We start from the raw sequence: 122801 nt of genomic DNA, 5'->3' as shown, positions 1-122801 counted from the left end.
AAGATAGCACTGGGCTGAATGGGAAAGTATCTCATCTAAAGTACACTGAATGACAACTGAGATCATTTTTGTAGAATTGGTACTTATTTGTGTGTCTGCTAGGTGCAGAAAGAAAAAACTAAACCCAGGCAAACCCCAACTCCCATTAAAATCTAAAGGATTCTTTTTCATTTACTTCAGTGGAAATGGATGAGTTTCTTGGTTCTTGTAAACAAAACATTCAATTTATTAGAGCAACATCCAGTTACTGGAAGAAACTCAATTCAAGTGTAAATACAGTTAATAACAATAGAGCCTTTCACATCTTTGATCTTCTTTCCACCTTCAGGATATTGATCCCCAATAACAATTATATAAATATAACAACAACAGTTTCTCTGTCATGCCAAAAATATCTATAGTCCAGTGACTGCAGAATAGCCCTTCTATTTACTAATTAAGAATCAGGTCAGACATGACTTCTAGCATATATATGTATGTATGTATTTTGTGCATGCTGACCAACCATATTAATGCATTTATTAAATGCAAGGTCATCATGGAATTTATAAATGTGATGCACTATGAGGCCACTCTGAACAATATTCTTGGCATGTGGTGAACAGGAAATAAACTCTCTGTTATCAGAGCTATGTTTCTTGGTCTGGCAAACAGTGACAGAAAAGCAAGCTTCTGCCATCTTTTCTCAAATGCATTCCAACATGGAGGCCTGTTACTCTGTAACTAGTTTCTTTAACTTTGGAAAATATCCGCTGCATTCAAATAAGCCCTGATATGTCATCATGGCAATATATATTTTAATCAGAATCCCTAAGTAGAGATTTCAGTGAAGGGTTGCTTTGGAGGCATTCTAATAATACATGGAAATAAAGAGGAAAGATATAGGAGCACAATTACTCATTACGCTTAAGGAGTGTTGCTGAGGGGGCAGAGGATGCCTTGTAGTGTGAATTGGAAGAGTAGATGAGCATTTGAAATGCGTTTGGAGGAGTGATGTGGGAACATACAGGAACCCAACTAAATAAATGTTCTTGGGCAAAGTGTGTAAATGAAGAGCAATATAATGATCAAGAATATAATATTGTAACTGCTGATTCCATACACATTTCTCTTCAAATAATATCCACTCTAGTCATGTTCATGTCAGGCTACTCTGGGAAAGAAGACTTCACAGCCTCATCCTATTATCTAATCCAGGGGTCTCCAAACTTTTTTGCCCGAGGGCCGCATTAACTATCAAACAGCAGTTCGGGGGCCGACTACACACTTGAGGTCCAAATAAAAAACAATCAAAACATGGATGTTGTTTTTAATTATTTATTTAATATTATTTTATTCAGTTATTATTTAATAACACATTGATACACTACACATGAACACCTGTATTAGTGTGAATGGTGAAATTGTTTCCTGGATGCCAAAATAGAGCCCAGCCCACTAGTGACCTCATGAGAGAGCTAGCCAATAGGATAAGAACGCACTGGCCAATAGGGAGCAATTGTCCACGCCAAGTCCCAACCCCTCTTGCTGTGAGGGACGCGCAGAGCCCGGGCTCGGCCGTCGGTCCGCAGGGCGTGTGGCCGTCCGTTGGCGGCTCCGATCCCCCGCACCCCCGGCCGGGGAGTCTCGCTGCCCAGGGCAAGGGCTGCGCGGGTCCAGAGTCTCTCCTCCGTCCCGCTGGCTCCTCCGGCTTCCCTCTCCTGGCTGCCTGCCCAAAAGAAAGTGAGTGCCGGCCGCCCCTGTCCTTCCGGCCCCTCCCCCTTTTGAGCCGGCACGCACGGGGCGTGCCACTCACCCTGGCGTCCCTGCCCCTTCTCCTCCTGGGTCCTGCCGCCTTCCTCGCCTGCCGCGCCTGCGGCTGTGCGCCCTCGCTCCCCTCCCCGTGGGCTTTCCCCTGGGCTCCGCTGCGCTGCGCCACTCGGCGCTTCTCTGGGGGAGGGGCTGTCAGTGTGGGGAGTTTCTTCCCCGCCCCAGCTCCGCGGTGCTGTGCCGCTCGGCGCTTCTCCAGGGGAGGGGCTGTTAGTGCGGGGAGTTTCTTCCCCGTCACAGTCTCCACGGGCCGGATGAGAGGGCCTCGCGGGCCGCATCCAGCCCGCGGGCCGTAGTTTGGAGACCCCTGATCTAATCTATCTATCTACCTGGCTACATGGGCCTTACCATAATCAGACCTCCTTCCAAGTATTTTAAAGAAACAAGCAATGTTAGTATCCATATCAATACATAGGGAGATGGAGAAATAGAAAGTTAGATAATGGCAGGAGGCTGTCAGATACTTCAGTAATTAGGAAGGGAGAGAATATTAGCATCTCCATATTCAAATTGAAAGCAGCCTCCATTATGAAATCATATATTTGTCCTGCCTGTAACCTCAACCTGGAAAAATCAATTGGACTTGAAAATTGCCAGATTTTTCTGAAAAGTCTTGTTAAATTTAAAAAATTTAAAGATTTAGAAATGGCTTCTTTCTGAAAACAGTGCATCATCACATTTTCTCTGCACTCCTAGGTCTGCCCTGCAAAATCAATTGCACCACAAAAATTGAAATACACTGTGTACAGATTTTTATATTAGCTTATGCAAGAGGCATGTGAACAGGGTTGTAAACTCTTTAATGCAAAAACTGGGCAAGGTTTTTTGTCAATGACTCTGATGGGAAAACAACATGGGCATGGAGAATATTTTCCATCCATGATTTCTGAACCAGCCAGAGCTGTTTATTTAAAAGTAAAAGGGAATCCAAGTAAGTATCTAGCCATAAGTCAAGAAGCATGTTCTTTTAGAATCTTAGAAATGTAGACAAAAATACTATACAGAGTTTTGCAGTTCTTTTGTAACAATGCAGAAACGGGACCATGGCCATGGTATGGGCACCAGTGCCACCCCCCTCCTCCCCCCCATCTCTAGGGAGCTTCCAGCACTGAGGTCCAGCCTTCCTAGCTGGAGTCACACACCGCCATGGAGGAAGAAATCACCATAGGCCCAAATTGTACCGGTAATCCTCTTATTCACCGTTGGGCAGAAAATCATGGTGCAGTCAAAAGGACACCTTGTATGAGTGACTGGTTACGAGTGGGGGTAAAGAAGCCCCCATCTAGTCCAAAGTAAGGAAGATACTTTCCTGAAGAAAGTTATTCTCGTGGTGATCTCAGCACCAACTCACACACTTAAATTCTGCAAGGCATCTGCTGATGGAGAGCTGCAGGACATTCAGTTGTGATGGCATGACACAAAGCATTTGCAGCATCTTCACCAGCTCCCCCATAATGTAATAAAAGTGGAGTCCTGCAGAATGCAATTATTCCCCTCATAAAACCCTGCAAAGAGAGTAATTAAATAAATCGTCAGAGGTCTTTTCAGAACATCACACCAAACGCCTTCCTTTCAAAAGCTGGATTTTTAACTGATTTTTGATGCTTCAGACATTGATGAATCTACGTCACAATTGATGAGCAGTCAGGTAGAAAAGAATTCCCTCCAGGTAACTCATACTATTGTAACTGTGAAATCTTGCCACATATACTCAAATTCCTGTAAGAGTGAAAAAGCACATGACATTTCTTCTATGTACCAATGTGAACATGATGCAGCTGAAAAACATGAGTGCTGCTTGCCACTTGCTTTTGATTAAATGATCCCAAACAGACTGTATGAGCAGGGGCTCAGGGCTCCAGCAAGGAGAGATGCCTCTCCCCAGGCCTTGATGCTGTCATGGCCAGTGGAGAGGGGGTTCTCCCCACCAGTCAGGGAAGCTCGGTGCTGGAGCCAGCAGGGAAGAGGCCAGCACAGCAGGTCTAGCTCCTTGGTAGGGGGGATGAAGGGGCTTATGTGCAAGCACCCAAGGAACTGGAGCTGCTGGCTACCGCTGGGGAGCAGCGTAGTGCCCTAGGACAGGCAAGCATCAGGCAGCCTGCCTTGGCGCCTCTGAGCAGGAGCTGCCCAGATAAGCCCAAACATTGGAGATGGGGCCCCTACCCCAACCTAAGCCCCTGTCCCAATCCGGAGCCACCTCCTGAATCCCCAAATCCTTCATCTCTGGCACTGCCCCACTCTAAGCCTGTACCCCAGTCCAGAGCCCAGCCCCCTCCTATACCATAACCCCCATCCCTGAGCCCTCATCTCCAGCTCCACCCCAGAGTCTGCACTTACAGCCGGAGCCCTGACACCCTTGCCCCCCAACCCTCTACCCTAGCCCTGAGCTCCCTCCCACACTCAGAACCCTTTGGTCCCACTCCTGCCATATACATTTTATGTGCACCAATATAAAGGTGATGTGTCACACCTCACCTCCGCAATGGTGCACATAACAAAATTCATTCCATGCAGGGGTGACAAAAATTAGAGGGACCTCTGCCTAGGACATTCAAAAGTAGAACTGAATCTTCCATCACAAAACAGAGCTAGGAGGACAGATAATTCTTTGTCAGCATGTAAAGTTTGGTGCAAAATTTGTTGACTAAAAAGTTGTTGTGTGCCGGACTACACATGTCACAGCGTGATACCTGATAGAACTGTACAGCGTCAGCACTGCACTCTAAAGGTGAGTTGGGCAGTGCTGAGTCCAGTCACCATCATCAGGGCTTGCAGTGGAAGGTGGATAGTGTGACAGAGAAGGTCCTAAGCTCAGGGCCCCCTGTTCTTTGCAAACAACTCAGAGCTGACACACTATCTCAAACACATGCCATATGGGAACATATCCACAAAGGGTACCACCTAAGTTTCTGCAGAAAGATTGTAACTTGTCAAGAACCATAATCATTGTGACTTATAAGATGTATATATGCATAATAGTTAAGGAACAATGATGCTTTATGGACTTGGAGTAAACATTAATCACAGAGACATAGTGTTTCAGTGATGGCCCATTCAGAGAGGAGGGTGTGTTCATCCTGCCTGGCTTAGCTGGTGATGCAATGCAAGTCTCATTTGTTTAGACTTGCTCAATACCAAGATTTTCCATGGAAAACCATCAGAGACACTGAAAAAATATGAAACCTCTTGAATGTTAAAAAAATACAACATAACAGGATAAACCAAAGACTGTTTGAGGGTAGCACAGAGGAGAGAGGTACACTGAATCTATTCACTGAGGAGACATCTTGGGAGTGGGGAGATTCTGGTGAAAGTTTGGATCATGGAACAGTCTGAAATGGGGGGGTGCTTTTTTAGAAAGGAAAGCTAACTATGACTAAGTGTAGGCCCAGGTTCACATTTAATTCTTTTGTTTGCTGTTGTGACCATTTGCTTCCTTCACTGTCTGTCATTTCTAGTTAAAACTTTGTTCTACTTTTCTTTTATTGTAAATGTTCAAAAGACCTGTGTGGTTTCCAGGCTCAGTGGTTTAAATTAAAATTAGTAAAATATGGCATGCTGGACCTTCAGGGCAGAGGATCTGGGATTTCTGTGAGTAACTAGTGTCAGGGGCTGGATAGCACAGGGCAATGATTCAAAGGGAAAGGGAAAGGTAAAGGGGCTCGCATAAACCAGAGGAAAATGTTTGAGTGACTGGAGCTAAACCCAAGCTGCCACAGGCAAGACTGTGTCATGCTGTAGGTAGGGGATAACAAGATGACTCTTAGGCCATCCACACTGAACGGACACTATCTCACATTTGAGCAGTGATTACTATGGACGGAGTGGCCACCAGGGCACCTGTGCTTTTTCCTTTTTCCTCTTCTTTCAAAAGAACTCCCTCTTCCCCATCCACACATGCCTTTTTCCAAAAGAGCTTTTTTGGAAAAAAGCTTCTTCTTCGTAGAATGAGGATTACCAATGTCGGAAAAACCTCTCTGTTCTTTCGATTTACTTTCAGAAAAATGTGATTGCACTGTGGCCATAATTGAAGTTTTTTCAGAAAAACAGCCGTTTTTCCAAAAAAGACACAGTAGTATAGACATACCCTTAGTCCTGAGTACCAAAGACACATCACATGTAGTGAATAAGGCAGAAAACTGTGGGAAGAGGAAGTTGACTGCCTGATGTGAAGCCCTGGGTTTGACTTGCAGAACAGCTGATCACTGGCAGCTGTAACTAAAAGCAATAAGAGCAGAACTTTAGGCATATGAAGAGGTATAGAATACTATGTATACTCAAAAATCAGACTTGAACGGGTGTGTCTGATGTGAGTACTCTAACCACTGCAACATGGGATAGTCTCTTGGACTATGTTTATATTGTGCCTGTTTTGTGTTTTGCACAAAAAATATGCAAATGAGGTGAAGCGTGGAATATGGCCATGCCTCATTTGCATAATTAATGAGGCTCCATTCGTCCGCATTTTTTTCAGGAAGAATGGCTCTTGCACAGGAGGGGATTTTTGCACAAAAATGGAGCATCGTTATATATGCAAATGAGGCATGGGGATACTCATTTGCATATTTTTGCACAAAATGGGCAGAGTATAGTCATAACCATGTAGTATGCCAGTCATCTTAGTCTGGCTATTTCCCAACTTTTGAGTACCTGACTTTGTAAACTTAAAAATGTTACTTTAATGTAGCCTTTTTGTAGGTAAGTAGAATGTATTGACTGCCAAGTGTATATATTACATAACAAAATTATAAGATTTATAAGTCAAATGCTGAAGCAGGAGTCTGTATTAAACATAAAATAATCATTGGACATCTTTGTGGAAAAACTAAAGTGTAACCTAGGCCTGCTTGATGTGATGCTCTGTTTACCTGCTAGTAGCACCTACACTAGCTAGAAATTGATGAGTCTGGTACAGCATTGAGTAAGAGCCATCTGGGTCTTAGCTCATACAGTTGAAGCTCAGACACGACACTTCAGAAGGCCCAGGTTCAAGCTCAGTAAGTGGCATCTGTTAACATTACACAACATGCTGTGTAAGTGTTTTTCCTCCTCACCATTAAGTGATAATTGGGGAACCAAAATGTAACATAACCAGTGCAGTGTTGTCATTTTGGGCTACTCTAGGTTTCCGTACCATCCATTAGTAAGTTTTAGTAATGCTTGGATAAGTCCCCCTCAGTACAAGCTTGCCCTTGTTAATCATAGCTAATGAATAAACTTAATTAGCACAGAGGATTAAACTATATTAAACTTCAGGCTGGCTTTTGGTGGGTGAAAAGGAGATGGAGGGGTGAAGCTCATGAAAAGAGCCAGTTATCCCATCAGACACAGGTGTCATATTTTCATCTCTGGCTGAGATATTAAAAATGGACTGACCATATTCCCCGTGAGCTCTCCATAAAGAGGAGCTATGCCACTCAAGCCAGTGGCTAAATGCTGCAATTAGGCCCAATAATAATTCCCTGTAGATTTACATTTTAAAAATATAAAATTGTAGTTGGAAGCCAGTTTTTCCCTCCCTTGCCTGTCAGTTTTTGAGTTCAGAGTACTGTCTGGATAGCTTTCTAGCTCCTATACTGGATCATTTTCCTGTACACTCTGAACTTTTTAAATGTGATGTACTCTAGTAACAAAAGATACTGGGACAGACCAAGGTTCTAATCTGTTATCCTGTTGCTGAGAGTGACAAGTGCTGATGGCTTCAGAGGCAGATGTAAAATTCAATAATACCTCTAACTCCACTGATACTTTATGGGAAAGAGCGATGCGGGGTATATCTCCTGCCCCGAGCTGGTGATAATTTTGTACCCTGAAGCATGATTCACAGCCCATATCACTTTATTGTAAGTGGTGAATTCAAACACTTGTGCACTGGAAACTTGATTTCTGAAGACACAGTCTGGGAGGTAGGTGGAGGAGAAAGAGAGATCCCAACATCTTATATGCAAATGTATTTGTAATATGGTTGAGGGACCAATCCTGGAGCCCACTAAGGCCTGCTCTTCCAACAGACTGTGGATCTCATCTGGCTTCAATTATTCTAAGGCTGGTCAGGGTAATCTAGTAGGGAGTGCCAGAGAGACCCTGCATTCTGGCTGGGGAGGGCCGGCAGAGGCAGCTTCTGGGTACAGGCACGGATTCTGAGCATGCTGGGAAAGGGACAGGGGACTGCAGGTCGCTTGGCCACTGTCCCAGAAGTTGTGCTGTACCATGTAGCATCCCAGGTAGCATGGCTGGAAGAGGCTCAGGCCCCACCCCTTCATTTCCAGCTTTGGCCTTGCCCCTTCCTCTCGCCACCTGAGCCAGCTGCTGTGGGGGGACACTTGACATGCCAATGAGTCACCTAGGCTCTGTTGAAAAGGGACTCTGGCATGGGGCTGGCAGGCGCCTCACTTGGCTCTGTATGGTTCCCACGTGTCCCTCGGCCCATGTTACAGTCACTAAGGATAAACTCTCAGGAAACATAACAAGAAATTCTTTGAATTATACTTCAACAATCCCATCATGCTTGCAACAGGCACACACCATGCCATGCACTTTGAAACAGAAAAGCTCCAGCCTTAAGTCATTTTTTATATTTATTATAGCAGGTTCATTTTTATAGAGGCTTTTTTTTTCTCTTTTTCTCATTTTTATCCCAGCCTCCTGCTCCTTATTTATTTGTTGTCACAGTGTTACATGTACTTACGCAGCTCACACTAGCTGATAACAGCTTGCCCTGTGGCCTACCAATAGCAATGCCTGCATGCAGTCTCTTACATTTGTTGGACTCCAGCATCTAAAGGTTGTAACATTGCAGTAAACTTCTGATAATCCGGCATCTTTGGGACCCAGGGGATTATTGGATGTGCCAGAGTACCGGAAGGGGGCCTATGAAGGGTCTGGGGGGGGGGGTCGGCGTGGGCAGCACCCCAGCTGCTCTGCCCCTGGCTTCCCCAAGTCTGCCGCTGGTCAGTTTCAGCAGCGCCAGACTTGGGGAAGCTGGGGGCCGAGCAGCTCCAATTGTCTGGCTGGCCAGAGCACTTCCGGGTTCCAGTTGGTGCCAGACTACCGGGAGTGCCAGACCAATGGATGCCGAACAACTGGAGTTTTACTGTATTTGGTTTTATTATTTGGATCTAATAATGCTGCTTGTAAAGGGGATGCTTTTAGTATACTTGCCAATCTTTTACTAATAAATATTCAGATTCTCTGCCTTCTAGCCACACTGCTTGTGATTTTGGTATTCATGGAGAAAATAGTGAGTCTACTGTACTTTTAAGATGCCAGTTTATGTCTAATGCAATAAAATGCATCTTTACTGAAGTACATGAATTATACTGACTTCACAAAAACATACTGCTTTTGTGTATTTAAACCTTGTGGAAATGCTGTATGGTCATGTGGGTCACTTCCTTTACACAAAGGACTGATTCTTGTTTTCAGTAAGGGCCCCTACACTGTTTCAGTAGTTTAAATGGGCCTTAATGTGGGAGTAAATTATATTCACATATCCTGTTAAACATCTCATTGCAAACTGTGATTAGATATGCTGTAGTGCAACATGTCCATATCCATACACAAATACTTAACGGCTTATATGACAACGCATGACACAGAACTGATGTAAGTTATGTAATTGCATCCTCCACCCCCAATCATTTCTTATCAAACTGAGAACTTAGAGTAACTTCCTCGGCTAATAGCTGCACCAAAGATATCACATGACCTTTATTCTCTGTATCGGAAGGACCCTACCAAATAGGACTTTCTCAAAAAAGACAGTAATATAATTGTTGTTGTTATTTTGCCTACTATGTTTGAAAAGGTACTTGAGTGGTCAAATTCTAAAGAGTTTATGATCTTCCAGTAGAAAGACCAAATCTGATTGTTTTAATCTGTTATGGAAGCTGTGGTGAAAGTAAAATTAATGTTTTCCTGGTATGGGAGGAGGGGGGAAGACGCACCAGCTAAGGAGGAGTCACATGAGCTCCCTCGATGACCCTCCATGTGACTCCATCCTGCCTGCAGCTCAGCGTCCCCATGCTCTTCCTTCCCCCTCCCCATCCCATGTTACCTGGTGGGGGAGGCAGGTCTGGGAGCAGTGCAACAGCCAGTGGAGCTACTCAGCAGAATCCCTGCACATCCATGGAGTTATGTCTCCTCCGACTCCACACACCTGCAGCCTTGCTGTGGGTCAGTATTGGTGGGTCAGCTCCTTTCCTCACTGGGAGGGGCAGCAGCACACGGGGAAAAGAGCAAAAGGACAGCAGCTCCTCCAGTAGCCATATCACTCGCAGCCCTGCTCACCTGAGGGGCTGCTGCTGTACGGAGCCAGAGAATGGAGCTCCATAGAAGTGTAGCCGGTGGGGCTGCTCCTTTCCCCGCTGGGAGGGGCTGTAACAGGGAAAGAAGCAGAATGCTCATAGCTCCTCCAGCTGCTGTGTCGCTCTCAACTTCCCCCCCTCCTCCATTCTCCTGAGAGGCAGCTCCACAGAAGGGCTGGTGGTGGTACAGTGTCTTTCTGGTACACCATACTAGCTATAAATTGCTTGCTGGTACAGTGTACTACACTGCTCTGGCCACTTTCTTACCAGTATGCCATACCAGCCTACTTTCACCTCTGCATGGCAGCCATAATGAGTGCACTGCATGTGAAGATTCTAGCTCAGTAGGAACCTGAAAAGTAATTGTGTCACTTCAGTCATCTGTTGAAAGCTTCTATAATATACAGACACATATGATATAAGGGTGCCTAAATTCGATACTATATCACATATGCTCCTCTCCCATGACAATCCACACACTGTTCCAATGGTGCTCACTTTCCTAGAACTTCTACTCTGTCAACTTCCCTGTAATTTACAACTCCACCCACTCTTCTCAGGAATAACAACTGTGTGCAGTAAGCCCTGCATGGGTGTGATAACAGTAAGAAAGTGATGACTAGTTAAAACAGTCTGGACTTGCTCAAAGTCACAACTGACAAAGCAAACCTCCCTGCCTGCTCCAGCCTGCTCTTTTGTAGATGAATCACAGCATCAGTTGGAGGGTTTATAAGCAAGTTTCAACTTGGAGTGGATGATTCCCAATCCACTATTAGAGCTAGAGGAGGAAGGATATTTTCCTTTATTTAATAATCATGACTGAGAATACACTAGGTAGGGCTAGAATCTAGAGGAATTATTTACATTATCTCCCTATTTTTGCCACACAAGAAGAAAACAGCACTAAGAAATAATTTGGCTGAAAGAATTAACCAAGTACCTCTGGCTTTCCCTAGGAGCAAAATTTATTTTGTGCATGGAATAACTTTCACAACAAAAGGCTTTGTAAAATCCAGTTAGTAATGATTACAAAGTGCAGCAATGGCCATATGCTGTACGGTGCAGTATTAGCTGTCTTTTTCATGTTTTCCTATGTTCGGTTTCTCTATCTTCAGAAAACACAGGGCATACTTTGTTCCAATGATATAAAGTTGAATTTTCAAAACTGCCTAAGTGACTTAGGAACACAAGTCCCATTGAAAATCTATTGGATATTTACATGCTTCTGAAAATGTTAGCTGTATAGGTGGCTGAAGAAGGATTGTGCACTGGCCTGGGACTTAGGATGTGAATGTTTAGTTCCTGGGTCAGTCACAGACTTCCTGTGTGACCTTGGGCACATAACTTGGGACAGCTTGCAGTATATGCAGAAGGCATGTGCAGAAGGAACAATCAGTTTCACACATACAGATTGGGAATTGATTATCTAGGAAGGAGTACTGCTGAAAGGGATCTAGGAGTCATAATGAGCCATAAGCTAAACATGAGCCAACAGTATGGCACTGTTACAAAAAAAGCAAACATGATTCTGGGATGCATTTACAGGAGCGTTGTGAGCAAGACATGAGATATCATTCTTCGGCTCTACTCTGCGCTGATTATGCTTCAATTGGTGTACTATGTCCAGTTCTGGGTATCACATTTCAAGAAAGAGGTGGAGAAATTGGAGAAGGTCCAGAGAAGAGCAACAAAAATTATTAAAGGTCTAGAAAACATGATCTATGAGGGAAGACTGAAAGATCTGGGCTTGGTTAGTTTAGAAAAGAGAAGACTGAGAGGGGACATGATAGCGGTTTTCAAGTATCTAAAAGGGTGTTATAAGGAAGAGGGAGAAAAATTGTTCTCCTTGGCTTCTGAGGATAGGATAAGAAGCAATGGGCTTAAATTGCAGCAAGGGAGGTTTAGGTTGGACATTAGGAAAAACTTTCTAACTGTAAGGGTGGGTAAACTCTGTAATAAATTGCCTAGGGAGGTTGTGGAATCTCCATCTCTGAGATATTTAAGAGCAGATTGGATAGACATCTATCAGGGATGATCTAAATGGGTGCATGGTCCTGCCATGAGAGCAGGGGACTGGACACGATGACCTCTCGAAGTCCCTCCCTGTTCTAGGATTCTGTGATTCTATATCTGTGATTCTGTTTTCTAGTTATGCTGTGACTCTGGCCTGGTCTACCCGCAAAACTTAGGTCAATGTAGCTTCATCACTCAGGGAAGTCAAAAATTTCATGCGTTGTGTGACATAGTTAGGTCCGCTAACGTAGATGGCACAAGGTTGACAAATTCTGTCAACATAGCTACCACTTGTCCATAAGGTAGACTGCCTACATTGATGGAAAAATCCCTTTCCTTAGCAAAGGAAGTGTCTACACCACAGCATTCTAATGGCATAATATAATGCCACAACAGTGCTGCTATGCACAGTGGTTGTCAACTCGGGTATGTCTAGACTACATGGCTCTGTAGACGGAGCCATGTAGATGAGTTTACTAGACATAGGAAAATGAAGCGGCGATTTAAATAATTGCCGCTTCATTTACATCAAAATGGCCGCCGTGCTGTGCCGATCAGCTGTTTGGCGGCACAGTGGGACAGTCTGGATGTGCCACGGTCGACAAGGGAAGCTGTGCCGCCAAACAGCTGATTGGCACAGTGCGGCGGCCATTTTGATGTAAACGAAGCGGCGATTATTTAAATTGCTGCTTCATTTTCCTATGTCTAGTAAACTCATCTACATGGCTCCGACGACAGAGCCATATAGTCTAGACATACCCCTCTTTACCATTATGAGCCACATAATGCAGCTCTCTCTATGTGTTATGTGAGCTGAATCTACTCAACATGTATACTACCTGCCTGGCCCTGAGGGTCTTACATGGGCCACAGCTGTGTGTTGACTAGACCACAATCAGCCCACAGGACAAAAGTTGAGAACCACAGCACCTATAGTGTAGTGTGCAACTTCACTGCTACACCAATTTAGCCACATTCATGGTATCTCTAGTGACAGATGAATTTGGCCTATTGGTCTGAACAGTAATTCCACTGGAGCAACAAAACAGGGAAGCAGATTCTGTAGGTCATTACTGCTGAAGAGCTGAGTGTGTTGGAATTAAAGGGGGGAATAACAAATATGATGTGCTGAATAGTTAGCTTACTGGGAAGTTTGGCAGGGAATTGAATTGACACTTTTGGGGTGGCTCTTGCTTGTGCTTTCCATGTCTACTAACACATTCAGAAAACTAAGAGGTTTGACGTCCAGATCTTTCAAGTCATTCTCTTTTTTCTCTCGTCACATTAAACCTCCCATTATTATTATGATTATTACTGTGGTACCTAGGAGCCCTCGTCATAGACCAGGACCCCCTTATTCTAGATACCTCCGCCTTTTCCTGGATTTCCTGCCCTAGGAATCTGCCATTTTAGATAGATAGATAGATAGATAGATAGATAGATAGATAGATAGATAGATAGATAGATAGATAGATAGATAGATTCCATCTCATTCACTCTGTCAGGTAACTAATTCCTGCTATGGAAGAACCTTCCCTCCCAATACCCAAATCTGAGACTGCCACCACATCCCATCAGGGTAACTCCAGTGGGACACACCAGCTCTTCTGTTTTCAGCGACTGTGAGGATTTCTCTCAGCTAGGTGCAGACAGGTAGGTGAAGTAAAGGACACTTCCCTACATCTACCCTCCAGTCACAGAGTCTGTCTTTATAACGGCATCAGAATTGTTGGTGACATCAGAATCCTCTTTTTGGTGAGGCATTTAACAATCATTTAATGGATACTTCCTGTGTACGTTCAGGTTTGTAAAACCTTTTTGAAAATTGCAATGTTGGATCTAAACTACCTCAATGGTCCTGCCCAGCTGCCTACTTCTAAATTTCTCTCTCCCTTTTGTGTTATTTATTATTAAGGACCTGACTCAACTCTTCATAGGATCTGTACAGTGACATTAAAGAAAGCTGACTCAGGCCCTAAGTCCATGTATATAAAATGTAACTCTGCAAAGTATTTTGGGATACATTTTTAAATGAAATTCTAGAGTCTAGCATCACAGAATGCTAGATGCCATGGAATCTCTTTATAAATTAATGCTATGCTGTAAGGTTTAAATGCCTGCCAAAGAATAGTTCTTTGATCTGTTGACAATCATAGGCCTCATTAAAGCTGATCACAGTTCTTTCAGGCTAGTGGAAAGGAAAAATTAAATCCCTTTATGGACTGAGATAATGAGAGACAATAAAAGCTACTTCCCAAGATAACTGGCTACACAGAAAAATCTGAGCAAGGTTTTCCTAGACCTTATTGCAAATGTAGGGGCTACAGTGTTGTTTGGAAAGCTCTGTGAGAGAGATGAAAGCCACCAAAAAGTCAGCAGAGAGAAGGAGCTGTGAAAGAGAGTGAGCTTTTTGGGACACAGGACTGGCTGGAAAGGTAGGATTGTAAATTGTGAGCAAGGAAACTGTCTGTTGTTGTTTGTTTCTACTGAGTTCAGTGCAGCAGGGCTTTGCGTACATTCTTTGTAAATAAACCAAAGAAATACCTACATGGTATAAACAATGTGAATGGAAACAGTCCTTTGAAGCCCTGAATATTGGCTAACTGTCTGAGTCAAAAGGGCAACACTAATAATTAACGCAGGGGTGGCCAACCCCGCGGCTCGCGAGCTGCATGCGGCTCTTCAACGAAAAAATTGCGGCTCCCGCACCTACTGCTCCGAAAGGGGCAGCGTGTTTCTGTCTGAAAGAGACAGCGCCGGAGTTGCGGCATCCTGTTCAGATTTCAAAATGGCTGCCTTCAAAAGGCAATGCCTGCTCTGCTCTTAAAAGGGCAGTGGCTGGGGACCTTTTTTGCTAAACCAAACAGCTCAACAATTTTTTTCCCTCAGCTCTTTGCACTGTATCCACCACTATTTTGGCTTTTTGTCTGTAACGGGTTGGCCACCCCTGCATTAATGTTTTATACTGCTCTAGGTCTTAATCCTTCAAGTCCTCCAAGGAGTGCCATGCTACCTCAACTCTCGGTGATGACAATTAAAGTTTAGGGTGCTCTGCATCTTACAGGATTGAGTCCATAGCTCCTGATCTCTAAGGAGCTAAAATAATATAAACATTTAATTTTTGTATTAAAATTTTTTTACCATCCTGCCACAAACAGTGCCATGCATAGGATGAGAAGGCTAAAGAAAGAACAAGTTAAACTTCCCTCAAATTTCCCTTTGTTGGAAAGATCAAGAAACCTGATCTAAAAATGCCCTGATGGTATTAAATCATTATAGACTTATAGTCTTTATGGCTATATGTCTAAATAAGCAATGCATGCCTACAATGCAGTGCTACTAAGAGACCTTTCACATACTCACATAGACCCCCTAGGGATAAAAGAATTATTTTCTCCAGAACATTTTGTAAACCATTAATCAGACATGTTTATTGCATGAGAGATTAGTCATACAAATGTTCTTCACCTCACTTTTCACACAGAATGAATTAATCAGGCTAGCCAAACCTTTTTTATTATCAGACCCAGCTGAGAAGTGGTGAGGCAGTTTCCAAAAAGAGCAGAGAGAGCTACAGGATGGAGGTTGGATCTGGTACTGGCCCTGGACCAAAATGAAAGGCATTGTCAGTGAAAGCTTCCAGGCCCCTGCAGCCTGTGGTAGTCAAGGGAATAGCTATGTTTGGTGTTACTTTGTGAGGGTTTTTTTTTTTTTAAATTATTTAATTGTGGCCCCAGGGAAAAGCCTAAAAGATCTGGGTGTGGCATTAGTCTTCCTGGATAATATAGAGACAGGCCAGCAGCCCTCCAGGCCTTCACCCAGGAGTATGGGAAAGTTGTTCATTTAATTACATCTGTGCTTAGCAGAAGTACTATAGCGAACCAGATACACATTGCTGCTACTGTTGAAATTCCGTGGCTGCTTTAATACAGTGACAACAAGTTACTGAACTGTTGATTTCTGCAGATTTGAGACAAAAATCTCACCAGTCAACAGCTTCTGTAGATTTGTGTTGCCATAAAATATATTTGGAAGAAAAAAGTACATACTCCTCATTTGAGAAATCAATTCTATGATCATTATATTAGCAATTGCCATAGTTAAATAGATACAGGATTGGAAAGCTTCAATTTTTATGATAAAAGCCAATAAAATGATTTTACCATATACACAAACCAGTGGAACGATATTTCCATATAATAATAATTGAAATTTACAGAGAAGCAAGTAAGGAAAATGCTGCATGAGAACTTCACAGAGTTTGATTTAAGACTACCAACTTTGTATATTTTAATAGATGCTATTGACAATTTGTGTTTTAAAATTATAAAGCTTTAACTTTTCAGTCTCAGCATCTACTGCCATTATATAATTATCTGATTTCCCCCAATTCTGACACCCTCATAATTTTTTGCAACTGTGAAAATTTAAATCAATAAATATTGAACACTGCTTAAAAAGAAAACATCGATATTATCTGTTGAAATTATAAATTATAAAAATCAACTTTTGCTAAGGTGCATTAAATGGCCTGGAAGACACACGCTTTTGACCTTCAGAGAGCTCTTCTTTAGGCCTGGGAAAGATATCCAAAGTATCACAACCAAATACAAGGCTGGAGAAATTGTTAAGCATTAAGGGTTATCACGTGTTACAGGAGACCTTTTAAAATGAAGTGGGCAATTAACTTCTCTACAGTCATAGAATGAAGGAGAATTTAGAGGTAGAGTCAGAATGCCTCTAAGCATAGGTTTATGCTAGAAGGACAGGTTGATCTAAGCTATGCAATTTGAATCACGTAGTAGCATAACTCAAATTTATGTATCTTAGGTCTACTTACAGTGGGGTCTACTTACTGCAGGTGGTCAACAGAAAAAACTCTCCTATCAACTTCCCTTACTCATTTCATTCTGCTAAAGTCAACAGGAGCATGATCGTCAGTCAATTTAGAGAGTCTTTACTAGACCCGCTAAATTGACCATCAGTGAATTGATAGCTGCAGCATCAATCCACTCCATAGTGGAGACAAGGACTCAGCTCTGGAAATAGCTCACTCACCACAGGTAAAAGGATATAATACGTGCTTCCCATCCAGTTAGCTGAAAGGAAGGCTATTTGATCATGCCCACTCTCATGCAACTACCCACAGTTTGGGGTATAAAATTAGCAGCAGCATCAACAACCTGACTGTCCTGCAGTAAGTGAGGGTAAAAGGTGCCACCAACACTCTTCAATTCTCTTCTCCAGTGAAGGAATAGCTACAGTTTTGGACAAAGATATGGGGAGAAATTCCTATTGACTTGAAGGAGTCTGGGATTTCAGTTTCACCTTTGTTTCTTCATACAAAAACATGTGGGTTGCAACAGAGAAATGCTGGAAATGTCTCCATTGTCCCCCAGACATGTGCTCTGATACCAAACAAACCTGTCATCTTAGATAGTAACAAGAACCATTTGTATGATATTCATTGCAAAACCATTCTGTGCATTATAAACAGATTTTACTCGAATGAAGATAATTATAAAATATTTGGATTTGAAGGGAGGACTGTGTTATTATTAAAGTAAAGTACATAAAAACATTAGCACAGAGAATGGTTCATAAGAAGTAAGGTATTTAATTTATTTTCTTTCAGCTTGCAGAACATCCTTAACAATTTGCATTTTTCCAAAATGTATTTGTTATTTGTACATATTAGAACTGATTTAGTTGATTACATTTGGTAGCCTAGGGATCAATCATGCTTAATTGTAACTCAAGCTGCACTGCTTAATTGTGAGTGGTCAGATTAGTCACAGAGTTTTCTTCTCTGGCTGGGGGGATAGAAGCATTTTAAGGGCAAAATATGCATATTTAAAACTTGGTGTCCATGATTATGTTTGCCTGGAAGTGGCTTTTTGCATAAACATTTGGGTCTATACAACAACTGATAGAATGTTCATGGAAAACAAAGTAAGTCTCCATGGCAAAGCACTGTGTGTGTGTGTGTGCACATCTTTACATAAGGCTGAAGCAATTCTGAGAACAAAATGGCCGCTGTCTGCACACAATCAAGAGTTCTTGTAAAAATAAAGATGAAGCGCAGAAAATAAAAGCAACACAATTTAGTAGTTAATTCACCTCAGTGAAAGACAGTAACAAGGAAGAAGGTGAAATTTAATTTCTAATCAAGATTATTAGGGTATCCTACTAAAGATTTTAACTTCAAAAAATGTTGCCCACAGAAGCTCATCCTTTTTGTCTCGTTTGTACACAGAAAGTCTATTAATATAATAGACAATCCAAGAGCACAGGATTGCAGAGAACTCAGTCTCCAGGACCATGTCAGATAAAACTCTGCATGGACATGTAGCTATTTAAAAGTGAACAGAGTAAAGTGGTAACCAACATATGAATGCCTAATGAACAAACACACCTTTGAGTGTCCTTTCCAGCTCAGAGCATGTATGGTTACTTTGAATGTCCCTATTGCAAAAATCCTCAAGATGTGAATAAATTATAAGTTGGAGAATTTATTATTGGCACCTGCATCCTCTTTTCCCATTGCTTGTTTTTCTGTACCTGCAATTTAATTACCAAAACTTTTGGCACTGCTAGCTGTAAAAAGGCAACCTTCTGTTATTTGCAGAGTAGATGTGTCTTGTAGGTGTCTGCAATGGAGCCTTGCACCCAATCATGCATCAAACACTACCAGACATCTGCTGAACTTGCCTGGAGCTTCGTACCATCTGTATTTTGCAGGTACACAATGTGCAAGCTCTCCTGGCTGCCTTATGCCACCACGGTGAGCTGATCTAAATCAGCAGGGCACACTCACTGCATGGAAGGGGAAATATTAATAATAATTAAAAAGAAATGTGAAAGGTTTTTTTACTTTTATGGTATTATTCATCTGATGAAATAATCTCAACATTTGTCACTTCAGCAAAATGTACCAATCATTTACTTCAATAAAGATTAAATGAATCTGTGTTGCATGAAGATTATGACTGGTGATTTTAATTATGTCAACTATTTAGGCCCAAATCTAACTCTAAGAATTTGACTTTGTTCAATACAGCATGGCTCAATGAATCTCAATAGCCTTCTGAGTCTTATCTAGCAGATTCCACTGGTCAAAACTGATTAATACTTCTGATTACACTTGGTGCTTTCAGGGCCGGCCCACAACATTTTGGCACCTGAGGCGAGGGAGCTCAAATGACGCCCCCATGTCCCCTCGCTGCACCAGCAGCAGACACAATTTTCTACACTCTGGGTCCTAGTGGCACCCTCCCACAGTCTGGCACCTGAGGCGGCCGCCTTAGTTCGCCTCATGGTAAGGCCAGCCCTTGGTGCTTTCCTTTCAATATGTTGCACAAATAAACTGTGTAGTAGCTTTCCTTTCAGTACCACAGCACTGTGTTATTTTTTTATACCCTCCTGGCTTTCATCAGCTCTACTCCCATTTTATTATACAGATGGCAAAAATAACTACCCTGAAGCATTAAATAAAGGCTAGGGGGACCAAGCCATAAAACAACAGCAACAAAAAGTGCTTAATAGTTTCCCAGAACACATCTAAAGGAGTGCTCAGGTACCACAAAAGGGATGTGCACATCCATTCATTGCTGTAGCAAGGATCACCATTAGATATTAATAATGACAAAATGTATAATTACAGCACATCCTGTTATGAATTTATACCTGATTCAAACAGTGTTTTGGGGATTGGAGGAAATGTATTATTTTGCAGCCAGTCTCAGGCCTGGATTGATCACCTTGTGTAAAATGTTTCCAAATCAGTTGTATAACAACAGACCAAAAGGTTTTCAAGGTGTAATAATCTCAGGAGAAACGGAGATGATTTTTCCCATTTAGATCTGTTATGACTTTAGCCAATTTCGTCACCAGAGCTGCCAGAACACATGCCAACTATAGAAGTGTAGTTGACTGCAATTAAGAAAGATGGAATGAGTCAGTTCCTGTATAAGATTAGCACCTGACCTATTTGAGGAACAATGAGCCAAATTAGGTGAATTCATAAATAGAATAGTAGGCATAATTTTACAATGTGTGTATATACCCATTGTAATTCCTAACCAATGCTGTCTGAACTTCACTGCATTCCTTTACTTGTTTTGTATTTCTCAGCCTGTCTTTTAATGATTAAGCAACATGCCATAAGGAAAACTGTCGTCATTCTGTTTTATCTTCAGAAAAAAAAGTTAAGCCATGTCTACGCTACCGCTTAGGTCAGCATAACCTTGTGGAAAACCCCACACACCTTTGAGCAACATACATTTCACCTGCAAAAGGGTCATACAGTGCTGTCAGTGGAAGAGCTCTCTTATTACCATGAAGAGGCTACCCAAGTGACATTACAGCAGTGTAGCCGCTTTGGTACAACTATGCTGCGGTAAGCTGCCTAGAGCAGACACAGTTTTAATTACATAAATGTTTCCAGATGAGAATGGGAGTATTTTACATCCACTCTGAGTTCATTTTGCACTGTCTAAATAAGGTGCAGGGAAACTAAATAAGGTGCAGGGAAACCAAGTCAGTCCCACAGAATGTTATTTAGTTAGGCCTTTTTTGTGAATATGGATATAATTAAACAAGGTCCATTTGCAACAAATCCATAGCCACCTAGAACTTTCACTGTCACTGAGAACTTTCTGGTGTAGATGAGAATAGAACTCAGACTTTCCTACCCTGAAAGCATCAGTGAATCTATGGCGATCACCATGAACTCGATAAGGCCCATGATACACCAGTGAGTGGTTCTGATTTAATCTGAAAGAGGGTAATGAAACCTGTGTCTGCTATCCAGTTCATTATAGTCTATGTGGAAGCAAACAACAGTCACAAAATGCTGCTGCTACTGAAAATAATGCTATTGATCATCTTCATTTCTCTACATTTGAACAAAAACAATTAAACATGGAATTTTTTTTCAGTCCAAATGTATCGTTCAACCAGGCTGCTCTGTGGCTGTTAGGCATCCTTTTCCAACTAGTGCAACTACTGCATGTAAACAACAGATACTATTTTGAATAAGGGACTAAGGTCTACTTTCAGAAGTGATTTAGGTACTGAAAAGCTTAAGGCTCATTGATTTTTGATGACATTTACATACCTCAAATTGAAAATTTACTGATGAGCCTTGTTAGAACTGCATGCTTCTCCAATAGAATTCATCAACAAATGGAAACTTATTATGAAAAAAATTAAATTTCAAAGATGGTTTCTTTTTTTACATGGTCTAAACCCTGTAAGAGTAATAGTGTTTCACTTTTTCTTCTCCTTCTCTGTAACAGTTTGTTTATAAATTCCAAAATAGTGAATGACAGGGTTGAAATTAACAAATGGATAGGGAGGAGAGGGTGCCAACTCTCTCACAAAGATATAGGACCTTCAATTGCATTCAGTGGCATAAAAAGGAAAAGAAAAAGAAAAAAAGGAGATAAAAAGATGATAACACCCCAAATATATTATTTCAAAATGTAATACATTATAACATTTTAAATTTAAGGGGCTCCATTTCAGTGAAAAGAAAAACAAGTCTTCTAAAAAGCCAAAGGCATACAAGAATGGAGAGTGCCCAACACTAGCCTTCTATGACTATATAAGAATCAGTGTAAGCTGGGTGCACAATCATTTTAAAAACTGATTAGCACACTTTCCTACGTGAACGTGGCTGTTCCCCTGAGCTCACTAGTAGCAGCAGTATAATATACAACTTCTGAACATTATTCTCTATACTGTGGCATGTAACTGAAATATTGGAGTTCAGATCATATGCCATCAGTGCAGAAAACACAATACATGTAGCAGCCAAGTGAGCATATTTGCATTTAGTTTTGTTTGGTCTGTTTACTGAAGTCACTCTCAATAAACTCCTCTATTTGTTCTAGCTTATAAATGCAACCTTGCTCACACTGAATTCCATAAAGCTGGGTGATCAAGCCTTGGATTTTTTATATAGTTCCAGAGAGAATATCTAAAACTGACATTGAAACTCAGTACATTAGATTAAAAGAAACAGCAATATATAACAAGTCTCAAGTTACAAAGCTGGAACATCAGAAGAACATACTGAAACCGAGAAATCCCTTGAACTCTGCAGTGGTTTGAGGTTCAGTATCAATGCTAAGTTGAATTTCTATGCGTAACAAAGTACAGCCAAGCTTTAGCATTTTTCACCCAAAGACTTGATTCTATCAATCTCAGTATAACACTAGAAAATGTCAAAAGGACTATTCTTTGACCCCCAGTAAGCAGTAGCTCATGTTATCTGCTGTTGGTCTACTTATCTCTTTGGTACCTGTTTTTTAATCATATCATACCTCTTTGAATCTTTCCCAACTCACAGATGTAAGGAATTCTGCTGTTCTCTTTAAACCAGGCATGTCCAAAGTCCGGCCCGCGGGCCAATTGCGGCCCGTGTTCTGGTTTAATACGGCCCCCCAGGTAATTTGGCAATATCTATCTTTTATGGCCCCCAACGAATCCATATGTATTGAGATGAATACATTGTAAAATCTCAGTTAAAGTCAGTTGGTCTAAATCAGTTATAAATATATTTGGACACAACATGTATACTTGGTGTTATGTTCCTGTTCATATTTTTTGAACTTAAAAGTTGACAGACAACCTTTATTACCAATAATATGTAAGGTACTTTACAATGTTCCTGACATATATTTCAGCTTCCTGGATTTTTTTTTTTTTTATCTGGCCTTCAGATATGAAAGGCAGAGTAATTTAACACCTGTTTAGATTGGTCATCCATGTGACGAAATGAAAAGTATGCCGTTTGCAATAAACTTTGCATAAAATAGTTAATTTGCATTTAATTTTAATGGTTCAAAGAATGTCAGGCAAAATGGTCGGCCCTCATGCATGTTCACTTCATCAAATCTGGCCCTCTTTGAAAAAAGTTTGGACACCCCTGCTTTAAACCAAACATTAATATTTGGAAGCAAAAAGCAGAGAGATTTTTTTTTTATATCTGATTTTAAAGTAACAGAAAAGAGCTTAGTGTACCCTTGAGAAATACTCAGACCCTTCTGTTTATTTCCACACCTTGGATCTCAACCTGGAGATGGAACTGACCCTCAAGGTTATAATGAGAAATGGGATGCAAATATTTCAAAGTTCTGGTGTGTTCAGATGTGGGATTTAGACACTTTCAAAATTTGCTTGAGGTGGGACAGACAGTGGAACTAAATGTTTAGTCAGGCCCATCTCTGCTGAGAATATCTGTGAGCTGGAAGTGAGTTATGAATACTGACATGCAGTGAACATACCAAGCTCTTTATAATTCTTATGGTACCACACGTAGGTTTAAGAACTAGTAGTTCACTCCATTCATTGCTTTAAGCTCAGTGAAACTTTCCCAGATAATCAGAGATCACACTTAGCTCCCTAATAATCCTGTTTTTGTCTTACAAGGCCATGTCTTCACTACCCAGAAGATAGCTGCTATCACGATCAATCTTTCAGAGTTCAATATAGCGGGTCTAGTAAAGACCCACTACATCAAACTCAAAGGAAGCCCTGTTGGTGCCAGTACTCCTGCTTCTTGTGAAGAGTAAGGGAAGCTGACAGGAGCATTTGCTCCTATCAACCTCCCACTGGGAAGACTGCATGGAAACTCATATTAAGGTACATCAGCTCCAGCTACATAATTAATATAGCTGAAGTTGTGTATCTTAATTTGACCTTCCCCCACAGTGTAGACCTGGACTAAGAGTCCTTTGTTGCCTTGATGGAGGTGTGGATGATACAGTTTGTTCTGGATTTGTAGCCAATGGGACAGGAAATATTTAATATGCCACCCATTGAGTTGCTGGAGGCAATCCGGTGTTTTTGGTCACATTACCTGTAAGTTGGACATACGTTGTCCTGGACTGGGGAAGGTCAATGGGGAAGTACAGGGCTTATATTGTTAATTTCTCCCTTGAGAGCACTATTTGGTCTTAAGGAAGCTATTGCCAAGGCTTTTTAAAAGAAATATTCTAGTGTCATTGACAAGCTTGCTAGCTGTAGACCTGCATCTTCTCTTCTCTTTTGATGAATTATTTCCTTCTAATGGTGGATGAAAAGAAAATGCTTGATTCCCTTCTCACTACACTAGTCTAGCTTCATTTACTTCAGTGGAGTTACTCCTGATTTGTAGGTGAGGGGAAAATCAGGCCTAAAGTGTTTACCATGATGGTGTTACAAAGTATCAGATGATACTATTGACAATGAAGAGCTGTTGATACAACTCTTTTCCCTAGTAGGAGAAATTCCAGAAGATGGATAGTTTCTCTGCCCAAAAAAGCAAATAATGCAACATTCAGTATTGCTACCCCTCCTAAACAATTAATAAGAAGGCATGCATATGACTCAATATAGTAATGAGACCTAGCTGTATTTGTCCACCTCATCTGACCTATCTGAAACCCAGCATCTGAATAGGTTTGAGGTTTATTGCTTAAGAAATATCTGGGTGGATCCTCAGCAAGCTACAGTTAAGGTAACATTAGCGGGCTTCAGAAAACAACTAGGGAGTCTTAGGCCACATCTACATTATAGCTGAGATCAATGCTCTGGGATTCATCCTCCAGTGGTTGATTTAGTAGATCTAGTGAAGACCTACAAAATGAACTGCAGGTCGCACTCCAGTCAACCCCTGTATTCTACTCCTGATCAGAAGAGTAAAGTAAGTCAGTGGGAGAATACCTCCAATCAACCCCCGTAGCGTAGCCCCCTCAGTAACTCGACCCCAGTTGCATTATTCATACAGCTGGAGTTGTGTACACTCATTCAGCATCCTCCATCAGTGCTTTGTAATGCCATGTATTGTTGATATATTTCTAGGTGTTGTGAAAGGTATTGCTTTTGATTAAAACGTCCTGCGTGGTTCAGGTCCTGGTTTCCTGAGAGTTTATCTTCTTGTCAATGGAATCTCTCTTATAGCAAAATGAAGGTGCCTACTCATAAGGTGTGTTCTATGAGAGAAACTGTAACCCCCCTGTGGTCCACCAGAGCCTAGCTTTGCCATCCTTCTCATGAAGCTGTGAAACTTATCATTGTTCATTTGGGACAGGATAGGCTGAAGAATGGACTAATGAAGACTTCTTAATAGGCTTTATTAGTTAGTAGCTTGTGGCTTTCAATATGATGCTATACACATTAATTATTGTAAAAAGCAGTCAAAATAGTTAAATAAATTCATCCACATAGTCATCTATACTAATATACAAGAGAAAATCAAATGATTTAGATTTAAACATTCATATTGATGAGTCAAAAACCTAACTTTATGTACTGGATGAGGCCCAACATCGTAATATAATAATAAATTGAATAATGATTGAAAAATGTGAAAACATTTCTCAAAATTTCAATTTGTTAAAATTTAGAGTTGATTAAAAAAAGAGGGTGTATTTTAATGAACACTTTCATAAAAAAATAGCCCTCTTTTTTGTCTAAAAAATTCAGAAAGTTGATTATGAGATAGTTCTGTGACAAGCTCAATAGAGAGGGTGGGAAAATTCCTATAAAAGTCAACAGATGCTTTCTGGTGATCCAGATAAAAAAAAAGGAGAGAGAGAGACAGAGGGCTATAAATGAGAGAAAGAATCAGCTACTAGCTTCCAAGAAGACATTACAAAACAGGTAAGACATTGTGAGCCCAGAACATGGGAATGACTAGTCGACTGACAATGAGGGAACTAGATCATTAGAACAGTGTTTCTCAATTTGATATCAGCCACTGGTTTGCTGCTTTCTTAAATTGTACCAGGAAGATGTTAAGGAGCAGCACTGTTCCATTGGCTGGTTGTGGGGAAACAGTAGGTTAGAAGAAGTGGATTGGTGAAGTGGATAGCCCCAGCCTACATTCAGAAATCTTTCCTGCACCTGGCCTGAAACTGTTGAAAATAATAGAGTCCCAAAGTGATCATTAAGTTCTGAGGTCTTCTGGAGTGATTCACACATCATTAGTATTTGGATACTAAATAGCTGTTTGAATGAAACTGGGTGAGTTAATTAAAACAACCAAATTTGAAAATGGGGCCTACCAAATCAAATGAAACCATCAAAGGTTAATTTATGGGCATTTTATATCCTCCCATAATACCATCCAGCATTCAGCAATGTCATAGACAGCACAGGCTCCTAGACACACAGACTCCTGAAGTGGTAATTCCAATGGAGAAGCTTCATTTTAATATAATGTAGGCTAATGTGGTCATCAATACAGGTTTACCCACATATCACACTTGGTTTCCTGTCTTGCTTCAGCATGTTCAAGACTTTGAGTCACCTTGTTATCCTCCTACATCTGAGGTGAGGGAGTCTTTCTCGAGGTAGCTGGACATCAACACCCTGACATGGCCAGCCCTTCGGCCACTCAAGCGCTCTCCTCAGGGCTCTGACAGTCCCTCCTTTGCCTTGCAGGTTAACACTCTGTGTATCCCAGTCCCCAAACTCTTCAAAAACATTTCCCTGCAGTGTCCAGCCACTGTCACGAGACACACACAGTAATTACTAGGTAAATTGATCCCAAAGAAACAGTATACCCACAGCTTGACTGATACTACTCAGAATCAGGTCTGAAGCCTGAAATGTATTTATAGAGAAAACAAATATAATTTTTAATTTATAAAGATTAAGATTTAAGAGATAGTGAGCAAAGATAAGAAAACTGGATTACAGGTAAAACAATAGGTACAAAATGCTTCCTAGAGACTGTGGCTATGTCTACACTGGCCACAATTTCCGGAAAAGGGATGCAAATCAGGTAAGTCAGGATAGGGAAATCCGTGGGGGATTTAAATATCCCCCGCGGATTTAAATAAACATGTCCGCCGCTTTTTTTCCGGCTTGGGGAAAAGCCGGAAAAAAAGCGTCTAGACTGGCGCGATCCTCCGGAATAAAGCCCTTTTCCGGAGGATCTCTTATTCCTACTTTGACCTGATTCTTTGAAGTAGGAATAAGAGATCCTCCGGAAAAGGGCTTTATTCCGGAGGATCGCGCCAGTCTAGACGCTTTTTTTCCAGCTTTTCCCCAAGCCGGAAAAAAGCGGCGGACATGTTTATTTAAATCCGCGGGGGATATTTAATCCCCCGCGGATTTCCCTATCCTGACTTACCTGATTTACATCCCTTTTCTGGAAATTGTGGCCAGTGTAGACGTAGCCTATATGTAATGCTAAGGTTAAAATCCTTGTCTAAAGCCATTTCTAACCTAAAAGAACATTTAATGTCACTAAACCACATGCCCAGGATCCAACTTGCATGAATGGAAAAAGCACTGTCCTTTTTGCTTCCTCAGTGAAAATGATAAAATGTTTTTGTTTCTCCTTACATTTCCCATGGTTATTGTTTTCCCCTACAAGATAGGACTCTAGGGGCATGTCTAAACTAGCAAGAAGATCGAGCCTCCAGAGACTGATCTTCTAGCATTCGATTTAGTGGGTCTAATGTAGGCCCGTAAATTGAGCACTGAGGGCAGCTCCACTGGCATCCGATACTCCTCATTCTGTGTTAATAATGACATTATTCCTTTCCAACCTCTTTAGCAATGTTATGACATTGACCTATCTAAATAAATGTGCTAGTGGAGGGATTTGCAGAAATGGCAGTGTTTGTGCATGCATGTGTGTGAGAAAAATAAATTCATCATAAGACCGTAATTTGAACATTAAAGCTTATTCATCTTCAATCACCACTGGTTTATATATATTTTTTAAAGGCTGGTTATATTTTATCATGTACATAATTTCCTTCGCATGCTATTAATTAGATTTAGGAGAACTCCTCCTAAATGGTAAGAGCTAGGATCATCACAGTCAGTATACAGCTTCCTCTTATCATAACTTAAATCAAGGTAAGAGTTTGATTGTTCCAGGAAAATGGAATGTGCCTGGAATGGCATTGTTTCACATAAAACCATACAGAAAAGAAACAGAGCCACCAGGCAGGTGAAAGTGGCTGGTTGGGGGCACACCTCCCCACATCCAGGACTACTCCAACCCAGGCACCATTTAGGCAGGACCGGAGGGGAGGGGGCTGAAGCACCTTCCCCTGATTCATATGGGATCATTTCTGACTGTTCCCCTTCATCAGGGGGGATGCAATCAGTTTGCTGCATTCCTCACTAAACCCCTCATCCTGAGCCTTACTGCAGAGCAATGATTTAAATGAATCATTAATATTTTAATTTTATTTTTCAAAATCTTTCTTGAATAGCTCCATCTGTTAGTCTGTGCTTACACAGATTTGATTTAAAAATAAAAAAGGAATCTTATAAAAAGTGGAAACTAGGTCAAATTACAAAGGATGAATATAAGCAAATAACACAGGTATACAGGGGCAAGATTAAAAGGCAAAGGCACTAAATGAGCTAAATATAGCTAGAGACATAAACGATAAGAAGAAGACGTTCTACAAATATATTAGAAGCAAGAGGAAGATCAAGGAAAGGGTAGGCCCATTGCTCAGTGAAGAGGGAGAAACAATAACAAGAAACTTGGAAAAGGTAGAGGTGCTTTCTTTCTTTCTTTCTTTCTTTCTTTCTTTCTTTCTTTCTTTCTTTCTTTCTTTCTTTCTTTCTTTCTTTCTTTCTTTCTTTCTTTCTTTCTTTCTTTCTTTCTTTCTTTCTTTCTTTCTTTCTTTCTTTCTTCACCAAGAAGTTTGATGGTGACGGAATGCCTTATATAGTGAATGCTAGTGGAAATGGGATAAGTTTAGACATTAAAATAAAAAAAGAACAAGATAAAAATTACTTAGAAAAGTCAGATGTCTGAAAGTCACCAGGGCCTGATGAAATGCATCCTAGAATACTCAAGGAGCTGAAAGAGGAGGTATATCAGCCTTTAGCTATCATCTTTTAAAAATCGTGGAAGTCAGGAGAGATTCCAGAAAACTGCAAAAGGGCAAATATAATTCCCGTCTATAAAAAAGGAAATAGCAACAACCCAGGAATCTATAGACCAGTCAGTTTAACTTCTGTGCCAGGGAAGATAATGAAGCAAGTAATTCAGGAATTCATCTGCAAACATCTGAAAGAAAATAAGGTGATAGGTAACAGCCAGCATGGATTTGTAAAGAACAAATCATGTCAAACCAATCTGATAGCTTTCCTTGATAGGGTAACAAATCTTCTGGATAAGGGAGAAGCATGGAAAGGCATTTGCCATGGTCTTGCATGGCCTTCTTATCAATAAACTAGGGAAATACAACGTAGGTGGGGCTACTACAAGGTGGGTGCATAACTGGCTAGATAACCATTCTTAGAAGTAGTTATTAATGGTTCACAATCATGCTGGAAGGGCATAACAAGTCGGGTTTCACAATGGTCTGTTGGGGACCTGTCGTGTTCAATATCTTTATCAACAATTTAGATGATGACATAGAGTTACAGTGGGGGAGGTCTAGGTTGGATATTAGGAAAAACTATTTCACTAAGAGGGTGGTGAAGTATTGGAATGGGGTACCTGAAAGGGGGAGTAGAGGTGTTTAAGTCTTGGCTTGACAAAGCCCTGACTGGGTTGATTTAGTTGGGATTGGTCCAGCTTTGGGCAGGGAATTGGACTTGATGACCTCCTGAGGTCTCTTCCAGCCCTAGGATTCTATGATACAGAGTTTGCAGATGATACCAAGCTGGGAGGGGTTGGAAATGCTTTGGAGGATAGGGTTAAACTTCAAAATAATCTGGACAAACTAGAGAAACAAATAAACTGGATGAAGTTTAATAAGGACAAATGCAAAGTTCCCCATTTAGGAAGGAGCCATCAGTTTCACACACAGAGAATGGGAAGTGACTGTCTATGAAGGAGTACTCCAGGAGTACTCAATGATCTCTCGAGGTCCCTTCCAGTTCTATGATTCTATGATTCTATGATTCTGTCATACATCCAGCAGCACTTTCTTAACAACTTTGAAATTCCCATTGATGTTAGAATGTCACACACGTACACCATGCACACACACACACAATGTGAATGAATGGAGCAAAGCCGCAGAGTTTACACTGAGAATTCATTCAACGTCTGTGTTGACCATGACAGTGTGTGTAATAAATGATACAGAATGCTGGGCTAGGACTGCTACTGAATGAAGGTTCCTCTCTGTGAATGGTTTTTATAAATGAAACAGCAGCTGAAGAGAAATATGGGCCTTATAAGAGTTCCATAAACATGCTATCTTTTCTCTAACATTGGTTTCACACTCCTTGAAGCCTAAAACCTTACTGATTAATCTATACACAGCACAGAAATTTAATTACCTTTGATAATAGTGATGACCTTGCTCTACCTTATTTCTTTAGTTTAAATGACTTAGGAGAAATTCAGAGCTGGTGTAAGTAAACACATCTCCATCAATTTCAGTAAAATTATGCTTCCCTAGCACCTGGGTAGAATTTAGCCCTTTTTTGTGTTTTTATGTAAATATCTACTTTGTTTCATTAATGCTAAATCTTTACCAACAGAGACACGGGAAAAGCGATGTCATGAAATAACAAGAAACCAAACACAAAACTACCAGCTATATATACACAAGAAGTAAGACTCTTTGGCTCAGCTGATTGATGCTGGGACATGGAGATTTTCAGCATTTGAATTCTGTTCAGGTCAGCAGCAACCAAAGCTCATTGCCATCTGGTGATGGCTTGGTGGTTTGTAGTATAGATGGATGTTTTCCTTTCTCAGAATATATTATATTATGTGTTAGGTTGGTACATACTATTGGGAGGGATGAGGGAAAGAGATCCCTAGCTTTCCAGTGGGAAACAACCATTTCTTCTAGGCCTGGAAGGTCATGCAAGATCTTCAAACTGCAAGAGTTATAATGTATGCAAAAGCTACTGCAGATAATGTTAAGACTTTTATTTTAGTGCTAACAAACCATTAAATAGCTTTACTAGTCTGTCAGAGTATGTCTACACTGCACACTTATTTTGAAATAAGCTATTCGGGAAGAAATACTCCAAAATGCATTTTTTCAAAATAACACGCCTACACTACTGGGAAGCCTCAAAATTAGTCCAAGGCAGGCTTCCGTAATGTGGATGCACTACCTTGATTTAGAGCCCCAGGAGGCACTTGGAAGTAATAACTTTGAATAGCCCTGGGGAGGAGCTATTTCGAAATAGCAGCAGCGGAGCATCCACACTACTGCTATTCTGAAATAGCTATTTCAGAATAGGCATTATTCCTTGTGGAATGAGGTTTACAGAAGTTGGAATAAGCTGTCCGTTATTTTGAATTGATTTCACAATAATGGAATTGCTGTGTAGACGCTCGCATTGTTATTCTGAAATATCGCTGCTGCATAGACGCATCCTCAGTGTAGTTTGCTAAAGACTGGAGTAGCCAGGAAATCATTACCACCCAAAAGAACAGGAAGGACAAGAGTTTTGTGGGTGTTACTCAACCCATATTTCTTGCTGGGCACCACACTGCTCCACTTCGTTAGAACATAGGAATGGCCATACTGGGTCAGACCAAAGGTCCATCTAGCCCAGTTATCCTGTCTGCCAACAGTAGCCAGCACCAGGTGCCCCAGAGAGGGTGGACTGAAGACAATGATCAAGCGATTTGTCTCCTGCCATCCCTCTCCAGCCTCTGACAAACAGAGACCAAGGACACCATTTTATCCCCTGGCTAATAGCCTTTTATGGACCTAACCTCCATGAAATTATCTAGCTTCTCTTTAAACTCTATTATAGTCCTAGCCTTCACAGCCTCCTTTGGCAAGGAGTTCCACAGGTTGACTACACACTGTGTGAAGAAGAACTTTCTTTTATTAGTTTTAAACCTGCTACCCATTAATTTCATTTGGTGTCCTCTAGTTCTTCTATTTAGGGAACTAGTAAATAACTTTTCTTTATTGGCCCTCTCCACACCACTCATGATTTTATATACCTCTATCATATCCCCCCTTAGTCTCCTCTTTTCTAAACTGTTCCTCTTTTAGGCCTCCGCACAATGTTATTTCTCCTTCTCACAACTGTGGAAATCCCCCTTCCTCCTTAGCACAATACTGTGGGAGTTAACTCATCTCAGGAAAGCACCACATCTCCATCTCCCTTCATATCATAAAGCCAAACATGCTTCACAAATCTATCAGCACTCAGATACCACAGTGCTGGAAACTCCAAAATCATCTAAGTAAAGTTTTAAGTGTCTGACATTCTGATCGTTCTAAACCAGCATCCCAGTTTACAAACTTTATTTTCTTTATTTATGTCAAGTTATTCATTTCTGAAGTAAATTCTACATACATCTTTCACACTCAGTTTTGGCTGACTGCTATCTTCCTCTTTCCTTTGAATGACCTGGAGAGCAAGGAATGGATGACAGCTTAAGGACCCAAAGCAGTATCTGGTCAACAGGGATTATGCATAATGATCAGGAAGAGGAAGTGGCTGCAGAGGACAGTGGTAATCACAAAAAAGGTACAGTTAACAGTATCTGAGCAGCAAACTGGAGGCAAGAAGTGGGAGCTAGCTGCAGAACAGAGCTCAGCCTCTGGTAAAGGAGTTTGACCATCAGATACATGTAGAGCATGGCAGAGTTCTGACCAAACAGATCAACCAGCAATTTAGGGAAGTGTCATGAACTGGCCTATTGCAAAGCTGGTAAGATGAGACTATATTCGGATTGAACTATCTGGCTTCAGGGAGCTAGAACAATGACCTATATGTCTGGGCTTCTTTATTTGAATTTCAGTTAGTCTTGCACAGTTTCACAGGCATTCTATGCAACAAACCATGCACAGGATCCATGTTTTTTGGTTTGTTAGTTTGCTTTACTGGCTGATGAAACTAGTAGGGAAATATAGGATGAACTGTTGATGGAAATGATCGACATTTCTCTCCCAGGAATGGAAAAGACAGAGTGCTTGTGGATTGTAAGCAACTATTGCACAGCTCCTGTTTGAGAATCCAATGTTTATCATCAACAAGCTATTTATAACCATATTATATGTTCTTCCCATAGGTTTGGGCAACAATGTGAACAAAACAGGGAGAATCAAATTCAGGTCTGCTAGACCAAATACCTCAGACTTTCTCTCCAAAAAAGAAGAATGATAAGCTGCTGTTGTGCTGAGACCTTTGCCCTCATACTGACTGATATAGTCTCATTGTTTCCAACGGCTCCCTTATCTTCTGTATCATATCTACTCTTCTCTGTTGCCTTACACTCACACTGTAAGTGGTCTGGTGCAGCAGGGACCATCTTGCTGTTCGGTGTCTATGCAGCACATAGCAAAATGATGTCCTGATCCGTTACAAGGGTGTCTCAGTTCTATGGTAATACAAATAATAAATAATTGAAGAAGATTTGAGAGATTAGGGTCTGTGTCCCCTGGACTGCCCTCCAGGGCTTAATGATTTCTTTTTCAGACAGACTTAATAAAAACTCCCATCTTAGTTGAAGAGCATGAGAGTTTACTGCTTAGTATCTGACACACCTGCAGTACTAGCTTTTATGCTTATGGTGCATCTGGCAGGCCACCAAGTATATGAAAGACTTTGGTGTTCTCGGACACTGACAGTGAAACTCTGCTGAGGGGGCAGCTACACTTGTGAGTTTCCTATTCCATGTTTATACCTTGCGTTTGAAGTTAAATGCTGTGAACAAGAGGTTGTATGCTTCTTTCTCATTTAATTATTGGAGCTGCCCTGCCTGGGAGACACATGGCAATGCATAGGGAATTTTTTGAGCCCATGGAGATAAAAGAATTTCTGCCAAGAATTCTTGTCAAAATCTGGATCTCTCTGTGGGGGCTAGGCTATGTTGCTTAAAGTAATCATACTTTCACCTAACACAAACTCACCTGACTCAGAGAACAACTCCTGAGACATTTTAAAATGACAACACTATTTTGAAATAGCCATGTCTTTAATGCTAGCTGGTAATAGGTACTGTTGAAAGTATGTCAAAATCTAGGGGGGAACACCCCAAAAAAGGCCTACCAGTTATGTCCCTGATCAGGCTTTGAAGGCAGAACCCCCGGCACCAGGAATAGTTAATTAAATAAATAAATACATACATACATAAATCCAATCTTGCTAGTGTGACAGGTGCCAGATTTAAAAGGCTAGAAGGAGTACAGATGCAATTTGACATTTTCTTCAATGATCTGGAGGTAAATAGAAAATCACTGTTGATAAAATTTGCAGATGACATACAGTTTGCCTGGATCTCTTGGTAAGTTAGGCCCATTCACATGAACCTGAGCTCACAGAGTGCTCCTGTACCAAACCCATGCATATGTAAATAAGGGAGTAATAATTAGGAGTAGGGAGGTGGTTTTGCCTCGGTACACAGCACTAGTGAGACCAATATTGGAATCATACCTAGAGTTCCAGTGTCCAACTTTTTGTTGAAAAAATGAAGACAGAGCAGAGAAGAGCCACAAAAGTGATTTGAGGACTGGAGAAAATGTCTTGAAGTGAGATATTTGAAGAGCTCCATCTGTTTAACTTATCAGAAAGAAGATTGAGCAGTTGAGAAAAGACACAAAAAGAACAAAGGGTTGGAAGCTAAAGCCAGACAAATTCAAATTAGTAATAAAGCATCATTTTTTAACAGTGAGTGTGATTAGCCATTGGAATAAAATACTAAGGAAAATTCTCCACCTCTTGATGTTAAGTCCAGACTGACTGCTTCTCTAGAAGGCATGTGTTAGCCAAAGACAAGTTATTGAATTTAATATAGGTTTAAATGGGTGATATCAATGGGTTGTGAGTTACAGGAGTAGTCTCAATGATATAATGATCCCTCCTGATCTTAAATTCTATGAATCTATGCTTTTGAAAGGAACATAGAATCATAGAATCATAGGACTGGAAGGGGCCTCAAGAGGTCATCAAGTCCAGCCCCCCGCCCTCAAGGCAGGACCAAGCCTTAATAAACCTGATTAAATTTGTACGTATCTCTTTTCTGTATCTCTACAACAAATGTGGCAATGGTATTCCATGGGAATCGCTGCTTTCTTTATACTCAAACTTCCTATGCAGCTTTAAGGCTCCCCGCAATTGCATGCAAAGGCTTTTTTTTTCAGAATAATATAATCTAAACTAGTGCTTTGATAACAAAACCAGAGATAGTAAATTTTTAACTGACTGAAGTCTTCCCTTCTTTTATTTTATACTGAGGTAGTACAAATGTAAAACAAGAGCTTTCAGCATCATCCTATGGCTTTTTGATACTTTGTGCCCAGAGCCTTCCTCCCATCCCCAGTAAGGTTGTTTGTGCACTGCTGCTCCTTCCTGTGCATCTCCCTCTCTCTCTCTCTCTCTCGCTCTGCTGTTGCTGAATTGCAGCTCCCACTGGAACTTGCCCAATCAAAAGCAGCTCTTGTCTCAGACAGCAGTGAATCACATCATTCACCTGAAAAAGAAGAGGAGCAAAAAGAATGCATTAGCCCGAGTGCTTATAAAACATGAGGTGCCTGTAGCACATTCAGAGGAAAGGCACGGATTTGTGGGAGATCTACCTAGCCTGAGCTTTGCTACCTGTGGGCTGTGGGCTGCCACTGGATTGTATAGGTGTTTATATTTATGCATTTAAGGAATGTTTAAACACAGCTGATTGCTATTGTATCCCAAAGCTGGAAAAGGCTGCTGCTGCGGCAGCTGCAGTAGCTGGTGCAGCAGAGTGAATGTGTGAAAGGTAGTCGGTTGAGCACTGCCTGCGATTCTCCAGTCGTACTCTGTCTTCATTAACTGTCTGGAGAAGAGATACTGAGGATAACAGATGCACTAACTAAGCAAGTGCCAGACTGGATCTATCACTGTATACTCCTAATTGTGGAAAATGGTCAACAAAGACATGAATGGATTCCCGGTCAAGAAGTGCTCAGCCTTTCAATTTTTTAAAAAGAGGGTAAGGATTTTCCTTTGTTCTTTCTTTCTTTCTTTCTTTTACATGCCACTGTAAGGGGGAGTCATTGGAGCAGGAAAGAGCTTTAGTAATAATGTCCTGCTGTAAGTGGTAGCAAGAACTGCTAATTTTACACTACACCGAGAGCCATGAAATTGCATGCAAAGGGGGGAATGGGATGATGTAAGCAACATTTGTTGTGGAATGTATATCTCAATAGCAGCTATATCACAGAGCTTGATGCAGTAGAACTGGGTAATCAAAACAAAATAAAACACTCTTAGTCAGAGTTTGGGGATGTTGCAGCATCTCTCACTCTCCACTCTCCCACCTCCCCACCCACACCACCCCCATGTATGGATGTGACTTGGTCTACACCTTTCATTCACTAATCTGAAATGCTGCATTACTCTCTTCATTCCTCGCCTTGCAAAAAGGTGCTCATGTGCTCAGCAGACTCTGTCAGTTTATAATTTGCCACATAGCCATAACCTGTAATTGCAGCTAACAGCAGGAGGAAAGTAGCAGACAGTTTGCAGAATTACTAGACACCTGTCACTTAAATTTCTTGGGGTTTGTCCACTTCTCTGTTGGTTAGTGCGGCAGAATGATTGCAGCTCATTCTTTTAGATGGGGAGCTGCGGGACGATAGATTTGACTGCTACTGTCTCTTGAAAATGTATGTCTGAAGTGCCATGTCACTACTGTAACAGCATTCATTGTGCTTCCCTGACTCTTTGGGGACACAGTAATGCTCACTGTCCATTAGGCTCTGCTTAAGGCAACAAAGTCATTCCCATGGACAACAGGATAGGAGTTTCAGAATAGACCTCTGCAGAGCAGGAGCAAAGATGCTAAGCATCAGAGACAAGCTGACAGTAGGGACTCTTCCATGGAGAGAAGTTACTGGAGGATTACAAATATAAGATCACTCTTTAAGCAAACTGGAGCAGAACTAAATAAACTGTTTCATTCATTCATTCATTCATTCATTCATTCATCCACTCACTCACTCACTCACTCACTCACTCACTCACTCATTCTCTGTATCATGGTCATTCCATTTAACCCTCTGGCCAAAACAGTGAAGCCTTTTCCAGTCCTTGAATTATGAGCAAATTCAGTGCATCAAATGGCAAAATTTAAAGGGCAGAACTGGAAAAAAATACAAGCCGTTTGTCATGCAAAGGCTTGTTGGAAAAAAACGTGCTTGTTCACGTTTGTTATTATTAATTATTATTATTTGTTGAGAAATTGTAGATTGAGCAATAGGCACTGTGGAGGCACAAAACACAAAACAGTTCTTGCCTTAACCAGCTTAAAATCTAAGTAAATTATTTTGATACATTTACATTTGACACTTTTCTCATCGATAAGGCTTGCCTGGGATCCAAAGCTTCCAAAAGATGTCTAGATAAAAATAAGTCCATTATTAAAAGGGTGGGGGGAAGATTCACTTGCAGTTCATATCATAGAATCACAGAATACTAGAACTAGAAAGGACCTCGAGAGGTCATCGAGTCCAGTCCCCTACCCTCATGGCAGGACCCAGTACTGTCTACTCTAGACTATCCCATATTTCAGGTTAAACATTGTATTCTATTTTCTGGTACAGTAATAAGACAATTTAATGTGAGAAGCTTCTCTATAGTCTGTGAGGTAGGAGAACTGTCTGCAGGATGAAGCATCCTAATCTTCTGTAAAATTCCCTTTCGAGGTTTTTTTTTTTAATGAGTGTTGTATCTGGAGAAAATATCCTAGGCTGTGTCTAGAGTACATCCCTCTTTCGACAGAGGGATGTAAATTAGACACTTCGAAATTGCAAATGAAGCGGGGATTTAAATATCCTGCAGTTCATTTGCATAATTGCATAATGGCACTCTTTCGAAAAAGTGCCATTTCGAAAGTAAAACCGTGGTTTAGACATGATTCTGTCAAAAATGGCAGGCTTTTTTGAAAGATGCTGTAATCCCGAGGAGTTTCAATTTATCAGATTTTCTTTCTTTCTTTCTTTCTTTCTTTTGCTACTGTTACAAAGACAGATGAGGTCTTTCTAAAAATCAATAAAATTAATTTAGAATCACAAAAGTAGAAAAAAACCTCTCATTTGTATCTGTATGTAAATGTACTCATTGATACATCTTTTGACTACATCATTCCCCATTCACAAAAAAAGCCCAACACACAAATATCACCTGCAAAATACCTGTGTCAGACTTTGAAAGACATGCCGTATTAAGGGAAGAAAACTGCCTGTTCTTAATGTGAATGTGTTGTTGAGAATGATATGGGCTTATAGCAAATTAACTGCTGTTATGCTGAACTGGTTACAAATATTGTATTGTATTTGACTATCTCGGGAGATTGTTAGAGGTAGAGTCAACCCTGTGTCAAACTAGTGTTCTGGACTCATCCTCAGAAGTCCACCAGAGAATGGCAAGAGAAAAATACATGAGACATCTGGGGAAACCAATGCACTAAGTTCATTGAATCAAATATGATGTGATATTTTTTCTTATTTATTATTGCTGGGATTTCAGTAGCATCTAAAGTAGAGGACCCAACCAAAATCAGGGACCCCAGCCCTCTCAAAGGAGCAGAGGATTGGGTATGCTCTAATTCAGCTAAAGCAAGAAAATTGTGGCAGTTTAAACATTGCTAAACTATCATAGATTTTAAAAATAAATCACACCATCTAAAAATATATGCACATCCTTTGGAAAAGGTTGGTCTAGAGTTTCACATACAACTAGGGGTAAGGCAAATTCTTTTCTTTTGCCAATGACACACATTGCAAATAATCTAGATTTTTACCCAACATGCAAAAAGAAGAGCCTTAAAAATTTGGAGAGCCATGGAATACATGTGATTGGCCAGCTATTCAACATAGAAAATGTTCCAACTTATTTAGAGATCAAAACTAACTTTAATTGACCTACTCTCCTATCATACCATTTCAAGTTGGGCAGCATTTTTCTCAACTTTCTAGAAAACCTGCTATGGATAGAAAGAGAACTTCAAAAGCAGCAACGGCTTCTGGCCAATTAGGAAACAAAAAAACTCTTTTGTATAAATCTTTGCAATCAACTTTTGTAAATTATAAATTTCTCTATATGACATGATATGAAAAGAACCCAGATAAACAAATTAGCCCAGAGAAATGGGGCTTTATCTGAAAAAGATGACCAGCAACTTCATGAAGTACAATAAAAAGAAAATTTCTTTGATTCCTCAATCTAAATAGACAAGATAGTCAGGAGAAAGGAAGCATTATTTCTAGAACTCTGCAAATCCACAGATCTCTGCTTTATATCCACGAATATCCATGGACGATTTCTGCCGTGCATGGATGTGGATACAAATGTTGTATCTGCACAGGACTCTGAAGGAAAAGGCCAGGCAGACAGTTGTGAAGAACTGTAGTGCGGATCCTACACTTGCCATTAGCTGGGTGTCTGAGGGCAGGGAGAGAGGCCGGGGACTGCTCAGGCTCCACGCCCCACCCAGGTGGAGGGTCTGCCACAGGTCCCCACAGCTATCTACCTAGCTCTTACTATGGCTGGGCTGTGGCTCCCAGCTGCCTCCCCTGGTTGGAATTGGATCAAGGAGACTTGCATGGAGACTCTAGGTCCTTCCATCTGCCCTGGGGGGTTGAGCACCTGGGAAGGGTGGTAAGCTGTAGGGAGCCATGGCTGACTCTCCACCTGCCCTGGGCAGGGGGTCTGAGCAGCACCCAGGCAGCTCCACAGGTCATCCCCCCCACCCTCTAGCAAGGCTGGGCTAGTGTGGAGCCCAGCTGGGAAGCTGTGGGGAGGCATGGAGGACCCTCCACCTCTGCATGGTGCACAAGGAAAGGGTTGAGTGCATCCCCTGGCCATGTCCTCATCACACCAGCCAAGGGCAAGTGGAGGGTCTGCAACTCTGAGCAGGATTCCCCACAGCTGCCCACATGGCTCTCCGCTGTCATGCTCTGGTGCAGGAGGTGCTTCAGACCCTCAGGCCACCCATCGCTCTTCCGTAGAGTCCTGAAAATCCATTGATATCCACAGACGATTTTTGCGGATCATGGATAGGATGGGGATATACATTTTTGTGTCTGCTCAGAGTTCTAATTATTTCCCCCATTGTACAGATAGGCAACTGAAATAGAGAGAGATGGATTCCCATTGGCTTCAAAGGACATTGGATCAGATTCAAAGTGACTTTCCATTGATTATACAGAGACTTTACGGTAGAACTGAGAACTGAAACCAGATTGTTTGAGTTCCAGTTCAGTGCCTTGAAACCAAAAAGCTCATCCTTTAGGTCACAAGTGCTTTTATGTCCTATTCTACAAAATTATTTCAATCCAGATTAGGCCTGCCAGGACTGCAGGCAATAATCCATTTATTTTGAGTTTTATATTTTATTGTCTTGTATTATATTATTGGTGTTTTCATTTCAAATACAGCATATTGTTTTCATCAAATGCATTCCCCTGTGGTTTCTTGCCACATGTTCTGAAATAGTTATAGACAAAGGACTGGCAATGCTCATTAGATTTTCACTAGGCTGAAAGGATACTCAGACATTATAGTTTTAATTATCGTCTCTAATTTCAAATTCATGTGTCATTCTGTCACTCTTCCTGAGCTTACTTTAAAAAAAAAAAGTCTAAACCAGTTTTTGATGATAAAGCACTTGCTCCCTTGGGATTCTGAAACCACAGTATGTGATTCAGAGAATCGGATGATCATCTGAAGATCAGGGTAACAAAGGAGTGATTGAAATGAAAAGGTAACAAATGTCAAAGGATGTAGAATGTTATGCAATGCCTAGGAATAACCCGTGGCACTGACAGCTGTGGAATACTGCCGCAGCAAATAGGATGTGACATCATCAACTTGAAATCTTCTCTGTGTTTAAAGATGCATTCAAAGGATTTTCAGTTTACTACACCTGTTGTTTTCCTTTGCAATAATCTTAACAGTTCATTATAAACAGAGTAGGTACAAAATGTTCAGACAAAAGCATGAATTGAAAGCTAACAGTGCCCCTGCAGTTTCAAAAAAACAAAACAAATGAAAAATTATTTGTCATCTATGTGAAGAAGAAAAGCATCTGCAGTAATACTAGCTTGGATTCACTTCCAAAAGCTACTGTAAGCATTCTCATCCCTCATGGTCCAAGAGGACCACCAGTAGGTGAGGTTGGAAGTTCAGGAAGAAATTATGCTCCTGGTGTACATAGTTGTACAGTTACATACATTATGAAGGGTTGCATTTTGTTCTAAAATATCCTTGCACTGGCTGTTGCCATCAGAGACATTATATGCAATTAGATGGGCCACCGATTTGGTTTAGTAAGGCAATTCCTATGTCTCTAAAGAGCTTCTGTTTTTCTCAATACTGATATCTTAACTTTTATGAACATAAAGACTTAACAACATGCAGTTTCTTCTGGCTTTAAGTTGTGATCCCTTTTACTCTTCAGAACCTAACAGAACAACCAATAGAATTTGATTCTATCATTTGATATGGTCATTGCATATTGTAAAACTGCACATAAATTATTGAAATTTACCTGGCAAGCCTCCCAGGAGAGAGCCATTATCCATCTTATTTACATCTGCCTAAATTGCTACCAGATGGTTTCAGTTAGGGCTGGTTTGGGGTATTTGCATTACTTTCCTTCCTGACCTTGCCACCTTTTTGGGAAAAAGACTTTGGACAATATCTTATGACATATGACCTTATGAAATAACATGACACAACCAAAAAAAAAAAAAGACGTTTGTAACTGGGCAAATGCTCAACTGTCCAAGCCATTTAAATACAGGCTGTGATACTGTAAGCTCAGTTAACTCATTACTTTAAAAACATGAGCAAACACAAATTTATTCAAGATGTGAAAAAGATAAATGAATGGTAAATGAAACAGGAAAGTAGCCATCCAAGAGAGAGAAAGAGAGAGAGAATGTTTTATGTTATAAGTTTATGGCATGAATTCCGGATTTGTGGATCTGAAACCTGATAAGGGAAACCATATCTTTAATCCTTTTTCACTGAGAAAGTTTACATTAATAATTTAGGTCAAGCAAAAGGGAAGTCTCAGGAGGAAAGAAAAATCCCAGCTTCATGTTTTTATGCACGTTTCAAAACATGGTGTTTATGCAAACTATGCATTTCTCATTTCTAGGCAGATATTTTGTCTCAGTACACACCAGTGGCTTTCTGCACACACACGCCACAGGGGCTAAACCAAAGAAGCAGCAGCATATATGAAGCTGACAGCTGAGTTTAAGATATAGCTCAGAGGAGCAGGCTGATGATGAGGCTGCAGAATTACTACATGCTTCTTTGCTAACTAAAGCCAGTGTCTGGGATTCCTGTAATTGGGCAGCCTAAAGGCTTTGGAATAAATATTTACAACTGATTTCATGTGAACTAGTATTTCCTTTGATGGATTCTGCCTACAGTACTCCCTTTCTTGTACTGTCACATTCCCAGATCTAGGAATATGTTCCAAGATTAGGTTCTTTAGTATGACTGTGCTTCTGTTACGAAAAAATAAATAAGATCTGAAGATGAATATGTCTTAGAAAATGCCAGTTCTCTGGGATGGCTACTCATTTTCTTAATTGCTTGGGCAGTGTAATAAAAGTAAGTACAATTTTAAGCAGCTTTCCAGAGAAGATGATCTGGCTGACTGGCTGACTGCAGGTCAGATAAGATGTCACTTAAAACCTCGTCCCATCTCACTTTCTCAGTCTGACACTTCAGAGGTGCTGGGCAGCTGGAACTGTGACTGGCATTGGCTGGAGCTGCCAGGGCTCCATCCCTTCCAGGATCAAGCCCAAATATCTAAGCCTTGCACACAGGAACGGCTGCAGGGATGATATGTGCTGAACGGATGGGACTAGCTAAACCAGGCAGAATCAAAACATGTTTGGAACATGCTATTAACTAATCTTTCCTTCAACCTAACCAAGAAACAAGGAAGCCTTTTGTTTGGACACAATGGACCATATGCTGAAGTCAGTGGGAAATTTGTCTGAGTGAGAAGTGAATAGCAAACGGGACATTTCACAAGGTAGAACAGGCAAAGGTGAAAGTAAGCACCAGTAGGAGAATGGCTAGTGGGGGGGGAGGGAGTGTCTCTGGACACTCCCCTTAGGTTCCAGTGCCAGTGCTGGGCATGGGTTGCCCATCCTTCCCCTTCTGCCTCCCTCCTCCCCCCTTCTACCATCCTCCCTCACAGGAGCCCAAGCCAACACCATCCCTGGCCCCCACTCCCAGCGCTGCACAGCTGGGGTGGGAGAGACAAGATCCCAGGACAGCATGGCCATAGAGCAGCCAGACTCCAGACTCAGGAATCTGGCAGCCAGGCGACATGGTCACTGCACTTCCAGCCCTCAGCTCTCCCAACTCCCCCAACCCCCCGCCCTGACTTCTGCGCACACATACGCATTCCTATGACCTGAGTCCCTGCCTGCCCTGACAGCCTGCATCCTCCAACTCCAGTCCTGAACCCCTGATACCTCCCAAAGCCTGCCCTGACTTCTGTACCCCTCATATCCCCAACCTTCCCTGAGCTCCCCACACCTCCCAACTCCCTGCCCTAAGCTCCCCCACACCCTCCTCAATCCCCTACTCCAAGCCCTCCTGCACTGCATCCCACATTTACATTTCTTACAGATACTGTTGTATCACACCCCCCCCAAGCTCCTGCTGTGAGCCCCCCACTCCCACCATGGGGGGGGGGGGGGTTGTGATACAACAGTAGCTGGAAGAAATGTAAGTTATTTTCACCCTTGAAAGGTTAGGGCACAGAAAGATCTTTAAATCTGTTGCTTAGTGTAAAGAATGGAGGCTTTCAAAAGGTGGGGAAAAGATTTTAAAAGTTTGAGAGATAACACAAGAGAAGAAGAGCAGGGAAGAATTAAAGATAATTTCAGAAGAAAAGGGGGAGGAGAGAAGAAAGAATACTAGAGGGAGAAGCTTCATTCTCCTTTTTCTATCTCCATCTTCCTTCTTTCTCCTCTTTCTTCTTCATTCAGAACTTTCCATAGTTATTCTACCATTTCTAGACCTCGTTGTACATGAATCCCAATGGGATAGTAACGAGGTGTGGATTTCCTTGTTTTCTTTTAAAGCCTTCATTCATTTGAAGACCAGATTAGCTATTTCTTGGATCTAATAGCACTTTGGTTTCCTTCTATTTCATGTCATGGCATTCATTGAGGCTGATGTATCTGAGGAGGTGGTGGTCATGAGATGTGTAAGTCTGCTGCCAATAGATCTGAAAGGTCATAAAGTCTGGGACAAAATTCTTGAAGCAGTTTTTCGCTTAACATAATGATATCACTGCTATCATAACTCATCTCACCAGCTCCGGCACTGGCTGCAAACCAGTGTGCCATGTGGCCCTCCGAACAAGCTCTGACTGGATAGGGAGAGCAAAGTGAGAGAGCTCTTATCCCTAGCAATGTGTGTCAGAAGAGGCTGTACAAACCATGGCACTGATTCAGCTGGAGAGCAGGAACCTATATCTGATCCGCTGAAAAAAATCAAATACCTTTCCATTCAAGGTCTGTGGTGTTGGAACACTCTCTGTGCCTATGTAGCACTTTCTAATTTCGTTCAGGACAGGACTGAGCACAATTTAAATCTCACTGTTACGTTGGCCTGTACCCTGGGTCCCAGGCAATCTGCATGCTCTGCCACTGATCTGTTGTGTGTGATTGCTTCTCTGTGCCTCAGTTTCCTTTCCAAGCTTTGTCTGCCTTGTCTGTTTAGAGTAGAAGTTCTTTAGGGCATGTATTGTCTCTTACTATCTGTCTATGCAAAGTCAGGCACAATGGGACCACAATCATGATGGGAAGTTTCATAATATAGATAATAAAAATTTGCTCTGTGTGTGAGAGAGAGAGAAAGATTTGGTGTGTTTTCATAAGTGCTAACTGTTGTCTTTTTATTTCACTTTCTGCATTTAATAGTAATTAATGATGATTATGTAATTAATATTAAGTATTTCATTAATTAATTTGACTGATTTAATATTAATTATCCTGTCTTGCCTCATTCGTTAAAAATCTGACTTGAAACTCTGTTTTTGAACAGTCGCAGAACTAGAGAAAGAAAGGATAGCTTTCTGTATCCTACTGGTGTGAGTATAGCCTCACATTTGTCTAATGAAAGAACATAAAGCTTTAACAAGCTTAATAGTGACTAAGTTGTAATAGTTTAAAATTGGAATTTGATTAATGATAAGTAATTGGCAGGTTTTATACTGATAATGTAAATGGCTTTTCAAGAAGAATAATGGAAAGCCATTATACTTGGCTGCCACACTTGGCTGAATCACCCACTTCTTTGGGTCCATCTTTCCTGTACAATTAATACTGGTAAAAGAAAAATCATCAAAAGGAAGAAAATTAATAGTTCACCCTGTAGAATAAATTTGGTAAAATGGCCTATCCTGGCAGGAGCTTTGGACTGAATCTCTGTGCTGTGAGACAGTCACAGACCGAGTGTTGCTACAGATTAGAACAAAATCACTACTGGATATCTCTGTATCAGAATTTTTTGACTAGCATCTAAACTGCAAGAAAGTGAGCAGTGTGAAGAAAAGGAGGCTGAACAGAAAGATAAAGGTAAAGAAAGTTGGAGGGTGGACACACTGTAATACAAAAAAACCTAAAATAAAGTGCATTTCTTGATGAAACTTTCATAAAATTGCCTTCCCCTGTAAGAATCCCTGGAATTAATGGTTGTATAGAAAACTGAAATAATAAAAGTGATTACAATAATAATTCAAAATCACCTCTCCCCTTTAAAGTAAAAGCAAGATCTCCATTAAATATAAATTCACTCACAAAAGGCCTGGTCCAAAAAACATTGACATCACTTGCAGCTTATCCACTGACTTCAATATGCTTTGGACCAGATATTCAGGGTTATCACTTCTATGCCATTGTCAGAATGTACTTCTAATACAGGTGCTGACTTTTATATTTCTCGGTGTCTGCTCCACCCTGTGAAGGCCCTGCCTCCACTTTACCCCTTCCCTCAAAGAACTGTCCTTACTCCACCTCTTCCCGCCCCAGCTCTGCCCCTCCCCCAAAGCACATTGCTCACTGCTCTCCCGCAAACACCTCCATCCAGTCACCCAACAGTTGAACGGCAGCTCTGTCCAATAGCTGTTCAGTGCCTGCTCAACAGCTGCAGCTGCTGGGTGCTGAGCACTTTCCTAATTTTTCTCCAACAGTACTTGGGCTCCAGAGCTTGCCCGGAGTCAGCACCTATATCTTTAAATCATTTTTTCCAATGCATTTAAATCTCATTCTTCCATTCTGTGATACTGACATAAGCAAACTGGCAGACTATGTAATCCATGATCTGATGTCCTTGCATGGAGCCTTGGAATTGTGTAAATAGAACGAGTTCAAATGCATTTCTTCTGCCCGAACTTGAATGAATTAGGTTCATTCCACTCATTCCAAATCAGAATTTGCCTTGACGAATGAGCTCAAAGAAAATGAAGAAGTAGCACCTCTGAAAGCTGTGAAAGGTATAGATGGTATAGATGCAATAAATCAACAGATGAGCACTCTCCTGTTGACACTGGTACTCCACAAGAATGAGAAGCGTAGCTGAAGTTGCGTATCTTAGATCGATGGCCTGTGGTAATGTATACTAGGCAGAGATAGGGTAAAATGGAGAGTTATCTTATCTGTGTGTGAAGGGCATCCCAGTAAATCTTTTTAGGTAATTTGGCACATATGTAACTCTTGTGCATAAAATCTAAGCAATTGAATGCCAGTAATCAACTTTTTTCTATGAGTAGTCCTGTGGTACCTTAGGCTGTGTCTAGACTACATGCCTCTGTCGGCAGAGGCATGTAGATTAGGGTTGTAGGCAAAGGGAAATGAAGCCGCGATTTAAATGATCGCGGCTTCATTTACATTTACATGGCTGCCGCGCTGAGCCGACAAACAGCTGATCAGCTGTTTGTCGGCTCGCGCGCTAGTCTGGACGTTCCTCCTGTCGACATCAAAGTCCTTTGTCAGCAGCCCCGTTATTCCTCGTGGAATGAGGTTTACCGGGGCTGCCGACAAAGGGCTTTGATGTCGACAGGGGGAACGTCCAGACTAGCGCGAGAGCCGACAAACAGCTGATCAGCTGTTTGTTGGCTCAGCGCGGCAGCCATGTAAATGTAAATGAAGCCACAATCATTTAAATCGTGGCTTCATTTCCCTTTTCCAAAACAACAAATCTACATGGCTCCGTCATGTAGTATCATGAGTTTTTGTGGGCAAAACGCACAAAAATTCTTTTAAAAAGGAATAAGGGCTCTTTCAGAAAAGGCTTTATTTTCCGAAAGATCCCCATCTAGACTGGCGCTTTTTTCCGGCAAAGCTCTGAGCTGGGAAAAAACAGCAGCCATGTTTATGCAAACGAAGCGGGAGGGATTTAAATCCCCGCTTCATTTGCAATTGCGATTTGTCTAATTTGCATCCCTTTTACGGAAAAGGGATGCACTCTAGACACAGCCAGGATGAGCTGGAGGGGAATACTAAGCTCTTTTCAGAATCAGCTCCTTTTGCTATCCACTCTAACAAGTGTGAGGTGAGATAAGGAGCATGCCTATAAAGAGCCCTACTTCTGGGTTTATTTCATATAGTTAGCAGGATATATTTTATCCACTCCACAGGCACTGCCACTCCACAGGCAGCTGTCCCCCTCCACAATGACACATGCTGAATTAATTTACTCAAGTGCTAACTTTCATCCCAACCAAATCTTTTTAAATGAATCCAAGTCAGCTTTAAAAACTGAGCAAAGGGAATGGAAGGTGCACAGGCTACATGCTCCTTTTCTTTAGAGCTCAGTTGTATCAGATTTCACTTTTCAGCCTGCTCAAAGTTCTCTCTCTCTCAGGTGTTAAAGCAGCACTTAGGCTTTGTTTTCAAAAGATTTATTCTTTAACCAGATGCCTAATCAGCAGGTTCACATGCTTAGTCCGTAACTTTGTTCCCAGAGGGATGTGAGGCAAATGAATTTGTTTCCCTAAGGAATTGAGGCCAGGGTAACTGTACTCCCTTGCTGCTCATCATCTGCCAAGTGCTCTGACTTCATTGCTGAAAAGGTATTTGGTTTCACGGTAATTTCAGAGAACCGAACAATGCTGACACTTCCAGTCCCTGCCTGAAAACAGGGTTTTTGATCCATCTGCTACTTATATTTCTGCAGTAGCTTCTCTACCAAGTTCATACTTCCTGGAGTTGCAGCCCTTTTACAGCCATATTACCAGCCTCCCCAAGCAAAGGAGTTCTGCACAGGGACTTACATGTGGTTGAGGCAAAAGAATCTTACTCCTGAGCTCAAGCCTGGGCATGGCACAGCTGCAACACAGCACTGCAGCCTGTGCTTCATTGGAGCAATGCTGAGTTATACCAGCTGAGGATCTGGAAAACAACGGCACCCAACTTAAATTAATGGAGATTGCCTATCTCCTAGAACTGGAAGGGACCTTGAAAAGTTATTGAGTCCAGTGCCCTGCTTTCACAGCAGGACCAAGTACCATCCCTGACAAATTTTTGCCCCAAATGGCTTCCACAAGGAAGCTCACAACCCTGGGTTTAGCAGGCTAATGCTCAAACCACTGAGCTATCCCTCCCACTACAAGCTAAAGTATGTGCCTGGCATGAGATGTAAGTGCTCCTCTACCCCTTCCAGGGCCATAAAGTTCCCTGACATTTGTGGAAACCTGCATTGAATGGAGAGGAATTTGTGCTTTTAAGTCATAGAGCCCTTGGGAATTTCTCAAGATCTGTCACCTGGTGGTGTCTGGGTATGAGAGAAGAGCTGGAACAGAACTGGTGGATTCACCACCAACCTAGCCATTGACTCATAAGGTAGAAGAGTAGCAGCTGCTGTTGGGGTGCTCCTTCCACTGAGAATGTCACTGTCCAGCCAGGCTAGCTGAACTGTACAGAGTCTGGCCTAAATAGGTAACCATTCTCTTTCAAACCTCCTTTCACTTCTCTTCCTGCCCCAAACAACAAGATGATGTTCCATACTTGATGGAAAGTGCAGTAATTTCTAAGTACAATGGAGTGAGTCCAGTACATGGCTTTCATCAGACCCTGAGATTTGTTTGAAACTGCACTTGTTCACATGTAATGTGCTCTGGGAGGATAATTTACACACTGCCCTCACTGCCTCTGGGATTTAGGATGCTAGGGGGCAAGCGGACATACACATATTTGTGAAAGTCTTTTGCTGGTTGTTTTAAAAGGAATCTTCAGTGTAGTGTGTCACTTAGATGCCTCCCTCAGAGCAGGCTCTCAATCATTCCCAAGCCTCTCTTTGAAGGGGGAAGCCAATAGTCAGTGCAGTCCTCAGGAGGGCTATTATCAATTCATTACCCTGGGCCTATTATTTATCTTTTTTTAGCTGGTACATTTCAGTTGGACAGAGGCTCCTCCGTGCGTACAAGCTGGGGTTACGAGAGATGAGGTATGGATACACTTTTGATAATCAGATTGCAAAAGAGCTGATGTGTATTGTTAGGTGCTTCCTTTAACACACTTAATACTGGTTCCTTCAGAAGCCTCTGGTTATACAGTATACTCTTCTCTAGTCCCCCCAAATGGGAAATATTTCTCCTTTTAGATCCACAAGCTTCCTTATTCCATGTGCCTTTGTTTCTTCTATTCCACTTTAATTTATGAATGGATTATTGAGCGAGCAAAGGTGGTTCCTGTGGGATCCCTTAACTTAACTGAATTTATTCTTTTCCATTTAAGATTCATTAAGAACCTTTGAGGGGAAAATAGATATGAACCACTTTGTGACTGGCTGTTCCATTCTCTGACCAGCCAGATATTTTGTGTCCGAACTTTATTACCTGTCCTTTTAAAAATATTATGAACTTCATGAGATAAGAACCATGCCTGCCTCTCTTGTTGTACAGCTCTGACAGTACTTCATAAACAAAATATGCAAATAAGTATTTTTAGCCTCTCCTGCTTCCTCTGTATATGATTGTTCTTGATTTTTCTTCTTTAATGTCTAACTCCTGGTCCCACTCACTTAAACAAGTTGTGCATTGATATAGGCCATGGAGGTCCAGGGAGTAGACTAGACTATTTCTTCCCTTGCTGTGGAGTGCCAAATTGGCTGGTGAATCCAAGGAGCTCTTGATCCCAAGTTCTCTGAGTTGAGTGGCAGGACTCACATGAACTTCAATAAAGCTCCTACATTAAAGTCAATGGGACATAGGCCCCCATAGTCACTTCTGAAAATTGGATTTAGACTCCTAAGCCACTTAGGTACTTTTGAAAATGTTACCTCTAGTTACAGAGTCACTTCCCAACTCAACAACAAGAAGTTTAAATAATAAGCTTCATTTTCCTTTGTGTAATTGACATCACTTGTGTAACAAAGCTGTCCACTCCTTTTAGAATCCTGGGTAGCTTTGTCTTTTTCAGCCTTTTCCTCCGCCTCTTTTCCTCATTGCTGTTTTGTCTATTTGGGCTAAAGTGACCTTTTTCAGCAAAGTGGGCCACTGCTTTCCTATTTCCCTCACACAATGACAGTAAAACAAGCACTGAAGTAAAATGCCAGTTGAAGACCATGAAGATTGTGAATTTGTTCAGCTGCCAAACATAAGTCTGCCTACCAGTAGGGTTTTCAACTACAGGATATTTTACCCCTGATGGAATACACAGTGTTTAAGTTAATCAACCTTGACCCTTCTAAAATGTTGGCTTGCTAAGAAGAAGAAAAAATTGTTAGCACCAAAGACATTTATCTGTGGAAATTGTCTTTGAACAGATTGAAAAAAGCAAAGCATGTGGAATAAAAGTGTCAAAACAAACTGCTTGTCTACATTACACAGATTGCATTCAGATCGCTTATGTCAACCTAATTATGTCGTATGTCTCACTACAGCCTTCCTTCCACCAGTATAAGTGCTCTACTCTATCCACAAAATAACTCCACCTCCATGTGAGATGTAAGGATAATGTCAGTATAATTAAGACGATGCAGTGTCTGTGTAGACTCTGCCTTACTTACATCTGCTCCCGTGAAGAGCTGGGGGGTTGAATTTGCTCTTGTCTGGGAGCCCAAGTGAGAATTCCATGGGAGTTCCCTCCTCCCCGCTCCCTCGCCCCCGCCCCACTTCCAGAGGGAGGTCAAAGCTCAAGTGGTTTCTGACCCTGTTCCCAGCTCGGAGCCTGGGTGAGTGGCACAAGCAGCTCACTTCCCACTTGCTACTTAGAGCTGGGAATCCTTGTCAGTTTCATTGCTGCAGGCTCCCCCCTGCCTGGTAGTGAGAAACCCCGGGCAGCTTCCACCTGCTCCCAGTGGGAAATTGGGGAGTTTGCCAGACTGCAGAGATCTCAGGTGACTGTGGAGCAGCCGGGCTTCTATTAGGCAGCTGCCAGCAGAGCGGAGAGATCAGGCACTCAGGTCCCCACACTGCCCTCTTTGGTCCGTGGACGCATTCCTGGTGAGGACACACATCACTGACCCAAGGGAGGTCATGGGGATATACAGCCATTACGGCACAGATGAACTTAAATTTGTGATGTAGACATAGGCACCTACAGGAACACCCATGGAAAAAAGTATTGGGTGCTTAGCACCCACTGGCAGCTAGCGACTCCGCTTCCCCCCGTGCCTCCCGCCCACCAGCAGCCCTGCTGACCAACTCCTCTCCTCTCCTTCCCAACGCTTCCAGCCTGCTACCAACAGCTGTTCTGTGGCAAGCAGGAGGTGCTGGGTGAAGAGAGGAGCAGAGACAGGGCACTTTCAGAGGAGGAAAGGAACTGATAGGAAGAGGTAGGTGAGGGGGAGCAGAAGTAGGAAGTGTTGGGAGGGCAGAAACTAACAGACTAAACATATGGGAGACTCCAGTCCTGCAGCTCATGAGTCAATGTTGGTGGCCTTTGCTTCAGCTTCTGTTTCCAAAACAAAGATTTGTATTGTAATGGCCCTGAAATCATTCAGAATAAAAATCCTAGGTAATATACTTACTATAGTTTGTGAGCATGCCCTTGAAAACATACCAGGCTAAGAAAAATGGATTTAACGTAAACTGAAGTCTTTGTTGTTGTTGTATTTTACATGTGAATGTATGTGTGTTGTATCTGTTGCTACATTCTTGTTGAAGACTTCTTTTTTAAAGAAAGGATTGTTAATAACAGTGTGTAATGCGGCTTTTCTCTTAACTCAATTTTTGTCCACAGCACTTAGCCTTCTTTAATGAGAAAATCTCTCAGGGACATACTTAAAGTGTAAAGAAAACCAACTTGTAAAATGGTTTATTGATATATCAGGCAGCTTAAACAAGCACAGAATATTTTTAAGTTTCACTAATTGAAACATCTCTAGTTTTACAGGTTATGTCAATTTGAAGAAGGAAGGGGGAAGAGAGGGCTTGAGATTTTTGTTTTGTTTTGTTTTGAGTTTTCGGTATACCAAATGTTAGCATTTTAGTGGGAGTCAAAACTGAATTAAAATTCAGTACAGACAAAAGGGTGACTAGGAAATATTAATAGCTATTTCATTGTTACAGAACTGCCCATGAAGGTTACATCATGCTCTGTGTCAAGAAATACTACACACTTTAGCTCTCCTTTCATATTTACTAACCTCCAGACAGACAGGTTTCTTTACAAATGTGAAAAGAACATCATGTTCATGATTCTTAACTATTCACTAAATTCAAACCTAATGAAGTCAGTTGCATTGAGTAGTTTATCCTCTCTGCATCCAAGTGTTAGGGGAAGGGTGTGTTATGGAAATGTCATTACAAATTGTTCAGACTCATAAATGCTTTTCTGAAGTGATGGGTAAATCTCAACTGGAGTTCACACCTGTCAGCCCACATGTGAGAAACAGTTAAGAAAAAGAAAGAAAGCGAACGACCTTCAGAAAATTAGACCTCTTTGGTTTTATATGACTTTGCCAAGCAAAAACTTTTCCTACTATTCTGGTTTCTCTTCAGATCGAATAAATCTTTCACCTTTTACTAAACAAAAAACAAATATTGAGGCTTTTATACTTACACAGAGATCGATGCTCCGGTGATCAATCTTCTGGGATTCAATTTAGCAGCTCCTAACTACACCCACTAAATTGAATGCTGATGGCACTCCCATCGACCCTGGTTCTCTACAGGGTTACGAGGAGTAAGGGATGTCAATGGGAGAGTTTTTCTTGTTGACCTCCCACAGTATGCCCCCCCCGCCCAAGAAATTCAGTTTAATGTACTTTGATTCTAGCTTAGCGGTTCCCAACCTTTTCCAGATGGGGACCCATTTTGACAATTCGGGAAGACTTGGTGACCCAAGGCAATTCAAAAATGAGGGAAAGACGGGGGACAGGGCCACCTGGGGGGACACTTGGCAATCCTTTTGAAATGTAATGGTGTCCCATATTTGGGTCCCAACCCATAGGTTGGGAAACCCTGTAAAAATCTAGCTACACCATTCTTGTAGCTGGAGCTGTGTATTTTAAGTTGAATTTCCTGCTTAGTGTAGACCTAGTTTGACAGGCACTATAGAAGAAGCCTTATGGCCAGTATATCTCAGAGGATTCTTATCACCTCAGCAGCAATGGTGATTAACAGGGTCATCTGTAGAGGGGCAGCCCCCTTGCCCTCCACCTTGCCCTGCCTCTTCCCTCCTCTGCTCCGCCCCCCTGCTCTCATTGCACCCCTTCCCTGAAGCCTGTTCCCCAGAGAGACACATGTTAAGGAATTACTGGGGGGACCGGGCACAGGGCAGCAGCAGGACTCCCTCCCCCCCACTCTTTTCCCCCCTCCCCCCACACACACATTGTGGCAGCAGGGGCCACAAGAAGCAGAGCTATGTATAGATGCCATTAAAATATGCATGTATAGACGCCATTAAAATTAATTTGAAATAACGGCTGTTATTTCGAATTAACTTTGCAGTGTAGACATACCCTTGCTGTCTTCAGATCAAGGCTGGATGCTTTTCCAGGAGATATGCTTTAGCCAAACACGAGTAATTTGGCTAACCACAGGAGTACATGAGTGAAATTTTATAGCCTGTGAGATACACAAGATTAGATTAGATGATCTAATGGTCCCTTCTGGCTTTAATCATTATGAATCATTGCTATGATCTAACTGCCTGGTCTGGTATAACAAATCTATCCTTTGCAATTTTGGGAGAACAAGAGAAATAGCATCAGGTGCAAACTAGGAGAAAGAAAATTATTAACTTTAGCTCACCCAAAATGTCCTTTATGAGTCTCAATATGAGGACACTTTTAATCTAAGACTGAATGATTGGTGTTAATGATGTTTGGTACTATAACTCACAATTCATCATATGCTGCATGCATTATCATGTAACACAGCAGCGAGTATTATTATATTACAATTATAGTTTATATTAAAGTAATATTTCAGCCAAAACTACTGAAGGATGCAAAAATTATTGTGGCAAGTGATAATCTGAAAAACGTATTTCAAGAGGAAAAAAATACAGCGAAAAATGTATAATGGAAAATTTTAATCAACCACTTCTGCAATCCTCACTTCTGAGCATTCCTTGGCTTCAGCTAGTGTATCTGGACCTATTTGTCCTCTCAATTACAGCATTATTATAGATTGCTTTGGGATTATTGGATGAAAGATGCTGTGTGAGTAGTAGTTATTGTTACAGGAGTGCCCAGAATAATAGAAGTTAAAGTTGATATTATATAGTTATATGCTCATATAAAATACACAGTAGGAAAGAACATATACACCCCTTTACAAAAGACCTGGGGTTATATTATTTATGTTGTCTTTATTAGACTTTGATTTGAAGCAATTTTTAACCTGGTAGCCTGGAAAAGTTAAGCTAGCCCATACATAATAAAAAGGTGTTTTGTTTGTTTTGCCTTTGAGATAATACATACAGAGAGGGTATCTGCAGCAATAGCGGGATATATCAGCATGGACAATGAGTCTACTTGTATTATCTCCTGCACAATCAAGTTCTGTTAGTGTTTGCTATTGATCCAAGAAACTCTTACCTGATTACTAAAGTGTAGTTATTTATTTATTTATTCAGTGAGACAAAACCCCATGGAGACAATCATTTGTCTTAAGGAGAATGTGAAAAAAGGGCCTTAAAAGCAGGTACTTTGTGTGCTCACGTTTCAGACTAATTGACAGTTCAGTAGAAAGACAGATGCAGTCAGTAGAACTGGAAGAATGCTATATCTATACGAACCTAGAGCACTAACACTTGTTCCTACACCATTTAAGTCAATGAAACTGTTCCCATTGACTTGACTGGACACTTCATCAACCGTAAGGGTACATCGACACAGCAGTGTTATTTCAGAATAACTGATGTTATTTCGAAATAACACAGTGTGCATCTACACAGCAAGCCATAATTTCGAAATAAGGTCAAGCTGGAGGACTTCTTACTCCGACTTCTCAGTTCACAAAAAGTAAGGGAAGTTGAAGGAAGAGTGTTCTTTCTTCAACTTCCTGCTGTGTAAACAGCACCAAAAGCCGAATTAAGCTATTTCAACTTCAGCTATGCAAGTGCCATAGCTGAAGTTATGTATCTTAATTCGACTTTTGCCTTTCAGTGTAGATGTGCCCTAAGACAGCAAAGCACTGAAGCATGTCACTAATATGTATTGCTAATTGTATTACTGTAGCTCTTCCTTGCAACTTAAAGTCTTGCTTCTGTGGTTTCTGAATACTCAAGCCTGTGATTAAAGATGGGTCTGGGTTTTAGTGTTTTGCCAAATCAGAACCTAGAATAATAATAAATCCTGCAAATTCCTGATACAGATAGCCATCTTTTTAATCATATCTACTATGTATTTGAGAGGATTTTTCTGTTTGCTTGTCTGTTTCTTCTTCCTAAAATTTGGTATGCAGTTTCCTCTTATCATATCTTAAACAAGGTAAGGGTTTGGTTGTGGCAAACAAATGGGAGGTTTCTGGAATGGGATTGCTTCTCAGAAAACCATACAGAAAAGAGACAGATGCACTAGGCAGGTGAAAGGGGTTGGCTGGGGGTTCCCACTCCCCTTTGAAACTGTGCTAGCCCTGAGCCTCCCACCTCCCAGGCATCCTTTCAGAAGGGTGAGAGGGCTGAAACCCCCTCCCTTCCCTGCCCTGATTCATACAGGGCAGTTCAGTTCAGCTAAGTTCCAGTTCATTAGGGAATGAGGGGAAAGTGCACAGTTTGCTGCATTTCTCATTTTGGCTGGGGAGTGCTGGGGGCAGACAAACCTGGACCTGCTCCAGCTGGGAGACATGCACCCATCCCCCAGCCATGCCTGCTAGAGCTACAGCGGCCATGGAAAGATGCTTCAACCTGGCCTCAAGCTGCTTCAGTGAGAGAGGGATGGGTAGTCTTCTCTCCCTAGGACAGCCTGCATACAGAAACCCTCATGCCCAGCCCCACCCCAGAGTAATGATGTAAATGGCATATGCACATTTTCATTTTATTTTTCAAAAATAAAAAAAAGTATAGAGTTAAGGATCAGAGCAATGCCAGGTAAATCTTCTAGTATGTATAAAAAAACACTCCACATGCTACATCTTACACTTTTCAAATACAGGCAGTCCCCGAGTTACACGGATCCGACTTATGTCGGATCCGCACTTATGAACGGGGCTTTCTCGCCCCGGAGCTCGCAGGCAGTGGGACTGCCCAAAGCACAGCGGTCCCGTCACCTCGACCTCCGGGGCGAGAAAAGCTGCTCCGGGTGCCCCTGGTCTGCTGGGGACCATCTCCAGCAGACCAGTGACACCTGGAGCAAAGCCGGGGAGGTAGAGGGGTCCCACGCCTCTGAGGCTTTGCTCTGGCCTCAGAGGCACGGGACTCCGCTTCCGCTGCGGCTTTGCTCCCGGTGTCCCTGGTCTGCTGGAGATGGTCCCCAGTAGACCAGAGGCACTCGGAGCAAAGCCGCAGCGGTGGCGGGGTCCCGCGCCTGCCCGGCTTTGCCACAGCAAAGCCTCAGAGGCGCGGGACCCCTCCGCCTCCCCGGCTTTGCTCCGGGTGTCCCTGGCCTGCTGGGGACCGTCTCCAGCAGACCAGGGACACCGGGAGCAAAGCTGCAGCAGCGGCGGGGTCCCGTGCCTCTGAGGCTTTGCCAGAGCAAAGCCTCAGAGGTGCGGGACCCCGCCGCCGCTGCGGCTTTGCTCCCCGTGTCCCTGGTCTGCTGGGGGGGGGGCGCAGCTAGTGCGCCCCCCCCCCCCCAGCAGACCAGGCTTTTGTTGTGGGCCCTGGGGTAGAGCAGCTGGGGTGATGCCAGGTTGGTTCTGCAGGGACCTACCTGGCAGCCCAGCTGTTCTGTCCCAGGCTCGAGATTCAGCCACTGTTGAAACTGATCAGTGGCTGATTCCAGGAAGCTGGGGGCAGAGCAATTCTGCCTCCAGCTTCCTGTAGTCAGCCCCTGGTCAGTTTCAGCAGCAGCGGCTGAATCTGGAGCCAGTTCCGACTTACATACAAATTCAACTTAAGAACAAACCTATAGTCCCTATCTTGTACGTAACCTGGGGACTGCCTGTACATAGAATCATACAACACTAGAACCAGAAGGGACCTTGAGAGGTCATCAAGTCCAGTCCCCTGCCCTCATGGCAGGATCAAGCACCATCCAGATCATCCCTGATAGATGTTTGTCTAACCTGTTCTTAAATATCTCCAGTGATATTTGATTTCTGCCTTGGCTGAGCTCCATAAATTCCTTAATGCCAAAACATTGAAAAAAATCACTTAAATAGCATTGTATTGTGTATTAAAACATGCAATGGATGTCTTCAGGTTTCCAGTATACCGTGGCCGGAGGTGGACTAGGGTGATTAGACAAAATGGAACAGATCTTCAGCTAGTGTAAATCAGCATCACTTCACTAACTTTTATGGAGCGATGGCAATTTACCCGGGCAGGATCTGATCCAGTAGCTCTAGGGCAATTTACAACTATTTCAAACTATTTGCTTGGCACCAGCTTCTCTACTTGGAAACAGATCACAGATAATATTTGCAAAACAGGAACAGTGATGAATTAAAGGAGGATTGAATAAAATCCGGGCCCTGTGGTTCATCGCAAGCTCTCTCACATTTTTCAGCAGACTCTATACTGTGAAGGGGACACCAGATCATTTCAAAAGGAATCCTTCCCTTGCATTCAGGTAATCCACATATACCCCTCGTGCTTTAATTAAATGATAGATATGATTGTTATTATTACTACAATATTACCTAGAGGCCATAGTCAAGACAGAAGGTGTTTGTACAGTGCCTAGAGCAATGGACCCTTTAAGAGACATCCCCTGCCCTAAAGCATTTTCAGTTTAAAAGACAAGGACAAGATAAAGGGTAGGAGGGGAAACAGAGGCTGAAGGAAGTGAAATAACTTGCCCAAGATGCTGCAGGAGCCAACTGTAGATTCCCAGGTCTCCTGAATCATATACCTTTCCCCAAAATCTGTCATTTTCCTGCATCTCTCAACCCAGTTGGCATAAGATATACCTACTGTCCCCCAAGTGTGCTCTCCCTCGCATGCATACCACTTCCTGCCAGCATATTTGGAAGGCTCAATTTTTTTAATGAATCTGAGACACATTCCCTATACTCCTGGGCTGAACAGAAATTCTAGAATTTCTGGAATTCTGGGAGTTCTACAATTTTGCCTCAGCCCATCTTTTTTAATCCAATCACAAAGATCACATCACAGAGAGAATGGCACATGATGAGAGTCATTCTTCATTTACTTTCTAAAGCAAAATGTGGTTAGTGATAAATAAAGTGATGTATTACACAGTTTTGAAGAAAATAGCAGTTTCAGGTGCTCAGTGACAAACTGATTCTATTGCCGTGTTATTTTTCCCATGGGACATAACAAATTAAATGACAAAGCCAAGTAGAGAGCAATGATAAATCTCAGTTGGGGCATTAATCAGCTTTCCTCTCATTTACCAACTTCTATTTAATGAGCTGACTATACCCAGTTTGAACAATAAACCTTTCATTCAGCAAGGTCCATAACTGTAATTTAAATGGCTTTCCTGAAAGTTGCCCTCTAGGCTTCAGGGAGATGATTCTAAGAGCTCCGTCGACATTGTACATCTTATATAATGGTGGAAAACTCAAATCCTGCTCTGAGTTGTAATTAGATAATGCCAGGAGAAATAGGTGAAAGGATCAGATGAACTGCAACTGGAGTAGGAGAAAAGTGCATGTGATATCACTGGGATACAGAATGAGCCCACAAACAAACAGCACTTCATGACAATTAAGGCATTAGATACTGTCTGGTAGGAAAATGAATATTTATGTCAAAGACAGTGAGACTATGTAGAGGAAACTAAGATGACTGACAGATATAAAAACAATGAGCTGTAGAGACTGGATCATGCACCAGTCATAGAAACCTTGACACTGTAAAATTCAAACTAGCACAAGGAAAGCAGTTTTTTCAGTCCCACCCAAAAACTATCCAACAGCCCCCATTTCCTGTTACTTAAGGAAGCAAATTGTGAAATGCATACTCACTGGGTTCATTTGGGTTTGTACTACAACTAAACCATGGCTCCACGGTCGCTGCCCATGCTACTGCTTTATACTCACATTAGCTTGATAGGAGCTAGTGCAAAATATGTGTATGTGAGCAGGGGAATCACACCTATAGCTCGTAGTGTATACATAGTCTGGGGCTACACCTATATTACAGCTGGAGAGGCCCTCCGGTGATCAATGTACTGGGGAAGTCAATTTAGTGGGTCTAGTGAAGATCCACGAAATTGACTGCAAATCATACTCCAGTCAACCCCAGTACTCTACCCTGAATGAGAAGGGTAAAGTAAGTTGATGGAAGAGTGTCTCCCATTGACACAGCACCACACAGACACCATAACAAGTCAACTTAAGATGCGACAACTCCAACTACATTATTCATGTAGCTGGAGGTGCGTAACTGAGATTGACTTACAGTGGTAGTGTAGATGTAGCGTTAGTGTACAGCATAGCTGTCATTGTAGATTGTGCCTGCAGAGACCAAAGATCATCCTCCATTTTGGAAGATGGGGATTTGGACAGCAGGGGACAGGACAGTGGCTGGATGAAGCAGGTACTGAGCTTCTCCTGGATGCTATTTGCATCTTCAACTCCCTTTCCCTTCAGCAGACCTGAAAAATGGAGCCCTTTGCAGACAAGCCTCCAGGCTAAAGGCAGGCCCAGCAAACAGGCCAGAGGGAGTCTTAAGGAGCATTGTCATATCAGTACTTCCCATACCCAAGGGTGACTCCGAAGACAGCTGTGAAATACAGTAGTAACAATTTTGTAATGGCACTTCTCGGAGACCACTAGAATGAGGGCAGCTGGGAGTGCAAGGGTGCTCTGCAGAACAAGCTGATGTTTCCCTTGTGGAAAGTATTGCTCGTGATTACAGCAAATGGGACTGATTTATGAATTAATACAGTATAATGAATCCTGAGTCAACTGATGCCACTGGCAACTGAACCATATTACATTAGAAGTGTTATCTGTTTACTGTTACATAAGAGGAAAAGCCTAGAGTGGAAAAAACCTGGAATTTGGCAATGTTATTTAAGCACATCTGGCAATTTTCTAGTCTGCGGGATTATCGCTGCTGGATATCAGGCTTTTAGAAAGTAGATCAAACAAAGACACTAGAGCAAGCTAGACTCAGAAAGCAAAGAGTCTGATTTATTTATTTATAACCATGTATTCACCTCTCAGTAGGTTTATAAACATACTTGACAAAGGTGTGTTTGGCGCAGTTCCTTTGGAGTAAAGATTTTGTTTATGTTAGGATTAGAACTATTCTAATGTAGATTAGTAGTAGTGATGGCTGATTCTCAGAAGTTCAGGTGGGGATCAGATAAACCTCGAAGAACTTAGATGCTTATGCAAAGTTTACCTGAACTATCTGTTCCCTGAAAACCTGGCAACAGTGAGAGTTTCTTGTGACATGTACATCTGCTTATAGAAACACTGCAGGAATGGCTTTGGTAGGCTGTTATGGCATTTCCTGTTCCAGCAAACCTTGAAATGCAAAAGCATGACAAAATGTGGGAAGGAAGTTATGTGCAAGGTTGGTTCTGATAGGGGATGAAGGCTCATAGGTGTGAAGAGGATTATTTTACCAAATGATTTTCTAATTAATGTTAAACATGTGGAACAGGAGTGGGGAACATCAGGCTTTGGCCCCTGGTTTGCCTGAATCTGGTCCCCAAGTCTCAGGGTGCCCCCTTCCACAAGCATTTGGGAGCCTGTGCTAGTGCTCTAACCCACCCTCCTACCTCTCCCCCCATACACACACACACACACACTGCCCCAGTGTAGGGTTGGAGCACACAAAAACTACTAGACTGGGCCCCCCTAGGTTCTGGTGTGCAAGGGGAATGTGGGGAGTGTCTTTCAACTTCTCACATGGGGGGCCACATCAGTAAGGAGGTTTGTTTTTCTTGGGGTTTTATGCTTCTCACTTGTGTCTGGGCCCCAACTGTTCTTTCTGTGAGTCAGTGGTTCCCAACCCAAAAAAGGTTTCCCACCCCAATGTAGAGCAACCTTTGACAAGTCTCAGATTTATCTTGTGAAGGATGGATTCCATATAGCTCATATAGTGACATCAAGCAAGTGTCATAGATGAATTATGTCATTAGAACACAAGATTGGCCATATGGGGTCAGACCAATGGTCCATCTAGCCCAATATCTTACCTTCCAACAGTGGTCAGTTTCAGAGGGAGTGAACAGAACAGAAAAATGTATTAAGTGATCCATACTCTCACTGAGTCCCATTTTCTAGCAGTCAGAAGTTTAAGGACACCTATGACCCATGTTGGCTAATAACCATAGATGAACCTATACACTCTGTGAACTTATCTAATTCTTTTTTTAAACTCAGTTGTACTTTTGGCCTTCACAACCTTATGTTCAAACATTGTAAAGAGATTCACGACTGACAAATAGCAAAATGAAATTGAAGGCTTTTAAGAATGGGTTGGGCAAATACCTGTCAAGAATTAGCTAAATTTACTTTGTCCTACTCAGTACAGGGGACATAACTTAATAACTTCTCACGGTCTTTTCTGGCCCTACATTTCTATGTAGTTTCCAATGGAGATGGAGGAATAAATCAGGAAAAGAAGTGTAGGGCAATTATCAGGCCTGGGCAAAATTAAACTGAGAGTGTGTCACATTTTGGACTATTCTATTCAAGCTATGTCAGCCCAATTATGTGGATCAGTTGCTCCTGCTATATTGGTGTGAGGAAAATTTTCTGGAGAGCTCAAAGGATCCCTCTTCACATGGCAATGCAGGAATCTGGCAAGACTATTGAGAGAGCACAGCTTGAAGCAGGTAGATATAAAGTAAATAACAAAAGAACCTATGTTTAATGTAATCTCTCCTTTAATGTAAAGAACAATATTGTTTATTATGACTTGTGTTATCATAAAGCATAGACAACTTAGCCATAGACCAGGAAGGACCCTGTTGTGCTGGTCACTGTACAAACACAGAACACAAAAGTCTCTATCACCACGCAGCTTACAGTGTAAGTAGCAATATTCCCAGTAGTATCTAAATGCCTTCTTGTATTGCACTAAGCAATATGGCTAGCCTGAGAGACTTGTGATTCAGTCTTTAGGATAAGAGGTGGTCAAAGGCCTATGTGCTGAGTTAGAATTCATCTGACTAATATAGATACATAACATTTCAATAAGCTTAACTGTGTCAGTCTGAAAAATAATCCTATATAATTTACAAACTTCTGTGGAAAGCGGAGACTCACTCCACATGCCAGGCTCTTCACTGCTAAACCCAGGGAAATAATTTTTCTTCAGAAGTCCACAGCTGGCCTTGATGTTACAAAGCTGTTGCCAGTTCATATTTCCAGTTAGAAGTCAAGATTTGAAATGTCTTTAGATAGCTATAAATGTCATAAGTCAATATTGAATCATTTTATTTTCCACCACAAATACCTGGAATAATAGTGATACTTCTCTGTGATTTGATTTTCTATTTGTGGATGCTCTTCTTTCTGGATAAGAGTGCCTTATTCTGGATCAGTTTTATTCACTTGGGTTACATTAATCCAAAATAAGACACCTGTAATCTGGAACAGAAGAGTCCATACATGAAATTAATTGGCAATAGATAATTTTAGATTTAAAATCATGCTCCATTTCAATCTGGATTAATTTTCATATATAGACAAACCTCAACATTAAGTTTCATTTTCTAACCCTGACACTCACAAATCAATAAAAAAAACTCCTACATCTACATGACTTTTTGAGATCCAGTGAAAACAACAACCCAAATATTCCAATCAGTATCCAGGAAACTGAAGCCAAATTTGTCCCTGAATTAATTGACTTCCTTAAGGTTCCAACTAGGCAGCAGGGCAGAGGAGCATGTGGGGTCAAAGTGCAAGTATCCCCTTTCTTTCTTACCTATTAAATGGCTGATTAAAGAGTGTAATGACATTGATGGCTGATATTTAAATTACCAAGGTTGGGTTACTGAATGAACCTTTCATTGCCACAAATAGCTCTTGCAGTTGTGATTCCAGGAGGTCTTTTATAAACACATATGCTAGAGACTTTTCTTTTTAAATGGAAGTATTGATTCTGAAGCACAAAGTGAAGCTCCCCAGGAAATATACTGACTAACTGAGACATCATGAATTAGTCCATACTGAATGCAAACCAAAGTTCAAAAATGAATCCTAGTCAAACCTAAGAAAAGTTCAGATCCAGAATGAGATCTGAATTCCTTGGCTAGCCCATTTCTTCATATTTACTGAATCCAAGCACTGGAACATAACCTTGAACTCTCAAGCTTGGATCTGGAGCAGCTCTCTCTCTGTTTCAGATGTGTTTCAAGTTTGATGAGAAGTTCTAGGAGGGCTCCTTTTACATGTACCCTGATTTGTTTGTCCTTACTTGAAACAGAGGCTGAAAGGTGTAACAAAGACAGAACTACTGCAGCTTGAGTGTCACTAGAAGCTTTTAACTGGCCATCAAGCAGGTTTAGAAGAGTAAAAAAAAAGACCACATAAAGTGTCATATGCCCCATCAAGAAAAAGTTCAATACATTGTACTTGCCTCTGATAATAAAACTAAATTGGAAAATGACTTTTTGTCCAGGAAAAAAATAGTTCTTGTCACATGAATTTATTTGGAGAGAAATATATTTAGTGATGTGCTTAATAATCATAGAATGAACTGTGTTTGGCAAAATAAATGTGTTGCAAATCTGCCAGAGTCAAAAGATTACTTTCAAAATATATTTATTAAAACAAAACAAAAACCCCCCCAAAAAATCAAGTCTCCCAGCCAAGCAACATGAAGCCAAAATGCTATGAATAAGGAGAATGGTGAAGAACTGTCTTTCTACCCATTAAAGAATTTAAGAATTGTAAAATCAGAAAAAAAAATGATCAAAACCACATTTGGCTTTAATATCATGGAAAAATAATTCCACACAGCTCTAACCGCTTGGTTTTTGTACATTAAGACCTTGTTTCAAAGGCAGGCAGACATTGCATATGCCATATACCAAAATTCAAGGGATTGTAAAGGACAAGAGGGTAACTTAAGTCTGACTAAAATATCAAGGTATCGGAGGTATACATTGAAACATTCTGTGTATATTAGTGTCTTTGGAACAAATGCAAATGGAGCAATGACAAATGGCATATATGCCCTAAGAATGATAATGTATTTGTTTGGTTTCCATAGAGAGGAAAGACTGTTGTTCATGATTTTTTGAAGACTAGCACAGCATGAGCAATTGTGGGCTCACTGCTCACCTACCCTTTACCAGAGGAAGATCTGGCTAGCTGTGTTTCCTAATGTTTGTTTATCAGAAATAACCCATTTACCAGTTGCTGAGATTTAGCCTCCCACCACAGTGGTCATGACTAATTTAAATGTTATTTTCTAATTTACCGCTGGTCTTCTACTTACAAACCATCTCTACATTGAGGCCAAGTTCCATTCTGGCCTCCAGTTTGTAGAACCTGATTACAATCAATGGCATTGCTTGGGCTGTGAGTCAGTAGTTTAATCCTAGATCTATTGACATCCCTTTGCAGACATCTGGGTTGAGACTTTCCAACCCAAATAAGGCAATTTAGCCACAATGTTCCCATTAATTTCAATGGAAGCTATGTAGTTTAATCTCCTAATCAGCCCTGACAGTTTTGTCTTTTCAATCTCTTATTGATAAATAATTCTGGTATAAACTTCCACCTATGTTAATTTCCTTCAAGGAAGCAGAGTACAAAGGGAACTGTAGGGTTTCTGCAGTTCTTTTAATTGTATTTTAAGCTGATCAGGCACAAAGTGAACATGGATCATGTGGCTGACTCTTTTGCTTTGTTATATAAAATGACTTAGGAAGGAATCCAGAAAAATCTCTTACTCTGCAACAAGAAAACCTAATTTATTAATCCATGTTAAGAATTCCATTTCACACTGTAAATATAATTCACATGTCAAGTGGGAGGCAATAATAGAAACAAAGGAGAATGAACAGAAAGTGTACATGAGAAATACTGACCCTTGTGAATACAATATCATTTACTTTTATATGAGGTCCTCAATGCTCAGTATTTCAAAGTGCTACACAATGAACTAAAGACAAAAGGAGGAAGGCACAAAAGGATGGTTCAGAGTAGAGAGGGACAGAGTTTAAAAGGCCAGCACAAAGAGTGACTCTCCAATGTAATGGAGAGTGATAAAGAGAGGAAAGAAAATAATAGGTGAAGATAATAGAAGCCGATGGGATATGAAACGAGAACTTTCAAGTGGAATGTGTCCATGGAAAACTTAAAATACCACAAATGCAAATGTAAACAAAAAATAAATACCTGCAAAAATATATTCTATATAAATGAAGTATCAACAGCGCTATCAATTTCAGAAGCATTCACTTTGTCCAAGTATCCTCTCCTTACCTACCTAGTGACCTTTCTTTTAATTGAGAGAGAGAGAGAGAGAGAGAGAGAGAGATGAAATCCAGACATACGACATAGTATCAGCATATTGTCAATGGCCTATAACTATGTGGCCACTCCAGGATATTCTTCGGAAATTACAAGTTGAATGGAACTCACTAATTCTCTTGTGTTTGCAGGTACGAAGATGGATTAAGAGCCCAATGGTCAGCATGGAAAAGCACCAGAACACCAACCTCAAATACACTGGGTCCACTGTGATGCACATCCCTCAAGGGGAGCCAGAGCTTGAGTCTTCGCTGTGCCAGACATGCCTGAGTGACCGCTCTTTCCAACCAGGGATTGTTCCTCAGGAGACAGAGTCGTGTTCCTGGGAAAGCCACAGAAGTTGCAAAGTAAGTTAACCTCTTCCTCACTAAGGATTAAATAATGAGCAAGCATGTACAGGATGGATTTCTGATGGGGAAAAGTCAAGAGAGTATTTATAGACGAAAGGTTTGTGGCATTTTGGCTTTTTATATCAGCTTCCAATTTAGAATGCATTTGGAGTACTTACAATTATTATGCTTCCAATTGCAGATGGGATGAGACTGATATACCAAACCCAAATTGATATCATTGTTTGGTGTGTGCAAAACTCAGGACCCACTGAGCTTGATCCAAAAATCAATGGAGAGATTCCCATTCAAGAGATTTCAAGAGATTTTGACCCAGGCTCCGTATTTTTTTGTTACCAAAGGGAGTAAACTACTAGGAATTATGTTACAGACTGCTAGCTCTTTTGGGCAGGGATTATATTTTATTTTGTTTATATGACACCTAGCACAACGGGTGTCCTGATCCATGTTCTGAGGCATTGCAATAATAATAGTAATCATAAATAATAATTCGATTCTGAGAGAATTTAAATGAAAATCAAAGGACATCAAGTGCATGTTAGCACCTGAAATGCAGGGATTTTGTGGAGGACTAAATCAAACGTCTGACTATCCAAAGCTGCAGGGTCAGAATTTATTGGTGATTCATGGAGACATATTTTAGACCAGTGTTCCTCAAAGTGGCCCCTCTTGGTGGGAAATGGTGAACCAGAGCCAATGGGAGCTATGAGGCTCTAGGGCTACAGACCCTTTAAGTAAACAAAGTGGCATGGGCCCCTCCCAGACCCTGCACCTCCTCTTATACCCCAATCTTCTGCCCCAGGTCACAATCCCTTCCAAAACCCAAACACCCTCCCAGACCCTGCACCTCCTCCATTAATATCATGGAAAAGAGCAGCCCTTGACCACTTACTAAATTCCTATAGTGGCCCCCAATCAAAAATTATTGCCCACCCTTGTATTAGACCCTCCTTTAGTTCCAAGTGATTCACATCTGGAAAATCCAAACACCAGGAAACAAAGTTATGTTCAGATGCAATTGTCTTTTATGAAAATATTTGCACAAAGAGAACTCAAAACCCACACAAACATGCAGGAATCTGAAAGCTAAACAAATAATCATAGTTCCAGCTAGGAAACTGAGTAAATGTGACAATGCTGTCCCTGATTAGCATATACTGAGGCACCGTCACAAATGTTCATAGCAGAAATATTCTTCATGACAGATCCACTGCATTTTATGCAGACAAGGGGCAAGAGAGAGAAATTAATTTAATAGATATAATGAAGCATATAATACCACCGAAGGCCAGCAAAGGCTATTACAATGAAACATAAGTACAAGGTGATAAATTAAATACTCCATTTGCCTTTGTTAGCTGAAAATGAATTTTAGGCAGGCTGAAACTTTTAAAAATTAAAGCATGAAGACAGACGATTCTGAAAATTGTTATGTCTGCAGTGAATCATATGCATTCCTGTACAGTTACATGAAAGGGCTCTACAACTGGTTTTCATTAGGTTTGCACATGCATATGGGACAGATTTGGCTGAATGAGGATTTCCTCAGACCTCTCTGCCTCTTTCAACAACTAAAGGATGCTTAGTCAGCAGCAAAAGGACATTTTACATGTTTATTAAGTTTGGAGATGATATGAAGCTGAGAGGGGTTGCAGCTGCTTTGGAAGATAGGGTCATAATTCAAAATGATCTTGACAAACTGGAGGAATGGTCTGAGGTAAATAGGATGAAGTTTAATAAAGACAAATGCAAAGCACCCCACTAAGGAAGGAACAATCAGGTTCACATGTACAGAATGGGAAGAGACTGTGTAGGAAGGAGTACTGCAGAAAGGGATCTAGGCGTCATAGTGGAACACAAGCTACATATGAGAAAACAATGTGATGCTATTGCAAAAAAAGCAAACATGATTCTGGGATGCATTAACAGGAGTGTTGTGAGCAAGACATGAGAAGTCATTCTTCCACTCTACTCTGCGCTGATTAGGCCTTAATTGGAGTCTTGTGTCCAGTTCTGGGCACCGCATTTCAAGAAAGATGTGGAGAAATTGGAGAGGGTCCAGAGATGAGCAACAAGAACGATTCAAGTTCTAGAGCAGTGGTTCTCAAACATTTTGGGTTCCAGAGCCCTTTACATGCATAAACATTTATGTGGAGCCCCAGCGGTCCACTGATTGTATGTGTTGTACCTATTGATGTTTCCAGTTTGTCAGCCTCGCGGAGCCCCTGGAGATGTTTGTGAAACATTGTTCTAGAGAACATGACCTATGAAGGAAGGCTGAAAGAATTGGGCTTGTTTAGTTTTTAAAGGAGAAGACTGAGAGGGGACATGATAGCAGTTTTCAGGTATCTAAAAGGATGTTACAAAGAAGAGGGAGAAAAAATTTTCTCCTTGGCCTCTGAGGAGAGGACAAGAAGCAATGAGCTTAAACTGCAGCAAGGGAGGTTTAGGTTGGACATTAGGAAAAACTTCCTAACTGTCAGGGTGGTTAAACACTGGAATAAATTGCCCAGGGAGGTGGTGGAATCTCCATCTCTGGAGATATTTAAAAGCAGGTTAGATAGACATCTGTCAGGGATGCTCTAGACAGTACTGGGTCCTGCCATGAGGGCAGGGGACTGGATTTGATGACCTCTTGAGGTCCCTTCCAGTTCTAGTGTTCTACGCTGTTTTGGAAATAGGGTTGCCAATTTTTTAATGGCATAAAACAGAACAATTTAATCCCACCCCTTTACTGCCTCTTCCCAGAGGCTCCACATCTGTTCTACCCCCTTTGCCTTCCCTTCCCTCACTTTCATCAGACTGGGACAGGGGTTAGGTTATGGGTGAGAGTGAGGACTCCAGATTAAGGTGTGGGCTCTGGAGTGGGCCCTGGGATGAGTGTACTAAGAAAAAGGCCTGAAACATAAGCCCAGGTATCACAGGCCTAGTATAAGGCCTGAAGCCTAGGCCACAATGATTAAGGCTTTGCTAATGTAAAGGCAAGTGAAGCTGTGAGCAAGAGGCAGGCCCTGTTTCACAGAAGTTGACAAGAACAGGGCTGATATTAAGAAGCACTCATACCTAAGAGGTACTAAGTACAGGCCGTAAGCACATTCCAGAGGGGTTGTACCAGAATACTTTGTGAAGAAACATCTCAGTACCAACAGACACCCTCCAGATAACAGGAACATACTGACCCAGGTTCATTACTGGGTCTAAACTTACAGCATAATAGATAGTGATCAACCCCACATGTGCAAGATAATGGGTGGATGTAGGTACCTCAGAGGGTGGCAACCTGATACATGTAACTTGTTTGTACCAGTGTATAAAAGTGTACCCCAAAGAGTTGTCTTTGTCCAGACATGGGGGCAGTGTCTCCTTCCTGGCACTGACTGAGCTGTCCATTGTCAGGGGATACACATGTAGTGGTTCAGTAGTCTCTACTGACAACTATTATTGTACTTTGACAATAATCCTGGCCTGGTGTCTTCAATCCTTATCTGATTTTGTGGTCTTTGGGGGCTCTCTCGAAGTCTGCTGTGGTGGTTATTTGTGCACGTCAACATGACACATGGGGATAGCACACACATATAGCTGAATGGTTATCATACCTGAAGGAGAGGAGCTCTGTCAGGATACCACAATGGTGACTTTTTATTACAACAATAGGGAGTTTGAGATATCAGAGGGAGCTGAGGGCTAGGGCAGAGGTTAGTGTGTAGGGAGTCATGAGGACTCCAACTGGGGGTATGGACTCTGGGGTGAGGTAAGGTATGAGAAATACAGTGTGCAGGAGGGGCTTCAGGATGTGGCCAAGGGATTTGGGGTATGGGAGGGACTCAGGGGTATTGGGACAGTGGGTTGGCGCTGAGTCTATTTTTGTGATTTGTTTGAAAATTCCATGAACCTGCATGGCCCTCCTTCCTGATCACCTTCTCTGACAGAAGCATGAAGCCTGCGCTGCTTTGCGCTATTGTAATGAGCATTGCAAGCACAGGACACATGATCCTCAGGTATTTGCAGAGCAGCAAGAAGAACTGCATCAGCAACATGACCGTTTGGTGGAGCACAGGTTGCTGTGGGACAAAGCAAGAACCAATTCAAGGTTGTTGATAGCATTCATGGAGTAGCTGCTGATGGTGAACAACCAGTTCTGGGCATGAGAAATGAGCACCAACTGATGGAATCACATCATAATATAGGCTTCTGCTGACAAGCTATGGCTGCACAACTTTTGAATGCATAAGGCTGCATTCCTAGATCTGTGTGTTGTACTTCCCACTCTAGTGCAGGGACACCAGAATGAGAGCTGCATTGACAGTAGAGAAGCCAGTGGCAATTGCACTGTGGAAAATTGCAATGCCAGATTTCTGCTTGTCTATGGGAAATAATTTTGGAGTTGAAAAATCCACTGTTGGGGTTGTTGTCATGCCACATGTGCAGGGCTATTACCTGTCCCCTGTGTCATAAGCAAACTGTCCTTCATGAGTACTCCTACTTAACTCTACAAGGGAGTGAAAAGAAGATAACTCCTGCCCCTCGTTGTAGCGCTGCCTCTTCTAGTATGAGTAAATTAAGGAGAAGTTGATAGATGTGTACTAAGAAGTTGGGGGTGCCACCATTCCGTCACTGTAATAGGAAATATTCACATACCCAAGATTTTTCCCTGCATTGGGCTCACCCATGTTCAACTGCTGGCACTGACTGGGCTGTGATGGAGTGTCAAAAAGGTTATGGTTAGTGGCATAACTGAACCCTTCAGCCACATGTTCCTTCATCCTCATCCTGACTGTACACAGCAGAGGACTGTGTGTTGCGATTCTCAGAGGCATCTGTGGTGCTGGGGGGTAGGCAGGGCCATCCCAAAAGGGATGTGGGATGCAGGTCCCACTTTGAACTAGGCCCCAACTCCTCTCTGCCTCTTCCTGCTCTGTTCCGCCCCTGCCCCCACCTCCACTCCACACCTTCCCTCGTGCTCTTTCCCAAACAATGTGATTCAGGGGACTAGCAGGAGGCTGGTGCCAGCAGCAGAGGCTGGGCCCCCCAGCACTCACCAGAGGCAGAGGGAAGCAGTGTGACCCAGACCCAGCCCATTCTGCCAGTTCCCAGACAAGTAGCTGAGAAGAGGGGCCTTGGAGGAAGGGGTCAGACCACCACCCACACTCACTGGTGGTGGGAGGAAGTGAAGCGACTGTGGGAGCTGGTAGAACAGAGGAGGCTGGGGCTAGGTCACTTAATTTCCTGTTGCCACTGGTGAGTGTGGGGGCAAGCCTGACTCCTGCTGCCGGTGTCAGGCCCACTGCTAATCTGCTAGGTCATGACACTTGCAGGAGAAGGCTTAGAGGATGGAGTGGGGTCCCAGCCCATTCCACTCAGCTTTGCCAGCTTCCAGCTGCATCACTCCTCTTCCCACTGCTGGTGAGTGCAGAGGCAGGCCTGACCATTGCTGTGGCCCAAGATCCCCCATTAGTTCTCCAGGCAACCCTGGGCCCTCCAGGGCCCCCCAAAGTATGGGGGCTGGAGTGGTTGACCTGAACTGTCAGGTAGATGGGACAGCTCTGGGGGTAGATGGTAGGGTCTACACACACACACACACAAAATGCATACAACTCTTTCTAAAGGTGTCTTGGCACTACATCTATTGATACATCTGCTGCAATTCCTTTGTTTTCATAGTGAGAATCCCTCTCATATTTCTTCCCCATGCAATCTGCTCATGGATGTTCACATTTCTATGGCTGGTCTCTAACTGTGCCTGCGTAGCCTCTTCTCCCCACTGGCCCAGGAGATTCCATATCTCCTGTCTATACCACATCAGAGCACAGTATGGTCAGCTGGGCAGTTTTACACCACAACTGAGAGCTAGCTGCTGGGTATGCTCACCAAGATGAACAATCAGGAAAGAGACTTCAAAAATGTATGAGGTTTTAAAGGAGAGTGGGGAGAGTAATCTAGTCTCTCTTAGCCCTGTGCAGTGGTGTTCACAATTGCATCAAACTAGTCAGCATTGGGTATTGTGGGACAGTTGCTGTAAAACTGTTAGGTTTCACATAGATAATGCAGTGTCTATATTCACACTACATCAATACATTACTGCATTGCCAAAACAGGGCACTTACACTGGAGGGAGATAAATTTAAATGTGGACACACGCACAACTAGATCAAGACAAGGTGGTTTATGGTGACCTAATTTTGTAGTGTCAATCAGACCTAATACTACTATAGAAGGGGAAATTGAAAATATTAGAACTACTTAGTTTGGAAAGGAGAGCTCTCACCCACAAGAGTGACATTTTTCAAGATGATCAATTGAGCATCTCCATTAACCTTTTTCATATATGTAAACAAGCAAACAGTCAATACAATTAAAAGGGAAAAAATTTAAAACCAATACAAGAAATATATTATATGCAATACATAATTAACTTGTAGAACTCACAACCATCACATATTATTGAGGCCAGAAGTTTAGTAAGACAGAAAAAAAGACTAGACATTTATGTGGATAAAAAAAATGGTAATTGATAGTTACACTGGACAGAAAATGTCTAAGGGACATCAACACTCATGATTCAAGACATAATCTGACCACTTACACCCCACATTCTCAATACTTTTTAGTATTTATGCCTAGCTGCCCGAGGGGGAAATCTCTCCATAAACATATTGTAGCGGTTTCACTCACTTTTTTTTCTTTTCACTCATCTCTTCCCTCCAGGTGGCCAGTTGGGGGAAGTAGCTGGCTGCTCAGACTCGCCTCATTTGGGTGTGTTGGTGGCTTCAGGGCACTGCCCTTTGGCAGTGACCACTCCTCGGTTGCTCCGTACCCCCCTTCTGGGGGAGAGTCCATGTTGTTGTAGTCCGCTTCTCCTCCAGGGTCCTCCTGACACTCAGGGACCCCCAGTTCTTCTCCTTGGGGACTCCTAACTCCCCTCACGCTGTCCTGGCCTCAGGCCCCCTGCCAGTCCCTTAACAGCCCCTCCGGGCAGACTGCAGGATCTCCAGGCCTTTGCTCCCTGGCCACAGGTGCACCTCTGCCTGCCTGGTTGCCTCCTGGACTTATGGGCTGGGGTTTCCCTGGCTCAGCCTCTCCCTGACTACCGCAGCTGCCTCCTTGCTAACTGTGGCTGCCTTCTACGTGGCCCGGCCCTTTACGGCTGCCTCCATTGCTCACCCTAGCCCTTCATGACTGCCTCCTATGCAGTAATGGGCCTCCGGCCATGTAGCCTGGGTTCCTCCTGCCTCAGCTTCCCCAGTCCTGCCCCTTCCGGGGAGGCTCCTTCTTCCTGGCCCCCAGGTCTTAACTGCTCTCTCCTCCAGAGCAACAGGCAGGTAGCTCTCTCCTCCCAAGAGCTGCCCGCAGCTGGGCTCTCCTAATTGCCCACAGCTGGGCTCTCCTCCCTCCAGCTCCTTGGCCCCTTAAAGGGCCAGGGCAGGGCAACACCCTGCTACAATATATTTTAATAATTCCCCATTTTCATGGTTTCACAACTTCCTCTTACGAATCCAGTCAATGTATCCAGTTGATACTAGAGAAAGGAAACAAGGTCTGGTCTGGTATTGCATATTTAACCATGGTAACCCTTATGTTTCTAGTATTCTGTGACCTTTATTTTATTTTCTACCATCAATAAGTAAGCTCAAGTTCATTTCATCTGACAAAGTGGGTTTTGCCCACAAAAGCTCATAGTATACATATATATATTGTTAGTCTCTAAGGGTACGTCTAGACTGCACTCCTTTTTCGACAGAGGCTTTGACAACAGATACTGTCGACAAAGCCTCTGTCAAAAAAGAGCATCTAGACTACAACCAGTACTGTCGACAAAGCAAGCCGCTTTTTCGAGAGAGTCTAGACGCTCTCTTTCGAAAAAGCACAGTTTGCATGCAATAGCGCATTTTTTCAACAGAGAACTATCGAAAAAAGGCATTATTCCTTGTAGAACGAGTGTCAACAAAACCCTGTAGTCTAGACACACCCTAAGGTACCACGGGACTCCTCATTGTTTTTAAAGTTACAGATTAACACAGCCACCCCTCTGAGATCAACACATAAAATCAGACATAATATTGTGCTCCAGAAATACATATTACAATGTTGTCTAATGTCGAAAAGTAGACTTGGAAGAATGAAGGGTTCAGTATACTTTTGGACAAGCAATCAAACTGTTCAATAAGAGTGCTTTATCCTTGTCCTTTTATTCAGTAAACCTGGCTGCAAAGAGTTTACATTATCTGAGTTATCATACATGCTAGCCATGGTTTAAGTCTGCAAATAGAAAACTCATTTTTGCAAACATAGCTCACAGCTATTTCCTAAATAGTTGGTTTCTAGTTGACTAGACTAAAGCTCTTTTAGCTATTGATATAAATGTCTAGCTAATGGGTTTTGATGGAATTTGTGACTGAGTACATCTGAGTGCATGTGTCTGTGTGCATGTGTATTGGTGCCTGCCCATATGCGGTATGCACCTGTGAATGTGCATGTGTGCAAACACATAGGAACAACACTGATTAAAATTTGGTTTTATTGAAGGCACTATAGCTTTAGAAAGAGAAAAAGCAATTTCTATTTTCTTCTTTGCTGAACTCCCAGCAGCTGAGAAAGTCAGCTGTGAAAGCAACATGCAAGTGAGCTGGGATAAGGCTTTATTTCAAGGATTAAATCTAAATACAGTATGTACTTTCGTGGATTTATAATGGATTGATACAGGGTTATTATGGATAATATTTATTTAGATGAGTCAGAAATGTTCAACACAATGGAGTTTTCAAATGGAAATGGCAAAGAACAGTTTCCAAGTGCACGGGCTAAAATTATATATAATGTCAACATTCAGCACAAACAGCATTCAGAATAGCACACACAGGCTGTGGAGGGGGGTATGCCATTCCAAATGACAAAGCAAATAACTATCCCAAAGAAGGCTTATCAAGCAGTTCCATGACTCAAATCTGTAATGTAGTATGCCAGTTACCTGCTTTACATATAAGGGATGAAGGACCAAGCATTTGTAATCAGGAATCTTGTTAAGTGACATAAATTTAATAAATTAACTGCACTAGCTGTTTCAAGACACAAGTTTTCCTCCTTCTTGAATGCTTGTTTAACACTCATAAGAATCATTCAAATGTTCAAATTTTGAAGCAAATTATTTGCCAGGCATTAGTATGCTCTTCTTTAGGGTATTACAGGAAACTGAAAACTCATTTATAGTAACATAGCCAAGCCTTTCACTACCTGTTTCAAAAATGGTGTCACTTTTTAGCAAAATAATAATTGATATTTATAGATCATCTTTTTATTCTTACAATAGCAAAGTACCTCACTAATTCTGTGCACACCGCACCAGCTGGCACTGTAGCAATGACCTGGCATGCAGGTGGGGGTGTCAAGTTTTGGCCAGGATTTCTAGGACAACTTTCCACTGTTCTAAAACATGCCTTGTCATATTGTATGGTCATTCAGTACAGACAAGGAACTTTGTTTTTAAATCCTTATCTGAAAGAGTAATGCATAATGAACAGCATCAAATTTAATGTATCCAACATAGAGGAATGTAGGGCTGAGCCTGGAGTCATGACTATGACTGAATACAAACAGATGGTTTCAGGAGTCACAGGTGTTTAAAACCTGAGTTCAAATATGTAAAGCTAGGTCCCTGAAGTTAGGCTCCTAATCCATACTCAGGGTCCTAATAATCCTAATAAGGGTCCTTGCTGATTTTCAAAGGTCCTAAGCACCTCATTGACTTTACCAGCTACTGCAGATGCTTGGTATATCTAAAAATCAAACACTTATTTAGACACCTGAATACCCAACTTTGAAAACATTGTTTCTTGAGCCATGATACCTAGCTTTAATACTATACTCTCCTCCCCTAGTGCCACCAAAAGTAGGTTCAGAAATGCCAAGTGGAATATATGTTTGCATATGACCTACACTCTTTAGTTGTGGTTTGTGCATCTCAAGTCATGAATGAACCATAAGTCCATTACCTTTAAAAAGGACATGGTTTTCCTTTAGGTATTCTCAGGGATGGCAGTGTTGCAGTAATGTCTTATTAAAAATCATAGATTAATAGCAAATTAGCTATGTATATTAATTACACGATAATGCAAACAAAATATTTTAATTTCAATTTCACCTGACTGTAAAAATGGCACTGTAATGACTGCAGGCTAATTTGCAAATGGGAGATGCCAAACTTCCTGAATGTATTGTAGTCAATATGTTAAACAGATGTTTAAAGTACTTTAATCTGCCATCCAGACTTGCAGTCTCGAGAAGTGTGCTACTTACCGGGAGCTCGCATTCAGGATGTGACCAAGGGTCTTCCAAAAGTGATTAAACCTTTGGATCGCAGCCCCTTCATGTTTCTCCATATAGGAACTAACGATACAGCCAAGAATGACATTGAGCGGGTCACAGCAGATTACGTAGCGCTGAGAAGAAGGATCAAGGAATCTGAAGCGCAAGTGGTGTTCTCGTCAATCCTTCCAGTTGAAGAAAAAGGTCCGGATAGGGATCATCGAATTGAGGAAGTAAATGCGTGGTTGCGCAGGTGGTGTCAGAGAGAGGGCTTTGGTTTCTTCGACCATGAGACTCTGTTCCGGGTACAAAGTTTGTTAGGAAGAGATGGAATCCACCTAACCAAGAGAGGAAAGAGCATCTTTATGGGCAGGCTTGCAAACCTAGTGAAGAGGGCTTTAAACTAGGCTTATTGGGGGATGGTGACCAAAGCCCTGAGGTAAGTGAGGAAGTTGGACACTGGGAAGAATCATAAGGAGTAATGATCAAAAAAGGAGGACCCCTGATTCAGATGGAGAAGGTAGGGCCATCAACTGGTTATCTAAGGTGTTTATACACGAATGTGAGAAGCCTGGGAAACAAACAGGAAGAATTAGAAGCCCTGGTCCAGTCGAAGAACTATGATTTGATTGGAATAACAGAAACTTGATGGGATGACTCGCATGACTGGACCACTGTCATGGAAGGGTATAAACTGTTCAGGAAGAACAGGCAGGGGAGAAAAGGAGGAGGAGTTGCATTGTATGTAAGAGAGCAGTATGATTTCTTGGAGCGCCAATATTTAGAAGGAGAAAAGACAGTTGAGAGTCTATGGGTTAAGTTTAGAGGTGGAAGCAACAGGGGTGATGTTATGGTTGGTGTCTGCTATAGACCATCGGATCAGGTGGATAAGGTAGACAAGGATTTCTTTGGACAAGTGAGAGAAGCGTCCAGATCTCAGGCCCTGGTTCTCATGGGTGACTTTAATCAGCCTGACATCTGTTGGGAGACCTATACAGCAGTACACAGACAATCCAGGAAGTTCTTGGAGAATGTTAGGGATAATTTCTTGGTACAAGTGCTGAAGGAACTGACATGGGGTCATGTGCAGTTTCACTTGCTGCTCACAAACAGGGAAGAACTAGTAGGGGAAGTAGAGGTGAGTGACAACCTGGGAAGCAGTGATAATGAGATGATAGATTTCAGGATCCTGACCAAAGGAAGAAAGGAGAGTAGCAAAATACACACGCTGGACTTCAGAAAAGTAGACTTTGACTCCTTCAGAGAACTAATGGGCAGGATTCCCTGAGATGCTTACATGAAGGGGAAAGGAGTCGAGGAGAGCTAGCAGTATTTTAAAGAAGCCTTATTAAAGGCACAGGAAGAAACCATCCCGATGCTCAGCAAGAAAAGCAAATATGGTAGGCGACCAGATTGGCTTACCGGGGACATCCATGGTGAGCTTAAACAGAACAAGGAAGTTTACAAGAAGTGGAAACTTGGACAGATGACTAGGGAGGAGTATAAATATATTGCTCGAGAATGCAGGGGAGTTATCAGGAAGGCAAAAGCACAATTGGAATTGCAGCTGGCAAGGGAAGTGAAGGGTAACAAGAAAGGTTTCTACAGGCATGTTAGCAATAAGAGGGCGATCAGAGAGGGTGTGAGGCCCTTACTGGATGAGAGAAGTAACCTAGTGACAGATGATGTGGAAAAAGCTGAAGTACTCAATGCTTTCTTTGCCTCTGTCTTCACAGACAAGGTCAGCTCCCAGAAAAATGCACTAGACAACACAGTATGGGAAGGAGGTGGACAGCCCTTTGTGGGGAAAGAACAAGTTAGGAACTATTTAGAAAAGCTGAACACACACAAATCCATGGATCTGGATTTAATGCATCTGAGGGTACTGAGGGAGTTGGCAAATGTCACTGCGGAGCCTTTGGCCATTATCTTTGAAAACTCATGGAGATCAAGAGAGATCCCAGATGACTGGAAAAAGGCAAATGAAGTACCCATCTTTTAAAAAGGGAAGAAGAACAATCCAGGGAACTACAGACTAGTCAGCCTTACCTCAGTCCCTGGAAAAATCATGGAAGGGATCTTCAAGGAATCCATTTTGAAGCACTTGGAAGAGAGGAAAGTGATCAGGAATAGCCAACATGGATTCATGAAGGGCAAGCCGTGCCTGACCAATCTGATTAGCTTCTGTGATGAGGTAACTGGCTCTGTGGATACGGAAAGTCAGTGGATGTGATATACCTTGACTTTAGCAAAACTTTTGTTATGGTCTCCCACAATATTCTTGCCAGCAAGTTAGAGGAATATGGATTGGATAAATGGACTGTAAGATGGATAGAAAGCTGGCTAGACTATCGGGCCCAACGGGTAGTGATCAACGGCTTGATGTCAGGTTGGTGGTCGGTTTCCAGCGGAGTGCCCCAAGGACTAGTTCTTGGACCAGTTTTGTTCAACATCTTTATTAATGACCTGGATGAGGGGATGGATTGCACCCTCAGCAAGTTTTCAGATGACACTAAGCTAGAGGGAGAGGCAGATACGCTGGAGGGCAGGGATAGGGTCCAGAGTGACCTGGACAGACTAGAGTATTGGGCCAAAAATATCTGATGAGGTTCAACAAGGACAAGTGTAGAGTCAGAAGAATCACAAGCATTGTTACAGCCAGGGACTGACTGGCTAAGTAGCAGTTCTGCAGAAAAGGACCTGGGGATTACAGTGGATGAGAAGCTGGATATGAGTCAACAGTATGTTCTAGTAGCCAAGAAGGCTCATGGCATATGAGGGTGCATTAGGAGGAGCATTGCCAGCAGATCCAGAGAAGTGTTTATTCCCCTTTATTTGGCTCTGGTGAGGCCACATGTAGGCTACGTCTACATTGGCAAGATTTTGCGCAAATACTTTTAACACAAGAGTTTTTGCGTTAAAGTATTTGCACAAGAGAGAGTCTACATTGGCATGTGCTTTTGCGCAAGAGATGTGCTTTTGTGCAAAAGCATCCATGCCAGTGTAGATCCTCTCTTGCGCAAGAAAGCTCCGATGGCCATTTTAGTCATCGGGCTTTCTTACACAAGAAATTCATGTTGCCTGTCTACACTGGCCTCTTGCACAAGAACACTTGCGCAAGATGGCTTATTTCTGAGTGGGAGCATCATAGCTCTTGAGCAAGGAGCACTGATTTCATACATTAGAACATCAGGGTTCTTGCGCAAGAACTGGTGGCCAGTGTAGACAGGTGGCAAGTTTTTGCGCAAAGGTGACTACTTTTGTGCAAAATCTTGCCAATGTAGACGTAGCCCCAGAGTATTGTGTCCAGTTCTGAACCCCCCACTATAGAAATGATGTGGATGTATTGGAGAGGGTCCAGAGGAGGGTGACCAAAATGTTTAGGGGGCTGGAACGCATGACCTATGAGGAGAGACTGAGGGATTTAGGTTTGTTTAGTCTGAAAAAGAGAAGAGTGGGGGGGGATTTGATAGCAGCCTTCAACTTCCTGAAGGAAGGTTCCAAGAGGATGGAGAGAGGCTGATAACATTAGTGACGGATGGCAGAACAAGGAGCAATAGTCTCAAGTTACAGTGGGAGAGGTCTAGGTTGGATATTAGGAAAAACTATTTCACTAGGAGGGTCGTGAAGCACTGGAATGGGTTACCTAGGGAGGTGGTAGAATCTCTATTCCTACAGGTTTTTAAGTCTTGGCTTGACAAAACCCCATCTGAGTTGATTTAGTTAGGATTGGTCCTGCCTTGGGCAGGGGACTGGACTTGATGACCTCCTGAGGTCTCTTCCAGCTCTATGATTCTATGATTCTATGACTTCAGAGATTGGGTCAGGAGCCTGGAGCAGGTTAGTCTATATGAAATTAAACCGGAATTCATCAACCTTTGTTGTTAGACTGACTTATTTCCAATTCACTAATTGCATGTTGGTTTATTTTTATTGTCATGTCTTTTGATGGGACTTTGATATGTGTGTTTAACTTGGTTGGAGGCAAATCAGGACTGGATTATAGAAACCAGGGGTGAGATTAAAGAAAGCCCCCAGATCTGAATTGTCCAATAGAAGATATTACTTCAGACATATTATGTCATGTGATACTTCATTAAAAACAAACAGCCAGACAATTAACATGCCTCCTTGTGAAAGAATGACAGTGATATGAAATGGTGTCCCTAGCCTCTGTTTGTCAGGGGCTGGAAATGGATGACACAAGAGGAATCACTTGGGTTATGTCTACACTGCAAGGTTTTTGCGCAAGGAAATCAAGAGTAACATGGCAGAACAGAGGGCTTTTTCTGCTGTAGGTAAACCTACTTTTATGAGGCATAACACCCTTTTGCGCAAGAGTTCTTGCACAAAAAGGCAAGTGTGCACACTCCAGAGGGATTTCTTGTGCAAGAAACCCCTATGGGAAAAAGCACCAGTGCTCTAATGGCCATTCTGTGAATGGCCATCAGAGCTTTCCTGCTCATGAGTGTCCATGCAGTGTGGATGCTCTCTTGCACAAAAGCACATCACTTTTTCAATGTGCTTTGAGGTGTAGACATGCTCTTGCACAAGAAGTTGTTGCACAAAAACTCTTGCACAAAAGGCTTCTTGCGCAAGAAGCATGTAGTATAGACGTAGGCTTGATGATTACCTGTTTCTGTTCACTCCCTCTGTGGCGTCTGGCATTGGTCACTATTGAAAGACAGGATACTGGGCTAGATGAACCTTTGTTCTGACCCAGTAAAGCCGTTCTTATGTTCTTAAAAACCTGTGCTTATACATGCATGTGTAAGAACCTGATACACCCCATTAAATATCAAGTTTGTAACATGTTTTAATATTGGTAAACACATTTCAGTCCCTTCTACAAAGGGAAAGTTAACCCATATCATAACAGTCAGGGGACTAACATGTCCCTCATACATTGTTCAGATGCTCAAATAAATGGGATGTTACAATAACATTTTAGGTCAGTTAGTATAGATCCTTCAAGAACCATCTTGTCATTTCTCAGTCAGGAAGTAAACATACAAATTTTGTAGAGATTTTATATAAGAGTAATATGCTTGTCATATCTTTCACCAGAATCTCTGTAATTACCAGACTGTCAAACCCCAGGAGCTGATTTTATGACATTCCCAGTATCGTGATAGGTATTGTTAATAATCCTTTATCCTCATTCCAATAGCCATTCCACTTTTTGGACCATGTTGTGATACTGATTGAATTCCTTTGCATTTTAATCTACTGTAATTGCTTATTTATTGAGACTGAGAACTTCCTGGTAACCTTTCATTTACAGTTTTGTCCTTTGCCCAAGCAGGTCATACTTCATTAAGGCGTTCCTGTTAATGTAATGTATTCTGTAAATCCTATTAAACTATTAGCTAATATGATGCATGCTGCTCATTTTAGGTAATTTAATGCATTTCCTAGATCCCGGAAGTCCTTGGTGCCTCCTATAATGTACTTGTTCTGTATACAATCATATTCATTCCATTTAGTCAAATCTTCCTTTCCCCTGGGTAATCAGCACAGTATGTTTAAGGGATCTAAAGAGTTACTATAATACACTCTTAAGATGTCAGAGACACTTGGAAATAAGTCTGCATTATGTCAAGTTGCACTAATTGAAAGATTATTATTTCTGAGGAAGCAACCCTGCATCAGTCTCCATTTATTATGAGAAAGTTTCTATGGGAACAAATGTACTGTCTTTTGGAACAAAATGAAGGAATTTAATGAAGGAATGACTTCTTACATTCCGGTAGGAAAACAGACCCACAAAAGAATGACACTGGGCAACATTTTGGAGCTCTGTTAGCACAGAAGGCATTTACAGGATGGAAAAATCATTTCTATAGGAATTTGGGTAATGTGGGGCATGGAGGTGGGCAGGAAAGAGCCTTGTGCTTTATTCAGTGATAATACATGTTGAGGAAGGATCATTCATACCTATTAAAGATTAATCAGACCTGCCAACAAGCCTGCGGATCAAGGATCAGATTCCTCAGTCACTAAAGGACCCATAAAAAATAAAATCTGTGAGAGAGATCATCCTTGAACTGACAGTATCGCCGATGACTAGACCTATTTTTCTTATGCACTGTAGGAGAGAGAGAATGTCTTACCCTTCCAGATGAAAAGGGACAACTATTCATAACTTCTTTAGGGATACAGAAATTTTTGCTTAAAACAATACCTCTTTTGACAATATAATTCATCAATCCCAAAGGATAAATCTACTAAAAGAAAAATATATCTGTGCACCAAGTCAAATGAATAAAAAAAATACAAGACAGTCCTTTTCTACCACATAATAAAGGACAGCTAGTAAGGAAATGGTTGCAGATGAAAAGAACAAAACTGTCTTTCTTTCCAAAAGACCAAAGGGAAATGCATGAAACAATGAAACTGTTGAATGGGCCACTGTAAAGAATAATATAATATAGCTAAAATAAAATGCCTTTTGATTCAGATATTTCTTGAAAGCTATGGCAGCTACTGCACATTTAATATTTCCAGAAACCTAGCAGTTTCACTATTGGAACCTTGTTTATGGTAAGAACACTTGTCCCTCTGCTAATATTGTGAATATATCAAACATAGTGAATGAGAATTTCAAGCCAGAAGCTGAATGCATGCTTCATCTACATGACAAACGACCTGAGCTTCTGTCACCACATCAGCTCCTGAGGGGCACATGAAATAGTAGAGCTCTTATCATAGACTTGTCTGATTGTTGACACATCACACATTCAGCATGTCCACAGCACTAACAGATGTTCAATTTCTGGCGTCCATCCAGAGAAATGTTCAACACTCTATAGCTGTTGGGAGGTTTTTTATTTGTGAGTGAATATTCCTAAATATCCATATATTCCTGACATATATGAATACTTTTCTTCCACGCTCCACTACTCATGGGGGCCCATCTGCCCTAGAGATCCAACTGAAAGAGGGGACTCAGTTGCCTCCCGATCCCTTTAAAATATTGGACTTTCAGTGTACTTTTTTTTTTTCTATGAATGCCATGTAAATTAAACTGGAAGAAACAGGGAATGTTCTAAGCCTAACATACCGTATTTTCCGGCGTACAAGGCGACTGGGAGTATAAGACGACCCCCTAATTTTTTAGTTAAAAGATAGGGTTTCGTCTTATACCCCAGCACCCCTCTGCCTCCTTTGCTCCCGGTGTCCCTGGTCTGCTGGAGACGGTGCCCAGCAGACCAGAGGCACCAGGAGCAAAGCCACAGAAGCTTTGCAAAGCCTCGGGGGAAGCCGGCGGGGGGGCAGCCCAGACATGCCTGGGCTGCCCCCCCCGCCGGCTTCCCCCGAGGCTTTGCAAAGCCGCGGAGGGGCTCCGGTGGGGGGCAGCCCAGGCGCGCCTGGGATGTATACCCGGCGTACAAGACGACCCCCGATTTTTGGGGGATGTTTTTTAACATCAAAAGTCGTCTTGTACGCCGGAATATACGGTACCAAATCTGCACATCAGTTAACTCCTTTGAAGGCCTCAGCAGTAAAAGTGGGGGAACACTTGGATGAGTGGGTGCTACATCTGTTTGAAAATGATGTGAAACCTGAAAGGATGTTTCCCTGTTTACAATACAGCTTTAGCTCGAAGGAAAAGCTAAGCCCTTGCTTCTCTGAACAGAAATGAGCATCTTTGTATGCATCCAAAGGCTGGTCTACACTAGAAAATTGTCAGTTTAACTATGTCAAAAATCCACTGAGTGACATAGTGACATAGTTACCTCTGAGTGACATAGTTAAATCAATTTAAATCCCCATGTAGCCAGTGACTAGGTCAATGGAAGAATTCCTTAGTTGACCTTGTGACTATCTGTGGGAGATGTGGATTAATTGTACTACAGGGGACTTGACATAGGAAGTATCTACACTGAAGCACCATAATGATGCAGTTGTGTCACTGCCACATTTTAAGCATTATTGGTATTCTTGGCTCAATACAGCACCCAAAAAATTTAGAGCAGACTCATGGGTGCTCTAAGATATAGCAGTCCTGCCTGGGCTACCTATGGATAGCTCTGAAACTTGGAACTGCCAAGAATCTCTATAATGTTGAACCACTGCATCTGTGCCACTGTGCCACCTCAGTGAAGAGGGTGCATACTCTAATAGAAGGTGTTCTCCTCACTGTGTAGATAATCCACCTGCCTGAGACATGGCAGCTAAGTGGACAGGAGAACTCTCTCATTGACCTTGTGCTGTTTACACTGAGGGTTAGGTTACTTTAACTGCATCACTCAGGAGGGTGGGTTTTTCACATTCTTGAACGACATAGTTATATCAACCTAATTTCCTAGTGTAGATTAGACCAGAGTGTCCATAAACATCTGAACTCTTAAAAAGCCATTTTATTTGCACAGGTGTCTAACTTTGGAGCTGGCAGACTGGTCCTGGGGAGCAGTGGAGGGCTGCCTGGCACTGGCTGCCTGGCTCATGCTAGGGCCACTGGGTCAGGTGCGGTGACTGCTGGCTCTGGGCTGGCAGGCTTGGAGCTGGCACAGGCACAGTGGCTAGAGTCTACCCCTTTAAGAGCTCTGGGAGGAGTGGAGGGAAAGAAGTTTTCTTGGTTGTGCCCAGAGTGACCACCAGGACACCCTAGAAAAGGCTGGAGGCCCCCTATTTCGAAATAAGCGTCTATGCAGCGCTTATTTTGAAATAGCAATTTTGAAATTGGTGCTATTCCTTGTTGAATGAGGTTTACCAATTTCGAAATAAGCCCGCCGCTATTTTGAATTAATTTCGAAATAGCGGTTTGGCTGTGTAGATGCTAGGATAGTTATTTCGAAATAACGGCTGTTATTTTGAAATAACTTTGCTGTGTAGACATACCCTTACTTTCTAAAACTCAATATCATCATAGAATGTCACACAGACATTCGACAGTATGTGAAGAGGAGGTTAAAGGCCAGTCCATCTCCTTGGTAGCAATGCAAATAATTACATATTGAACTATTATGCTGCAGTCTAACTCAGCACTATGTGTCATCCATTTACTGCAAGGTCAAGTCCTGTTAATTATCATACAGCCAAACATCAAGTTATAAAGTGCATAGAGTTTGGACCCATTGCAAAGGCAGATTTTTTTTTTAAAATGGCTGCATTTTTGAAATAGCAGCACTAGTTAAAGGAATGAGCAGCTAAGGGAGACAGATTGAAAAGACAAAAGTTAAGAACACAGATCCTATCGCCTTTTAGCTCCATCCATAAAGGGCAAGGAGCAGGGTTAAATGACTGTGTTTAGATCTGATTTAAACGAGGTTCCAGCAAAACTGGCTATTAACATTGCTTAACCAGACTATATCATGCCAGAACTATTCTTTAAATAGTGCTTTTTGGCTTACCTGTCTCCACTCCCCATGGGCTGGAACACATTAGAACCTTGACTATACTATCATGTTCCAGGACTGTTTTTTATAAGACATTGTGCCAACTAGTTCATAGATAACATGGTTTGGCTTTACCTGTGTAGCCACAGTTTTTACAAAGGGGCCATACTATTATAATCCAGTTTGGTCCATATCTACAGGGATGATCAAACTCAAAGTAGGAGACAGAAACAGGAAAGGCTAGAACTGTGCTTAAGGGTATGTGTAAAACATTCAGGGGTTATCCACACTAGGAAAATTACTCACGGGTGCCAATGGTGTTGACAACATGACTTTGGCTCATTCACCCCAACAGGAATTGGAAATAGATGGGTTGCTAATGCAAACGGGGGTGAGGGGAAAGGGTGCTATTCCCCTCAGCCTTTTCTGCATTGAGCATATGCTGCAATATTGCTAACATTGGTTCATCCCAACCAATCAGAAATGTTGTGTTTCTGATTGTACATAAGCAGTTTTTAAAGCATTATCTAATCTTGCCTAGAGCAAATCTACCTGACATGGTGCTTAAAATACCAGCAGCTCTACTACTCTAAGGCTCTCAACTCTGCTAACACATGGACGACTGAACCAGTAGTATCATTGGTCATGCTATAGGGTAAATGGCACTACACATGAAAGAAAGTCTAGAGTTAAATACAGTAAAAATCTTAAATGACTCAAACTGTACCGTAGAAACTCTATGGATAGAATTTCCATGCTTTAATGAGTATAGCAGCACTAATATACTACTGGACACCTGCCCAGGGTGGTGATTGTAATTCTGAAAGGCTCCAGAGAAGCTATAAAAATAGAAAACTCAGTAACAATGGGAGATATTAGTTATCCCCATATTAACTGGGGCTGTGTCCAGACTCCATGCCTCCGTCGACGGAGGCATGTAGATTAGCCAGCTCGGAAGAGGGAAATGAAGCCGCGATTAAAATAATCGCGGCTTCATTTAAATTTAAATGGCTGCCCCGATCTGCCGATCAGCTGTTTGTCGGCAGATCGGGAGAGTCTGGACGCGATGCCCCGACAAAGAAGCCTTTCTTCATCGACACAGGTAAGCCTCGTGAAACCAGGTTTACCTGTGTCGATGAAGAAAGGCTTCTTTGTCGGGGCATCGCGTCCAGACTCTCCCGATCTGCCGACAAACAGCTGATCGGCAGATCGGGGCAGCCATTTAAATTTAAATGAAGCCGCGATTATTTTAATCGCGGCTTCATTTCCCTCTTCCGAGCTGGCTAATCTACATGCCTCCGTCGACGGAGGCATGGAGTCTGGACACAGCCTGGATGTTTGTCATCTCAGGAAGGGATGCAGAAATACATTTCCAGACACCTTTAATAACTGCTTCTTGGAGCAGCTAATCCTGGAACCCACAAAGGGAGATTTAGTCCTAAGTGGAGCACAGGAGACGATCCAAGAGTTGAATATAACCAAACCGCTTGATAATCACACTGCCAGTGAGTGAGAGGGACGGTTCCATCCTTTCCCCAAACTCCCTCCCCCAGCAACGTATTCCAAAGGACTGGCTGGAGGCCTGGTGCAGGTTGATTGGTGGAGCCTCCCTCCTCCTCACCAGCAGCAGATGTAGCAGGGAGTCAGGGGAGTGGAGCGGGCTAGGGCTGGGTCACTCTGCTTCTCCCCACTGCTGCTGGGGAGTGCAGGGAACCTGACCCCTGGGCCGCATCATTAAAAGAAGGAGTCCTGGGGGGAGGAGAGGCGTGGGGGTGGAGATGGAGCAGGGGTTTGAAGAGGTAGGGAGAGGATAAGCGGGGCAGGAAGGGGTGGAGCAGGGGCAGAGGCTTGGGGAAGGGATGGAGTGGGGGCAAGGTGGGGTGGGAAGAGGCACGGCCTGGAATGGATCAGAGGCAGAACGAGGGCAGGAAGAGGTGGGGCTTTCCCCCAGGCCAGACATGACACAGGAAGGAGTCACATGGGGGCAGTCATGTAATTAGTGCCTCCCTCTTGCCTCCCCAGCAGTAGCCACTGTTTAGGGGTCAACAAACATGGATAAGTGTGATCAGGTGAATATTATATAGCGGAACTTTCAGAAAGCCTTTGACAAAGTCCCTCCCCAAAGGCTCTTAAGCAGAGTAAGCAGTCATGAGACAAGAGGGAAGGTCTCCTCCTGAATCAGCAACTGGTTAAAGGATAGGAAACAAAGGGTAGGAACAAACTCTCAGTTTCCAGCATAGAGAGAGGTAAATAGAGAAATCCCCCAAGTGTCTGTACTAGGACCAGTACTGTTCAACATATTCATAAATGATCTGGAAAAGGGGGAGACTGTGAGATACAAAATTTGCAGACAATACAGAATTACTCAAAATCATAGGTGACACCAACAGCCGCTCTAGCCATGAAGTGCTGGATCTCTCTACTCCACCCCAGTCCATGCAGCCTTTCCCCCAAGACTGTACCCTTGCTATGTCTCTTCCCACTCTTGCTCCATCCCCTCCCTGTTCCACATTCTTTCCCAAGCCCCACCCCTGCTCTACCCCCACCCCAATTCCCCCATTCTAACCCTTCCCTCAAGCCCCCAGATCACCTCCTCCCCCATGCATGCCTTGTCCCAACTCTTCCCCTGCTCCCTTGGAACTTTCAGAATGCCACAAATCAGCTGTTTCTGATGGGCGGGAGGCACTGTGAGGGTGAGGGAAGAGTTGATCAATGGGGACCATCAATGGGAAAGAGGCAGAGGAGGCAGGAGGCAGAGAGGGAACTTTGACTGCTGGTGGGTGCCCTTCACTCACTAATTTTTCCCAGTGGGTTCTCCAGTCCCACAGCATCCACTGTGCTGGTGCATATGCTCAAGATGGTTCATTTCAAAGCAAACTGCAGAGAGGATCTCAAACTGCAGAGAGGATGTTACAAATGGATCTCACAAAACAGGGAGACTGGGCAAGAAAATAGCATTCAGTGTTGATAAATGCAGAGTAATGCACACTTGAATACCATGTGCAGTTCTGTCACTCCATCTCAAAAATTAAAGAATTGGAAAGGGTAATGGAAGGGCAAAAAAAATGATTAAGGATATGGAACAGCTTCTATAGGAGGAGATATTAGAAAGATCGGGAGCAATTCAGCTTAGAAATGAGACCAAGAAGGGGGAATATGATTCAGGTCTATAAAATCTTGAATGGTATGGAGGAAGTGTTATTTACCCCTTCACATAACACAAGAAGCAAGGGTCACCGGACGAAATTAATAGGCAGCATGTTTAAAATAAACAAAAGAAACTACTTCACACAACATACATCCTAATTGCTCCGGTCATCTGAAGAAGTGGGCTATGCCCACGAAAGCTCATGATACCATCTACATGTTTTGTTAGTCTATAAAGTGCTACCAGACCATTTGTTGTTTTTTTCAGGGGATGTTGTGAATGCCAAAACTATGAATAGGTTCAAAAAATAAATAAATAAATTCATAGAAGGGAGGTCCAATCAATGGCTATTAGTCAACTTGGTCAGGGATGAATGCTCATACTATAGATGTCCCTAAACCTCTGACTGTCAGAAGCTGGGAGTGGGAGACCGGAATGGATTACTTAATAATTGCCCTGTTCTGTTCAATCCCTCTGAAGCATCTGGTTTTAGTCACTGTCAGATAACAAGATACTGGGTTAGATGGACCATAGATCTGGCCCACTATGGCCATACTTACATGCTAACGGTGGGAAATATTTGCAATTAGATTAGTGTATACATAGTTCTGTTGGAATAAACACACTTTATGTAGGGTGTAAAATAAGTAGGCTAGTCTCATTGACACAAATGAACAAGCCATTTTCAACCCCCACTGGGGGAGCCAGAAGACACCCATTATTGATAACAGGCCATTTCCCTAGTATAGACACCCCCAAATATGCAATATTTGCTAACATTATTTTAGTTTCTGTCTTTCATTCTAAATAACAATGAGCAATCTCTACTCATTACTTGTACATGGAGCACTATGGAGCCAGTACTCCACCTTCCTCCTCTCTTCTAAAATGGGGGTATAAGATACCTTTATCCTCTTTCTTTTCATTTCTGTTCAAGTGGTGCATGCACACTAACTACAGTCTAACTACCAATGTATCTATTGGCATCCCATGTAGAACTCAGTTGCACTGCAAAAACAATGCTTTGCTTTATTTATTTCTCCAAACAAACCTGAAAATGAAATCTCAACCCTGGACAGAAAAAAGGGAATATTTTACTGAAGTGTTTTCTTTCCCTGTAGACATTTGTAATAATGGCCAAATAACTAAAACTCCAATTGATTTTTCACCTCCTTCTGTTAATGAAACTATTGCCAATCCCATCTAGAATGTGGCCTTTCATTTTGCTTCTTTCTATGGATTAAGGCAGGATCTTGCTCCCGTGAGTGGGAGTTTTGCCATTAATTTAAATGGAAAACAGGATCATGTTCTTCATGTATCTTGCTGTGCTGCCAGTGATTACAAGAAGCATGATGAAAATTATAACATGTGTCGACAGCTAATCTCTTGCCTACTAAATGGCCTTATCTGCCTTGTGTTTTCTTGTGCGACTCCTTACCCCTGGAAATGAAAAAAGGATGTGGAGGAAGTAAATTGCTACAGTTTTAACCTATCGTCACATATAGAAATCTACTCCATTGTCATAAAATTATGGGCTCAATCTTGTCATATAAATACTTAAACTACAACTCTAAAAAAATTATAGCACTACTGGAAATAAACCTTTTACAAGAGACTAGTGTATATAACTGATCCAAGAGAGAATTGTATTCTGCCACTTTAGGATACATGTTGTTTAATGGCCATCAGTGGAAAACACTCTTATTCTGTTTATAAGACCTGGAAGTAACCAGTAAGTGCCTTCTGCCACGGAAGATAAAAGACTCCTTGTCACTGGAGATAGGTCATGTTAGGGCTCATGAGTTCACTCCTATCTCTGTTCTCCAAAAATCTCATCTTCCATTGGTTAATAAAGTATATGCTTGCCTTAGTGCTACAAGAGCCAATACAAAATATAAAGTATGTGCATAATACATTTCCCTGCTTCCTTTGCTGTTTTAAAGTTGTTGTGTTTCAACAAAGAGATAGGAAGGATTCCCACCACCAGCTCAATCCAGTCACTTTATGCCACTTCAGAGGCATGCAGGGCTCCAAAGGGCTGGGGGAAATTACATTAGTTCAGCCACCGTGGAGGGCCACCTTTAAGTAGGAGGGCTGTTGGGGTGCAACTGGAGACAGGAGGAAGAGCCCTATAGTGAGCACCGCTATGAAGATTCTCAGCAGTTCCAGATTGCAGAGCTGTCCAAAGGCAGCTCAGGCAGTGCTGCTATAGCTTAGACCAGTGGTGTTCAAATTTTTTTTCTCATGACCCAGTTGAAGAAAATTGTTCATGCCCGTGACCCAACATAATTTGACTAGAGTGTGGGCTCTAGGATGGGGCTGAGGATGAGCGCTTTGGGGTGGAGGAGGGGTCTCCAGCTTTGGGGGTGTCAGGGCTGTGGCAGGAGGGACTTACCTCAAGCAGCTCCAGGTCAGCTGTACAGCAGGGGTGTTCAGGCAGGCTTCCGGCCTCTCCTAGCACCTCAGACCATGTTGTGCCTCAGAAGCAGCCAGCAGCAGGTTCCTAGCCAATGGGAGAGCAGAGCTAGTGCTTGGGGTAGGGGCAGTACGTGGAGTTCTGTGTGCTCTGGCCCCCCAAAGTAGGAGCTGGGCCTGATGCCAGCTGCTTCTGGGACACATCACAGTCTGTGGTGCCAGGACAGGCAGGTAGCCTGTTTTAGCATCCCCAGTAATGAGGCCCAGTGCCCAACATTCTATGACCCAGTACTGGATCATGACCTATACTTTAAAAGTCAGTGTCTTAGAGTACACTTGGGGATGCTCTAAATTGTGCTGGATGCTGCATTGGCCCCCACCCAGCCCAGAATATAAGGGGCACAAACTAGGCTTCAGATCAGCTTTGTCTCTTCTTTCCTCCTGTGCCTGTGCATGTTTATAGTTCAATCAAAGGTATGACTGCAGTACATATAGACATACCTGAGGAAGCTTTGATCTAGCTAGTGCAAACAATAGCAGTTAAGCCACGACAGCAAGGGATGTACGAGCCCACTCAGATCTCTGCAGTTGAACAATCGATGCTGACCTGTTGCTTTCTTACTATTGACGTATCAAAGCTAGCTTGGGTAGGTCTACGTGTGCCACAATCCCACCTTTGGCGTACAGATACCCCATGAGGACAGCACACAATCTCAGACATTATCTCTTCTATCCCAGTTTTCTTCCTCCTTTTGTTAGACCCTGTTACGAAGTCATGGAGTCAGTCTGCTGCCACAGAAGTATTTGTAGCAAAATTTGGCTCTGTAGTTAAACTTCACTCCTGTGCAGAAGGCCAGCATGAGGCCTACCCCACTTGAACCCAGTTTCAAGGCCTTCTGCTGGGCTGCTGACTGGAGACCAATTTAACCCTATATGAATTCACTGCAGGATCAAATGGGGGGAAGTGGTTTGCGAGCAGCCAGTCCCTAACTACTTTGGTGAATGTCAAAAAAATGATTTTTTAAAAAAGTGGTAGGAAATTGAAATAGAAATAGAAATAGAAATTTTCTACCAGTAATAAAATCTATTTTGGGTGTAAGATACTCTCACTTTTCTAAAATGTAGATATCTACAAATATGGAGTTAACACGTTACTGTCCTTGTTTCCTCATGGATCCAACAAGAGAGTGAGAATGATTCAGTGGTGCAACTATGTCCATCATTTTATCTACAATTGTAACTAGTGTAAAGGCACTGTTTAAAAGCCAGTAAAAAGCCCTCTGAATTTATGTACTTAATACTTGCAGCAGAATCTTGTAGCCTCTGAGCCATTTGGCAACATGAAGTGTGTCTCTAGAACTGTCAGAGCACATATAAGGAGTCATGCCAAGTACCTTTTTGTCAGTGGTACATTCAACTTGTTCAACCGTAGTAGAAGGCTGGTTGGGGAGCCAACAACCAGGAGCATGCAAAGGTCACTGACTATTTCTGAAAATTCAATACAAGGATAGAGAACTGGTTCAGACAAAACAAGAAATGACTGTACTCCCAACCTTTGCTCAAGTATCAAACCAGCTTGAACCTTTTCTTTAAAGTTCAAACACGTTCAGTTAACCAGGTGGGGGGCGGGGGCGGGAGCGGGGAGAGATCCGTATTCATTTCTAGTGGATGGGACTGGAACAATATACTAAAAGGAGGATGTATGTGTAGTATTTCTGTCCTAATCAGAACCAGAAACTATCAGAAAGCCTGTTATGAGATTTCCAGACTGATTTCTAGACAAAATGTATTACAGTTAAGAAGGTCTAAACTTTAGGGCACATGAACAAGTCAAATTGACTGAAAACCTGTGAATGTTCTGTCACCACTAATTAATATACTCTGTTTTTTCTGGATTTTGACTAGACTAAGGAGCTATTTTCAATCTTGTTAGCTCAATCAAGTTATTTTAACTGGATAAAAAATCCCATTTAACACCAATGTATAAAAAGGTTAACACCTTTGTTACAGAATAATTCCATTTTAGGAGATTAAAAATCTAAAACCTAAAGGCTGGAAATTGCATTAAAGGTGTTAAATTCTGTTCGAACATCTTGCATACAATTCCTGGATTTCCTAAGTGTTAGGCTTCAAATGGCATGAATTTAAACAGACGTAGATAATTTGATGTAAGGGTATATTGAACACCAGGGATAAGTCTATACCATGGAATAAAGTCAAATTAAGATATGCAACTTCAACTACATTAACTGTGTAGCTGAAATTGATGTACCTTAACTTGACTTTTGGTACACTGTCCACACTGTAGGAAGTCCACACTGCGGGAAGTAGAAGGGAGAACACTCTCCCTTCAACTTCCCTTACTCCTCGAGGAAGCAGGACTACCGGCATTGACCAGAGTGTCCCTCTCAATTAGAATTAGCTGTCTTCACCAGATCCACTAATTCAAGTCCTGGAAGATAGATGGCAGCAGCTTCAATCTTCTCTGTAGTGTAGACATACTCCATTATTTTGGAACAAAAGGATCTAAATTCAATTTAGTTCATACTTAGTTTTAAGAAACTAATTTAGTTAAATCAGTACAAGTTTGCAGGTAGACCAGTCCTAAAAGCTTAAGATCTAGGGCATCCTTTATATTCATCTAGACATGTGTGCTGACGCCATTCATTTTAATCGCATTCATGCACACATATTGAGGCCCCGCCTCTGCCCTCACTGAAATTAATAGCCAAACTCCCATTCACTTCAAAGGGCCTTGGATTAAGTCTTAAATCAGACCTTCATCTTTGTTAATACAGGTATAAAAATGACACAGGTTTTGAGTTGAGCCTGTAGCACTTAATTTAGATTTTATTGAAAACTGGAAATGGTTCAGAAAAGAGTTATAAGAATGATGTGATATCTGGAAAATGTACCTTACAGTGAAAGTCTTAACAAGCTCAATGTATTTAATTTACCTATAAGTACTATATGGGAATGAGGTTTCAGATGAAGGATCTTTGATGTATCAGGAAAAAGCAAAAGAAGAAGAGCTGGGAGAAATTCTTGAGGCAAAGCTTTTTGCCAAAAAATGCAAAATTATGTTGATCAAAATACTTCATGAATTCATGTCAAATTTGCTATATTGTTTCAGTCAAAAGAATCAGAAAAAATGACATTTTTAAACATATACTTGATTTAAAATGACTTTTTATTTCAAAATTTGATTCATTTTATTTTTGAAATGGTAAAAAGACTTCAAAAACAAAACACAACATTTTGTTTTGGCTTGAATGAAATGTTTTGTTAGACCTACAATTAATGTTTTTTCATCTTCTTGGTGTACCAAAATGTTTCTATTTTGGGTGAATCGGAAACAATTTATTTTTCAGATAAGACCATCATACACCAATAAAAAGCAGTTATTTGCAGAACTCTACTTACAAGATCAGGAGGATTAGAAGCTCAAGATAGACAAAATCAAACTAGAAATAAAAAATTGAAAAAAAAATTACAGCAAGGATAATTAATCATTATTGTAATAATGTTCTAAGAGATGCAATGGATTCACTATCATTTAGTACTCTATCACCTGAAGATTAGATCTCTTAAAATACATGGTTTATCTCAAGCAGAAGTTATGGGCTTGAGGCAGAAATTACTGAGTGAAAGTCAGAATGATGCAAGAGGTTAAACTACGTTAACATAACAATCCCTTATGGCCTTAAAATCACTGAATTTCTGAACCTGGATTCACATTTGAATTTAAAATTCATCAGCATTTGAAGAGGTGACAATCCAATGTGATGTCATAGAGTCATAAATGTTAAAGATCAGAAGAGGCCACCTGGACCTCTTTTACACCAAAGGCCACTAAACACCATGGAGCCATTCCTACAACAATCCTTACAACCAGAATTAGATCAAAGTTCTACAGCCCTCAAGAGACTGAACTGGTGCATGCAGGCCCACCAGCACAGGAGGGAACAACTGCCCCAGGGCCTAGCAACATAAAAGGGCCCTTCGCTCCTGGCCACCACCAACACTACTGCAGCAGCGAACAGAGCCCTTCGCTCCTTAAATCACTGCCAGAGCACTACATGGCATATGCACCAGGCAGAAACTTTTTTTGCAGTAATTGCACTGTAGGCCACAGATGAATCTGAACTAGTGTAATCTCAAGCGTAGATGAGGAAAACCATGATTTTCATCAATGGAATTTAGCCCTCCATTGATGACCACAGATAGTTATACCAGTGGGGAATCCCTGACATAAATATTACTGGTGGTGGAGCAGTGTGTCAACACTAATGCTGGAAATGCTGTAGTTTTAGCCAGTATTCACACTGGACTGCACCAGTAGCAGTTGCATTACCCTTTGAGTTCCTATCCCAAGGACTCCAGAACCGCTCTCTGAAGCTGTGCCAGTAGATCCAGTTAAACTTCATAGCTTCTCAATGTAATTAAAGCAAAGATCCACCCTGCATTGCTGAAGGGAATGAACCAAGAGGGATCTGGCCCTTGAATTTGGTTACAGCTTGGATATAATCGCCCAATTTGAGGGCACTGTCAAAATACAGATAAGTCCTGTCTATACTGAAAGACAGAACCATCAATATTTTAGCTGTGCTGGGAGGGAACATATTGTAAACAGGTCTCATAACTTTGCTGAATTTTGTAGATAGGAGCTGTCTGTAGTCAGGCTTGATTTTGACAAAATGTAACTTTCTTAAGATGTGACATGCACCCCTGGATTGGTGTCTAGGAGGAATTTCAAGATGCAAGCTCTGGAAAGGAATTTGGGTGGAGGGGGACTCACGTCGGGGTAGGAGGTTGGGTGTAGGTGGAGGCTCAGGGTGGGGACAGCCAAAAACCAACAATAACACACTTTCAAGCAGTAAAAGAAGTAACAACAACCCCCATGTATGTGTTGGGCCCGAAGATAAGTGAAGGGCAGTGTGTGGGTACGTCTACACTAGCCCCCTAGTTCAAACTAGGAAGGCTAATAGAGGCGACTGAAATTGCTAATGAAGCGTGGGATTTAAATATTTAAATATTCAAATATCCCATGATTGATTAGCATATTCCTGGCCAGACGCCAGTTTGGAAACTGACTAGCCCGAAGTAATTGCCCATGTCCACATGCGGCAGAAAAGCGGAATTCCAAGATAAACCCCTTAGTTCGAATTAACTGTTAAACCTCCATTCCATGAGGGGCTAGTGTAGACGTACCCTGTGTTTACAGAATTACAGAGACACACACAGTGTGTGAGAATAGTGATAGAGATGCAGCCGTATTAGTCTGGTCTAGCTGTCTTTTGTTTCAGTGTGTGAGAATGACAGAGATTTGTATTGCCACGCTCTCTCCATCCCCTTCTCTCTGTTTGGAGATAGGGTACAGAAGTGGGGGGAGGAGGGACACCCTGACATCAGCGCCTCCTCCCCTTCTTCCTCCTACATCCTGCACAGCAAACAGGAGGCAGTTCCAAGGCAGAGGGCAAAAGCAGCATGACGAGGGGTGGCAGGGCAACTGAAGTGCCAATGCTTGATAGTTTCCTGACCAAACCAGTCAGGATCACCTGTCCAAGATCTACTGGTAGACCCTGATCTACTGGTTGGTGACCACTGCCTTAGGCAATTGGTTATTTTCCTGTTTGGTCCAAAACTATTTTGAGGGACAGTGAGATTCTTTTAACTTTAATTTCTCAGAGCACCCTCTTTTCCTTTGTTAGGAAATAATGTCAATGGAATTAGGTATTAATGCACAGTAATGGTCTCCCACTGCTTGACAAATGACAAGGTGCAGGCAAGTTATTTACTGAAAATAAATGTTACAGCTTGAATAGGCAATTCCATTAGTAGGCAATTAGTAGACAACAGTTAGGCCATGTCTTCACTAAGCAGAAGATCGATGCTGCCATGATTGATCTTCTGGCATTCGATTTAGCAGGTCTAGGTAAAACCCGCTAACTCGAACTCAGAGGGCACTCCTATCGGTGGCCCCCTGCTGTGGAGATGGCGGGGAAACATACATTGACTCCAGCTACGTAATTAACATATCTGGAGTTGCATATCTTGATTTGACTTCCCCTTTAGTGTAGAACTGGCCTCATCATGCAACAATCGCTTATTCCAAAGGCTTTATAATGGTACTGTGGCAAGTAACTGATGAGGTGGTGAGGTACTGGTGGAAGGCATTCTACTGCTGCCTTCTCTGGAGGTTCAACCAGGATACAGCAGTTTTAAAATCCATATGAGGCCTGCTTTGAACAAACGCCAAGAACACAGAAAACAATGGGCACTTGTTAAAGAATACAAAGCAAGGCTGTCCCCAAACCTAGCATCCAAGTGAATTCATTCGCTTCCCCATGCACTTCCAGCACTTTCCAAGGACTGATACATCCCTTGAAGCCTCACTGCATTAGATCTTCCCTCTCTCTCCTGACCTCAGCCCATACACAGTCGATAAGGAAACTAATAGTGCAGAGGAAAACAGAGTACAAAATATCAAAAAATAACAAAAAGAGAGGGAGGCACACAACAAAAATAGCATGAGACAAAATGCTCATTAAAGCAATATTTTTTTTAAAATCCAACTTCTTGTCACCTTGCCCACAACCAGCCAAAGGTTGGGTGCTCATCCTAATACCCCAATGCAAGTGTAGCCTCTTCATGGATCTTTGTGCAGGACATAAACCTTTGAAGTGGGAAAATCAAAAGAAGGAACGGACATATAACAGGAGTGTTGAGTACCAGTGACTTGATGCATTTTCTCCAGTGGGGATCCAGGAGATGTGTCTGGAACTGTGGAATAGGCACAACACACAGGTCCTGCAGACTTTACCGGGGAGTTGTGTGTGGATGCAGTGAGCTGTACGAACACAAAATGGGATGATTGGGTTAAAAACACAGAAAGAAGCCTGCAGTCTAGACATAGCCACAGGTTCAAAGATGAAATAGTAAAGGAAAGAAAAAGTATAGATACAAACTACTGAGAAAATAAACATAAAAACACAAGCCCAGGCTTTACACATCCATATTAGGGTTTGTCTACATTGGAAATTTTAGAGGCACTGCTGTAGTTGTGCTGCTCTAGCACTTCAGTATAGAACATTACCAAGGTCTCCTATAGCAAAGTTACTCCACCTCCCTGGGAGCTGGGAGCTACAGTTGAGGTTGACTGTGTTTAGAATGGTTGACTGTGTTGTACACAAATGTGGATTTCTCAAACCCCAGAGCAATGCTGGTTCAACCAAGATCTAATACAGATTGCCTCTCGTTTTTAAACAGTTTTTCAGTTTATTCCCAGGCTATAGCAGGGATCTAGCATTCATGAATAGCAACCTGTTTTAAGTATCAGGGGGGTAGCCGTGTTAGTCTGAATCTGCAAAAGCGACGAGGAGTCCTGTGGCACCGTATAGACTAACTGAAGTGTAGGAGCATAAGCTTTCGTGGGCAAAGACCCACTTCGTCAGATGCATGGCTTGCTAACTACAAAAGCAGCTTCTGCTCCCTTGGAATTCACACCTCCAGATCAGCTGCTAGAAGTGGGCCTCATCCTCCTTGATTGGATCCACCTGGTCATCTCCAGCCTGATCCTGGCCTGCATATTTATTCCTGCCTCTGGAAATTTCCACTACATGAACCTGTTTTAAGACTGTCCATCTAGTTTTGGATTTAAAAACAAAAAAATTCCAAAACCTTAGGTCCACGTCTTCCTTACAAAGTCTTTTTTCTTCCCCCCTCCTCCTTGCTCTTCTGTCAGTCTCTGATGGCTCATGGTTAATTGGAATGAGTAAATTACCTTCTGACTTGAGGGATGGGAATGTTCTTTTCAATTTTGAAATGTCTTGATGTCTTTCCATTAATTTTAATAGTCCAGTCTTGTCTTTTCCTGGACCGGCAATCATTTGTTACTTGAAGTTGGCTTCACATAAACAACTGGTTTGGCTTGGGAGGCATCCCATCTCGCCTGCCCGCTCACCACCCTACTGTTTATGAAGTTTATCAGTACAATGCTTTATATGCACAAATATATAAATTCATACTCATGTTCTGTATACATATTAGAGTTTGTCTGCTTTGGAAATGTTACAGTGGTGCTGCTGTAACATTACAAGCTTTTTTAAAAAAACTGACAATCTTCTGTTCTCCTGCAGGGGTATCTGAAACCTGCTTGCCACATGTGGATCCTACTTTGAGCAATGATCTGTGCCAAATGCCGACATTAATGTAACCCATTTCTGTTCTTAATTTGAGACAGGAAGTTTCTACTGATCATTGATACAGGGCATTTTGGCATGAGAAAGTAGCAGCTAAGGAGAGCACATAGGCTGTCTGTGGAGGTGGAAGACTGGAAACAGGTGCAAGTTCTGATGGTGCAATTTTCTAGTCTGAGAAAATTTGTGTCTGAGAGAGAGTGAACAAGAGCACAAGAGCAAAGTGAATGGCCCATATTTATCTGATTGGACTATTAACTTTAAAGCCTAGTTACAGTCATTTAAGAGTCATCAAGGTTATTAACCTTTTTACTTCTGATCAGCATTCCACAAACATAATGCGCATCTCTCAGGTCTGTACATACCTGACACATTCTTACATGCGGTTCACTTGAGAAGGTGGTCTAAAGGAGTAAAGCTATCAATTTTGAATTAACGAAATGTCAGAATTTTGTGGCTGATAAATATTTGAGGACCCTGTTACTGTCCTTAAACATAAGGTAAAACCATTGTATATAGTGCCATCACATGAGCTAAAAAATATTAGACTTTCATGCTGTTTGACATGTTACACAGTGTAGCTTTCTATACCACATGACACAGCAATGGAGAAGACAGATAACCTTAATAAACTAATGTATTGCAGTATTTGTGAGTAAGCTTTTTCTTTTCCGTATAAAGTAGCTATAGTGTTTGGTCTGATAGTGTACGCTCTTGTTTTTTATGTCTTTCAAGTAAACTGCTAAGCATTTAATAATGAGATGTTCCCATTAAAATGATCAGCAGTGCCATAATTAACAACATTGACATGAAAATCATCGTCAATATATTACTAGGCTTCAAGAATTTAAGTTCCATTGAGATGACTAGGACACATTATACTTTTCTCAGGCCTAGATTCAGCAAAATACTTTATCACTTACTTAGTTCCAGGTATGTAAGTTTATCAGTATAGAGTCAAGCATTTAAGTGTGCATTTAATTTAAGTATATGATTCCCATTAAAAGTACATGTATAAGTGCTTTGCTGAATCCCTTGCCTACTGATGAAAGTTTTATCAGCTATAACAATATATCTATACAAGTATAGTTATATTCTATGGAATAGATGTAGAGCCTGCCCATACCCTCTCCCCTCCTTCAGTACAGGTGGTGCAAATTGCAACCCTGTTTTCTGACAAAGGCAGAAAGGAAGTCTGAGGGAAGATGAGCCCCCAGCACGTAGGAGTGAGAGGGAGAAATGTTAGCGCTGCCTAATTCTGCTATGGGTTTCACTATGGAGTATTAGTATTAATTTATAGTTAGGGCTCCATAAAAGCCAATGGTGGAAACTAAAGGGAAGACCAGATGTTTCAAGGTCTCTTGTTTTGTAAAACACTGACTCCAGGTAGCCCTGCCCACTAGGTCCCCCACAAAGCAAGAATTTGGTGTGTTTTGCAACACTGTGACTCACCCACTCCCTTTTGTCCTAGGTAGCCTGCAGCCCTGGGATACACCATCAGAGCCTGGCATATTTTGGGCTGAATAGAGCTATGTGCCTAAGTCAGATACAAGCATGGGGGAGAAAATGAGGTGAATGTGGGTTTTGACTAGAGAAGCTATCAAGGACAGACTTTCAGCTTTCTCCTGCCTGTAAAATAAGCAAAAGGGAGGTAAAGTAAAACAACACTATATATATAAACTTTGAAATGAAGCTAAAATCAGTATTGAAGTCACATTCTTGGTATCCCAGTTCACCATATATCCTCCACATGGCAGCCTCTATGCAGTGAGGCCAGAACAATCCAGAAACATGGGTCTACACTGCCACAGTAAGTGGACATAAGGTATGCAACTCCAGTTACATGAATAACATAGCTGAGTCAATGTACCTTCAGTCGAGTTACTGCAAGGTCTACACCACAGAGGGTTGACGGGAGACCTTACTCTTCTTATCAGGGTAGAGTATGGAGGTCAACTGGAAAGACATCTGCAATTGTTTTGACGGGTCTTCAATAGATCTGCTAAAAGCAAACGCTGGTACATCAATGTTGGAGTGCCAATCCTGACTGAAGTGTAAAGGATTGGTTTCTGAGGACAGGACAAGGAGTAATGGGCTTAAAGTGCAGCAGGGGAGGTTTAGATTGGACATTAGGAAAAAATTCCTAACTGTCAGGGTGGTCAAATATTGGAATAAATTGCCAAGGGAGGTGGTGGAATCTCCCTCTCTGGAGATATTTAAGAACAGGTTAGATAGACATCTGTCAGGGATGGTGTAGACGGAGCTTGGTCCTGCCTTGAGGGCGGGGGGCTGGACTCGATGACCTCTCGAGGTCCCTTCCAGTCCTATGATTCTATGATTCTATGAAATGTAGTGATTAGTGCCTATTAAACTCTAATTAAAAATAGGTCCACTAACATGGTTTTATCTCCAGCACAGTAGAGGCCATAGTTTTCCACTACTGTCTCATATTTCACTACAGTCTCATATTCCAGAACCTAATCCTCTAGAGGACCCTTCCTCATTAAAGTAATCCCACTGTAATTTGTGAGGAAGGGTGATTTCAGGGTCATGCCCTTGCTTCATTCATGCCTCTATCAGAGTGGAAGAAATGTGAAGTGTGGGAAAAGTATGTTTTCTGATCTCATAAATAGTATTCTTTTCTTGTGTAACTATTGCATGGGTATTATTTAAAAACATTTGAAAAGGTGTTATTTGCCAAATCTTAAGTGTAGTAGGGCAGCACAAAGGGGAAAGATTTGGTCATTGGTGTAAAGTCATTCGCTTTGATTACCAAAATTGAACTTTATGGTGAATACTGTTGGTCTAAAAATAGAACTCACCCAGTATTTAACAGACACTGTGATAAGCATGTTCATCCACTCAGGTCCAAACACTAAGCAGGGTTTTCTGGAAGCAAATAGTTTTAAAATGAAGAGACCAAAAAAGAAAAGGCACCCACAGCATACTCCATATCTGTGGACACAGCAAGTTTTCTGACTTGTTAGGATGTCTCCAGTTGGGAGTCAGAAAAACTGAAGTGCCTATATAATAGCCAGTATATAATTACAATGCATTATTCAGTTCAATGGGAAGTAAATGAAAACAAAACAGACCAAAAAATCCCATATTTTAATTTTTTAGGGATTACTGGTGTCTCCTTTGTCAAGCAACCCAGTTCCAGAAACAATGATTGAGTCAATGAGAGCCAAAAAAGTTTTTTGAATAAAGATTAAAAACTCCTCTTCATTTCTTCCACATCACTTGGTGATAAATTATTGCTCTGCATTTAAAAAAAGAAAAAGACAGGAAATGAGCAAGAAAAAGGCATTATCCTGTGTATAAATATTTAGGCATTTCATGAACGTAACTTAAAACAAAGTAAAATCCTCAATGCACAGTCCTGTAAGCACTCCCTACACTCCGATTGGGCCAGATCTTCTAGGTATTTATTTATGTGGTTCCCATTACTGCAGTATTGGAGCATCTCACAATATTTAATGTAAAATTTCCCATGAGGTCAGGAAGTGGTATTACCCCCATTTGATAGAGGACTGGGGCCACACACAGTGGAGCAAGGAATTCAATACACACCAATCACTGAACCGTCCTTCCTCTCAAGAATTAGAACCCATTACAGCTCAGGGAAGAGGATGTAGGTTTTTCATTTTCATTTTCATTTTCACTGGGTCAGTCCAGAGGAGCAACTTAGGATAGTTTCAGGGCTACTCTAAATTGTGCAGGCTGTTACTGCTGTCAGGGGGTCACCAGAGCCCATGAACACTCCAGTCATATCCAATTACAAAGCTTATGCTGAGTGCAGAAGATACATACTGACAGATAGACTTCTGGTGGATCCTCTAATGGGCCATTGAAAATGGGCTGTGAAGTGAAGTGTTTGCATTTGTATTTGCAAATGTTTTTTTAACCTGAATTAACTGGCAATAAATTAAATTCAGTTAGAAACAGAACAAAAACTCTACTCATCCCCTTAGACAATAATCTATCCAAAGAATGACATCAAATGAACTCAAAAGTGGTGAGGGTGCTATTTTAGGCCTCCAAGGTTAAAGTCCCTGGTCCACCCTAGAATTCCTTAGGCTATGTCTTTGCTGACAAAAAAGTTACAGGTTTCACAGCATGGTTGCTAACATGCATTAGTTATCCCTCTGTAAAAATATACCGCTGTGGCAGCAATGAAGACATAGCCTTAGTCTCTCTGTGCTTCACTTCTTCCTCTATAAAATCATTCTGGTGAGGATGTTGTGAGGATGAACACATTAAGGATTATGAGGTGCAGCCGGGCCTACAGCCACTGTGGGCCCAAGACAAGGTATGTACGGGGTCGGGGGGGCACTGTGCCCCAGAAGGGGTGAGGCCTTGGGCAGAAGGGGTGGGACCTCAGGAAACCAGCCCTTTGTCTGCAGCTGTCCCCCCACACACAGTCCTTCAAGCCGCATAGCACTCAAAAGGGCCGAAGGCTCTAGCCACCACTGCAGCAGCCAGGAACTCTGGGCCCCCTTGAATCTCTGGGCCCTGGGGCAACTGTCCCCTTCACTGCCACCCTCCATCAGCAGGCCTGGTCAGCTGCTCAGGTATTATGGTAATAATGGGAAACACATCAGTACCTTTGGGCTTATCTACATGGGGAAATTGACCTCAAAAGCTCTCCATGTGTGGAATTCTGGAATAATTACACTGCTTTGGAAGTGCACTAATTATTCTGGAATGAAAGTCACTTTTATTCTGGAACATGGCATCTACCTAGAAAGCTGCTTCTGAATAACATGTTCTGTAATAGGTATTCCAGTCCATTGCCCTGTATAGACAATCCTGATAGATAGTCTCGGATTGCCTGATTTGCACAGATTACTTTATTTTGGCATGAATAAATCAGGCATTTTGAGAGTATCAATGCAGCTTGAGTGAGTTAATTTAACTGAATTAAAAATTGTCTTAATGCCCATCTACTGGTTTGATCTGGTCATGGTGTAGCATAGGTGTCTGAAGGAGTGTTAAAAGGAATTTTCAAATGAGTTAACTTAATTGAACTAACAATTTAAAAAAAAAACTTGGTTTATTGTACCTGGATAGACATAGCCAAAATGAAATTATGTTAAACCCACCAAGTTTCTTCAGACTAGCTCTAATCCACACAGAAATACACTGAAAAGTAAATAATATTGTTAGTTTCCTACTTATATGCAACTCTCTCTATAGACATTAAGTACTAACCAAGTAGGTGTAAAGATTAGACTGAGTATAATAATCAGATTAGAATAATCTGAATCCCACAGAACCTGATTTCCTAAGGAGGGGCAAAAATAACCTGGGACCAGATTGCCAACAATGTAACTATTAAGCAATTTATTATCAACTCAGAAGGTCTGAGGGAGCTTCGTGTTGCAAATGGATATTTGCTTGGTCATCAAACCATCAATGACAATGCAGACCATGTTAAATGCTCATAAAACACACTTGATATTGTATTACTATTCACTGAGATAGCTAGCATGCCTCCTCCTTTCTTTAATTCTTCTCCACAGACTGAGAATCATTCCTTATTCATAACAACCATGTGCTGAACATGTTCTCCTAAGTGAAATATTCATCTCTCTAACACTTCATGGACCTCCTAATCTGGGGAAGTTATGTTTCACATTCAATAGAACAATTTGTAAGGCACGGTAGCAGGCATCCTGCATTATTACTGGGCTTCAGTAGTGATCATATATGTCAGAATTGAAGATGGAACATATTACTATTGCCATTTATGGGTCTGATTGTCATATGGGTCTGTAAGTCATTTTATGGGTCTAAAAATGACTTACATGGCCATTTCACAGAGGTCAAATCAGATTCCATATCCTTTCCTCTCTCAGTACACAGAAGGCACCAAAATAAAGTGTAACCTGCTGTATTTGTGTAGTCAGAAAGTCCCAGTACGGTGGATAAAATTCCACATTCTTGGGACGCTCTCCCCTGAAGTTTCTAGAAGAAGTGGGAATGGAATCAGTCAAAAGCAGGGATGCTATCAAATAAAAAAAATCAATGTGTTTATTTAGGAAAAAAGGGAAGATTCTAATATCTAGAGAGGTTGTTAGTAATGCATTATACAGCAGAGTTAAAAAGGTGCAGGTTGCTACAGGCACTGTCAAAAGATACACACTGTGTAGCAAGCAAGACAACTCGGATGCTCTGCTTCACACATTGAATTGCAAGCAAGACAATGCCACAAGTGCATGCAACACTAACACAGCACTGACGAAAGTGAGAGTAGTTACACAGTGTGAGAGGCTGCAGGAAAAGCAAACATGTTCTGAGAACATTCAGCTCCATGAATGTGTAGAAATGGGTCCAATTTCTGATTTAAATATGCATAATAATACGTAACTCTTCTATAATGTTTTTCATCCATTTGTTTCAAGGTACTTTACAAAGGAAGCCAATATCATTCTCATCATTGTACAAACAAGGAAACTGAGACACACCAAGTTGCAGTGACCTGCTCAGCCAAGGTTATCAGCCAAGAACTCAGATGTTCTGAGTTCAAGGGTGGTGTGCTATTTACTCGGCCATTATGAATGCTTTCTCAAATGATCATAATTCCATCCAGAATGTGAAAAATACAATTATCTCTCGCTCCCCCCTCAGCCCACCTATATTTCTTCTTTTCTATATTTACCCTGACTATACTGCACCGTAACTCAAAATAAGATATGCAGTTTGAGCTATGTAAATTGTGTGTCTTATTTTGATCTTATTTCAAAATAGCTTATTTTGTACTTTAGTTCTGTCTACCCAGCGCCAAATTTCAAAATAACCCACTATTCAAAAACATTCCTTACTCATCGTGTAATGAGGTTTACAAGGACATCGGAATAGTGAGCCTGTTATATTTCAAAATAACAGGCTTGCTGTGAAGACGCGGGATAGCTATTGCGGGATACTCCAGTAGCCTGAAATAGAATTGTGATGTAGATGTAGCCCCTGTATTAACTTTAATCACAGGATTATGCAGCAACTAGAGCTGCAGCTGCCCTGAATTCAAATTTATTTTATGTAATTCATCAGGTGCCTGAACATCCAAATAAAGATATTCCAAAATATCCCATCACATAAGCAGAACCCCATCTTTCAGTGTGGCAGTGGGCTTTAGTTTTAGAATCTTTAAAGCCTTCTCTAGTGCTTGTAATACAATATAAATGTAATCACAGGTAAAGTTTCAAAGAAAAGTTTGAACTGGAAATCATTTGGTAGAAAATATTTCTTAAACTGGAGAAGACTAGCTTACTGGCTGAAGAATGCCACATTTGAAAAAAGCTACTACTAGACACGCTGGAACCACAGATTCAAACTCATTAGGCCTTTAATCCTTCTAAGGTAGACAAATTGAATACAGTGCAATATGCTGTTGGGCATTGTTAAGATCAAACCTTAAAAACACGGTATTGTTTGCTCTATGTTGACATTAAACATCCCATGACTCCTTCTTTCATCCTAAGGGTTTGTTCTAGCACCACTGGAAAATTTTTACTCTCCTCCCTCACTTGTGCAGCAGTTTCACTGTTGCTTTTCACCCCAGAGTCAGGTGGAACATTTCAATGGCTCAGAATGCATAACGTAGGATCCCTGAGACTGAAAAGTACATAAATGTAAACTAATATTGGGTCTGACTCCCCATTTATACTTCTGTAAATCAGAAGCAATTTTACTGAAGTCAATAGAATCATACCTTATAAAGTGGTGCAAAAGGAGAATCAAACCTATCACTGACAAAGGAATATGCCTTTCTGGTGAACTGCTACTGAAGAAAAACTCATTTAGCAGTAGTTAAGATATAGATGTAGAAGGAAAATGTATAAGGGGCCTAATTTTCCTCTACTAAGCCTGTTTTACACCACTGTAAGTCTTTTGCTTTAATGAAGCTACTCCAGTCTTACACCAGTGAGAGGAGAAGCAAGACAATAGGGTATAAACATAGTCAAAACAAAGGGTGCAGAGAGTAGTGGTGTTGGGAGGTATCCACAAACCAGTTACAGCTTCCTGACATCCCCAGCCTGGAAACTATAGGCAGTTTCCACTCCCTCCATGCTGTTGAGCAGGGCAAAAGGAGCAGAGCTAGGCTAAGAATCTGGCTGAAGGATGTAAAACCCATCATGTACATTTTAAGTGAAATATGTACATCTGGGCACAAAAAGCATTCCCTTCAATTTGAAGAATTGTTGTTGTACCCAAATCCTCAAATTTGCCCATGATTTTACAAACAGCTGGAATCAAGCTTTGCATTGCCATCTGATTGAGTTCTTTTCAATGGAAAGGAAGCAGCAGTCTCATATACTGCAAATAACAAAATAAGTTATTACTCTTTGTTTTGTTTCTTTTGTTTAATAGATGAAGGAGCCCTGTAGTAAAGGAGACCTGCTGGCTAAACCTGACCCAAGGACCTTCTGGAATAGTGATGACTCTGGTAAGGATGGGAGTCAGTACATATAAACACAGAAAAGAAGTACAAAGGGCTTTCTCTTTGTATATACAGGCAGTCCCCAGGTTACGTACAAGATAGGGACTGTAGGTTTGTACTTAAGTTGAATTTGTATGTAAGTCGGAACTGGTACATATTGTAGGGGAAACTCTAGCCAAACATTTCTCCAGAGCTCAGTTTTATTCTCCCACACCTCACTTCCCTCAGTCCTTTATTCTCAAGCTGAGGTGTCTGCTGAGAAAAGCCGCTCCGCGTCTCCCTGGTCTGCTGGGGGGGGGGGGGGGGGAGGGCTCTAGCTTCGCGTCTCCCTGGTCTGCTGGGGGGAAGCAGCTAGTGCGGGCTTGCCTCACCCCGTTTGTAAGTCGGGATCCGATGTAAGTCGGATCCATGTAACCCGGGGACTGCCTGTAGTTTTATTCAAGTTTTATGTACTTTGTACTAAAGTCAAGCACAAATCGGTTGTTTTTAATATAGAAATGAAGCATAACAAACATCTTCTCATGCATATAGTGTTTTCTGTTAAAAACAATGTTCCAGAAAATAGGATTTAGCATATTAGGTGGTCGGATACATAAAGATTCCTGTGGAATAATGACATAACATAATGATGCAAAACAAAATTACTACAGCAAAACTGTTTTACCAACTCTGGGCCAGATTCTACTGTTGAGCAGTAAATGCAGTTCCCATTAACTTCTATAAAGAGTCATGCATACACATCCAAAATCAAAATTAGGCATAATTTGGCCCCAGTTGAGCAAAGTGTCTTTCAGCACATAACCAGACCCACTAGCTTCAAAAAGAGAAAGAAAGAGAAGGTGGGATAAATGGAATAAAGTTGAGCAGCACATGTGCTCTAATGTTAATTATTATCAGACAAACTCAGTTCACTGTTATCCTGTCCTCTCTTCTGTTTTGTATGTTTGTTTGTTGGGAGGGAGGGGGTCAGGGGAAAGGGTTGTACATGTTACAAAAATCTCAGCATATGGGTAGGCCCTTATCTACGGGGCAAAGCTGTTGCAATTATTATAGTAATGATTATGGATAGATTTTGCTGACAGTTTGAATAGGGAGCAACTATGTTCAAACTTTAAAAAAAATATTTAAATGTTCTCTAGCCACCAAAAGTTCCATTTAAGAGGTTGTTAAAAATAACACACCACTTCAGTTAGCTAACAGTTTGTTAAAACCAAGTTGCTTTTTCATGTAAATTAAAGTACAGTCGAAAGTCTAGTCCTATAGTCAATCAACAAACTCTTGTGAAAATGCTAGAGGATTAGAACTAAGAAAACTGAAAACAAGTTAAATAGTGTCTTTTTTCAGGTCCACTTCCTTGGATAGAGCAACAATTAGCAAGGAAGATTGTTTAACACCTCAATGGAGATTCCCAGTCTCTTCAGACATGAGTGATGTAACTCTCTGCTTCTATTCTAGTTACATATTAGCTTTTGATTACTCTTAGGACTTGGAACTACTGATTTCAAAACTAGAGCTTGAACTCTTGCTTTCTGAGGTGGCTTCAAACCCAACCGAACCAGTATCTATGGCACAGTCTCTTAAACATTCTGTTTGAACTACAGAAATGGCTGTCTTAAGGGTTCCAGCTGTGGAGGGAGGACAACTGTTTTAAAGCAACTTGATCTAATCTGAGAAACAGTCTCAGCATTGTCTAATGGGAATTTCTACTCACCTGTTGTTAAACAAGATTTCTGTTAAGGTCTGTACCTAAGCATTCTGAAAAGAGATACTGTTTAACCTGCTCCTTGGGTTATTTTGTTGCAGTCCTTCTGTGGCACTTTTATAGATATCTGTTAATTGACTACTTGGCTAGACCATTGCTACTCTTTGATATACATGAAAATTGTATTGAACATTAACTAATTGAAGTGATACATTTTCTCTATGAGCATGTCTACACTACCAGCCAAATCAAGTGGCAGCAATGGATCCAGCAGGAGTTGATTTATCGAGTCTAGTATAGATGTGATAAATTGACCATCAATAGCTCTACCATCGATTCTGGTACTCCCACTCAGTGAAAAGCGCAAGGAAAGTCAATGGGAGAGCATCTCCCATAGGGTATGTCTACACTACCCTCCTAGTTCGAACTAGGAAGGTAATGTAGGCATACCGCACTTGCAAATGAAGCCCGGGATTTGAATTTCCCGGGCTTCATTTGCATAAGCGGGGAGCCTCCATTTTTAAAACCCCGCTGGTTCGAACCCCGTGCAGCGCGGCTACACGGGGCACGAACTAGGTAGTTCGAACTAGGCTTCCTAGTTCGAACTACCGTTACTCCTCATTTCACGACAACCACCTAACCTCAAGATGATTCTTACCAACAACCACAGGACATACCACACTAATACCAACCCTGGTACCTTCCCTTGCAACAAACCCCGTTGCCAGCTTTGTCCACATATTCATTCTGCTGATACCATTATTGGACCTAACCAAGTGAGTTATAAGATCAAGAACACATATTCCTGCGCATCCAGAAATATAATTTATGCTATCATGTGCTGAAAGTGTCCGTCTGCTATGTACATTGGACAAACATCTCAGACACTTCGCCAAAGGATTAATGCCCACAAAACAGATATCAGACAAGATCACAAAGAAAAACCAGTTTCTTGCCATTTTAACCAGAAAGGACACTCTCTCAATGACTTAACCACCTGCATTCTGCTACAAAGACCTTTTACATCTGCACTGGAAAGGGAATCCTCTGAACTGTCATTCATGTTAAAATTCAACACTCTCCAAAAAGGAATGAACAAACACTTGAACTATCTTACCCATTATCAAGATAGCTTCCCCAATTATCACCTCTAATACCATTAACTCACAAAAATCCCACTCTCCCCACCTCTAATATCATCAATTCACAGACACTTACCTTCCTTCCTTCCCCCGCCCCTGCATCCCCCTCCTGTTCTGAAATGTGATATGTCCTTTTCATATGTGTTCATTTTTTTTAATTGTATCCTTTGGTATATATGGTTGTGACTATTTTCTTCCACTATTTGATCTGAGGAAGTGGGTCTGGCCCACGAAAGCTCATCATCTAATAAACCATCTTGTTAGTCTTTAAAGTGCTACATTGTCCTGCATTTTGCTTCAGCTACCCCAGACTAACACGGCTACATTTCTATCAGTTGATATATGTGAAGCCGTGGTTGTCTACCCTGTTTAGAGTGTCTGCAGTAGGGGTGTGGCCTCTGAGGCCATATTGAATGTTGAATGATATGTGTAGGGAGGGAATTCTACTGGAATTCTCCATGGAATGAAAAGGTAGACAAGCCCAGAATTGTTAACCTATAGATTCACACGAGTCTGCAACATCTGTGTTTGCTGCCAGAGGAGCTCCATTATGTCCCACCCTTTCCTTTTTCTGCTGGGACTCTTGGCCCTTTCTCCTGCCTGATCTTTCATCTTCCATACAGCCTGCCATATTCAAGCCTCTGTTCCTGGCCCAATACAGCACTGCCTTGCAGGATCTCACTGAATTTGTCATTCTGAGCTTCTTATTTTTCTTCCTTATCTGGCTCAGTCATTCTGTGGGTGTGGAAGGGGAACTCCTCAAGGCCACAACAGCGGCAGCTACAAATAAAACCCAGAGGTAATATTGTCTGTGCCGTCACAACAACAAGCAAATGTTAAGATCAAGAACTGCCTTTCCTTGTTCTCCTAGAGTTTTAAACAAAATATTGACTTTTGCCTCAAAGTGCTTGTACACAACATCCTTCACGAATACAGACCATGCTGAGTATGAATAGAAAGGGAACGGAGGAGGGAAATTGTTCAGTTGCCTAGCACTATGAGTATAGGGCAATGGCATTGAATACTGTCACCATTTTCCACAAGCAGTGGCAATTTTAGGTAAAATCCCACTCCAGAGGGTAGCAAAGACCCAGAGACCATAGCTGCCGGCGCTGGCCTTATCTAATTATATGCTTCAATTCCAGCCTCTGATGAAGCTCCATAGAGTGCAAGCCCTTGTGGTATGAAAAGAAAGCCACAACTTGTGCCAGGGTAGCTTACTTCTGAGAAAACTGGGGTGCTTCCACAAATACAGGTAATGGGTGGCAATCCTAGAGTCAGCATTCCTTTTTATTTTTCTGTATTTATTTTTTGTGAGGGATATAAAATGTTCTAAACTCCTCTGTTTCCTGAAGTGTAGAGTCTACTTGGCTTGAAACATAACAAAGCCAATTATCTCTTTGCCTTGGAACCACCAGTCTGATAAACTTGGCTGTGGAAACTGAGAGTTTGATTTTGAGACTGAAGATCAGAATGGAACAATCCCTCCCCACCCCAAAACCAACATCAACCAAGCACTCATTTGGCAGTCTGTCCCTTTCAGCACAGTGCAGGAGTCCAATGAAATCAGTTTCTATTGCCAATCTGTCGTATTTCCAAAGCACTACAGTTTCAACTTCTCAAACTAACAATTGTTTTTTCTGATTCCCTAGAACACTTTTTAAAAAATGTTTATACTTTCAAGCCAGTGATAGTGATTCTTAATGGTACATCGCATTTTGATGCTATTTTTCCATCATTTTCTGCCATAAAGTTTTTAAAAACAATTAAACTGTAATAAAACAGAGTAAATGCCATTTGAATCTAGCTTTTGTAATTTAGGAAAGTTAATTATTTAATACTTTAATTAATATGCTCATCATTCATGCATTCAAACAAACCAACATGGTGGCAGATCAAAGGTCTAGTGAAGTTTAATTGCAATTAAAATAAAATATATATATTTTACTCATGATGAAAAAAAATTATTATAGAGGTGTGCATGTAAAAGAGCAAGGCAATTGTGAATTTGCAGCTTCAAGGAATGTGTTTCATGCTGATCAGTTGGTGATCAGTTGGGAGTGCGGCTTGAAATGAGCCAGAAACTGTCACCTTGAAGTGAAGTTCTTTAGAGACTGAAAGTCACTAAACAATTTAGGGTTTTATTTTAATTTTACTTTATATTTTATATGGTTTTAGCCATTGTAGCTGGGAGGAAAGTATTACAATTATGTGTCAAAAGTAAATCAACTTAGTGTCTTCCTAAGTCTGTGGACAAGCATAAAACAAAGCTCCATGGGGGCAATTGCCCCATTCATCTCAACTGCATGTTAATGACTTAATGCAAACAAGTACAGATATCAGACTTGTTAACTATGTCACTGCTAGGTATTTTAGAATAAACATTCAGCTAGCATACTCATACAATGTGACTGAATGTGTCATACAAATTAGAGATTGAAAAGATCATTTTAACCAATCTTTAAGGACACATAAGGATTTTTCCTTACAGCCAGTCCTCTTGTTCTTTTCCAGTTCAGTTTTAAATGTCCCACTATGTTTGAGACCTTTTCCACAGCCCAGCATGCCTTACAACATAATTCTTTTTCAACCCTGCTCTTTTCCCCTTTCTCTACTATATCCCTGGGAATACTTTAGTATTTTGAGGATGTGACCACATTACAGAGACTATAGCATAACTATGCTTGCATCTCCCCATAGCATAGATGAAGCCTGCACCAATGGAAAAAATTTTTCTGTCATGCAGGAATATCACCTCACCAAATAACATTAGCAATACCAATGCAAGCATTCTTCCACTGACTATATCTACACTGGGGCATAGCTTTGTTGGTCAGGGGTATATTTGTTTCCACCCATCTTTGACTGTCACAACCTGGATGTATAAAAGTCTCAGAAGGTACCTATATATACAGTATTATGAGCTTTTGTGAGCAAAACCATTTTCCTACTGGTCCGGGGGAAAAACTCAGGCCAGGTCAGATGCTAGGAAGTCAGAGTCCAAGACGGGCCGGAGGGCAAATGAGGAGTCAGATGCCAGGAAGAAGCAGACAGGATCAGGTTGCCAGGACATTAGAGTCATGCAGTAGCAAGGAAGATCATCTTCTAGAATCTAGAGTGTTAGACATTGGTAGAGTTCCATCATTTTGTTCCCACTTTCATTATATTTAACAAAGACCCACATTGGTATGATAGCTGATAATAAAGTGTTAGCTATATTGCTTTACTTTCAGTGGCAAAACCTACTAGCCACAAGAGAAGAGCTGAAGAAGAGCTTTTTCATCTTAATTATAGACATGGTTCTGAATGAAGCTCCCCATTTGGGGGATGTTCAGATCCAGAGCTCAACTTTGCTCTAGTTCTAATGCTTATTAGCAATCTTGTTTTTTCCAGCCAGCATCTGAATTAACAGGATCTGAGGAATTTGATCTGAGGAAGTGGGTCTGGCCCATGAAAGCTCATCACCTAATAAACCATCTTGTTAGTCTTTAAAGTGCTACATAGTCCTGTTTTTTGTATCATTTGAATTAATTTTTTATTTTGTTAATCGGGTTCTGTCTCCCCAACAAGTATCCCCACCCTTCTTCTGACAAATTAATTGGAAAGGCAGCTGAGATTTGGAAACTTACCAGTAAATAAAGCTCCAACCCTTATATGAGGCTGTTCAATTTTTAGGAGCAGAGTCACAGTCATCATTCATAACCCTGCTGTGCGTGTGTAGCTATGCAATCAATCACAAAGGCACATGCAAGATAAATATGCAATGACTATTGAAGAACTCTGATGCAGAGGGAAGGTTAATTGTCATGAGTCTCCTGGATGGTCAGTTAAATTGTATAACTGATGCAATAAAACAATCTATTACAATTTTAAAATGTATTTTATAGAGACCTGAAGAAACCATAAAAAGGAGCTATTTAAAGCTCCATAAAAAGACAGAATATAGTGAATGAAATAAACATAAAAACAAAAATAATTGGACACTATATTTTGTATCTTTTAATTCCTTTTCAAGGCAATGAATCAGGGAAACAAAAGTGAATACGTACCCTTTTTGTTTCCTTACAATGGAAAAGGCCTAAAACCATTAGAATTTGAAATGTTTTTACCTTGTATTTTCCGGGAAGAGTCTATCTGTGAAGGACAGTTAGAGTCTGTATTTTCCGGGAAGAGTCTATCTCTGTGACATTTATGGTCACATTTATCAAAGGATGGGATAGCAGAAGGAGGATTGAAGAAGTAGCTGGGATGCAGTATGGAAGATGTATACACATCTCCCATGCAGTTCTAGCACATGGCTGAATTGCGTAAGGGGCCTGCAAGTGGCAAATTACACCAGGTCGGCATTAGAAAAGGTTTGCCAGTATAGCTGGATTAACAAACTCTCTTAGCACAGACATAGTATACATCAGGAAAAATGTGCTTTGCCAGAACCGGTTATATTGATTGGGTAAGCGAACTATAATTGCAAAAGAGGCTTTGTTCCAATATAACTGCATCTATACCAAAGATTGTACCAATACAGAAATATCACTCCAAAAATCACATCCTTGACCAACTTTTCTATATCCAGCCTAAGTGCCTAGTATAGAGCTACCTTTAGGGGTTGTCTACACTACAAAGTTTTGTCAATGATAGCGACATGAAAAAATTGACAAAACCAAAATTGCCAAAGGGTGCTGACCCTTGCTCCCTCTGATGACAGATCATGTCCACATTAGGGACACTATCATTGACACTGTGAACAGTGAACTGTGGATATGTATATCAAAGTGCTTGGTGACACTTTCTGTCACTAGGGGTGTGTCTAGACTACATGCCTCCTTCGACGGAGGCATGTAGATTAGCCAGATCGGAAGAGGGAAATGAAGCCGCGATTAAAATAATCGCGGCTTCATTTAAATTTAAATGGCTGCCCCGATCTGCCGATCAGCTGTTTGTCGGCAGATCGGGGGAGTCTGGACGCAATGCCCCGACAAAGAAGCCTTTCTTCATCGACACAGGTAAGCCTCGTGAAACCAGGTTTACCTGTGTCGATGAAGAAAGGCTTCTTTGTCGGGGCATCGCGTCCAGACTCCCCCGATCTGCCGACAAACAGCTGATCGGCAGATCGGGGCAGCCATTTAAATTTAAATGAAGCCGCGATTATTTTAATCGCGGCTTCATTTCCCTCTTCCGATCTGGCTAATCTACATGCCTCCGTCGAAGGAGGCATGTAGTCTAGACACACCCTAGGTGTTGTGGGACGGCAAAATGGAGCACAGCGCATCTTGGGACGGTACTAAAAGACACATCATGCACTGCTTTCTGTTCAAGCTTTCCATTACTTTCCAGCTTCCTTTCCTGTCAGTTTTTTAAACCACCCTTCCTTGCTGTGCGCTCCAGCATCTGCACTGAGACCGGATCTTGTACTTCTCTTCTATGCTCTATTAAGTGTTGTGAGGACATCACGCCTGGCAGTTAATTGTGAAGTTACTGAGAGTTTGTCTACACTAGGGAGGCTAATGTAGGCATTCGAAGTTGCAAATGAAGCCTGGGATTTAAATATCCCGGGCTTTATTTGCATCTTTCCGTCTGGGCACCATTTTTAAATCCCCCTAGTCAGAACTAACTGCCCACGGCTACACGCGACAGTCAAACATTAACTCGAACTAAGTCCTTAGTTCAAGTTAACTGTCACACCTCATTCCACGAGGTGTAACTAAGGACTTAGTTCAAGTTAACATTTGACTGCCGCGTGTAGCTGTGGGGCAGTTGGTTTGGACTAGGGGGATTTAAAAATGGCACCCGGACAGGAAGATGCAAATAAAGCCCAGGATATTTAAATCCCAGGCTTCATTTGCAATTTCGAATACCTACATTAGCCTCCCTAGTTCGAACGAGGGGGCTAGTGTAGACATACCCTGACAGAGAAAGACTCACAGGCATGCAACATTTTGCATGATACGGACAGCAGCAACTTATCATTGCTTTTGTCGCTTATAGAGCAGCTGTCCAGGGTAGACTTTTGAGCTACGGAAACCTGCGCTGATTAATGGGATCACATCATCATGCAGGTGTGCGATGAAGAATAATGGCTACAGAATTTTCATCTGCATAAAGCAACCTCTTGGGATCTGTGTGCTGAGCTGGCCCCACACCTGCAGCACGAGGATCCCATAATGAGAGTTGTCTTCTCGGCTGAGAAGCGTGTGACAATTTCTGTGTGGAAGCTGATGACACCAGACTGCTATTGGTCAGTTACAAACCAATTTGGAGTGGGAAGTCTACCGTTGAGGCTGTATCAATGTAACAATGCAGGGTAATAAATCACATTCTGCTATGGAGGACTGTGGCTCTAGGAAATATGCATGAAATAGTGGCCATCTTTGCAGAGATGGGCTTCCCTAACTGTTGTGGGGTGAGAGAGGGCGCACATATTCCAATTTTAGCAGCAGATCACCTTGCAACCGAGCACAACAACAGGAAGGAATATTTCTCCATGGTATTCCAGGATCACCATGGGCATTTCGCAGACATCAGAGCAGAGTGGTCTGGAAAGGTTGAGGAGACATGCATCTACAGGAACATGGCAAAGCTGCAAGTGGGGACTTTCTTTCCAGACCACAAGATTACAGCGGTGGATGTGGAAATGCCCATATTAATCTTGGGAAACCTGTCTTACCCCTTTGTAGCCCTGGCTCCTGAAATCTTATATATATAACCTGGATGACAGAAAGGAGCATTTTAACAACAGGCTGAGCAGGTGCTGCATGGCAGTTAAATGTGTCTTTAGCATATTAAAGGAATACTGGAGGTGCCTCTATGGCAATGGTCACCAGTCAGGATCTACTGGTAAATCTTGGAGCCTCTGACAAGTGATCCTGACTGGTTTGGCTAAGAGGCTATCAAGTGGCCCTCCCCCACCAGACTGCTGTACATCTCCTGCCTTGTGTCTTGGAATTGAAGTGATTCCTATGTGGAACACAAACTAAAAATGATTTATCATTATAAAACTTTGCCTTTATCGATCAAGAGAAAGCATGGTGATACTCCCAAAACACGTTTGCAGTTAAAGGAGGGGCTCAGAAAGAGTAAAACCTCCCAACTGTGGGTAGATCCAGCTATCATTGCTAAAGCTGTGTGAAGGGGTGGAAGTGAAGGGGAAACTGAGGAGTCCCAGAAAGTGGAGTGCAATGTGTGGGTGGAGGGGGGGATTTCATAGTAAAGAATTGCGCACGTGCTACTATGAAGGTCAATCCTGGATCTGCTCACTCTGCCATAATATTAAAGACTTTAGCATGTCTGTTTGCTTCTCCATTATTTTTATAATCTGTTCAGTTGCATCCCTAGCAAGCACTTGATTCTCTTTTCTGCCCTACTTTTTGGCTTCCCAGCATTCCTTTTGTTCCCTTTTCTCTGTAAAGGAGCAGTGCAGTTCTTCCTGGAACATGTCTTCTTTGCTGCATCTTGGCCTCTTACTTATCTGCTGGAAATAGTTGGCAAGGGCGTAGGGGGTGTACTTCACAGATAAATCTGTTGAAGCACAAGCCAACAATGCATAGAAAAGGGATTGTTAAGTTCAAGCACAGCATATAAACACTTCACTTACAAGCACCTTTTGCAACATACCAATCACCTTCTCACTGACCCTTCCCAGGCATACATCTCTGCAAGCACCCAAAGTATAGTGAGTACTGTGGGAGGGTGAGGGAGTGCAAAAGAAAATACCATGTTTGCAAGGCTTGCAGTGCAACTGTTCAGGGAAGTCATTCTAAAATTATCCTGCACTTTTCCACAGACAAGGATCATTCTAGTACAAGGGTGGGGAGAAGGCCGGGTGTGTGAAAAGAGGGCAGTTGCCCCGGGGCCCAGAGATTCAAAAAGGCCCGAAACTCCCAGCTGCCAACCTGCTACTGCAAATAGTTTGAAAGATAAGTACCTTACACCTTGTCAATCAATGTGAATGCTTGCAGGTAGCCATATGAATAATAATTCACTGATTAAGCAAATGAATTCCAAACTCTGCTGTTATAATGACATTTATATGGTTGGAATCAAATTGCTCAATTTATCCAAGACATTTCTTTTCTTTCTCATTTAGCCTATCACATCACTAGAAATATCACTATCAGAAGATAATTACTGTGGAAGCCAAATTTTTACCTTCATAAAACTCAATAACATATAATCATTAGCTGCAAATTAAAACAGCAGCAGAAACATTGTAGCTTTTAATATACAGCTATATAAACAAGAGAGTATTACACCTACCACAAGAAAAAATTACAGGAAAATGAAAAACTATTTCTTACAGTCATATGTGTGCAGAATGAAATGCTTCAGACATGAAGGAGTTGGAAACTATAAAAGGTCAGTCCTTACATGAAAGGCAAAAAAACATAAGAGCAGAGTTTGAACAAAGATTTCATTAACATAGCTACTAAAAGAGCATAGGTATGAAGATAAAGTTATAGATAAAGATTCCACAACACTTACACATACACTTAATCATAATTATGCAAAAAAATATACTGAAGTCAATTCAACTATTCATGTTGTAATATATCTGGTTGGTTTAGGGGCACCGCTGAGAGTGTCAAATCAGGGTGAATTGCTTATAATTAGGGCTACTTACAGCCCAAGACTGAGGTCCTTCCCTATAAGTCACCAAACCAGTCACAAAGAGCGCATTAGCTACCACTCTTGCCAGGAGGAAGCCTCACAAGAAAATCCCCTTACACACCCCATATTCCCCGTGCCACAAACAGGATCCACCTTACACAGGTGAGAGGTTATAAAATCCAATCTCACTAACTCCAAACAGGTTCTTCCAGTCCCAAAGGACCAGCCACAGTCCCAGGCCAATTTGTATCTCAGACCTTACTTAAAAGAGCGTGCTGGGCCAATACTTTAGAATCTAAAATCTAAAGGTTTATTAACAAAAGAAAAGGTTGAGAGTGATATTGTTAAAGAGAATACATTACATGCACCAATCACCACGTTCTTGATGAAAGCTCTTAGCAGAGATGTTACAAACTGCTAGCTTACAAGTCTCTGAAGTACATCCTATGTTAGGATGGGTCAACAAATGTTTCTGGGCCTTCTGTCCTTGCCAGTGGTGCTTCTAGAGCAGAGGGTAGGAGTGAAGATGAGATGGAGGCACCTTCACGATACTTTTATAACCTTACCCATGCAGGGGGAAAACCTTCTGGGTACAAGAAAAAATCTTCTGAGTACTGGTACATCCCAAAATGAGCTGATCACATAATCCAGAAACCAGTCTCTGTTCCTTATAGGCAAGGAGCCATGTAGTTCCCAGGTGTGTCTTTCTCAGGTAAGGGGTTATTGTGTGCTCTTCAGGTGTCAATTGGCAGCCCTTAAGAGTCATTGTCCATGCAGTATTGAGCAACTGCCCTTCCCAGCAGAAAACATTAGAAACATAAATACAAAGCCCATATTCATTACTTTATACACACAAGTTGTACAAATGCATGAGTAGCCTTGACAGAGCCAGCTTTCATTTGACACCTCACATGGCCCACTTTGCACTGAATCTGGGGTAAACACACACTAGTGGGTGCAACAATGATCTGCCTATTCACATTAAAACCTAATAACATGACACATGTCCTTAACATGTGTGCAGAATTTAGGTTTTAGATTTCTATATTGCAAGATGATCTATCAGGGCATAAGGGTCTGCTCACAGAGACTCCTTTAGATCATCAAGTCCTAATCTTTACTCTATGCCTGTTGATCTTTTAGCACTTTCAGCAATGTTATAATTTTCTTAAAACTTGTGCATCTGTATTTTATAGGGAATGCAGAAAGTCTTACTGAAAACTAGAGAGACACCACCATTTAAATAAATACTCTAATACATACATAAGAGTTAAAAGCATTATCAGATACCTTACCTATTCCACAGTTCTCATAACCATTTTGGTGGTTTTACAATCTCATGTCCCTTTAGAAGGAATTCTTTTCTTTTGCATTATAAAGGATCCACCAGAAACAACAGAGAAAACTGACCCACATTGTGTATGGGAAAGTGTGATGTTGGCTCCACTCAAAGTGTTGTCAAATACATGAAGTTAAACCACCTAACAAAAAACATTAATTTGTTCTCTAATCTCTTGCATTTACAGTTGTAATAGGTGTTATTTATAACTATGGTAGAGACAACAAGATGTGTCAGCAGTGTGATTTTTTTAGCTGATGATCCACTGTTTAAAAAACAACAAATAGTCTGGTAGCACTTTATAGACTAACATGTAGATGGTACCATGAGCTTTCTGGGGGCACAGCACACTTCTTCAGATGACCAGAGTTTTTGTTGTTTTTTTAGTTTATCCTGTACAGACTAACTCAGCCACCCCCTGAAGCTTCTTCACTCTTTAAAAGTGAGAGGATGGTTTTGGCTGTGAACAGCAGAAAGCAAAAAAGGACTTAAAGAGGCTAAGATAAAAATGAAGTAGATGGAACAGGCTGAAAAAAAGATCACTGAAAGGGGAAGAGAGGAAAAAAGAAAGATACAAAAAAGGAATGAGGAGAAAAAAGAGAGTAGAAGGGAGTAGTTAAGAGACTTATGCTCCTTCTGCATTGGATATTGAAACAGGGTCCTGTGAGTAGTCACAGCTTCAAATAGGGCTTTAAGGACACCAGACCCTCAGTCACTTAGAACACCTGTGGCACTGGGGGCAGTTAAGATAGAAGTGAGCTTGATGAGTAAATGACATAATTAGCACTCAAGATGGAGAACCCCAGAAGAAAAGTGAGCAATAAAAGGCCATGTCTACAGTTACAAGCTTACTGCAGCACATAGCTGTACTGATACAGCTGTGTGCTGCTGTAAGATCACCCCATAGCAGAGTTATGCAGACAGGAAAGAGCTCTTCTGTCAATATAATAAAACCATGTCAATGAGCGGCAGTAGCTGTGTTAGCAAGAGAGTGTTTCCCCCTGACATAATACTGTGCACGTGAGCGCTTATACTAGCAAAACTTATGTTGCTTGCAGTGTAGGAGGTGGGGGAGGAATTCACACTGCTGAGCAACAAAAGTTTTGCCAACATAAATGCTAGTGTGGAAATGGCCAAAAGCTAACCCATGGAGCTGGAAAGGGCTTGTCATAACAGTTGCTATATGGTTATATTGCACCTGCAGCCAGAACCAGCACTAGGCATAAACAGAGAAAGCAAGGGTGGTGCTGGTACCTTTGTGGAACTATGTACTGCTTAATTCACCAAGAAGACTTACTAGCCAAGGTTTCCAGGAGCTGAAGGGGGAACCCAGTCACAGGGATTAATCTTTGACTGCAGTGCTATACAGGGGAATGGAAAACTTGCAGGGTGATAAATAAATAATCACAGAAATGCTTTCTCTAAAAATGACTTCCTTGAAATAAGCCATTATTGCCACAGTTTTCAAGAGATTTTATTCATGAGGAACATGCACAAAGCCTGAGTCTAAAAGGAAAGTTCCACCAACCCTACAAAGACCTGATATATTTTGGGACTCTGTTACAATATAGACAGTAATGGTTATTATATTGTTAAGATGTAGCTCAGACTTACCTGTGTGTAGACAGGTTTAACCAGGCTGCCAAATCATATTAGAACCCGGGGGTGAGAGATTTATTCCCCACCTCCTGATGTGGTCCATTTAGCTTAAGTGAAAAAGATGGAGTGGCATAAAGAGGCTCTCAAAGCCCAATATTCAGCCAGGGAAAAGTTCCTCCAGTGTAGGCATT

The 122801-nt window shown here is 41.7% G+C and overlaps 1 protein-coding gene across 1 annotated transcript; it reads left to right on the top strand.

The window, feature by feature from the left end:
* The first annotated feature begins 35320 nt into the window (after positions 1 to 35320).
* Positions 35321 to 108590, top strand: LOC149524682 (uncharacterized). The gene is made up of 3 exons (XM_089777264.1): positions 35321 to 36003; positions 66162 to 66377; positions 108155 to 108590. The coding sequence occupies exons 1-3, from the start codon at positions 35935 to 35937 to the stop codon at positions 108254 to 108256; spliced, it is 387 nt and encodes a 128-aa protein (XP_089633390.1). The 5' UTR covers positions 35321 to 35934; the 3' UTR covers positions 108257 to 108590.
* The last annotated feature ends 14211 nt before the right edge of the window (positions 108591 to 122801 follow it).

The sequence above is a fragment of the Pelodiscus sinensis genome, chromosome 3 (assembly GCF_052426305.1).
Source record: "Pelodiscus sinensis isolate ZL-2025 chromosome 3, ASM5242630v1, whole genome shotgun sequence".
Lineage (NCBI taxonomy): Eukaryota > Metazoa > Chordata > Testudines > Trionychidae > Pelodiscus > Pelodiscus sinensis.
The sequence above is the reverse complement of the archived record's forward strand: the minus strand, read 5'-3'. Positions and strand labels throughout refer to the sequence as shown.

Bases quoted from the DNA above. Each gene is read 5' to 3' on its own strand.
- LOC149524682 (XM_089777264.1), top strand. From the start codon at position 35,935: ATGGTCAACAAAGACATGAATGGATTCCCGGTCAAGAAGTGCTCAGCC. The intron at 36,004-66,161 runs GTAAGGATTTTC...TTGTGTTTGCAG, and splicing joins TTCAATTTTTTAAAAAGAGG to GTACGAAGATGGATTAAGAG. The intron at 66,378-108,154 runs GTAAGTTAACCT...TTTGTTTAATAG, and splicing joins AAAGCCACAGAAGTTGCAAA to ATGAAGGAGCCCTGTAGTAA.